This window comes from Toxorhynchites rutilus, chromosome 1 (assembly GCF_029784135.1).
Source record: "Toxorhynchites rutilus septentrionalis strain SRP chromosome 1, ASM2978413v1, whole genome shotgun sequence".
In the NCBI taxonomy this organism is placed as follows: Eukaryota; Metazoa; Arthropoda; class Insecta; order Diptera; family Culicidae; genus Toxorhynchites; species Toxorhynchites rutilus.
This window is the reverse complement of record NC_073744.1, coordinates 194,450,012-194,590,972: the sequence shown is the minus strand read 5'-3', so window position 1 is coordinate 194,590,972 and position 140,961 is coordinate 194,450,012. Positions and strand designations below refer to the sequence as shown.

General features: G+C 38.3%; 7 protein-coding genes across 8 annotated transcripts; 4 read left to right on the top strand and 3 right to left on the bottom strand.

The window, feature by feature from the left end:
• Positions 1 to 32,169: 32,169 nt before the first annotated feature.
• LOC129761673 (homeobox protein Hox-B4) lies at positions 32,170 to 40,779 on the top strand. The gene is made up of 3 exons (XM_055759405.1): positions 32,170 to 32,900; positions 40,397 to 40,542; positions 40,606 to 40,779. Exons 1-3 carry the CDS (start codon positions 32,219 to 32,221, stop codon positions 40,777 to 40,779), a joined length of 1,002 nt encoding a protein of 333 aa, XP_055615380.1. The 5' UTR covers positions 32,170 to 32,218.
• Positions 40,780 to 40,789: 10 nt separating this feature from the next.
• On the bottom strand, positions 40,790 to 42,219 carry LOC129778639 (MKI67 FHA domain-interacting nucleolar phosphoprotein). Its single transcript, XM_055785668.1, has 2 exons — positions 42,055 to 42,219; positions 40,790 to 41,996 (listed from the first exon to the last, which is right to left on the bottom strand). Exons 1-2 carry the CDS (start codon positions 42,133 to 42,135, stop codon positions 40,824 to 40,826), a joined length of 1,254 nt encoding a protein of 417 aa, XP_055641643.1. The 5' UTR covers positions 42,136 to 42,219; the 3' UTR covers positions 40,790 to 40,823.
• Positions 42,220 to 52,683: 10,464 nt separating this feature from the next.
• Positions 52,684 to 69,870, bottom strand: LOC129761941 (inositol polyphosphate 1-phosphatase). Its single transcript, XM_055759799.1, has 4 exons — positions 69,820 to 69,870; positions 69,245 to 69,528; positions 69,060 to 69,182; positions 52,684 to 54,181 (listed from the first exon to the last, which is right to left on the bottom strand). Exons 2-4 carry the CDS (start codon positions 69,452 to 69,454, stop codon positions 53,432 to 53,434), a joined length of 1,083 nt encoding a protein of 360 aa, XP_055615774.1. The 5' UTR covers positions 69,455 to 69,528; positions 69,820 to 69,870; the 3' UTR covers positions 52,684 to 53,431.
• A 2,420-nt stretch (positions 69,871 to 72,290) lies between these two features.
• LOC129772402 (abl interactor 2) lies at positions 72,291 to 80,364 on the top strand. Its single transcript, XM_055776205.1, has 5 exons — positions 72,291 to 72,363; positions 72,455 to 72,660; positions 72,944 to 73,731; positions 79,618 to 80,042; positions 80,100 to 80,364. The coding sequence occupies exons 2-4, from the start codon at positions 72,545 to 72,547 to the stop codon at positions 80,025 to 80,027; spliced, it is 1,314 nt and encodes a 437-aa protein (XP_055632180.1). The 5' UTR covers positions 72,291 to 72,363; positions 72,455 to 72,544; the 3' UTR covers positions 80,028 to 80,042; positions 80,100 to 80,364.
• On the bottom strand, positions 80,175 to 112,256 carry LOC129772386 (kinesin-like protein KIF19). Its single transcript, XM_055776204.1, has 10 exons — positions 111,655 to 112,256; positions 111,351 to 111,500; positions 110,885 to 111,151; positions 87,789 to 87,869; positions 86,834 to 87,734; positions 86,627 to 86,775; positions 86,480 to 86,563; positions 86,290 to 86,419; positions 80,673 to 80,823; positions 80,175 to 80,619 (listed from the first exon to the last, which is right to left on the bottom strand). Exons 1-10 carry the CDS (start codon positions 111,736 to 111,738, stop codon positions 80,430 to 80,432), a joined length of 2,187 nt encoding a protein of 728 aa, XP_055632179.1. The 5' UTR covers positions 111,739 to 112,256; the 3' UTR covers positions 80,175 to 80,429.
• LOC129772418 (uncharacterized) lies at positions 103,809 to 106,725 on the top strand. 2 transcript variants are annotated; one of them, XM_055776206.1, is made up of 4 exons: positions 103,811 to 103,920; positions 103,986 to 104,353; positions 104,429 to 104,571; positions 106,475 to 106,725. In XM_055776206.1, the coding sequence occupies exons 2-4, from the start codon at positions 104,044 to 104,046 to the stop codon at positions 106,556 to 106,558; spliced, it is 537 nt and encodes a 178-aa protein (XP_055632181.1). In that variant the 5' UTR covers positions 103,811 to 103,920; positions 103,986 to 104,043; the 3' UTR covers positions 106,559 to 106,725. The 2 variants fall into 2 exon arrangements, with proteins under 2 accessions (XP_055632182.1, XP_055632181.1); XM_055776207.1 differs by having other exon boundaries at positions 103,809 to 104,353.
• A 13,334-nt stretch (positions 112,257 to 125,590) lies between the features above and the next one.
• Positions 125,591 to 127,507, top strand: LOC129761672 (pickpocket protein 19-like). Its single transcript, XM_055759404.1, has 9 exons — positions 125,591 to 125,628; positions 125,680 to 125,793; positions 125,855 to 125,935; positions 126,118 to 126,659; positions 126,728 to 126,841; positions 126,910 to 126,969; positions 127,041 to 127,125; positions 127,184 to 127,284; positions 127,335 to 127,507. Exons 1-9 carry the CDS (start codon positions 125,591 to 125,593, stop codon positions 127,505 to 127,507), a joined length of 1,308 nt encoding a protein of 435 aa, XP_055615379.1.
• Positions 127,508 to 140,961: the final 13,454 nt, after the last annotated feature.

Here is a 140,961-nt window from a genome sequence, read left to right as displayed (position 1 = left end):
AGTTGATTTTCAGCAGCCATGACGAAAACAGTTGTAACGTGTTGGGTGCCTGGATCAGACGCTTTAGCTCACGCATGCATGCAGCACACCCCTGCATAATCGCACCCACCACAACTATCACGGCGACAGCATTGGACTGTCACAGAAGAAACAAAGAGGAAAGAAAAAAGCCGTCCGTCGTCCCGCGGTGGCCGTGCAACGTGACGTGAGGTTCTGTGGAGTGCTGCTGCAGCTTGAGATTTACCGTCCGATTGGACGGGCTTTTTTGCACGGTAGTGCGAGTAAGCTTTCCCGTAGGAAGGAGGACGCGACGAAGCTAGTTGGAGCCAACCGGCACCGACTGGAAACTGAAGGTAGTCTGGCCGGGACATACGTGGTCGGATGATGACAGCTCGACTGACGGAGGCGCTGAAGGAAGAACTCGGTGAGTGCGGGGGTGACCCTTTTATTTCTGTATTCGCATGCATGTTCATAGCACGAAAAGCGCACATCAGAAGATCCGTTTATTACACAGGGAGGCAATTACGCTCGATGCATTGTTGGTACTGCCAGCTCCACCCCGGAACGAAAAAGAAGAACATCGCGAGGGCACTTCGTGTCCGCCGAATATAGCCGATCACGACATTTACAACATCCTCTCAATTCTGAAGAAAGACTTGAGCGTCAACGGAATCCTGGAATGGTCTGTTAGGATTGTTGGGCTAAACTCAGACGATCTGAACACAACACTGCACGCTATTTTATATGTGTGAGTGATTTTAGTGTACGATACCAGAAATCCACGCGAGTGATGTTTTTTTTTTAAATTTGCTTCTTGGATGTACTGATTATGTGATTCCCACATGTCACAGGGTTAGTCTTCAGAAAACATACGCTTCGCTGCGCTCGAGTTTAATTTTCAGGCGTAAAAGCGCCATACGTCGTGATATTGAATGATTTTCATATCAAATAAAACACCATCTTTTTACTCATGTTGTTTCGTTCAGCAAGAAGAAGCGAATGCAATCATGTTTTAAAGCGCAATCCGACATTATCTTTCCGGAAGCCGGAAGTTACTTCCGCTGCCAGAGCTCGGGCCTTCAACAGGCCATCCGTCACTAAATTTTTCAACCTCCTAACATCCATCACAGAGCACACGGATTTTCGACCGATAAGGAAATTTAATGTAGACCAAGAGAAGATTGGGAGATAAATGGCTACCGTCTCTATAAGTTTCCCTTTTTTTTCGGAAACCTTTACTATTAGAACTCTTCTTGTCCCTAAAATGAAAGGTCCTCGTGTTACGAGCAGAAAACGTGCTGCAGAGAACACGGCCGAGTTGACCTCCAACGACTACATGGCTTGAAATGGACCAAAGCGTCAAAGGACATAAAAGGTATACAAAAAGAACGAATGACGACTTTGAACAAACCTAAAGGATCAAAGACATCACCTACTTCGGGGTCATTCAGACTTCACGTGAACAGATTTTGAAAGATTTCAGACCCACGTAGACAATCGTCCTTATAGATTCCGAAAACTTGACTTTTTTTTTCACGAATATTTTCTAAACTCTGCACGTGGAATATGGACGACCTTTACAGAAGTTTTTGTGTAGTTTATAAACAACACTAAAACATGTAGTACCTTAGAAAAAACTTTAGTTCTACTAGACTAAACTGTTTGAAAACAGTATTGGTTCATCTTACGTCGTCATGGTCCGTTTTACCCCGCCAGCAAAATAAAAAGTATTTTTTATCATTTCAAAGATTAATTTAAAAAAGCAAAAAAAAAATTATAAAATCAACAGCTACACATTTTTTAGTAGTATATTATTATATAATCAATGATATGCGGTACTACAAACAGGGAAAATTCCAGAGGATGTTTAACTAAAAATTGGGTTTCTTTGGAGGGCAATCTCACCCCGTCTTCCCCTATGAAGAATAAAAGGTAAGGGATATTTCCTGTGTGCGCATGTGTTACACACCCAAAGAAGTTAGTAATAAAAAATCCTCAATTTATTTTAAGTGAAGATATTTATTGTATAAAAAGAAAATACTCAGAAATTCGTCTAGAAAGTAGTCACATATCGTAAAACATCCGAAAACATACAATTTTGACGTAGGACTACGTCTTTCATTTCTATACCGGGGTGTAAAATCAAAGTTTCGAAAACGAAAGCGTTACGCCGGAGACCGAGATTTTGAGCGTTAAAAGCTCCTAAACAACTGAACGAAATGGTATGATAAACACTTCATTCGAAAGATAAAATGTCTACGCGTTCTATACTTGTTACTTTTTGATCCAAAAACTTGTTTCAATAGTCTTAAAATTGCTTTCAAAACAGGCTATTGAAATCACCAATCGGTATGTAAGCGAGCGCCGCCCGGAAATCCACTCAGTTCTAATTGAACAGCGATTGGAGCATGTTGTCGCTGTTGTGGTGAAGCTCTTCGTTTATCATGAAAGCGCGGATGAACGGTGTCACCAAGAGCCTGTTTGTGCACCTTAGGCCAGAAGAGAATCCATCAGGAGGAGAGTGATGCCACAAACGGTTCCCCGGGAAGAGTTCGGAGCAGTCGCCACACACATACACGCGCGGAATTCTTCGTTTGGATGCCATTCAGCATCGAGAAAATTCCGGAAAGATCTAATCATTGCTGGAAAATAATCTGCCAGTTCCTCTGGGAATTTAAAAATACATTCATGTGAATGAGTTTATTTGAATGTTTTCTATCCATGTAACACTGTGACCAAATATGTTTCAATCAAGTGCTATTAACAGATGGTTATCGAGTTAGCATTAACCACTGGTGGGCTTCCAGTATCGAGGAAAATGTGGAAATATCTAATCGTTACTGAAAATAATCTGCCAGTTCCTCTGGGAATTTAAAAATACATTCATGTGAAAGAGTTTATTTGAATGTTTTCTATCCATGTAACACTGTGACCAAATACATTTGGTTTTGTGATTTTTCAATCGATCGCAATTAACAGGATAGCTTCTGAAGATTATTCTTCCCCATCAGTAGGATATTTCCGTATCCAATATTGGATGCATAAAACCTTGTGCCTCCAACGTAACGCGCTTGTTTTCGAAGTCCCCCAAATATTCATTCATTCAGAATGAATTCAGATTCAACTTCAAACAAATGATCTCTAAATCAACGATAGTCCTACGTCACCCTTGCGGTTATACCATAGATATAACCCACTTCCTGTTTTTTAGAAATATTTCCTTATTTTGTAACATGAAATCGACTTTAAATTCTTGTCTGGGTCACAGTTTGCGGCAAAATTTCGATAAGAATTCTGTGCTGAACCTCATGTAGAAACTTCACAAGAAGGTGTGTACGCGTTAACGGTAGGGGAACCGCGGGTATTACGGACAATGGGGGTAACATGGACAATTGGTTGATTTGTATAGTTACATTTTGAATTTCCGATTTCTGTTAATGAGAACACCTTCTACAATTTATTCTATAATATTTAAGCCACTCTATGGCAATGAATACTGATCAAAAGGGGAAGAGGGAAACAGAAACCGAAAATCATACATGATTCCGTATGTGAATGTAATTTTAGCTGCTTCGATATTAAGCATTTTGAGTGGTTTAATATGAAAATTTAATTCGCTAATGGTTATATTTCGGTTTGTGAGTTAACAGAGAAGCGATATCAGGTATGTACGGAAACGTAAACTCATCTTTGAGTGGAAAATTTCAATTATTGAAATAATTGTACTGTTGGGGTAAAACAGACAGTTACCAGTGGGATTGAGACGGACTGTGAAAAGTTTGTTTAATCTATTCCTATGGAATGCCCTGCGTCTATAAATGGAAATTAAATCGTCAAATGTGGACTGTTTAGAAGCTGACTGGAACCAAAAGCAAAATAGTTGAGAGTCTGTCCGTTTAGTTGCTGAAAAGCACGATATCACTTCTAGGTGGATTAACTCGATTTTTTCATCATTTAACGGACGTTCGTGATGAGTTCAGACCTTAATTGAATGAAATTATGCCTCTCGTGATTGATAAACCCTTACGATTCATGTATTACAAACCTGCCCATATTACCCCCACTGTATGTCCATTAGGGTGCCAATCAATGCATGGGAAAAAATCGACCCTAAAATTTCAAAAAGTTACCCTATACAAAATGTTCACCACCTCGAAAAAACACCCTATGCCGAATTTCGGCTCAATCGGACTTAAGGGAGAGTGGTGCAAAGCGGTCAAAGTAAGGAAATCGGGGGTTTCGGAAAAAAATTTGATGCCAAATATCTTAAAATTGCATGAAACATCGAGATCTAGTGTCATCTCGAAAAAAAAAATTCTGTTAAAATCGGCACTCTGTTTTTTTTTGGAGTATGAAACGAAAAGTATGGTTTTGGGTACCAATAAAAATAGCTATCTCGATTTTTCATTCGGTACTTGCTACGAAGTACTGATTTGCACGATAATATACCCTATGCAAAATATTTGCTCATTCGGACTTCATTTACTGGTGCCGAAGACGTTAATATTTGAGTTTTTTGAAAACCAAAAAATCATCGGAAATCGGGAAAAACGACCGAGCGCCAAAAAAAAAAATTTTTTTGACAAAAAAAATTCGAGACAACTGTAAATCTCGACGATTAATGCAATTTTAAGACATTTGGCATCAAACTTTTTTTTTAAAACCTCGATTTTCGGTGATTTATCATTTTATCAAACTCAAATTTTAACGTTTTTGACACCAAGTCCGAATAAGCTAATATTTTGCATAGGCTATATTATCGTGCAAATCAGCACTTCGTAGTAAGTTCCGAATGAAAAAACGAGAAAACTATTTTTATTGGCACCCAAACCCATACTTTTCGTTTCATACTCCAAAAAAAACTAAGTTCCATAGTGCTGATTTTTGACAGAAATTTTTTTTTCGAGATGACTTACTTTGACCGCTTCGCACCACTCTCCCTTAAGTCCGATTGAGCTGAAATTCGGCATAGGGTGTTTTCTCGGGGTGGTGAACATTTTTTATGGGGTAACTTTTTGAAATCTGAAATGACCATTTTCATTGGCACCCTAATGTCCATATTACCCGCATCGAAAAAAATTATAGGAGGTTGTGTCCAAGATACGGCCGCATTGTTGACGTAGAACTACGCTGTTATTTTATATAAGTCGCTTGTTTATACCTTCGGATATTATTCTATAATGCTGTGAAAGTTTAGAAACAACTGCTTAGTAGAATAATCTCTGAAATGATTTTTTTATTGTAGAATCTGTTGACGATAATTGATTGATGATTCATTCTTGCCCTCGCAAAACAATCGTATGTCGCAATTTATTTCATGTCAATGCATTGAAAATTTACCTCGAAGGCTATTCCGGTGGCCTTTTTCGAAATTGACATAGACTCGGCTACAGTCGATTATATACATGTTGCACCAGCACCATTATTCCATATCTCATAACTACATCAATATATCTTTGGCACCGCATGTAAACATCAACAATGACAACACTTGCAAGTATCAAATATCATGCTACATGTTATTTAGTATTGCCTCAAAGGAATCGCACCTCTAGATATCGTTCGTACAAACTAAGCGTAAACCAAGCGCCAAACAAGCGTTGACCATAGCATGCATACAGAGCCATACATTGGTGGCTTGAAACTACTAACAGTATAAACATTTCTCATCATTTTGCGCTATTCTCAAAAGAAACGCTTCTGTTAATATTACTGGCCTCGAAAAGAGTTGCATTACTTTCTCATGCTCGAGAGAAGCGCGGCTGTCACCCTTAGTGGAGGAAGTTTTGCTACTGGCAAGCAAAACCTAATTCCAGAACATTTACTTTCTTGATGACTAAACAAGAGAAATAAACTCTTTTTGTTAATAACAACCTCGAAAACAGTAGCAATGCTTCATTATGATCAATATTAGCGCAAATGCAATCCTAGTTGAAGGCAGTTTTGCGACTGGCACGCGAACCCAAATAACTTATAACATTCCAGTAAGACATTCAAGATGCTTGGTTTTCCCAAATAATTTTTTGGTGCACAACCTTAACGTCTGCTTCGCCATAACGTCAGTTTGATGCATTGATGCATTTTCAAAGGCACCAACGAAGCCCTTATGAAGACGGAAAATAAACAATGTTAACTGCTTGGAAAAAGTCTGAATTATGCCACACAGCTTGTACTCTGCTGTAACACTCATCGATGCGAATTCGCTGATGAGTTTGCCAAGAGCGACCGCCTTCACCACCAGCGGGGGGAGCTTGATTTTGGTTGCTGCCTGGGCGTTTACATTTTCGACCGACGCGCCGAAATCGCCTTCTTCGCTGTTGTTCGGTGCGGTGTCACATTCGCGAAGGCTCGGTTCAGTGCGAGCGCATTTCACTGCACCAACACCGCGTGCATCATTAGATGACGCTTACCTCGAAATTTTATTGCTCCTGGCAATGCGTTCGTTTTTTGCAGGGCTCGAGCCTGCATTCCTCTTCTTCTTGCTCATCACACACGACGCGAAGCGTCCAATTTATGACGCGGAAAGAAGAACACACGATACGAATAACGCGAAAAAAGAACAGAAAAATCAAACGACGATTTCCAAGTTGGATTACCACTGGTGGGGTCCAATTTTAAATCGAAGCGCAGCGAAAGCAAAGTGAACTGGATTACTCAACAGTCCGATGCCGAATGAAAGTTTGCCTCAGCGAGATCCACTGTTTATACTCTAGGCAAGTATTCCCCTTCATTCTTCTTCTTTTCCTTTGTTCACGGAGACTTTAAATCCTACGATTTCCCCTCCGTTGGTCGTCGGTAAGTTGCTCGTTATTGATAGCTCTGTTCGGGAAAGCACACAAATGGACAGAACAAATGTATGGGAAAATAGAAACACTTAAAGTTTTCATGAATTTTAACCATTTACTAACCAGGGGATTCTAATGTATGGCATATTAAACAAATCTTACGGAATTTCCGATTCGTTTAGTATGTAAATCGCCAAAATCCGTTCGCGGCAAAAACTGATTTGACACCCTTAATGAAAGACGTAGTTCTACGTCAAAAATGTTGTACTTTTCGGTCTGTTTTAATTTCAGTAAAAAACATTGAAAACACTTTTTTGTAAAATATTTGGCCAATTAGGTAGTATATTGAATTATAAGAAACTGCATCAAAGTTTTGGGAAACATGAGTTTCCAAAGATATAATTGAAATTCTTCTTAACATGTCCGTTTTACTCCCACCTTTCCTATATCTAATAAAAATTTCTAACATTTTTGTTTGATTTTAACTAAAAAAACACGGGCGGGTAATGTCGGGGACATAACCGGAGTGACGTAGGACTATACAAAGGGGACAGCTTTTGTTAAATATATATTTTAAATATATTGTTTTATTTTCTTCTCCTACGTGAATACCTACCTATCTACCTGAAAAATGGATTAGTTTACTGTTTACTCTTTATGAACATATTGGTGGTTCTGAAAAGAACCTTTGGCGATGTGTTTTTGCGTTTTTTTATGAAGGCTCACCACCTAGCTCCGTACAAGGAATACATCTTTACATTGTCTTTGATCCCCATGTACGTCCATCACGGTTCCCGGAATAAATCGCCACAGAAAACGACTGCAACAGAAACCACCGCTTATAAAATGTGTAGTAGGCTATAAATATTGTGGCGCGGTATTGTATTTCAAAACAAGAATTAACCGGGCAAACGTATCGCCCCAGGCAAACGTAACGCCCCGGGCAGACGTATACCGTCCGACGCTCGCTAGAGCTCGGTCGGACATTGCTAAAGGATCGTATCCTATGTTTCAAACTAACCGGGCAATCAGTGGATCCCAGGTTTGCGTGCGAGACACCGCCGCTTCCGACGGCGGGTCGGCGGTGGACTCGGATTGCGTCATCTTGGCGGCATGGGCCGCCTCGATTCCTTATCCTCGCCAAATGGGGACTTCGTCCCCATTACATTGTCCTCAGAATAAATTTCGAAAAACGAGAACAAGAGAATAAATTTATAATAGAAATGTGAGGCACATGATGTTTTTCCCGCGCCAAATATTTCTAGCCTACTACACTTTTTCTAAGCGGTTGTTTCTGTTGCAGTTGTTTACTGTGGCGATTTATTCCGGTCACCGTCCATCACGACCATTTGTTTTAGAAAGCATTGAACTGTATTTCCTAAACTCTTTTTTGGAAGGTTTAATGGCCCTGAAAAGCGCCTTGTTTTATGGAATGGTTCCAATTTAGAAAACTTAGTACTCGTGGTTTTAAAAAAAACCATTTTCGAACGCCCTGGCAAAAAAATACATTCATTACGATTTGTTCGGTCGTTGGATTCACATGCAGGCTAAAAAGGGTCCTTTTCAGGATCACAAAATTATCTTCAATCTGAAGAGTTTATTGTTTTGTTATCTCTCGATATCCCCATCTTGTTCGGCTAAACCTTCCTGTTTAGCGATTTGTTGCCACTCGCCACAGCTTTCACAGTTGGAAAATTTCTTCCCATCCAGCTTTGTGACATGTTGTACAGTAAATTACATTCAATGCGACGTGCCGAAGCGCCACTCAGTGTCGCATTGGAGGCGATCTTAACCTGTAATTGAACATTTGCGATGACAGTGGTACAGTGTCGACTTTCAATGTGGGGTCATAATTTGGATCTCTATGTTTACAAAAATGTCTAACTAAATAAGTCGCATTACATGTCCGTCCAATTAGCTAAATGTCGAACTAATTGAAAATTAATGTACTTTCAATCTGGAAACAATTTAAGAATTGGTGAAAATTGAATAATCAGGAAAGTCCCCAACTATCAATAAACTCAGAACAACTGCCAAATTCACAAACTCATCAGATCCTGGCAAAAAAATTATGAAAACATCAATTTGTGTTTCATTATTATTTTGGATAATGTTTTAGAAAGCATTGAACTGTATTTCGTAAACTCTTTTTTGGAAGGTTTAATGGCCCTGAAAAGCGCCTTGTTTTATGGAATGGTTCCAATTTAGAAAACTTAGTACTCGTGATTTTGAAAAAAACCATTTCGAACGCCCTCGATGCCGCGCTCGGCCTAGCTACCCTTGCGGGAAACTCCAGACCAACACGGTTCGAGCGGGATTTTGCCTTTCCCTTCACTTTTCCTCCTTTGCCATGTCCAGACATGGCTGCTTGGGTTGGTTTGTTGATGTGTTGTGATGCGAACTGATGTGGTGTACGGTTTGAATGAGAATGATCGTTACGGAAGGAAGGAAGGTAGGTATTGTATTATAGAGACTTTAAACTTTTGCAGTTCATTCGTCTCTAGCCTTGAGAAAGGCCCTTTGAAAACTCTACTCTATTCTACTCCAGCGCTACCACCTCCGCCCTCTTGCCTTGAGAAAGGCACTCGATCCCTCGCCGTCCAGCCCGTCCAGCAACGATGTTGTCCAGTCGGTGTCCACACAAAGAACGATCGTTACTGCAGCGGAGCGGGGATTTTTAAGCTGACTGGCTGGCTCGAGAATTACGCATGTGTGAGACTGCGACTAATGTTTCGTTCATTTTTTTTCTTTTTCCTTTCCAATCGTGCTTCATTCTATTTCGCTGCTGCTCTGGTTGCCCGTTTTGGGCGGTACGATTTGAGGAGCACAAAATGGACCAATCAAAAATGGGCACATAGTGCATTTGGACGATGCTTGATATTTCACAATTATTCAATTATTTATCTCAAGAAAAATGAAATGTTATTCGTTATGATAGATGATGCATTGCATATTTCCTATCAATTGATACAAAAACCTTTGCGATCTATTGAGAAATGCTCGAGTTATAAGCGTTCCAAATCTTGCATTTTTTCCTACTTGTTCAGTGCCTAGATTTCCATTTCACCCCCTATATCTTCCGGTTAGACGTAGTCCTACGTCAAAACTGGAACAGTGAATGAATTGTTAAATCATCAGGGTGAATGGATCGGAAAGTACAAGTACACTACACACGACTTAGTTCAAAACATAAGATTAAGATGCTTTGTAAAAAATCATCCCTGAATAATTCTCCACAACCAGTATAGTATTTCATGAAATAATGAACATATAGCGGCAGATGATTTTTGCTTTTTCATTTTTTTCACTCTTGTCCTTTGGAGATAACTTCTCGGGTCAACAACTAATTTAATGTGTTTTAAGACTTAAGAAACGAACTTGCATAAATACGACGGGCGTGTGATAGTCGCTAGCTGAACAAATAATGATCAATGCCAAGTGGAAAACGGACGTGACTGCAAACAAGATGACGCGAGATTCAAATATACGAACGTTTTAATGTGTCTCTGTTCGCGAGAAATGAACATGTAGCGTCGAGAAGTTGTTCAATTCGCCCTAATAGAATTTTTCATTGCCCCGTGGTATACTAAACACGCGAACAAGGTGTGTGATCTCATCCCAAAAAATACTGGCAAGCTGCCCGCGTATGACTAACATTTACTTAAGTAATAATAGTCTGGAAGGTACCGAGTTTTAGTTTCGCTCAAAAGACACATTTCCGCAGGAAAACAACGATTCGCGTTCAGATAACGATAGCAGGGGGAGCAAGTTTATTCACACCGCTAGACTTGATGTCACCGAGGAAATTCGCCTTTTTCGTGTATGTATTCTAGGAAATCCGCAGTGAACTGTTTAAATCGGTCCACATTATCAGTGCGTTCCACTATAACGATTGGATACCAACAAAATTGCTCTTACTGTCAGAAACCATCGTCCTTTTTTCTAGAACAACTCAAGAGCTTTCGTTCGCAAATTGGAACGATATCAGCTTTCACTGCTCTGCACTGTGTTCGCAGGATAAATATGACCCATATTTCTGTGCAAGAAAAAGTGCCTTGCATCGATCTCAGCAATGGTGGGATCTATTTTTGTCCTTGTTCCACTACTTGACCTCAGACGTTATGGCGTCAACTTGTACCTAAGAAATGGGACAAGGTTTTGACGAAGGTTTTACTATCGGAAGTGGAATTCAGCGTTTTTTTCGTATTCTTTTTTAGTGACGATGTAAAAAATAAAATAAATTCTTTTGATACACAGCTTCAATACAATTTCCAACATTCCATTTTCAATTTGAAACAATTGAACTGCCGTGAGTTGAATAAAACTATCATATGGAAGATGAGAAAACTATGAGTCAAAATACTCGGGAATACAGTCTGAGCGCTATTCTCCGAGATTCAAAATTTTTGCTGTCTCACAAAGGTTCTCCAATGGCAACAGAAGCCATCTGCACCGCATCTGCATCGAATGACGCAATGACCTTTTTCGCATACCTATTCGCGAGCTTCCGTCTGCTGAGCGAACGGAAAAACAACGTGGGTCCAGTCACATGTGATGGGTTAGAAAAAAAAAACTTCCAGCCATGAATGAATTTTAGAAAAAGATGTGTAAGCGCAGGGTAATAAACAGATGGTTGAACATAATGGTGTCGTTTGGCACAAAGATAAGATATCAGTTTTATCAACGGAGATACAACATTGCCTATTAGCTAGCTACTACCAACAGGGTGAAAATGAAATCATATTAGAACTTCAAGCAGACAAACAATTAAATTACATCTGAATTTACAACATGAGGGAAGAAAAATCAACTAAATATTTTCGCGGAAAAAACATTATAGAGCTCATTGTAGGAATCAACGAATAAAAAATAATATTAACTGTAGAATATATTTATTATTCTTCGTGGCATCTCTATCATCTATTTACAGTGTTGGTCAAAACATTTGCAACCAAACAACGCTAAAAAGCATGAATGTTTCAATGTTTGAACTTTGTGGAGATCGAAACGAGTGTTTCTGTATTCTTCCTTTTATTTTGTTGGTCGCCCCAGTTGACACCCCTGAAAATTATAAACTTCAATGAAATGAATGTTCCATATTAGGATGAACCTTTTGATTTTCGTCTGATCGGTTACTCGAAAGACAGCGTTGGTCGTGACAAAATCAAGGCTTTGTGATGATAGAAAGTTGTTTGTTATAATTCTAGTAGTTTTACAAATATATATGCCTCTTGGAACTGCTCCTCTCGTGAGTGCTGACCTCCAACCCACGTCGAAGGATGCATTCGACAACTGTTGCAATATTCTTTTCTGAGCTCCAAAGACAAAAACAAATTTTCCGAATTACCTGAGTCAGTTCATAATGATTTTTAATAACCATTGACTGGCCAAACTTTTGTGGAGTATTGAAACATGAACCCGAAAATCGACTCTCCTCTCAGTCGCTTCTCTTCGACTTGTATTGGAGAAGTGTGTAATACGCACCCAAGGGTTTTACTATCGAAAGTGGAATTCAGCGTTTTTTTTTGTTTCTCTCAGAGAATAGAAAGCTCAGAGAAACAGCTTGTATGAATGAGAGATTCCAACAAACCATTCACTCCATGCCCACCAGCGAAGAGAAGAAACCGTTTCTCCGGTGAGCGTGATCTTCCAGTATTCGTGCATTAGTTCTCCAGCCCGCGCTCTTTTTTTTTCCTACATTCTCTGAGCACATAATATACAGGGTTTTCCATTTCGGGCTTCCGAAAGTATACAGCCCTGCGCTGACAACCGTTTGACATAGCTGTCAACCAAAGCGTCATATCGTTAGTTGAATGTCTGCCATTTTACAATATGGATCGTTTTAGCATCGCACAATGTGTCAATTTTGTTAAATTATACTATAAAAATGATGAAAAACCGGCAAATGTTTTTCGAGCATTACGGATGGATTTTGGTCGTCATGGACGGCCTACAGAGCACACAATCGCTAATGTAGTGCGTAAATTCGAACAAACTGGATCCGTAACGGATATTGTGAAACCTGTGCATCATCGTAATGTGCGTTCGGCCGAAAATATTGCTGCTGTTGCTGCCAGTGTGGAGGATGACCCGAATGTTTCGATTCCACGGCGTTCTCAGCAATTGGGCTCGTCAAACACATCATTGTGGCGAATTTTGCATTTGGACTTGCACCTACACCCATATAAAGTCCAAATGGTACAAAAATTAGAGCGTGGCGACCATGGAATGCGTCGGGCATACGTCGATCGGGTGAACGAACAACAGCAGCAAAATGCTGAATTTTCGCATCAAATTTTCTTCAGCGATGAGGCCAGGTGTATGACACGATTATCGCTATCTCACTCTATCTACCGTCACCGCCTATCTCACTATCCCTCTGCTGTAAAAGTTCATCATCGACATCACGATATGTCAGATGGTGGTAAATTGGTAATTCGCGATGACGTCGACGACTGGTGGCGACTTCAAGTTAGAGCCATCATTTGGGTCCCAAAATCGTTAGTGTAATCTCTACCAGATTAGAAGACACGAAGCCGGTTTCAAATTTTAAAATTTGAATGAAAATTTTCACATGATGTTATTTAATTATTAGAAACACGTATTTCTGACTTTCATTCATCCATATGGTCATACAATTCCAACATTGTTGCTGATTTTTTTCTCTATAATATAAAGTTGTCTTCATAAAAAATTTTCGTATGAGACTTTTTCCCCACCTGCAAACAAAAATGTTTCTAATTTAAACAGAATACTAATTTGATATGGAAAAGCTAATTTTCATTCATAACTTTAATTTTGAAAACGTTCCCTCCGAATGAAAATCAGCTGTTCTTTGACGCTCCCCTAAACTAGTAAACGAAGCTCACTGCCACCAACGCGGATCGCTGTTTTGAAGAAAACAAATACTTCTGACGTGTGAGATGTTGGCACCAAAAACATGGCGGGTGCCATACGGCTGGATGAGGCACATTTCGAGCTCGGTGGCTGTGTGAACACCCAAAATTTCCGTATATGGGGCTCAGAAAATCCACACGTGATTGTTGAGAAAGTCACTGTTTGGTGCGCATTATGGTCTGGTGGAGTCATCGGGTCGTATTTCTTTGAAAATGAGGACGGCGAGACGGTAACTGTGAATGGTGAGTGCTATGGCCGCATGTTAACCGATTTTTTTGACGTAGGACTGCGTCTAACCGGAAGATATAGGGGGTGAAATGGAAATCTAGGCACTGAACAAGTAGGAAAAAATGCAAGATTTGGAACGCTTATAACTCGAGCATTTCTCAATAGATCGCAAAGGTTTTTGCATCAATTGATAGGAAATATATTTACGCATCTATCATAACGAATAACATTTCATTTTTCTTGAGATAAATAATTGAATAATTGTGAAATATCAAGCATTGTCCAAATGCACTATGTGCCCATTTTTGATTGGTCCATTTTGTGCTCCTCAAATCGAACCGACCAAAACGGGCAACCAGAGCAGCAGCGAAATAGAATGAAGCACGATTGGAAAGGAAAAAAAAATGAACGAAACATTGGTCGCAGTCTCACACACGTAATTCTCGAGCCAGCCAGTCAGCTTAAAAATCCCCGCTCCGCTGCCGTAACGATCATTCTCATTCAAACCGTACACCACATCGGTTCGCATCACAACACATCAACAAACCAACCCAAGCAGCCATGTCTGGACATGGTAAAGGAGGAAAAGTGAAGGGAAAGGCAAAATCCCGCTCGAACCGTGTTTAGTTTCGGCCGCCGAAGTGATCGAGTTAGCTGGCAAAGCTGCTCGTGACGATAAGAAAAACTGCATTCGGATCAGAACACATTCGGTGGACATCAAGACAACAGGCAGTTGCAGCGAGTGGCGAGTGGCAAACGCAATCGCAAAACGGCAGCTGGTAGCAGAAGAAAAAAGTTTGTTCTTTTTACAATCTGCTTCGGTGGCAAATCCAGAACAAGGCGGCATCGAGGGCGTTCGAAATGGTTTTTTTCAAAACCACGAGTACAATGTTTTCTAAATTGGAACCATTCCATAAAACAAGGCGCTTATCAGGGCAATCAAACCTTTCAAAAAAGAGTTTACGAAACACAGTTCAATGGTTTCTAAAATAATATCCAAAATAATATCCAAAATAATAATAAAACACAAATTGGTTTTTTCATAATTTGTTTGCCAGGATCTGATGAGTATGTGAATTTGGCAGTTGTTCTGAGCTTTTTGATAGTTGGGAACTTTCCTGATTATTCAATTTTCACCTATTCTTAAATTTTTTCCAGATTGAAAGTACAGTAATTTACAATTAGTTCGACATTTAGCTAATTGGACGGACATGTTATGCGACATATTTAGTTGGACATTTTTGTAAACATAGAGATCCAAATTATGACCCCACATTGAAAATCGACACTGTACCACTGTCATCGCAAATGTTCAATTACAGGTTAAAATCGCCTCCAATGCGACACTGAGTGGTGCTTATGCACGTCGCATTAAATATAATTTACTGTACAACATGTCACAACCTGGATGGGAAGAAATTTTCCAACTGTGAAAGCTGTGACGAGTGGCAAACGCAATCGCTAAACAGGAAGGTTTAACCGAACAAGATGAGGATATAGAGTGATAACAAAACAATAAACTCTTTAGATTAAAGATAATTTTGTGATCCTGAAAAAGACCCTTTTTAGCCTGCATGTGAATCCAACGAGCGAACAAATCGTAATGAATGTAATGAATAGCGGTTATAGAATTTCGGCCGCCGGAGTTCTCGAGTTGGCTTGCAAAGCTGCTCACGACAATAAGAAACCCCGCCTACAGAACATACCACATTCGGTTTGGTGGCAACAACTAGTTTCAGCGAGTGGCAAACGCAATCGCAAAACGGCAGCAGGTAGAAGAAGGAAAAAGTTTGTTTATACAGGCTGCTTTAGTAGCAAAACCAGCCACCGTAAAACACGGCGCCATTCAGGGCCATTAAACCTTTCAAAGAAGAGTTATTAAAAGTTTTTCACAATACCAATGCATTCTAAAGTGACATAATATGACATATAATATAAACTAATTTATTTTGTTTATGCTTGGTCTTGAAATTATTGGTGGTTGGGGTCTTTTAAATTGATCATTCAGTTTCCACAAACCCATGCATGGTTTCCGAATTAAAAGTGGCTTCAAATTACAACACATTGTATGCAGGATGGCATTAACGAATTTTCTCGGTAGCAAGAACTGCTTTCTTTGGTTGATAAGTTATGTTGAAAATTGATTGATGTTACATCTGCATTGTATAGAAATAATTAAGGAGCAACATGATGAGATATGTATTTCCTGCTGCTCTGTTCTTATTTTAAAAAACTTCAATCCGAAGGTCATCCGTCCCTGTATATACTGTTGGTTTTTCAGAACGCTTATATCTCGTTTATTTCTCGATAGAACGTAGAGTTCTCCTCCAAAACCTCAGTTCTTTTTCATTTTTATTCACTTTGTTTGCGGAGACTACAAATCTTACAATTCATTCGTCTCCGAAACCACAGTTTAAGGTACGGTAATGTGCTCAATAGTGAAATATATGATAGTGAATGAGCTGATGACCACCTATGCATTCCCTATCACAGCCATCATTTTAATTGTACGATATGTGCATACGCCAAAAGATGACCGGCGTTGAACATTTAATAAATACATCAAATCAATCATCAAGTTTCAAGTTTGTAAAAAAACGCAAAAACACAACACCAAAGGTTCTTTTCAGAACCCTCAACATGTTCATAAAGAGTAAACAGTAAACTAATCCATTTTTCAGGTAGATAGGTAGGTATTCACGTAGGAGAAGACAATAAAACAATATATTTAAAATATATATTTAGCAAAAGCTGTCCCCTTTGTATAGTCCTACGTCACTCCGGTTATGTCCCCGACATTACCCACCCATCTTTTTTTTGCCTCAAATTGAAGATAAGGATACGGATGACATGTGGTTTCAGCAGGACGGCGCCACGTGCCACACAACACGACCGAACATGGCCATATTGCGAACGAAATTTTAGGGACGCATAATTTCGCGTTTTGGTGATGCCAATTGGCCGTCCAGATCATGCGATTTGAACCCGCTAGACTTTTTTTTGTGGGGTTATGCGAAAGACCGTGTCTATGCCAACTCTCCGCAAACTCTTGAACATTTGAAAGACAACATTCGTGAAGTTATGGCCGAGATACCGCCCCATATGCCCTAGGTGGACATTTGAATGATGTTGTATTTCACACATAATGGCATAAACCAAACTTTAATTTGAAATAAAAGTTTCATTGAAATTCGAATTCTAAGTGTGTTTTATTTCAATTTACTTTCGGAATTTAAAGTTGGAAAACCCTGTACATTGAAAAAATCAACTCTTACAACCCTATAATGAACAGCGTTATGATTATGCACTATCTATCTATCTATCTATCTATATATATAAAAATGGAGTGATGTCTGTCTGTCTGTCTGATTCTTATAGACTCGGAGACTACTGAACCGATCGATATGAAAATTGGTATGTAGGGGTTTTTGGGGCCGGGGAAGGTTTTCGTGATATTTTGAGACCCCTCCCCCCTCTCTAAGGGGGGGCTGCCATACAAATGAAACACAAATTTCTGCATTACTCGAGAATTAATCAAGCAAATGAAACCAAATTTGGCATGTGGAGGTTTTATGATGCAATAAATGTTTCTATGGTGATAAGATACTCCTTCCCCCTCTCTTAGAGGGGGCTGCCATACAAATGAAACACAATTTTTTGCATTACTCGGAAATTAATCAATCAAACGAAACCAAAGTTGGCATGTAAAAGTTTTAGGGTGCAATAAATGTTTCTATGATGGTTAGACAGTCCTTCCCCCACTCAAAGGGGGGACTGCCATACAAATGAAACACAAATTTCTGCATTACTCGAGAATTAATCAAGTAAATGAAACCAAATTTGGCATGTGGAGGTTTTATGATGCAATAAATGATTCTATGGTGATAAGATACTCCTTCCCCCTCTCTTAGAGGGGGCTGCCATACAAATGAAACACAATTTTTTGCATTACTCGGAAATTAATCAAGCAAATTAAACCAAATTAGGCATATGGAAACTTTAGGGTGCAATGAATGTTTCTATGGTGGTTAGATACCCCTCCCCCCTCTCTTAGGGGTGGCTGTCATACAAATAAAAAACAAATTTCTGCATTACTCGAGAATTAATCAAGTAAATGGGCGGGACGAAGTTTGTCGGGTTAGCTAGTTAGTTATAAATATTTCGTCCATCACTGTATGTTTTCTATTTAGTCAAAGGCCTCCGTGGTTTGATTCTTGACCAGATGTTCGCTGATCCAGTATGTGTGGTCGCTTTACGACCATAACGGTTATAGCGCTTGTGTGTATCTTCAGAGATGAGAGCAGAGGAAGTACGATATAGAAATGCAGAAAATTGCATATTATGTCTTATGTTGCTTGCCTCCTTTAATGTTTGCCGACAGGTTTGTGAGCGCACCAGTATTACGGGAACGTTTTTTTTTTTGTGTTTTCACCATAAGGTTGAAATCACTCGAACCGAAAATTGTTTTAAATAAAACCTTCCACCACATCATTTGTACCGCTTTTTGCCTATATCATAGGCGTTCTCAAATTGAAGCTTCCGACACAATGAGCTTCAAGCTAAAGGAATCATGACGACACAATTTCAATGCTGACTCATATTTATTTATTTAGCGTGGCGGAAGTAATAAACAAATCCGCCGGATTCCACTCCAAGCTATTTGTCACACACGCAGGACTTCAGCCGCGCTGTGAAAATATTCTGGGCGTGATTTATTTGAGAAAGTACTCTTTTACATTCGATGCATAATGAGAAAACCAGATTGCACGCGAACACATAAAAGTCAAGGTCTTGCTCAATACCCGATTCATTCTAAAATAGAGCCATTAAAACTTTCTCAAACGCCTCTTCTCTCTCTCTCGTAGCATAGAAATGTTCTGGGAAAATATCTGGACCACGGATGGCCAACTGTGTTCACAAAGATCCGCCCTGCCAGATACGGATGAATATCACTGAATGCGGTATCCATCAAACAAACGATTTGCTGTAGCATCGGACTGTAACGGAACCACTTCTAGCGCAAGTCGAGTGCGCTGGGATGGAATCGGTAACGGAAGACACCTAATTACTGATGCTATAATTCACCGCGATAATACGAATGCACACGTGCCTCTTGTTTGACTCGTTCACGCGGGCGGAATAATATCTGCGCGTTTATCACTTCTCAAGTGGTGCAAGGTGTCCTTCCCAGGATGTGCGAAGAAAGTTCAACCGAACCGAACATGTGTCTCAAACTGTCTGTGTTTTCGTTCCCTTGTCAGCGGGGTGCCTGTCGCAGGGTGTCATGTACCGGTTTCCAACTTCAAGGGTGCAGTTCGGTTGTTTGTTTTTCATTTTCTTTCCTGGGGTGCTGAATTAATTGCTTCCTTCTTTTCGCTAGGATAAACAAACAAAACCCACGTCGATTGTCTGAGCATTGCAACTCAGCTCCTGCATTTTCAGGTTGTATGTGATTTTTTTAAATTTTCACTATCAACTAGCCCCGAAGGGTTGAGCATAAATGAGCCATCATTGCGATATTGTATAAAACAAACTTGATTCAAATTTGGTTAATGTTCCTTACATTTCTTTGGAAAAATCTTTTCAAATGAAAAAAACAATCATTATGTAGAGATAAACCGATATTTTGACCTCAAGCTTCGCGGGTTATCTTTTACATTTTTTAATAATTTTGCAATAAAAATAGAATTAATACTTCCGACACATTATAAACCAATTCTAATGATTACATAATCGATTCTGCCAAAAAAAAGTATGTTAACTCCCTCGGTTGATAATTATAGTATACTAGCTGACCCGGCAAACTTCGTCCCGCCCAAAATTTGTTTTTTTGTTATCAATACCTTCAAACATCCATCAAACATTTTCTTAATATGAGCAAGTTCATGGGTCCAATCGCAGAACTGTTCATTGATTGATCTTCTATTCGACCCCGTTGAATTTACCTTTTACTATAAAATTCCTAATATTTCTAACAAAACTCATCAATATAATATCGTTCAAGATTTTTCAACCACTTGCAAATAACATGTTTCTCCGTTACATGGAATAAATATCTTATACAGAAAATATGATAGAATAAAGACAGCCCTAAATCGGACAATTCCTTCCTCGAGTTCTGCCTTATCAACCGATATAGGAGTGCCTTTCATCACATTAAAATCCATTTTCAGTTTCGAACAAAGATAAATTTCGCTACCGCAAACATCAAATGAACTAACAGCACTTGTCACTATGTAATTGTAGAACATATGGGAATAGTATTTTCCGAATTTTCCCTTTTTCCTTCAGAGTTTCCCGAAAATTTTCAATTAACATGTTTGGTTGGAATATTTTTGGTTGAAATATGTGTAATATTTTTATGGGACCCCCCCCTCCATTTCAGAGGAGGGAGGGGTGTCATACCATTATAGAAACATTTCTCATACCCAAAAACCCTCACATCCCAAATTATGCGTGATTAGTTCTCGAGTTATGCAGAAGTTTGTGTTTCATTTGTATGGCAGCCCCCCTTAGAGAGGGGGAGGAGTGTATTCACCATAGAAATGTTTCGTGCCCCGTAAAACCTTCACCTGCCAAATGTGGCTCAATTTGCTTGATTATTTTTAGAGTTCTGCAGAAATTTGTGTTTCATTTGTATGACAGCCCACCCTTAGAGGGCGGGAGAAGTGTCTAACCACCAAAGAAACATTTATTGCATCCTAGCACCTACACATGCCAAATTTGGTTTCGTTTACTTGATTAATTCTCGAGTAATGCAGAAATTTGTGTTTCATTTGTATGGCAGCCCCCCCTTAGAGAGGAGGGTGGAGAGTCTCACCATCATAGAAACATTTATTGCACCCTAAAACCTTCACTTGTAAATTTGGTTTCATTTGCTTGATTAATTCTCGAGTAATGCAGAAATTTGTGTTTCATTTGTATGGAAGCCCTCTCCTAAGAGAGGGGATGGAGTATCTTACCATCATGGAAACATTTATTGCACCCTAAAACCTCAATATGCCTAATTTGGTTTCATTTGCTTGAATAACTCTCGAGTTATGTAGAAATTTGTGTTTCATTTGTATGGCAGCCCCCCCTTAGAGAGGAGGGTGGAGAGTCTCACCATCATAGAAACATTTATTGCACCCTAAAACCTTCACATGCCAAATTTGGTTTCATTTGCTTGATTAATTCTCGAGTAATGCAGAAATTTGTGTTTCATTTACATGGCAGCCCCCCCTTAGAGAGGGAAGTGGTGAGTCTAACCACTAGAGAGGGGTGAGGGGTCTCAAACTATCACGAAAACCTTCCCCGGCCCCAAAAACCCCTAAATACCAATTTTTATGTTGATCGGATCTGTAGTTTCCGAGTCCATAAGAATCAGACAGACAGACAGAAATCCATTTATATATATATATATATATATATATATATATATATATATATATATAGATTGTTTTCTTGAAATTGTAGTAAATTGTAGTGATACAACTTATAACGATATCGACATACACAAAGTGACAATTAGGTTTCGGGACTGGTGAAAATGAACTTTTAAACATGTTACAAAAATCAACCAACATTAAGGTTGATTTTATTATTCGGAGTAGTTTCCAGCTTCGATGTGCTCTTCCTACATCAATTTAATGATATGGCGGATTATTCAGGACACAGAGCCGATTACGAGTCAAAAATTGATGCACGATCAGTGACTTCTAGCTCGGCGCATTATCGTTTAGTAAAGCCCAAGTGTCCCGATTGTAATTGGATGGATTCTGGCTTCTATGCCGTTTGGTGAAGTGAAACAAACTCTTAAAATGGCTCCTCTTTTCGACAGGATATGGTCTTCAAATGTGTCCAACACAAAGGCTGGAGGCCTACAATATAGGACATATGGACATATGCTACTGTGAACGGTATGGGAATCGTGCAGAGAAAGAAACACGTGCTGAAATCATTTTTTTTTATATTTCGTTCATATTTACTTATTATCACTTTCAATATCCTTCAACCCATGCATTTTTTCCATTATTCAAGATTCGTTCTTTCCTTGGGATTGGCATTCTGTTCCAGGATAAAAGCAAAAATCCACGATCAACAAAGTTGCTGGCATGTTGTTCTTGTTGAAACCACAGCTCCTCCACATTGGAGGCACTTGGCTGTGGAACAAAAAGTCAGTGATCTTGGTCCTGTAGTGGTCACCAAGCTATGTTTACGTTTTACACAAACCTGATCAAGTGATGTCTCTTTCCTCGTCGTGATGATGATGATGGTTCCGCCTCTTTCCCCTACTTCAAAGGTTTGAGCAAGACGAGTTATCTAAAACATAATTAATTTTTCTCTGCATTGAAACCAGTTTAGCAACCAGAAAACTAACTGATTTTATTTACAGATATAAATTCATATATAGATTTGCAATGTCAAGTTTTTTCTAAAACAATCCAAGTCGATACCCAGTCGTGTCCGCCACAGAGCCGCTACGATCCCGACAACCCAGCAAACATTAAATCGTATAATTTTGCACGTGCTAAGTCTTACAAGAAATCAGAATAAATTACAATCGCATATAATATCAATCGAAGTATGTATCGTGTATATTTGAAATCGCATAAAATGTAAAAACTCGATTTTATATATCATTATCAAATTAAGTCGCAATTCGGTATAATAAACATCAGTTTTATGATGTACATTGTCATGAAATATATTTATTCCGCATCATATGCGTATATTACGCTGATGCAGTTTGTGTGTCGTATTAACGTATAATTTAAATCGATTCAGTACTGCAGTAAATCGTGTTGCATGCTAACGAAAATCATGAAACAGTAAATCATATTGGATCCTAATAAAGAACATATTACATCATATTGAAATGTCAATGAAATGCTGATGCACTCGAAAATTTTAACCGCTGTTGAATTAAATTTCAGATAGCCGCTCGAGATAGCTGGTGGATGATAATCCAGACGACCGGAGTTCGAACCCACATCGGAGCAGTTTTCACCAAACATCAATCTGTGCCAATTCAAACATTCATATTCCACTCCCAACACAAGTCAATCAAACAATTATTATTTCTACAAACATAAATACTCATATATAAAAATGGCGATTCGTGAGGCTATAATAAACATTTCACGAAAATATTTTGCGCCATTTGTTTTTTTCTATGTCTGTAATAAATCGTATATGAGTATGACAAAAGTCGCTATTATAGCCGGTCAAAGTTGCATATTCATTCTAACAAATTCGGTAAGCATCTGCCATGTATGTATATGGCCTCCACTTTTGCATGCATATGTCAGTTAGGCGCATTATATGCCAACCAAATTTTAGGGCATATGATGTTATATATACGCTTGTTATGCGATTTAATGTTTGCTGGGAGACCCTAGCAGCCAATTGGTCCACCAAAGCACCAAAGTCCAACCGCCAGCCTTGGATTGACAATGGATATCCGCATCCCAAGATGTCGAGAAGTTTTCATTTACGAAAAATTCCTAGACCGGCTCTAAAAAAACTCCAACTTTATATCCTTTAAATCTGTGCAACTCACGCGAGGGTCAAACTTGTGTAGATTACTTTAAAAAAACTAATAAAAAATAAAAAGGACAAAAAATAAAAATTGTCCATCATTACCAAGATCACGATAAACATAATAGAGACGAATACAAATTGAAAAACAAAAAATATAATAACATAGAAAATTTTTTTTTTCAAAATTGTCTAAACAATATAATCCGTTTAAAAAAAACTTCGCCAGGTCATACATTGAAAATAATAAAAACAAAAAAATCAAAAAACGGTTCACATTAAGATATCCGTTTGTATAAAACTTCGTCAGTCAAGATCGTTGTCAAGAAACTAAAAAAAACAAACTTTTGGCTGTTAGGAAAATACAGCTTTAACGCGGTAAATACTGTTTCTCTTAAATTCTGCTAGTGTTGTTGCACGTTTAATATATCTTGGCATCGAGTTGAAAACATTTACTCCTTTAAAATACAGCGAATTTTGTGAGGCACATGTTAAGAAATATGGTGTACATTATTTCATTGCACGGAAGTTTTTCTTGTATTGAAGTAATATTGAAGTTGTGTACGACTACGACTACTACGTTTATGAACAAATTAATTGTATGTTTAACAACATAAATTGAGAATATCTACTTAGAAAGGAAAATAACATAAACAAAGCTGTTGACATTTTCAATGGCCATCTCTATAAAATCATAAATCAGCATGTCCCGAAAAGACAGAGAAAACTTCAAAATAAAGCCTGTCCACGTTAAATTTCGGACACTTTTCTTTCAGTGTAGTTTATGAAATATTTCACTTACATGACAGCTGAAAGCTCTTTATTTCGATGTCCAACAAGCTTATATTCTTCTTCAGTTTGGTAAAATGGCGTCGAATCAAGTGGAAGTACGCAAACGCATTTTCCGCGAACGGCAGCAAAATCCAACACTGTCGGTACGCGATCTCGCCAAAAAGCTAAAACTGTCGAAGAGTACTGTGTTTAGTGTGTGCAAATCGTTTGACCAGCGCTTAACTGTGCATCGGAAGGTTAGAAGCGGGACAAATCGAAAAGTATGCTCCCGACAGATGGACCGAATGGTGGTTGCCATTATTGAGAAACATCCCAACCTTTCAGTTACAAATGTGGCTCGAAAGGTTGGAAAAATCGAAATCATATGTACAAAAAGTGAAGCAGTGGCATGGACTGAAGGCGTACAAAGTGAAAAAGGTGCCCAATCGTGATGATAAGCAAAATTTCACTGCAAAGAGCCGTGCTAAGGTGCTCTACACCCAATTTTTGCAAAAATGTTCATGCACCATAATGGACGATGAAACTTATGTTCTCGAAGATTTCAAACAGCTTCTGGGTCTCGCTTCTTATACTGCAATGTGAAGGAATGCCGTAGCCGAGTGTTTCCGAACCAAGAAGGAGTCTAATGCAGTTGTAGAAGAAAGCGAATGGCATTCATGATTTCAAGAGGAACTGGAAAAGCGCCGTCGCATATCTGAGGATACTGTCCGGAACCTAATGGCAGATGTTTCCGAGAAAGTTCGAAAAGAATTTTACAGACATCGTTATTAATATCGGAGTAAGCTTTCCTTGTTTTAGACAAAAGTCTATTTTACTGAAATTAACAATCGGTTTTGTTGTATTATGTGAAGGCATAAGGTCAATAACACCCGTATGGTACAATCGTGATATTAAGAATGTCAAAAACAAGAAACAATTAGCACATAAAAGATACAAAACAAACGGAACGCTAGAGAATTTCACAGAGATATTTGTAGAGAACTTGATGCGAAGATATCACTACAATATAATAATTATATTACAAGTGTAGAAAATAATATCAAATCCGATCCTAAGAATTTTTTCAATATCGCCAGCGATAAAATTAAATCTAATAATTTTCCTTCATGTATGCAGTTTGAAGAACTTGCTGGATCAAATGGTAAGAATATAAGAAATCTATTCGCCCGGGGTTTCCAAAAAAAAAATTATACAACAATTGATGTGACTAGAGATTTTGATTACTTTTCGTTCTTATCAGAATGTGCGAACACGGTTTCGATTGATAACTGTTAACGAACTTTCTGATGCGCTGGAGGATCTAGATCCATCGAAAGGTCCAGGGCCAGATGGTATTCCTCCTATATTGTTGAAAAATTTGGCAGATGCCTTTGTTCAGCCTTTATTCCGGCTTTTCAACTTATCGCTAATATCATCAGTATTTCCATCTGTGTGGATAAATTCATTTCTTCTTCCCATATTCAAATCGGGAAACCTTTCTGACATACAAACTATCGTGGTATCGCCAATTTATCTTGTATCCCTAAATTACCTAAATCCATTGTCAGTAAGAAAATGTTCAATCAGCCAAAGCATCATATTTCATCGATTCAACATGGATTCTATAAAGGAAGATCTACGACTACTAATCTGTTAGAGTTTGTATCCTATTCGCTAGCGGTAATGGATAGAGGTAACGTTGTTGAGACACTCTACACAGACTTCAGCAAGGCCTCCGATAGAGTAGATATTCCAATGCTCATCTTCAACTCTATTGAAATGGGTAGAATCTTATCTTACCAATAGAACACAGATTGTGCGCTTCAGAGGAAAAACCTCTAGTCCAGTGAATGTCACATCCGGAGTTCCACAGGGTTCTCATTTGGGCCCCCTACTATTCATATTGTTCGTAAATGATGCGTCGATAGTACTAACCAACTTCAACGTTCTAAATTATGCTGATGATATGAAACTGTACATGGAAGTAACTAAGCGTTGTGAGCTCGAACTCTTCCAACAGTAAATTGATATTTTCCATGAATGGTGCGTTAAAACGTCTTCTGGATATTAATGTTAAAAAGTGTAATATTATAACGTATACTCAAAAACATGAGACTTCTAACTTCGTATGTTCTTTAGGTCTAGAAACTGTAGAGAGATGTGTAAAAATTAGAGACTTTGGTATGATTCTCGATTCGAAACTCACTTTTGTCGAGCACTACAACGCGATGATCAATAAGGCCAATAGTATGCTCGTATTCATAAAAAGATTTTCTTACAATTTCAGGGATCCATACACAATCAAGGCTTTGTATGTAACCTATGTTAGATCGATTTTAGAATACTGTAGAGTTGTATGGGCACCCTATCAAGAACTGCACTCCAATCGAATAGAATCCGTTCAGAAACAATTTGTGTTATTTGCTCTGAGGAAGTTAGGTTGGACAACATTTCCACTTCTCCATATGAAGCTCGTTGCATGTTGATAATTATTGCAACGCTTGAAAAACAGTAAGAGATTGCTGGAATTTCATGTTTAATTAACTTGGTCTCGCAACGGATTAATTCAGGAAACTTACTCCAAAAACCAAATTTTTATACGCCCTCGCGAACCTTGCGTTCACGAAATATTTTCAAACCAAAAATTATATGTGCACTTTTGATTACACTATACAATCCGAGCCTTGATCAGCTTTCCCTGATCAGCAATTGGCCTGAGAGCATTTGGCCTCAAGCTCGAGCTTGCCATCATAAAAGAGGCCTTGAGAGCCCAACCTCAAAGATTCCCGAGGCTCAGACCAGGAACTGAGGTGTTGCAGGAGGTCCGTCTGACCCCTGGAAGTAATACTTGTCAGGAATCGCTGAAGGAGTTAAAATGCATAAACATTTAGGACTACTTCTAGTTGGCTTTTGACGTAGGATTACGTCTGTCGGGAACATATTGGGGTACAAATTGAAAATCGAAAATCGAGCGCACCGTGAAAATTGTCCAATTTCAAATGTTTATTACTCAGTCATTTCATGATGAATGGATGAGATTTTTGCGTCAATTAATTTCGGCACTCCATAACAATTTTTTACATTGAATAAAATAATATATGTCATGAAACTAACTATCGAACAATTGAAAAATCTCAACCCATATCCTAACGGAAATACCCACTTCTGATAGGTCGAAATTGACGACATATGCGGCGGGTCCCAATCAGAGACATCAAAACCAAGCTGCCTAGGGGAAATTGGCATTGCAGATACATGAAAGTAGGGGGAGATTTTTTTCCCACCGACATGAACAGAGATTTCAAATCCATGGTGTCTGGGAGAAATCAGCATGTAAATACCCTCGATAGTTTAACTAACGACGCGCACAAATGGATAGTGCTCATTGTAACTAGCGTGGGCATTGCTGATTGCATACGTGCTGGCGAATAAGTTGGGAGCGATGAACAAGTGTTTTTTCGTTCCAATAAGAATCTTTCGATTGAAGAATGATGTTTCAATGAACTGAATAGAACTTATGCTTGATAGAATATGAATAAAATTTACATTTGGAACTTTTATGTTGGTTGCTTCGTAAAACTTTTAGCACAACTGTAAGCGTAAAATTGTGTATGGTAGCTATTGTGTTAAAATGACTTGAAATTTTCAAATGTTAGCCTTTGTTAGCCCAATTGAAATTCGCATTGAGGTATATAGCATCGTGTTCCGTTGGGTTTAAAGCGAAAAGGAAATGGGATGAATAAACACTCAGAAAAAAAATGAGTGGGTTATATCTATGATATAACCGCAAGGTTGACGTGGAACTACCTTAGCTTAGCAATCATTCGTTTGTATTGATTAAATTCTTGATTGAATTTAACAGTTTCCAAATTCAATTGAGTTCAATATATTTGCTCTGTGAGTGAAAAAAATGAACAAATGCCGTGTAAAGTCATTTCATTTATTGTGATTGATTGTTCTTCGTTACAAGTAAATTTAATGACGGACCTTTTACGTTTGGTATGATGACTAGAACAAAATATATGTACGGAAGAATTATCAAACGTTTGATGAACCAGCCTAAGGCTGGAAATCTTTCCAATAAAGACAAAAAAAATTATCAAACGATTATTTTATTTTACATTTCCCTCTGAAGTTTACATCCCAAAAGTGTACATACTTCTCGAATCTCGAATTTGCTTGAAACTGGGGAGTTCATTCGCTTCTAGTGGCTGCACGATTTTCCCAGGTTCCTAAGTTTAGAAGATCATGTTAGGACAGACATATTCCACTCTGCACAAAGGCAAGCGAGGACAAAAGTACTCGCAGTTTGCATTTATTTGCAGAGCCGATTTCCCCAGAAACCTCGGTTTTGAAGTCTGTGTTAGGGAAACACATTTGAATCGGAACAAAAATACCCCCGATTTGTATGAATTCGCAATGCCGATTTCCCCACGCTTCATGGATATGAAGTCTGTGTTAGGGAAACACATTCCAGTCGGAACGAAAATACCCCCGACTTGCATGAATTTGAAATACCGATTTCTCCAGGCACCTTGGTTTAGAAATCTCTATTAGGGAACACATTTCGGAGGGAACAAAAGCTCCCCCTACTTTCGTGTGTTCTTCTTCTTCTTTTTGGCTTTAAGAGGGTTCAAACTTTTCAGTTCACTCGCCTCTAGGCTCTTTCGTGTGTTTGCAATGCCGATTTCCCCAAGGCTGCTTGGTTTTGATGGCTGTGTTAGGGAAACCGTAAATCGGGCCAATCAAAACCATGCAGTTAGGGCGTTTAGATAACGCCTAATATTTTACAGTTATTTAATTGTTTATCTAATGAAAAACAACATTTTGTTAGTTGCGATAGATGCGTAGAAATATTCCCTATCAAGTGATGCAAACATCTCTCCTATCCAGTACGAAATGTTCGAGTTATAAGCATTCGAAATTTTTCATTTTTTCCTGCATGTTCTGTGTTTAGGTTTTCATTTTACCCTTCATATATTCCGGTTAGACGTAGTCCCACGTCAATAAAAAAAATATGAATGAAATTACTTTTCCATTTCAAATATATTTTCTCTATACTAAAATAACACTTTTTTTTCTGGTGAGAAAAATTGGGTTCGATAATGATAATTATCTTAAAGGGTGTGTCACATCAAATTGCATCACGGAAAAAACGCTGTAGAAATTTAATTTTTAGGTATTATATCTTCAGCTTTCGCTTATAATCAGATAAGAGTGTATAGATCACGTTGGACATGCTTCACTGTCAATTTTTCGTAAATTTGGAAAAATGTCGTCGAACGAAAAAGAGCGTCGTGAATTAATCTTGTGCACTCATTTCGAGAATCCGGAGTTGTCACATCGGGACATCGGTAAGATGCTGGGAATCGTCCAATTCACGGTCAGCAGAGTACTAAAACGATACTTCGAGAACCTAACCATCGACCGGAAGGTGAAGAACGGCAAAAATGGATGCTCCGTCAGTGAAAAAGATCACAAGCGCGTAGTTAAGCAGTTTAGACGTGATCCGAGAAGTTCGGTCCGGGATGTCGCCAATAAGCTGAATTTGTCAAGTTCATTCGTCCAGCGGACCAAGCAGCGGGAGGGCCTGCGTACATACAAGGTTCAGAAGGCTCCTAACCGCGACGAAATGCAAAACATGGTGGGGAAGACGCGAGCCCGGAAGTTGTACACCGAAATGCTGACGAAGCCGCATTGCCTGGTAATGGACGACGAAACTTACGTCAAAGCGGACTTTCGTCAGCTGCCGGGCCTGTTGTTCTTCTCCGCAGAGGACAAATTCAGCGTTCCGGAGGAGATTCGCAAGCAGAAACTATCCAAGTTTGCCAAAAAGTACATGGTGTGGCAAGCGATCTGCTCTTGCGGAAAGCGGAGCGCCCCCTTCGTGATGACCGGCACGGTAAACGGGCAGGATTACCTTAAGGAGTGCCTACAGAAGCGCTTACTACCACTATTGAAGCAGCACGAGGGCCCGACCATCTTCTGGCCGGATCTCGCTTCGTGCCACTATTCAAAGGACGTGTTGGAGTGGTACGAAGCCAACGGGGTCACCTTCGTGCCAAAGGAAATGAACCCGCCCAACGCGCCGGAGCTTCACCCAATAGAGAAATATTGGGCGATTATGAAGCAGGCCCTCTGGAAGAACCCAAAAGTTGTCAAATCGGAGGCGGACTTCAAGAGAAAATGGATTTCTGTTCAAAAAAAAACTACAACCTGACGTTGTACAGAACCTTATGGACGGGGTAAAGAGGAAGGTGCGAGCATACGGGCTTGGGCTCGAAGTATGAATAAAAAGAAAATGCCAAAAGTTGTTTAATAGTTTTTTTTTACTGTCTAAAATTTTCAAAAGGATCGGTCTACTGGGCGAATTTCTACAGCGTTTTTTCCGTGATGCAATTTGATGTGACACACCCTTTATATTGCTTTGATGAGCTTTTTTTTTCTTTATTTCATCCATACATAACACAGGAGCCATCTTGTCCAGGACCACACAGGGCGGCTTTGCTACGTGATACGCACCATCTAATGACTAATCACCATCCTTCTATCATTATCACTCGGTTATGGACACTGGTGGAGTGAACAAACAATACCTAATAACCAGACAAAACGGACCCGAATCATTATCGAAGAGTTTAACAATGTAATTCTTCAAACATATCCACAATCAGCATGCAGCAGATAGCCTAACGGAATCCTACGTAAACTATGCGGTCGTGTCTTGGACACAACCCTCCTGTGACTTTTTAGTTTGATTAATGTTATAGCGAGAAAATTTAGAACATGCTTATTCCAAGAAGGCGTTTACATTATCGATCACACGATTGTACGATTGAATCTAGTCACATCACGGAAAATTTCGATTTCCAATGCATTTAACGCTATACAATTGTTCTGTTAATGTAAAACGACTTTTTAGCATCAATTTTGTTAATATTCTGCGTATATGTGAGTAATTGAGAATTATTCTCGATTTTACCATTTTAGAATCTTGAACAACAATAATCGAAATCTAAAGATAATAAATTTAATTTTAACCGGTGTGAATATTATGAAATTTTCCAATGAAAAACAACCACTAACCTCTTCTTTGAAAAATCATACATGCTGATGATAACTCAGTTAGTTGTTAATAAGTAATTTCAACACAGAAAAAAATGCCCCGCAGAAAAAAAAATCACATAATTTTAAATACCATAAAATAACCTCAATAAATATGTATAAATTCGTGCTCAACTATTTTCTCTTTTCAGTCAACATAATAAATTGATCAGTCGAAAATGTGTCAATTAAAAGCAACAAAACAGCTATACGACATTTCATTCCCGGCTCTGATTTTGGATGACATGTTCAAACTGAATAAACAGGAAAGTATCAATACCACTCGGGCAATGTTGTTGCTAGACCGTAATTCGATACAACAATCACAACAAGGCCACTGCTGGTGTTGACATCGTTAAAAAATGAACGAAACTGTTTGGTTCCTCACATTTGGTGGACTTCTTAGCGGTGCTCCTTAAACTAGCATCATCATTATTTCTGAATATGCAGCCCGAAGTACCGAGCTCACAAGAATAAAGATCGCTAATTAATATGATAATTGTCGGAGCTTTAATGGCCACAATTTGGTGTCATTATGAAATGCTAATAAATTGTTGTTCTTATACAACATCTCTTCTGCTGTCGTTCAGCAGAAAAAAAAACCCTCCGCGGAAACATTGAGCTACAATAAATAAATCCATCGTCGATCGCGCCTTTGAGCTGGTTGAAAATTCTTCATGTGCTCGATCATGGAAACAGCGAAAAGAAACGCCTACTCGAAATTTCGAAGCGCGCTGATTGGCTGAGTCTCATCGGCTTCTGCTTGTTTGTTGCTGTTTGTCTCTGTTCCCAGCTCACTGTCGGCTTCTGTTTCAGAACACGAGTGCTTCCAAAACATGCTTAATTATTCTCTAGATATACTTAGACAAAGTTGGTCGAGTCTAGAACGCTTCCGATTAGTTTATTACACGACAATGTATTCATCTTTTTGCAAAACAGAAGCGCGCGATCATTACGTACCAGCTGTTCCGCCAGAGAATCAGCTCAACGCTGTAACGATGGATTCCAAATCAGTGGAAGGATCATATTATGAAGCTTGCACCGCAGCGGATAGTTTAGGAAAAATAGGGCATCTTTATCATAATTTTTACAGTGCGAAACAGGTGAACTTTTATAACGGAGGATGTGATGGGTATAATAGTAATTGGATTAAAAGCGCCTCGCCGCAAGCATCTCCAGGATATTCCGGATCAGCTCACAATCTAAATCAACAACAGGAGTTCATACCCTCACCAGAGGACTACCAGTGTCATGAACTATCGTTCCATCACCAGTATAATTTCGAAACCCAGTGTGTTCCAGAATTAAGTGTTAATGAATCAGCCGAGTGCGGCTATAGTGCTAACAATTACCATCTACTAAACGGAGTTCCGAGTGCACCAACATACGAGCAATCGGATGCCATATTCGACATATCTAGCAGTACTACAAACAGCGAAAATCAGGAGAAGGAAATCGGGAATCTAAATGCTTCATTCAGCAGCGATAAGGAAGTGGCAGAAGAAATAAGTTACTCGGGATATTCGGATGGCCATGCGGAAAAATCTCCGACTGATCAGCTACACCCTTGTGCATACCGAAGTGAAGCTTCGAAAGGTAAAAACAATACGGTAAAATTTTGAGAGTTTCAGATCCTAGTTCTGGTTCCTGGAGATGTTTCTTTTTTTGAAGGCTCTATCTACAGGGGGTAGCCCTACAAATATTTTGCCAAAGTTTAAATGGACATTACTTTTCGAGAAAAATACCTTTTCTGATGCAACTGGTTGCGTTCGGTCCACTATGTCATAATATGCATTTTTATATCACTTCCCAATACGAAGTCATGTTTACATTCTTATTATTTCCAGGAATTTATCAGAATTTACGTGTTTTTTTTTTATCTGGAGTAACAAGATCCATTGAAAATGAAAACATAGTAATTTCCAAAAAAATCAGTCCAATACGTTGCCTTTTCTGTTTATCCATTGATCTCGTGAAATTGATTACGATTATAAAGATCACTATATGTCGATTGTTTCTGAACGGTTTTTGACACTCTGGTGACATTCACACATTAATTATTTTTATGTTTGGAAATGTGTAACGAAAATGTCAATAAAATTTCATACTAGGAAAATAAATACGAGCGTTAGAATAATGTATTTTTCGACATGCTACCCAAAGATTCGGAACTCCGGAACAAAATCAGAAGCAGGCTAACAAAACAAGATGAATTTTCCCGTCAAATGCAACTAGTCTAAATAAATAGGGTAGGGCGGGGCTAGTTGGTATTTTTTAATAAATTTGGCTATAACTTTGTAGTACGAAGTTTTGCGTTAGAATGTTATGTACCATAATGAAGCTTACCTTTTACCCTTTCAATGAAAAATATCCAGAAAATTATTTATTTGACATTTTTCTTCTATTTAACGTCTTCATATTTCTGAATAAATTGACCAACTAACCCCACACACGGGGTAGGCTGGTCAATAATAGGCATGTTCTTTTTGAGTAAATAATAAGTGTTTTTCCATTAGAAGTTTCCTTCATTATCAATTAATTAATGAAATCAAAACAAAAAAGTTAACAAATATCATATAGTCAAGTAGAAAACCAAATTAATGAAAATTTCAAATTCTCATCGTTGTTGGAAATCAGTCATGCAATCTTTTCTAGCGATTTCGTCTCTCTTCCACTTTGCGGTGCACCAGAGATGCTAGGTTTGAAGACATTTGAATTTGTGAAGACATTTTGTAGACATTTTGAAATATGTGATGACATTTCAGTATGTTAGCGTACGTGGATTTTTAAAAGATATGATTTCTATGAAATTTTAATCATTGGCCGAAAATTAGCATTTCTATGATTTTGGGTCTGTAGTATACAACAGATTAACCTAGATCTTTCAAACGACCACTTCACAAATCGAACGTTTTCCGGTTACATACCTTTTCAACAACTAGTTTTATGGGTATGGTTTGAGTTACAATCAAAACTTCAAAGCTGAAATAAACAAATATAGTTATCACAGTTCCGTTTTAGTGTGAAGAACTTTCCTCCGATATTATGGTGAAGACATTTGAAGACATTTTCTCGACACTAATACACTGCATTTGACAGCGTCAAACATGTCCGGGTCGCAAATGCAATTTGCGACCACTGTCACTTGCGAGAACTGCCAAACTCTCAAGCTGGTGTAAATCAAGGCGCTTAACATAGTGCCAGGTGGGTCAAAATGTGAAAACCACTCTACAGCCATGAATTTACAGGATGACATTAACACACTTCTAAAACTAAAAATAATGAATAAAAATTTACTTTTCTATTACGAATATGTATTCTATGCAATACAGTGTTACGTAATATTGAACTGAAATATTGTCTGATGATGATTTTATATTATAAAGGCGAGTTTTTGTAAATGTTGTGTGTTGTGAAATATATAGCCAAATGGTTAAGAGAGCGTCGTGTTTTAAGTAATCGAATAACTTAAGAATCTCCATTCGAATTTTAAGATTGCAAAACTGCCTTCTTTAATTTTTCCCGACTTTGACGACTGTTTCGAGTTGTATATGATTAGCGAAAGGGGGCACCTTGTTACGTAGATCTGCCTTGAGCTCACCGAGAAGTTTGATAGTTTGGCAATGGCAGCTGAATTTGCGACACATCTTGACTCGCGGATCATATCCTCTTGGCCGGGGCCTGGATTTTTTGCTTGCATTTGTTCTGATGACATATGTACCGTTCATCCCAAAGTATATTGAAATATTCTCCAGGTATCGATGCGTTATTGTAAGTTCTGAAATTCAATGTGAGCGTTTGTTATGTTTAAGGAAAATTTTACAGCAAAAATATAAATATGACAACTCATGTGCTCCCGTGGCCGAGCGGTTAGCGTCATAACTAACATGCCGGGTGTTCGGGTTCGATTCCCGTTCTGGTCGGGGGAATTTTTCGTCAAAAAAAATTTCCTCCGACTTGCACTGTTATTTGGCATAGAAATCTCAACTAAGTACTAATAAAAATGACGCAAGTAATACTACGTTGAGACGGCGAAGTTCCTCTAGGAACGTTAGTGCCATTGAAGAAGAAAGAAGAAGAACTATAGTGCGGTGGTTGGTATCAGGTTGTCTCGTTTCTAATACACTGGGTTTAGCAGTAAAACAAATGCTTTCTATATTTGTTTATAGCTTGCGTAAAAAAACGCGGCATTAAGAGAAAATTCAATAAAAATAATTTTAAAAGCGATTTCTATTAACATTTACGACTAATACATACACTAAACTTTTGTTTTACGTCAGAACCAGTTTTTTTTCACGATTATTTACCATTTTCACAACCTATTTTATAATGCGCAAATAGTGAATGATTTTTGGAAAAATCGTCATCATGTTCGTATTTTTTAACGTACTTAATAAAAAGTTTTTCCAATTCGCTTATTTTATTGCATAAGCAATTCGCTATTTTTCATCCATAGATCGCAAATTTTTTGGACGCTGAGATTCCAAGATATCGTCACTGACCAACTTACCCATATGACCAACTAGTCCCGCCCTACCCTACTTTTCTCTAAGAGCTATTTGAATATTGACATAAATTTGCTAGGCTATTCTTTTTGTCTAATTCCTTGAAACAAGACCGATGTGTTTCCTGAAGTGAACCATTCTTATGCTTCCACTATCTGATCAATGGATGCCAATATGTTGTTTTTGTATTTGACAAAATTTGATCCGGGTAACGGCGATTCGTCTCTTTGGTCCATTTTATTTTAGTTTGGTTTGTTTCTTACGGCAAATAATCATCTTAGGAGACAGATAAATTCGGTTGTATCGAACCAGTAACTTAACCGTAGATCGTAATACTTACTATACACTACAGATTGCTTTTAAAAAGTTCAGGACTTCCATCACGTTGCGTTATGAAGTGAAGTATTTACATTCAAAACGTGTGCGCCAGTATTAGAAATTGAGTGTCAAATTCGAATGAATCATTATCAAAACCAGGTGAACGTAACGCGGATGCTTAAGTTCAATAAAATTTTTGGGCATTGGGAAAGAATACAAAGGCCTGCATATGTGTACTGTTGCAACAAAAAGAACATACATTCTGTCAAATATATACTGGGAATTCATAATTTGAACATTGTTGTTAACGGCGTCATTAAAACAGATTAACTTTTTTTGCTCGGCGATTATTAATATGGATAATTCTATTGGTCAGAAATGGTGTGTGAAATTTTGTGTTGCAAACAAAATTGCTTGCCCCGAAACACTGTAAATGTTGCAGAATACATTTAGTGACTTAACTATGTCGAAAACACCTCACCTATCACCACTACTTTGGTCACTGGTGGTTGACGACCTTCTGATTAGTTTGGAGGCGAATGGTTTTGAAACCGTGGGTTTTGCTGATGATTTAGTCATAATGGTACGTGGCAAATTCGACGGTGTGATATCGAGCAGGATGCAGATGGCCTTAAACCTTACACAATCATGGTGTATCAAAGAAGGTCTGAGCATAAATCCCTCAAAAACAACAATTGTTCCTTTCACCAAAAAGAAGAAACTGCATCTGCAGACTCTAAATCTTGGAGGAGAGGAAATAAAATTCAGCGTTTCAGTGAAATATCTAGGCGTAATCCTAGACGCTAAACTAAACTGGAACGCACACTTAGATGCAATTATCAGTAAGGCCAACATTGCCCTATAATTGTTGGAGAAAATGATCTTGTTTCGCCTTGATCGATGGGTTGAAACGAATGGCCTACTCTCAGATACACAATATGGGTTCCGCAGGGGCAAGGGGACGAATGATTGTCTTGCGTTGCTTTCTTCAGAAATTCAAATGGCTTACGCCGGAAAAAAACAAATGGCTTCAGTATTCTTGGACATAAAGGGGGCCTTTGATTCTGTTTCAATAGAGGTTTTGACAGACAAATTATATTCTCGGGGTCTGCCGCCTCTATTGAATAATATGTTATATAACTTGCTTTGTGAGAAGCATTTGAACTTTTCTCACGGAGATTCGGCAGTAAGTCGGGTCTCTTACATGGGCCTCCCCCAGGGCTCATGTTTAAGCCCCCTTTTGTACAACTTCTATGTAAGCGACATCGACAATTGCCTTACACAAAATTGCAGCCTAAGACAACTTGCAGATGATGGAGTGGTCTCTGTCGTAGGATCAACAGAATCCGACCTACAAGAACCCTTACAAGATACTTTGAACAATTTTTCAACCTGGGCCATTGGGCTAGGGATCGAATTCTCCACGGAGAAAACAGAGATGGTTGTTTTTTCTAGGAAGCATAGACCAGCAAAACCAAAGCTTCAACTTTTGGGTAAACCGATCACTCATGCTATGTCATTCAAGTATCTTGGGGTCTGGTTCGACTCCAAATGTACTTGGGGGGCCCATATTAGGTATCTGAGTAAAAAATGCCAACAAAGAATAAACTTTCTCCGTACAATTACCGGCACCTGGTGGGGAGCCCATCCCGAAGATCTTATAATGTTGTATAGAACAACTATTCTCCCAGTGATGGAGTATGGCAGTTTCTGTTTTCAATCAGCTGCCAAAACACACTTAATTAAACTCGAGCGAATTCAGTATCTTTGTCTCCGTATTGCGTTGGGATGTATGCCCTCAACGCATACCATGAGCCTCGAGGTTTTGGCAGGCGTACTCCCACTAAAAGATCGCTTCAATTTAATATCTCTTCGGTTCCTCATCCGGTGTAAGGTTATGAACCCATTGGTGATCGGAAATTTTGAGCAGCTGATCGAGCTAAATTCTCACTCTGGATTCATGAGCCCATATCATGAATTCATCTCCATGCAGGTTGATCCTTCTTCGTATATTCCCAACCGTGTTTGTTTTCCTGACTACATCAATTCCTCTGTACATTTTGATCTGTTCATGAAGGAGAAAATCCATGGAATTCCAGATTATCATCGATCGGGGATCGTTCCTACGATCTTCAATGCAAAATATGGGCGTATCAATTGTGATAATATGTACTTTACTGATGGGTCCTCTATGAATGAGTCCACAGGATTTGGAGTGTTCAACGAATTTTTTAGCACCTCCCACAGTCTTCAGAATCCTTGCTCAGTGTATATTGCTGAATTGGCAGCAATACACTGGGCGCTGGACAGCGTCGCCTCACGACCTGTTGAACACTATTACATTGTAACGGATAGTCTTAGCTCTGTCGAAGCTATCCGTTCAGTGAGGCCGGAAAAGCACTCGCCGTACTTCCTTGAGAGAATACGAGAAATTTTGAGTGCTTTAACCAGACGCTGTTATGTCATTACCTTTGTCTGGGTCCCTTCACATTGCTCAATTCTGGGTAATGAGAGGGCTGACTCATTGGCAAAGGTAGGTGCAATTGAAGGCGAAATTTATCAGCGTCAAATCGCCTTCAATGAATTTTATTCTTTAGTTCGTAAAAATACCATCGTTAACTGGCAACGCAAATGGAACGAAGATGAATTGGGCCGGTGGCTCCACTCAATTATCCCCAAGGTTAGCCTTAAACCATGGTTCAAAAGTCTGGACTTGAGTCGGGACTTTATTCGCACCTTCTCCCGACTCATGTCCAATCACTGTTCGTTAAACGCGCTACTCTTTCGTTTTGATCTTGCCGACAGCAATATCTGTGCCTGTGGCCAAGGTTACCACGACATCGAACACGTTGTTTGGTCGTGCGAGGAGTATCTTGTTGCCAGATCGAATTTAGAAAACTCTCTTCGGGCTAGAGGAAGGCAGCCCAATGTGCCGGTGAGAGATGTGTTGGCTGGTTTAGACCTTGATTACATGTCCCAAATATATGTCTTCCTAAAAGTTATCGATCTTCGTGTCTGATTGTCCTTATATCCTTATATTCTCCTTTTCCTTTTCCTTCGCGAGAAATCAAATCCCTTCTTATTAACAATAGAATAAGGAGAAATGTAAATACATATTAGATATAAGATAGGCTTAAGAATTGAGTGTAATTAATGTGTGTGTGAATGTGAGAGTGAACATTGTCAACATATCCTTTTATCCTTTCCTTTTCCTGAAGAAAATATGTCACCCTTCTAAACTCGAGTAGACCGCGAGTAATCGGTTTTCTACACCATTAACATTAGAATTAAGGAAAAATGTTTATATATACTTGTAACAATACAGTCAGGAGTTTGGCTCCTTTAAACTTATGTAACTGAGCCTGTAAAAATAAACGATTTAATAATAAGGACCAGTTCACGTTCGCCCTGTTAAAAAGCAGACCAGTTAAACCAGAACCAGTTAGCGAACGATTACCGTACCAATAAAAATGTATCACCACATTCATAAGAGCAAAACTCGAGGAAATAATTATCCGATTGAGGGCTGTCTTTATTCTATCATATTTTCTGTATCAAACATTTATTTCATATAACGGAGAAACATTGCAAGTGGTTGAAAAATCTTGAACGAGAATTGTGCCTGAAAACAATCTGATATTATAATGATGAGTTTTGGTACAAGTACTAGGAATTTGTTAGTAAAAGGTAAAATCAACGGGGTCGATTAAAAGATCAATCATCGAACAGTTCTGCGATTGGACCCATGAACTTGCGCTTAGTAAGAAAACGTGAATGTTTGAAGGTATTGATAACAAAACCAATTGGGCGAGACGAAGTTTGCCTTTGTTTGGTCAGCTAGTTACTTAATAAAAAATAAAATATTGAGCCCTATTATATAAATCGAATCGAGAAGTCGATACAATCACTATCACTATCACACCGAGTAAAGTTTCGTATTTTGTAAATCGAGATAATCTTATATCTTATTTCATGTGTTGCAATTGCATATATGTGAGCGATTCTGATGTCTCCCAAAGGATAATATCACGGACGCAAACCACAACAAAATAATTCTCTGAAGACATGCAACAAGCGAACCAAACAACTTGAAAAATTATGACAGTCGCACCGATGGCTTTCACTCGGTCGATGCTATCGAATTGGGAAACATATCGATCAATTCCCCGTAAATCAGTTTTGGTTCAAGGATGGTCTGACGACCACGTCTATTATTTCAGAAGCATTGCTTTCATTTAAACACCTTTTTTACAATCCAATTTTTTACAGATGTTGAATCCGCGCCTGTTGAAAACATAGGTTACTCACGAAGTGATACTGCACCAAAAACATCCCCTCCAACCGTCCCGTTGAAGTCTAATAGGCAAGCTGGCTCTAGTAACCGGAAGGAACGGACAGCATTTACAAAATCACAGGTTGGGACAAAATTCTTCACAATCGCAACTTGTTTAAACTCATTTTATGTCCAATGTTTTCAGGTAAAGGCATTGGAAGCAGAATTTGCTCATTCAAACTATCTCACCCGCCTCAGACGGTACGAAATTGCTGTTGCCCTATATCTCAGCGAGCGCCAGGTGAAGGTTTGGTTCCAAAATAGACGCATGAAATGGAAGAGGATAAAAACAGGTTGTTCACAGGTTACAACAAAATAAAACATGTACATTTAATAAAGAAAAGAAAATATTTATTCAGAACATTACGCTTTCCTTTTCTTTTTCATGTTTTTTGCTTTAACTTTTCGTACACTTGGATCCTCCACGAGTACCTTAGCGGCTGCCTTAAGGGGACTACTAGCTTTTTCGATGACTTTCTGCTTTTTGGCTTTGCTTTTCTTGACAATGCCACCACCAGCAACTTTTCGGTCTTTCTTGGGTCCCACTTTTTCCTTTCGTGCACTCTCAGTTGTATCAGGAATTACCGTTTCAACTGGTTTGCTGGCCTTATCCTTCTTACGTTTACCCCCCTTTTCTTGGGAATCAACAACTTTATTGGTCTGCTCACTTGGCTTGTTTTTCAGTTTACTCTTTTCTTTGTCAATTTTCAATTTAGCTTTAGCAGCGAACTTCACAGCTGCTGACTTAGAGGACTGACCTTTGACGGAGACTTTACCCTCCCCTGGTTCCCCTTTACCATCTTCCCCATCGGATTGTGGCATATCCCAATCTGTGGATTCCAAAGGCTGGAAGCTCGAACCTTCATCGTCATCTGATGAATCCTCAATTGGTGGATTCGTACCCATACTCTGAACGGATGTCTGCTGTTTTTCCATTTTTTTCTTCTGCCTGGATGCCTTCTTTGCTTTCACAGCTCGAAGTTTTTCTTCCTCGGAATCATGTTCCGGCTTTTTGATATCAGCTTCCGCATATGTTGGAGTAATATCGTCAACACTATAATCGACACCCATTTCCGCGTATTTAGCCTTAAGTTGTTTCAGCTTGGCCAGGGCCCTATTGTTGCGATTGACAACCCCGGTCTTCGTGACGCGTCCGTTACTTTTGGCAACCAACCGTTTGACCCATATCTTGTAAGTGCTTGTCTCGTTCCCATTTGCATCGTAAGCCATCTCATATTTTCGCGGGATATGCTTGGCACCAGCCGGAAGCATACCGGTCCTCAGTATCTTACCAAACATCAGATAGTTATCCATTGTTTCGGCCGCGATTTGAGCCACTTCCCGGTAGCGAAATTCCACATAGGCATAACCTCGGCTGCGCAATGTTTTCTTCGAACGAGCCACGTGAACCCGGGTGACATCGCCAAATTGGGAGAAAAACAAACGCAACTGTTTCTCGAAGAACCCATGAGGAAGATGTTTTATGTAGATGATGCCTTTTTCGCTTTGTTCCTTCACCGGAGGGCGCTTCTTGTTCTGAAACACATGGGAGGATGGTTACAATTGTCCATAGAAATAATTGTGAAATACATACCGGCTTCGACAAAATAAGAGGTTGTTTTTCATTCTTCTTCCCTTTTAGTTTGACTTTGGATGATTTAGCAACGGCCGGCATTGTACTTTATCAAATAATCAAAATCGAAAATTTCAGCTGCACACGATGCTCACTGACTTGTTTATAAAATAACTTCAAATGACCACATGCCAAAATGTCAATAATGTTGAGGTGAACATGGAAATAATAAATGGTGAAAAACTGAAACAAGATTGATAAAGGCGGAGAAAACGGTGTTTACACTCAGAGAATTGAATACCGAACACTACATTGAAACCTTTTACTTCGTCTTTAGGCAAGGCGCAAATTGAGACGCATATAGCGCGAGTAACTTGGCGCGATATAGCGCCTGTTTTTGTGGCTAATGAAAACCCATCAAACATTAAATCGTATAACTTTGCACATGATAAGTCACATATAATTTCGTATCAAATCACAATCGCATAAAATATCAATCAAAATATCGATCATATATATCTAAAATCGCATAAAATGCAAAAACACGATTTTCCATGTCATCGATGGATTGAGTGGTAACGTTGTCGTATCGTATCAGTCCAAAAAGCATCGCATATCGTTATATACGGCTTTATATGCGTACAAAATATGGCATATACGTATATCGCCTCCACTTTTGTGTGTATATGCTAGTTATCCGCATCATATATCATACAAATGTGTCTTGGTTGTATGTATATCGCCTCCAATTATAGCTATTCATACGACTTAATGTTTGCTGGGAACCGATAGAACAGCGCAAATTGGCCAGATGACGCGAGATGGTGGAGCGCTCGTGAGACACGACTCGCGCGACGCTGTGGCTGAACCACAGTTTCTCGTGCTGGTCATGCCGGATGTAGTAGTTGTGTTGGTGAACAATCATATAGCGCCGTGGGTTTGACACTGTATGGCTGTACTGGTCGAGTGATTGTGTTAGTAAATAAATATATCGCGCAACTCTGTGTTAATCAGTCATTGTATGCGAGTGGCATGTTATTTACACCAAACTGCGATTCAATATGCGCTCCACCACGCTACGTTTGTGGCACGTATGAGTCGTGTTGGTAGTCTCGCGTTCGCTTACGAGCGCTATACGCTTCTCAATTTGCGCCTAGTCTTAGAGTGCTAGATTTGTAGCGTCTTTTCGTAAGTTATATAAATATATGCTGATTAAAATACATTTTTTGGCTGACCTTGGAAGCTATACAGCATATAAAATTTTTTTTGAGGACATCAGCATAGAATAATTAAGTTTTTTAGTATTTTTTTTAATAACTGTTTTCTCTAACTGTGTTAGGCGTGAGTGTAATGAAAGAGCCCTAATCGAAACTCTCAGAGCGAAACTATTTGTTTTCGACATGTTTTAAAATTGTGGACAGAATTGTGAACCCCTTACCGATCTCAGGACCATCAGGGTACGTTTATGATAAGGTAGTCTGGACTGACTAGTGCATCAATAGTAGTGAGGCTGTGACATGTTAGCTTTGCAAGTAACATGGGACGGTGTTATAAATTTGTCTAAATTAATTTATTTCTATTGTATTTTAGCTTAATGTATATATTTATTCATTGCAGGGTGGAGATAATCCAATTAGGTTCTCTTTCTTATCAAAACCTAAGCGAAATTGTGGTTCGGCAATACGGATTTTAGGTTCCTGAAGCTTTCTGTAACTCTCCGATACCTCTTGCCGCAGTGCTTGAATTAAGCAATCAGAACATGACTATCCGGAGAGAGATATTCCGATTTCCTTCGACGGAATATCTCTCTCCGGATACTCATGTTTCCTCCCATTACTGGACGTGGACCGATTCTGTGGATGTTACGGATGTTTTTAATGGATTCAACTCTTACTACATGTCAATAAAGACCTTTCGGCGAGTTTAACGGTTTTGACTTCGCGAGGCATGGCATTTCGTTGGCCTTTCTGACAGTAGGAACAGCTAAAAATGAACTATTTTGTGTACTCATTGTATAGGGCCCTATTCCAGAAAAGAGACGAGCAGACGAGTGCTCGTTATTTAATTGGATTTATTTAAATTTACCTGTTCGTATCAGTTTTCGACGATTTTGTACATCCAAGCCATATGCATGAAACAATCTGGATTGAAGTGAAGCGAACAAATGTACATGTTTTTAGTATTGCTCTCGAGGTCATGTCCGATGAAACGAAGCCGTTTCTTCCGAATAGTCACATCCATCGGGAATCGATGAAATGATAATTTGTGGGATATGTTTCCATAATTCTGTTGGACTCGGGCCCGGGCATCGATGACCGAACACTCATGCATCCGGGTGCCACACATCGAGCCATAGAATTGCCTGAAAATGGAAATATTGGTTTCAAAAAGCATCGCAGAAACAACACATCCTGAGTACTAGTTCCGCTATTTTAACTTTAATGGTTCACTAACTCTATCTCACGTATTATTGACGTATTTTCACAACAAAAAGTAGCAAAACACGAAATATTCGCAATAAAAAAAAAACTTGTTATGAATTGCTTTGTGATCGCTGCTTTCCGTCGAAGCTAAGATGTCATAGTAGAGAGTGTATAAGTGAATCGTATTGTACACACTTCGAGTCCAGGTTACCTTGTCATAAACGTACCCTGACTACCCATCGAATTTCCCGTAGTGTCAAGGAAAAGGTGTCACAAAACTAATGGTTTGATTGTATGATGAAATTTTTCCTCCTTACAAACTCGGTTTTAGCACCATCTTGTGCATCTTGTATTGTCTTATAGCCCAACGGAATACACAGCATCTCTTTATGTGGCTTTTTTCTCGAATTTTCATCTCTTTTTCAGAAATAAAAATTTCTTTTAGTACTTTTACTCGCTTCACCACACCGTTTTATTCTGAGTACAATGTCCATAAAAAGTATCACCTTTGTAAAACAATTAAAACTAATAGACTTCGTTAGTAGTCGCGATTGTTCTTTGATTTCTTCCCTAAAATTGCTCGAGAAATATTTTATATCGCTCTTCAGTTGTCTTCATGAAAGCATACTGCAAATGATAATTCCGTCAAATATTCCTAAATTGTGCAAAGCGACTGGTCCATTTGATGTGAAATTGCTCTATACACTGTGACAGTCTCTTAATCGTGATGGAATGAATTATCCTTTGGTAAGTAGGAGTGGTAGACGAATAGCTTAATAGCTCATCGTTTTTTGTGAGTTACTCTCAGAATACAAACTTCAGCGAAGGAGTACCGAGATATCCGGTAAGCACCAAGAAGTTGTCTTAAATCAGCACTGTTTGCACATTTAGAATACTGGATAAATGCTTATTACACTCTATAAACGAATATAAGGTGGATATAATGCCAAAAAGGCAAAATATAGGGCTCTTTAAATGCTTCAGACACTGCTTTGAATAAGCGTTACTAAAACTTACTTAGGACTAACTGAATGAATGAGAATAAAAAAGGGAGTAGAATATACAGTGTCTGTCTAATAACTATTTTTGCCGCGAACGGATTTGTTTGATATGCTATACATTACAATCCCATAGTCTATATATGGTTGAAATTGATGAAAATTGGAAGCATTCCCATTTCCTCATACATTTGTTCTGTCCATTTGTGTGCTTTCCCGAACAGAGCTGTCAATAACGAGCAACTTATCGACGGGCAAAGAAGGGGAAATCGCAAGATATAAAGTCTCCGTGAACAAAGGCAAACAAGAATAACGAAGGGGAATATTTGCCTAAAGTATAAACAGTGGATCTCGCTGAGGCAAACTTTCATTCTTCGTGAGGAAATCGACTGAACAACATCGTTGCTGAGCGAGCTGGACGGCGAGGGATCGAATGCCTTTCTCAAGGCAAGGGGGTGGAGGAGTAATATTATGGATAAAGTAAAGTTTTCCAAGGGCCTTTTTGAAGGTTAGAGAAGAATAAACTGAAGAAGTTTAAAGTCTCAAGCAACGAAGGAAGTCAAACTTTCAGTATCGTTCTGTATTCAGAGCAATGAATATCGCTTGTTCTTCCTTGTTTTGCGTCATCACATGTCTTCGTTTCGGATTGAGCTGTGATCGCGACCAAATTACTCACTCGCTGATGTCTCTGGCATTGCAATCATTGCATCAACCTTACGCTAGAGTATTGGTAATGAATTTCTGCAAATATTCAGCCTTCTTCCAAACAGTTGTTTGTTTGTTTTCTGTCATCAATGCATTGAACTGACGCTATGGTGAAGCAGGTGTTAAGGTTGTGCACCAAAAAATTATTTGGGGAATACCAAGTTATTCAATAAGTTATATTAAGTTATTAATGCTGCTTTCAACTAGGATTGCATTTGCGCGAATCTTGATCATAATGAAGCGGCGCTACTCTTTTCGAGGTTGTTGAGATTAACAGATAGAGTTTATTTCGTTTATTTAGTCACCAAGAAAGTAAATGTCGTTCTGAAATGTTGTATGTGATTTGGTTTCGCTTGCCAGTAGCAAAACTTTCTCCACTAAGGATGACAGCTGCGCCTATCTCGAGCATGTATTTTTCTGCGAGCACAAGAATGAATTATCAAACAATTATCGTCAAATGATTGTACAAAAATACATATTTCAGGGCGACCAAACTGGTAGAATAGTTATTTCAAAATGTTCGTAGCATTATAAAATAATATCCGCAATTATAAACAAGCGACTTGAATTAAACTACAGCGTAGTTCTACGTCAACAATGCGCTCGTGCCTTGAACACAACCTCTTATATTTTTTTAAATATGTTTTATTCTAATGTTTGTAAGCATTATATGGTAGTACTTTAATTAATGCTTATTTTAATTAATGTTTATATGCTCAACAGCTCAATATGAATTGAACTCAAAGCTTTTCGAAATTATCAACGTTTGATAATAGTTGTTAATCAACATTCCACATACAAAATGTCAGCCATTTTGAGAAACGCAAAAATTCTGAGCTTGACGCGGATGAATCGGGAGACGAACGCACTCTGCGAACTTTATTTCTTTGGATTTGCGACAGGCGCTTTTTCGCACGCGGAAGATTCTGCTGTTAATTGATTGGCAGATTGCAAAATACGTAGAATAAGAAGGTAGTCTACTCCCTGCTTTTTTCAAGTAGTGGTAGGCAAAGAAAAAAAAGCAAAAATAGTAATAAACCATCGATCGAATCCATATAAATTCAAATTTCAAACCATGTTTAATCCATATTTTGTTTCAAACATCAGTAATTCAGCTTAGGTAATGAAAAAATAAACAGTATAAAAACAAAGCATTGTAAATGAAGCTCGTGGATAATATATCTCAATATTTGGTATGTCCTCCATGATTCTCCATTACTGCCATGAGTCGTTTGGGCATACTTTCGACCAATTTATGCAACATTTGTTGAGGAATCGCATTCCACGCTTTTTGCGTACCCATCCAGAAAATTTCTCCGCGAATCCAATGGAATTTTTTCATCCAATTTGTACATAGATGATCAATAGGGTTGAAATTTGGGAACTGAGGTGGCCACTCAAGTATTTGAATCTTTTTGGACTGGAAATAGCGCTTCTCAACATTCGAGGTGTGCTTGGGGAGATATAACCTTCCATATTCATTTCCTGAGTGACGGCTTTAAGTTCTACTCCAAGGCTTTGACGTAGGATCCACCAGTCATCTTTCATTCGTTCTCGACAAGATTACATACCTCACTCCTGAAAAACAGCCCCACATAAGCAGTGATCCTCCTCCGTGTTCAGCTGTTGCTTCAATAAATCGGGACACTCAAACTTCAAGCAACGAGTACGTTGACGTTTCTTCGTGTTTTTTAGCTCAAACTTACTCTCATTGGTACGAACAATCTTCTTCCATAAGTCAGTACGGCGAAAACCATATTTCATTGCGAACTTCAGGTGCTTTTTGATATTGGCTTTCCGCAGTAATGGCTTCTTTTTTTTTAAGAAGCTCTGTAGACCCGATTGCTTACTCACTGAGTCGGTTGCTAACAGTTCGACTAGTTATATTGAGGTCCAATTCTTCCTGGATCATCCGACAAGAGATCGGTGATCCGATCGAACCAAGCGGTGGAGAAGGCGATCCGTGTGAACTGAGGTTTTGCGAGGCCTTCCTCTTCCGGGTTTCCGCTCTACTGTGTCCAGCGTATTATGCTTTTTCATGATTTTCGAAGTCGCTCCGATCGAAATACTATATTTTCCTGCGATTTCACGGTAAATTATAACCGCTTTCACTTCGGAAAAGTTCAGTTTCCGAATTTCCGCCGGCTTTTGGTCCATCGCCTCAGTATCAAATAAATATGCCTTATATCATAGTTTGGGAATGTCTTATGTTACTACCTTTCTCACGATACCGAAAACGAAGCTTGACAAACAAAAAACACAATATTCTGGCCAATATTACGACGAGATCGAATGAACCAGCCTTTTTTTTTATCCAAAATATATATTTTTATTAAGGCTCATATGGCGTCAACCTGACGGGGCCGGGAGTTCAATATTTCGACAATGTTTGCCTTATAACTATGTTAGTAATATGTAACCGATTACTCGCGGTTGGCTCGAGGTTAGTATTACAAGTGTTTTCGTAATTGTGATGCTGTTCAATGATCTGTACCTGTGCCCGACACGGGATACTTCCTATTGGGATGCAGCTGACCATTAATCAGCAACGCCCCCCTAGTCTGTACCCCATATCTAGCGTGGTGCGTCTTCTCGAGGAATCCAGGATAGAATGGTCACTAGCCGATGAACCAGCCTTGTTTACTTTTTATTTTCCGATAGCAAATCGAAAGAGCCTCAGACGAAGTTTTCTGTCGCGTAAATATGCGTGAATAAGCACTGCCCAAATATGCATGGTTGACGTAAGCGTGTTTTCCTATTGAATTAAAATAACAAAAATCATATAACCCCTCCGGGTCACTTTTGACTGTTAATATTTGTTGAATAGAGACAGATTAATCAATATAAATTGTTTCCAGTCAATTTATATTGATTAATCTGTCAGCTAAAAACAAGAAAAAAGCATGTTACATCACTGTGTGGTGTTGGTGGTTACGTCACCTATGCAAACATGGGCAGAGCAGTGAAGTTGTATTTGTTGCATCAAGGTAGGATACCTTGATCCAGGGTTGCCATAATAAAATCTGTGTTTTTGGCCTCAAAAAATCTTTTTATCTGTGTTGTTTCTCAGAAAATCTGTATCGAAATCTGTATTAATCCCTTGCGGTCGTTTGTCTGCTCTCAGCCACCATAGCAAAGAAGTATACTAATGTTATAATTTAACAATGTATCAGTTCACACTATTTCAAAACGAATTTTGCTTGAGGAAAGAATTAATGGATGTATTGCGGCACTGTGTAAATGTAAAGAGCATTGTTCTGTGTGTTCAAACAGAAAGATAAAAAGCGAAAGACTAATTATTTTTGTAATACATGTGGAAGATATAACACGAAGAAAAATTCTAGCGATTTTATTTTAAACATAAACATAAAACATTTTTTAGTAATTTTATATCAACAATTTACAAGAAATAATGAAATCTTGTTCATCTTTCATAATCTCACAAAGTTATACATCTAGAGCAACATGTCAAAAGGGTCTATCTTCATTGGTCGATTCTCTTCAGCGACTTTCTCTTCCGATAACCACGGTCTTTCAGACAGATTTTGTTCCAATTTTGCCATGTAGTTTGATAAACGAGATTACCTCTTACACTTCTTGTCGTCAAATACATTAGGAAATGCTTTCACCGATAAGGTATTAATGAAAGAGAATGTAGATGAAGAGAATCGATTGAAGAAGATAGACCCTTTTGACATGTTGCTCTAGACATAACTGCCTGTTCAAGTAAAAATAATTCAATAACACGTGTTGAGATTTAACACGACCGCAAAGGGTTGAATTTATAAGTTAAATTTTGAAGCATAATCTTAACTTTAGCATCATTGATTGGCAAAGTTATTATGAATTTGACAATGTTGATGCTATCTATGTAAAAAATCGTATTCACTGTGCTTTAGTAGGCAAAAGATAAACAGTGTTATTTATTCATTGTAAAGCAAGCCGAGGACGCAATCTTTTGCATCTTTTCGCCTTAGATTGAGCTACACGCCACATATGAACGCTAAAATTACTCTCATGCTGACTGATTTGAATGCTATATGAATAAAATTGGTGAGTTGGGAAAAATATTATTGAGATCAAGCCTAAACTAATATTGCATTATGTAGGGACGATCAAATCTTCTATTTTATTGTTAATATTCTGTTAATAATCTATATAATGAGTTACTTCCGTTTTGTCAAACACTAAATTCAGGTCTTTATTCTGAACAACGGGACCGTTTGAAGCTGCCGATTGACCAGAAACGGCCAACAGAAGAGGTGTTGTGTTCCATCGAGACGCAAGGCCACACATGTCTAAAGTGACTCGCCAGAAACTCCGTGAGCTTGGTTAGGAAGTTTTAATGCATCTCCCATAAAGTTCGGACCTTTTCACGCATTGAAAAATTTTCTGAGTGATAATAAATTGGGTTCAAAAGCCAATGAGAAACCATGACTTCTATGAGAGAGGCATTATAATGCATCTTAAATAAAGTTGGATTTCTTTTTCCCCAGTCTAATACAATATAAAATCCAGGAAACAATCATTAGAGATGTAGATCTAGGGCCTGATCACGAACATCACTGTCAAAAACGCTTTCACGTCACCTACACTTCACTTAATCTTTTTGTGTCTATCATCATTGTCACGGACAGTTGCGTGTAAAAATGAGCTCCGTGAAGTGGAAGAGTTCATTCCCGTTTATAAGAGACATGTTAGTTGCATAATTTCGGGCGTTTGAACGTTATGTCGGTTGCATAATTTCGGACGTTTGAACGTTATGTAGGTAAAATTAATAAGTGTATGAGATAATATTCCATTTAATTGAACGTATGTTTTAGAATCACAAGTTTGCGATTTTACCTCGATGACTCGGTATTTCAATCCAACTATTCGGACTCATTCCACGAATCATTTGCTTGGTGCGTCAATTTGCTGAATCAAACGTTGGTTCAAAGATGAGGAGGAATACTTGGTTGCTCTTGAATAATGTAGTTGTTGAACATATGGGAATGTAATTTTATTTCCTCTTTCTATAAATTACTCTAGAAATAAGCATGATTATGATGAGTTCAATAATCGATATCTCGCATACTCTTGTACTCAGCTCTGTCTTACTCGTTTGAATAGTGAGAAGTATTTAGTATAGGTCAACGTTAGAATCATTTTTTAGGAACCGTTTCTACAATTTTGATGAATAATAATATCTTCTATATCTCAGAATAAACTCGAATTTATCCATCTCATGATCAGTATAATCTGAGCTACTCCCATATGAGATTCTGAAGTTTAACCCACTTATCGTTCCCATTCTCGTGTAATTTGATATACGGGACATGAGGTTTGATATAATTATTTAAACAGAAACTGGTCAGCAGCGTCGGTCATTATTGATTATTATACATAATCAATCATAATGATCGTTTTGGGCCAGTGGCCTCCATTGCCATTTTATGGGGTTGCAACTCTCTGTTAGTCTAATCCTTAAAATAGAAACAAAAATTTTCTTTTCATTTAGGACAATCGAAATTAGACCTTTCGCCATGTTTCAATCGGTCTACGGGAGTTACATTGTTAGTCCTCAATTACATCCCACAGCGCATTTATCGAATCCAAATAAACAAATTTACGTCCTCTGGATACGTCAGGATTTCGTTCTAAAAATGCCACCAAGCGGGTAAATTGCTGTTTGTTTATCCTTTCTTTTTTAAAAAGCAAGACAAGATTTAAAATGTTAGCAAAACGCTAAATAAATCCGAAATTAAACTTACTCCATTCCGCGTGACTAGGTTTCACCATCTAAAAAACAAGTGACAAATATACTTGTTTTTTCCCGTGACGTGACAGTATCGTGATATTCATAATAACACCGAGTTCATCAAAGTTGTCACGACGGATGAACTCTTCCGGATTTTACACACACTGTGGCAGCCGTAATAACGTTGTATATAATTCACTTCGTTTTCACCGTGAAGTGACGTTCGTGATCAGGCCCCTAGTCTCCTTTCGCTTACACACGCTCTCTTCTGCTTGCAACAAGAAACATCGGAGTATTTGTGCTATTATTAATAATCAACCGTTCCAAAGCACAGTTCAACTGAACAGCATAACGAAAGGAATTCTCACCCCTGTTCTGTATTTCGATCGATTCGAAATATTTCGAACGACTTGATTAAATTCTATTCTGTATTCCGTTCGAGTTGTTTTTGCATTTCGTTCGATCTGTTTCTCTTAGAACATTATTGGGTTCGAAATAGGTGGAGCGAAATCATAGCTCGAACGAAACAATGATTTCGAGCGAAATGGAAATCCGTCGGAATACAGAATAGGGCTGTCTATTACACTTACAATATATCGACAAGATGATATCCAATCCGACCTATTACAGCTGCGAATAATAATAAGTCAAATGAATAAAACGGATTAAAAAGGTGTCGGAGCAATCCGTAGAAAGATGCCTGTTATTGCAACATTAAAACTCATCACTCTTATCTCATCATTCTACATGAATTATGAACGGAATGTAAAATAACTGTCAAACGTTTATGTTCTCAGGTTAGTGCATCGTTTATTTTTAAACTATAAATAGCGTTCACCCCAACATTTCAAAAGTGAACGTGTCTTGTTTGTTTTTTTTTTTTGTTTCATAGTATATATGCGAACATCAACTATTTTGGCGTGTGTACCATTTGTCACTAAATACATTAAAGCTCTTCTAATTGATATTTGTTTATATTCGTTTATGTTAATACATAGTTTCTCGTGTTTCACGACTAGTTTCAGATGTAATTACAGATATTTTTTCGTTTGCTTCGTTCAGGGAACGGGAATCAAAAAATAACCTCTACATTAATAAATGCCAATCAAAAATACCTTCAAAATAGCATCACATAACAATCTACTATTGCGTTATATATCCTTGTTGTTAGAATTCACATGTATATATTTTTTTGTTTTCAACAAGCATTATCCATATGTTTATCTCAATAGTTCGACAGCTTTAATTTTATTAGGATATCGATACATTGATCTCTATTCCAGTAAATACTTCAGGTTGCAAAAAAGTAACATCATTGTCTCTAATTTTCATTGCAATTCATTCTACATTCTACACAGCTATATTGTTTTCTGTTTTCATTTGGGAAATGCATGTTTTTCAGTACGAATAAATACTATGTTTTATACCGAGAACAACCAACAGTCTGCTACATTAATACACGATATTGTATGATTTTTTTGTAAATCAATGAGATCTCAATTCGAATTCGTTATCCAACCACATTCGGGTTCTTACATTTTGAGGAAGTCTTTGAATTTGTCAATATTGCGATACGCAATCAAACCTCCGGTGTTCCGGGTGCTTTTCTTGTCGTATTTTATTTTCTTCAGTGCTTTATTGATAAGCGTATCCTGCAAATCGAACAGCTCCCCGTCCAAGGAACGCAAAATGGCCTGAGGGGCACAGGTGTCCCACTTATATGTGGTACCTTTACTTAGCAGAAACAGTTCCGCTTCGCCAGTTGCTACTTTTAGAATTTTGTGTCCAGCCCCGGACGAATAAACGATATCGTACTTTAGTTGATTCTTGAGAAACTCTACATATTTCGATTGTTCTGACGGCGATAGTATCGCAATTCTTTCCGTGTTCTCAAATGGCATAATGTTGTTGAACTTCAAATCACCAATGGTGATTCCCCAGAATATTTTACTCTCGTAATTATCAACTTCACCCCCACTGGCGAATGGTTGGTTCACTATACCAATGATTGGACTTCCACTTACAGTTTCATAAACTCCAATGAGAACAGTAACACACTTTAGCCCCGATGCCGCAATGTTGGGATGTTTTGTAGCCCTTTCCTGTGCCCGAATATACTCGGCAGTAGCGTCAATCGGATCGATCCAGATGCCCAGCTCTGTCAGATCATTATCCAGCGTAACAGATTCATCAGGAATTTGCCATTTGTCGAAGTCAACTACAATATCTCGGTACACTTCGTCGGCCAGCCGACGAGCTGCCACTTCATCACCATTCAAAACCTGCAAATGTTTACGTAATAAACCCATGATTAGACCGTCCATAGCGGATTTCGCACCAACTCGACCAGATGTTGGCATGACCCTCTTAGAACTCAATGAATGTTTCTGGGCGTGAAGACCTTACCTAATTAAGCAACTTGGCACACTTAGTTTTCCGAACTTTTGTTGTTCAGATATTTTGGTTATCTTAGAATTCTTAGGTCGTAGAATTTGAGGATTATTGGTTTCAGATTTTTGGATTGAGTTTTTTTTGGACCTTTGATGATTTTATCCCAGTTTTTTTTTGATTTTGGTTTTCTAAACTTTTGGATATGAAGAACCGAAATTCCAGAAAAATAAATCCAACGATTATTTTTTTGGAATTCCGGTTTTGGATTAATTTTTTTTTATTTATGATTTTTAAATTTCAGATTTATTGGAATTCATTTGTGCATCAATTTGTGTATTTCTGGAATAAATTTAACAAATATTTTCTGGATTAAAGTTATTTGAATTTTTGGATTTGAGATTTATTGCCTTTAGATTTTTGGATTTTAGAGTTTGAGATTTAATGTTTGAATTTTTTGGATTTTTGGATTTCACATTTTTAGGATCTTAGAATTCGAATTTTTTTTTGACGTAGGATTACGTCTTTCGGGAACATATTGAGGTACAAATTGAAAATCGAAAATCGAGCACATCGTACAAATTGTCCAATTTCAAACGCTTATTGCTCATTCGCTATCCAACTCTTGACGAGTAAAGTTCAGTGTCGGTATTGTGCGTTGCCACTTTTGCTATTGTGCTATTGGTACGAGTGAATCGTGTACGAGTACGGATCAAACGAATCCGACCTGCAAGGACCCTTACAAGATACTTTGAATAATTTTTCAGCCTGGGCCATTGGTCTAGGGATCGAATTCTCCACGGAGAAAACAGAGATGATGGTTTTTCCTAGGAAGCATAGACCAGCAAAACCAAAGCTTCAACTTTTGGGTAAACCGATCACTCATGCTATGTCATTCAAGTATCTTGGGGTCTGGTTTGACTCCAAATGTACTTGGGGGGCCCATATTAGGTATCTGAGTAAAAAATGCCAACAAAGAATAAACTTTCTCCGTACAATTACCGGCACCTGGTGGGGAGCCCACCCAGAAGATCTTATAATGTTGTATCGAACAACTATTCTCTCAGTGATGGAGTATGGCAGTTTCTGTTTTCAATCAGCTGCCAAAACACACCTCATTAAACTCGAGCGAATTCAGTATCTTTGTCTCCGTATTGCGTTGGGATGTATGCCCTCAACGCATACCATGAGTCTCGAGGTTTTGGCAGGCCTACTCCCACTAAAAGATCGCTTCAATTTATTATCTCTTCGGTTCTTCATCCGGTGTAAGGTCATGAACCCATTGGTGATCGGAAATTTTGAGCGGCTGATCGAGCTAAATTTTCACTCCGGATTCATGAGTTCATATCATGAATTCATCTCCATGCAGGTTGATCCTTCTTCGTATATTCCCAACCGTGTTTGTTTCCCTGACTACATCAATTCCTCTGTGCATTTTGATCTGTCCATGAAGCAAGATATCCATGGATATTCAGATTACCAACGATCGAGGATCGCTCCAACGATCTTCGATGAAAAGTATGGGGGTATCAATTGTGATAATATGTACTTTACTGATGGGTCCACTATAAACGATTCCACAGGATTTGGAGTGTTCAACGAATTTTTTAGCACCTCACACAGTCTTCAGAATCCTTGCTCAGTGTATATTGCTGAATTGGCAGCAATTCATTGGGCGCTGGACAGCGTCGCCTCACGACCTGTTGAACACTATTACATTGTAACGGATAGTCTTAGCTCTGTCGAAGCTATCCGTTCAGTGAGGCCGGAAAAGCACTCGCCGTACTTCCTTGAGAGAATACGAGAAATTTTGAGTGCTTTATCCAGACGCTGTTATGTCATTACCTTTATCTGGGTCCCTTCACATTGCTCCATTCCGGGTAATGAGAGGGCTGACTCATTAGCAAAGGTAGGTGCAATTGAAGGCGATATTTATCAGCGTCAAATCGCCTTCAATGAATTTCATTCTTTAGTCCGCAAAAATACCATCGCCACCTGGCAACGCAAGTGGAATGAAGATGAATTGGGCCGGTGGTTTCACTCGATTATCCCTAAGGTTAGCCTCAAACCGTGGTTCAAAAGTCTGGACTTGAGTCGGGACTTTATTCGCACCTTCTCCCGACTCATGTCCAATCACTGTTCGTTAGATGCACTACTCTTCCGTTTCAATCCAAGGTTATCACGACATCGAGCACATTGTTTGGTCGTGCGAGGTGTATCTGGTCGAATTTAAAAAACTCCCTTCGGGCCCGAGGAAGACAGCCCAATGTGCCGGTGAGAGATGTGTTGGCTCGGTTAGACCTTGATTACATGTCCCATATATATGTTTTCCTTAAAGCTGTAGATCTTCGTGTGTGATTGCCCCTACATCCTTATACCCTCCTTTCCTTCCTTTGCGGGTAATTCGTCCCCTTGCTATAAATAGTAGAATAAGTTGAAATGTAAATACACTATAGATATACGAATAGATTTATAAATTGAGTGTTCATCAACATTGTTACAATTTCCTTATATCCCATCCTTCTCCTAAAAATATGTCACCCTCCTAAACTCGAGTACACCGCGAGTAATCGGTTTTCCACCTTACTAACCATAGATGTAAGAAAATTGTTTATATATATAGTTTTAAAATTACATTTAAGAATTCGGCTCCTTTGAACTTAAGTAACTGAGCCTGTAAAAATAAACGAATTAAAAAAAAAAAACGCTTATTGCTCAGTCATTTCCTGATGAATTGATGAAATTTTTGCGTTAATCGATTTCAGCACTCCATAACAATTTTTTATATTGAAGAAAATAATATATAATTACGTGACCAGAAAGACCTCGATCAGCACATTCCTAATATCGGACGATCGAGGTCAGCCAATAGCCAGCCAGGAGACGATTCCAGCCGCATCAGCAAATCTACACAATAAATACAACAGCAGAACCTTCACCCGTGTTCAGTTTCAGTTCTATTATATCCTGTATCGGTGTCGCGCGTCGTTCGTCGTTTTAAATAAAGTGAAAAATAAATTATATCTTTTTTTTTTAAATCTCAAACACGCCGTCCCAAACAAGATTGGCGCAGCCGTGCGGTTCCAGTGTGTGAATAAGTAACGTGTGCGTTAAAACAGTGCAAAAGCTAGGATTGGTAAATCCAGCTATAGTGAGTCCGCGATTTACGAAAAACGAACTTGTTTAAGTGATAGCATCGAGCGCCGCTCGCGCAGTGACATTCGAGTTGAGTCTCCGCCGCGCACCGCACCTCACCGCTGGAAGAACCAGGAACCCCGCACAAAACACGATTGCAAAGGTAAGTTTTTTTTCTCTTCTTTAAATCCCCCTTACGCTATAAAGAAATTAACTTGCCGCGGTCAGTGGCATTTTTTTTTGTGCACCGAGTCCGTTCTAAGAGAGAGACTCGGACATCATTTTCAATTGTCACTAACTGCCCGGAGGAAGGAGTGTTCTAAGCGAAATCCTACTCCATCCAGAATTGTGGTGTTCTAAGAGAAACACTATTCTAGAAACCACACGAGTTCTAAGAGAACGTGTGTGCTTTAATTTGTTTCACATTTAACGGCCTTATTAATGCCAAAGACAAAAACTGCTCTGAAGAAAACCCGCGGTTTTCTTAGAAACGTGAGGCGCAGTAATTGCGAACCTTCAGATTCTGAAGAAAGCATCTCCTCTATTGATTCAGGGGATTTAGCTCACATTCCAATCAAAGAAGTTCCATCCATTGACAACCTTTCACTAAACGAAGGCCCAAATATGGAACAATTTAGTACGCAAATGCAGAAAGTTATAGAAATGATGGATGAATTCTCTGCTAAACAAAAAGAACATGACAGAATGTTCCAACAAATCGAAACACGCTTAAATAACCCAATGCAGGTAGATCAAGCTACCATTGCACAACCCATTTTTGTACAACCTACCGTGGAACAAATTCAAAATCAAGCCATCAGCTTCGAGATGTTATGCAAGATTCCCGACCCAATAAAAATGATCCCGACTTTTGACGGCAACCAAAAACAATTAAACGCATGGCTAACAACAGCGAACGAAACACTAGATGCTTTTCGAACCCTTGTTACGCCACAACAATACAAAATGTACACCACCGCGGTAATCAACAAAGTACAGGGGAAAGCAAAAGACATAATATGTCTTGCAAGTAACCCTGACAGTTTGGAAAGTATAGCAGAAGTACTGAAGAATGCTCTTGGTAATCGTCAAGAGCTTTCTACATACAAATGCCAGCTATGGCAATGCAAGATGACCAAAGATATGAGCTTCGCCAAATATTACAACAAATCGAAGGGAATAATCCAAAACATAAAAACATTAGCCAAACAGAATGAAAGATACCGAATAAATTGGGAAATTATTAACGAATTCATTGAAGAGGACGGGTTAGCAGCTTTTATTGCTGGTTTATCCGAACCTTACTTTGGCTACGCCCAAGCAGCGAGAACAAAGGACATAGAAGACGCTTATGCTTTTCTGTGTAAATTTAGGTCTAAAGAAATAACAGCTCACACTATGACATCCGGTAATTTCAATAGAAAATACGAGAACAAAGATTTCGGAAACAAGGCTAATAATAAACCCTTCCAACAGAATAAAACCTTTAAACCATTCAAATTCGACAATCAAAAACCAGAACGAAATGAAATCGAACCTATGGATACAAGCACCACACGCAGTAATTTAACAATAAATAAGAGAACTATAAACAACCACGAAGTAACGAAAATCGACTCCGGCGACGAATTCTCAGAAAATCTCAAATCAGATAGCGAATCAGATGATGACCTAGACTTAAATTTTCACTCGGGGTCCACAAATCAAGATCTAACTTAAATTATCTTCCCTATCTAAAACTGAAACATCCACAAACCAAAAAGTTATTGAACATCCTTATAGATTCTGGAGCAAACAAGAATATCATCGCACCATGTATCCTACAGAAAACTAGTACAGTACCAGACACAAAAATCAAAAGTGTTTGCGGAACCAACAGTGTGAAGGAAAAAGGACGAATAGACCTTTTCAATGGCGCGTTCAAACCGATTCCGTTTTACATATTGAAATTCCATTATTTTTTCGACGGTCTGATAGGATCAGAATCATTAGCAAACTTAAAAGCTCACATAAACTACGAAAATGAAACCTTAACACTATCAGATAAACAATATTCATATGCGAAATTCCACCCTTCAAAACAACTTTATAATCATTCCGTAACAATAGAAACCAAAAACAACGGTGACTGGTTAGTTCCCACATATCAAAAACTTTATAAGAAGACCTTTATTCAACCTGGACTCTATAGAGCGCAAGACAATAAAACTACTATAAACATCGTTTCCGCATATAAACACCCCACGAATTTACCAAAAATTGAATTAACCGTTAACAACTTTGAAACTATTTCCCCCTTCCCGATAAAACCTACGGAGAACATATCCGAGAAAGAAATTGACAATATCATTAGGTCGAATCACCTATCCCCACTAGAAAAATCAAAATTAATTAAAGTCCTCTACGAAAATCAAACAGTCTTGTTGAAACAAGGAGAAAGACTTACTTCCACCTCAGCAACCAAACATAAAATTTTAACAGATAACGATCTTCCTATCTACACAAAGAATTACCGATACCCCCATCATTTCAAACGAGACGTTCAAGAACAGATACAAGAAATGCTAGACAATGGTATTATTCGACCATCTAAAAGTCCATACTCCTCACCTATTTGGGTCGTGCCAAAAAAGATAGACGCATCTGGCAAAAACAAAGTAAGAGTTGTAATCGACTATAGGAAGTTGAACGAACATACCATCGACGACAGATATCCCGTGCCCCAAATTGAAGAAATCCTTGATTCTCTGGGAAAATCCGAATACTTTTCGACAATTGATTTGAAATCTGGGTTCCACCAGATACCAATGGACCCAAAACATATCGAAAAGACAGCCTTCTCTACAGACAAAGGGCATTTCGAATTCACCAGAAAGCCTTTTGGACTAAAAAACGCCCCTGCTACATTCCAGAGAGCAATGAATGATATTCTCGGAAATTATATCGGAACGAAATGTTATGTGTATCTAGATGACATAGTTATTACTGGATACAATTTGGAGAACCATTTAGAAAATCTTCAATCAATTTTAAAACGTTTATCAGAATTCAATTTAAAGATACAATTAGATAAATGTGAATTTCTCAAAAGACAAACAGAATTCTTAGGACACATAATAACATCTGAAGGAGTAAAACCAAATCCGGAAAAAATTGAAAAAATCATTCAATGGCCTCTGCCCAGAAATCAGAAGGAAATTAAACAATTTATTGGCCTAGTTGGATACTATAGAAGATTCATTCAGGATTTTTCAAAAATCACTCGCCCCATGACTAAATATTTAAAAAAAGATTCGACAGTCGAATCACAAGATCCTTCATACGTCAACTCTTTTAATACACTTAAACAGATACTCTCCACAGATCAAATATTGGCGTACCCACAATTCGAGTATCCTTTCATATTAACTACAGATGCATCCGGTTTTGCTCTGGGTGCTGTACTTTCACAAATACAAGACAATGTTGAAAGACCAATCGCATTTGCCTCCCGAACACTTTCAGACACAGAATCTAGATATGCGACTAATGAAAAAGAAGCACTAGCCATTATTTGGGCAGTGCACAAATTCAAGCCATATTTATATGGTCAGAAATTCACTCTCATAACCGACCATAAACCCATAATATTCATCAAGTCCTCAGACAAAAATTCCAAAATCTTACGGTGGCGCTTAGATTTAGAAAACTACGACTACGAAATTAAATACAGAGAAGGAAAGTCCAACGTTGTAGCGGACGCTTTGAGCAGGATGCCAATCGAAACAAACGTTAACATAACAAATAATAATGCAACTTCCAATTTTTCAGATCCCGACAACCAAGAGGACGGTGCAGCATCGATTATGAATAACGCCCCGCAGTCAAACTACCCCGATAACCTCCCTAATTCCTCCGATTCACAAACGGTTCACTCCGCCGACGATTCCTTCAACTATTTTATTCACTTCTCCGAACGTCCACTAAATTACCTCGGCAACCAGATAATCTTCAGAATTTCAAGGTAGGATACCGTCATTCAAGAAACATTATTTCAAAACTACCACAGGACAATCGTATCACAACCTTCCTTCAGCAAAGATCAAATAACCCACTTCCTAAAAATCTTTCACAACGGGAAACAAACAGCCCTTATGGCCCCGGAGAACCTCATACAAACTATTCAGGAATCTTTCAAAGAAAATTTCAGTCAAAAGGGACACTTTGTATTTACTGACAGAATGGTAGAAGATGTCCAAAACGAAAACAGACAAGATCAAATAATAGTAAACGAACACGAGAGGGCACATCGTGGTATCTCGGAAGTGGAAGCACAAATTAAAAGATCGCATTTCTTCCCCAACATGTGCATGAAAATTCGAAAGTTTATAAACTCCTGCGAAATATGTAACACGCACAAGTACGAGAGGAAACCATTTAATATAAAGGTATCCCCAAGACCAATCACTGAAAAACCGTTAGATAGAGTCCACATGGACATATTCATTATAGATAAACATTGCTTTTTATCTTTAATCGATTCGTTTTTAAAAAAATTGCAAATGATTTTTCTTAAATCAAAAAATTTAATACATGTTCAGAAAGCATTGGGAAAATACATCAGTAACTTCGGAGTGCCTAAACAAATCATAACGGACCATGAAACTACTTTTAGGTCTATCCAACTTAAAGATTTTCTCGCTCAATTAGGAACACTAATAGATTACGCAGCATCATCTGAGTCTAACGGACAAATTGAACGTGCACACTCAACTATTATAGAAATCTTTAACACCAATAAACATAAATTCAGAACCATGGGAACTAAATCAATTGTCAAGTTATCTGTAGCATTGTACAATAATACTGTGCACTCTTCCACTCAATACACACCAAACGAGATTCTTTTTAACCAAAATAATATTGTCAACCCAGAAGAAATTTTAAGGGATGCACAAGAATTGTTGATCAAAGCTAAAGTAAACATGGAGAAGTCACAGAAACATGTTATTAACCAACATGTAAAGAAAGAAGATCCACCCAATATAAACGAAGGGCAAGAAGTTTTCGTCACACCAAATTCGAACCAAAAAACAAGCAAGAGCAAACAAAACCAACGCCAATGCGGTAACAGACCACACATTTAAAAACAACAATGGAGTGCACGCTCGTAAGTTGGCAGCGCATGTGGAGTGGAGATGAGTTCGGTCGTTGGTTACACACGATTATCCCTAAGGTCTCGACGAGTGCATGGTTCAAGGGATTGAATGTAGGTCGTGATTTCATTCGCGTGATATCTCGGCTTATGTCCAATCACTACAACCTAAACGCGCATCTCTATCGCATTGGGCTCGCAGCAAACAATCTTTGTGATTGTGGCGATGGCTACCACGACATCCAGCATGTTGTCTGGTCGTGTATCCGGTTCCATGCTGCTCGCTCTCAGCTCTCTAGAGCACTGAGAGCACAAGGCAGACAATCGGAGATCCCCGTCCGGGATATCTTAGGTAGCCGTGATCCTGATCTTCTGCTTCATCTATACCTGTTCCTCAGGAACGCCGATGTCAACGTTTAATGATGTTTCCTTCGTTGTGTCCCCGTTTTATATCCCTCCTATCCGATCGATAAACTTTTACTTAGTCGCGGCAATACATACACACACTCTTTACAGATACACGGGCCAAAGGTTGTGCAGTCCACTGATGATTCAACAAGAGCCAAAGGTTGTACCGCTCATGACAACTCTACATGAACTGATGATTGCGCCGGTTAGTGACCATTCTATCCTGGATTCCTCGAGTCGAGAAAGACGCACCACGCTAGATATGAGGTACAGACTAGGGGGGCGTTGCTGATCAAGGGTCAGCTGCATCCCAATAGGAAGTATCCCGTGTCGGGCACACTTACAGAGCATTGGAGACAGCAACATCCGAATTACGAAAACACTTGTAATACTAACCTCGAGCCAACCGCGAGTAATCGGTTACATATTACTAACATAGATAACAAGAAAAATTGTCAAAGTATTGAACTCCCGGCCCCGTGAGGCTAACGCCATATGAGCCTTGATAAAAATATATATTTTGGAAAAAAAAAAAAAAAAAAACAATGGAGTGAAACGACATAAAAATAAAATCAAAAGACCGAAGAAATTAGAATGTAACTTTTATCTCATTATGTATTACAGATGCTCCTCTCATACATAGGAATCATAGGAATCATCGTACTCTCGAAAACCTCATGTCAAGAACTCACAATTAGAAATCTCCATAAAGATCTCATCTTGATGCACAAGATAAACCCTTGTAAAATCCAGACAGGGAACATTAGGATTGTCCATCCAATTAATTTAACAGATCTAGAGATTACAATCAATCAACTTACGAACCTAGTATACCACAAACAAAAACAGAACAATGTACTTAACCAAATTAGCAAACACAAAATACGCGAATTGTACTCTAATTTTCTACTCATTAAACCAACGACGCATAACAGAACAAGGAGATGGGACATCATCGGTACAACATGGAAATGGATAGCCGGGAGCCCGGACGCCCAAGACCTACGAATAATCGACAGAAGCTTGAACCAATTAGTCGAAGAGAACAACCACCAAATCAAAATCAACGAACAAATTGGCAATAGCATTTCGGAACTAACATCCGCCATCAATGAAATAATCGAAAAACAACACATCAATCAAATCATTCTTGATGATATCGACATAATCACAACTATTCTAAATATCGACACCCTCAACAAAATCCTCATCAACATCCAAGAAGCGATACTTTTTTTCAAAAATGCGCGTTACGAATAGTAAAATATTATCTAGCAAAGAAATGTACTTGATTAAAACTATCCTTAACAACCAAGGAGTACAGACGGAGATTCCAGAAGAAACACTTAACCTTGTGACTCCAAAGATAGCAACCAGTGAGAACACTCTGTTCTACATTCTGCATGTCCCAGAATTAGAACCACAAGAATCTACAGTTATCCGTATATACCCGTTGAATCAGAACGACACCGTCATAAAAGATTACCCTCAATTCGTAATAAAGCAAGGCAGACAACTTCTAACTACATCAAAACCAGAAAACTACGTACAATTAAACACGTACACAAGAGAGTTCAAAGACTCTTGTATTTAACCACTCATCATGGGCAACGAACCACACTGCCTCATGGAAAAGAATGAAAGAACCTCAGCAAAACTGATAACCAATAACAAAGTTTTAATCACTAACGCGAATAATTATGAATTGCATTCAGATTGCGGACCAAGTAACAGGCTACTTTCTGGAAATTTTGTAATATCCTTCTCGAATTGTACAATCACCTACATGGGACACAATTTTACATCGAAGGAGAAAATTAGCGAAACTGAAACAATCCAAGGAGCTCTCCATGAACTTTTCATCAACAAACAAACCATAAGAAAACATGACGTTGCAAAAATAGAAGAAGTAGCGCTTTCAAACAGGAAACATTTGGATGAAGTATCCTTACAACAAGAAACCGACCAAAAATGGAAATGGAACATCTCTATCTTCAACTCTTTTAATAATCATCTTGGTTTTGATCTATTATCATATAAAATCCATCCAGCAAAGACAGTACCGAAAACATAAACACCAAAAGAAGAACGTATCATCAAGTACCCAAAATGACCAGCCAAGTGCCGAGGACGACACTTTTTCAACCCCCCCCCCTCCCGATGAATTACGTGACGAGAAGGACCTCGATCAGCACATTCCTAATATCGGACGATCGAGGTCAGCCAATAGCCAGCCAGGAGACGATTCCAGCCGCATCAGCAAATCTACACAATAAATACAACAGCAGAACCTTCACCCGTGTTCAGTTTCAGTTCTATTATATCCTGTATCGGTGTCGCGCGTCGTTCGTCGTTTTAAATAAAGTGAAAAATAAATTACATCTTTTTTTTTAAATCTCAAACACGCCGTCCCAAACAAGATTATATGTTATGGAACTAACTATCGAACAATTGAAAAATCTCAACGCCTATCCTAACGGAAATACCCACTTCCGATTGGTCGAAATTGACGACACATGCGGCGGGTCCCTAACAGAGACATCAAAACCAAGCTGCCTGGGGAAAATCAACATTGCAAATACATGAAAGTAAGGGGAACGTTTGTTCCTACCGAAATGTGTTCCCTGACAGAGACATTAAAACCAAATCATTATCAAAGAGTTTAACGATGTAATTCTTCAAACATATCCAAAATCAACAGATAGCCTAACGGCATCCTACGTAAACTATGCGGTCGTTTCACAGGACACAACCTTCCTGTGACTTTTTTTATTTTAGATTTCTAGATTTTCGAATTTAAGATTCTTCGCATTTAATATTTTTTATTGAGGATTTTAAAATTAATTTCTTGTATATTAGATTTTCAAGTCAAGGATATTTTTTGGGATTTTAGATTCTTTTGATTTTAGATTTCAAGATCTCTTTATTGAATATTCTCTGGATTTAGTTTCTTGGATTTCCGATTTTGGGAACTTTTTTTAAATTTTAGATTGTTCGATGTCAGATTTTTGATATTTGAATTCAGGATTTCAATTTATGATTGCAATTTTTTTATTTCTGGAAATAATTTTTTTGAAATTTTTATGGATTTAAATTATTTGTACTATTGGATTTGAGATTGATTGGCTTTAGGTTTTCAAATTTTAGAATTTGAGATTTTATGTTTTAGATTCCTAGATTTGTTGATATTTGGATTTTTTTTGGGTTAAGTTTTTTTTTAGATTTCAAATTTTTTTTATCTTAAAATTCGATATTTTTTTTATTTTAGATTTTATATTTTTTTTATTGGGGATTTTAAAATTTATTTCTTTTATTTTAAACTCTCAAATTTTTGTATTTTAGATTTCTATAATATTCTTTTGATTTAGTTTTTTTCGGATTTCCGATTTTGGAAACTTTTTTTTTCAATCTTAGATTGTTTGATCTCAGATTTTCGACATTTGAATTTAGGATTTGAATTTTTTTTGTTTGCAGATTCATTGAAATTTGGATTTATGATTGCATTTTTTTATTTCTGAAATTATTTTTTTTAAAATATTTTCCGGATTCAAATTATTTGTATCTTTGGATTTATGATTTATTGGTTTTAGATTTTGGGATTAAAGATTTTCTTGAATTTTAGATTTTATGTTCCTAGATTTAGATTTTTGGATTTTTTGGGCTCAGATTTTTTTGATTTCTAATTTTTTGGATCTTAGAATTCGAGAATTTTTTTAATTTAAAATTTCTAGATTTCCGAATAAAAGATTCTTCGAAATTAATATTTTTTGAGGATTTTAAAATTTATTTCTTTTATTTTAAAATCTCAGATTTTTAGGTTGAGGATTTTTTTTAATTTAAGATTTTGCATCCTGGATTCTTTTGATTTCAAGGTTTCTAGAATTTTTATATTAAAAATTATTTGGATTTTCGATTTTGGAAACTTTTTTTTGAATTTTAGATTGTTCGATCTCAGATTTTTGACATTTGAATTTAGAATTTAATTTTTTTTTTTTGGTTTCTGGAATTGAAATTTTTGGATTTCAGATTTTTTGGATCTTAGAATTCATGATTTTTTTTTATTTTAAATTTTTAGATTTCCGAACTAAAGATTCTTCGAATTGATATTTTTTTTATTGATGATTTCAAAGTTTATTTCTTTCACTTTAATATCTTAGATTTTCGAATTGAGGTTTTTTTTGGATATGAGAGTTTGGGATTTCAGATATTTTGGTTTTTATTTGAAATTTATTGATTTTAGATTTTTGGACTGAGTTTTTTTTTAGATTTTTGAATTCCAATTTTTTTTTATTTTGGATTTCTATATTTTTGGATTAGAGATTCGTTGGATTTTTTTAAGTTTCCGAATTCATTCCAAAATCGGAATTTTTTTTTATTTATTTATAATTTTTTATTTATTTATTATTTCTTTTATTTAAGATTTTTTCAGATTTAGATTTCAGATTTTTGAGATTGGGATTTATGATTGAAAGTTGTTTCACTTCTAGAATTATTTTTATGTATATTTTCTGGATTCAGATTATTTGTATCTTGATAATTTTTGGATCAAGGATTTTATTTGGATTTCAGAATTTGAGATTTCATGTTTTAGATTTCTAGGTTTTTCGATTCAAGATTCTTTGGATTTACTTAGAGGCGAATGAACTACAAAGTTAAAAGCCTCTTAAAAACAAAGAATCGAATCGAATTGGATTTATTTTATTTTATTTTTTTTTTCATTCAAGGTTTTGCAATTAGTGTTGTTTTTATTTCAGATTTTTGAATTTCTGGATTCAAGATTTGAGATTTGAGATTTTGGAATCTGTTTTTATTTAAGATATTAAGATTTCAGATTTTTGACACTGTGATTTATGATTAATTTTTTTTAATTCTGGAGGATTTAAAAAAATTGAATTATTCGGAAAAAATATTATGATTATAAAACATCAAGTGTTTTTAAACTGAATTTTTTGGTTTTTTAAGCTTGTCAAATGAAACAGCGAAAGTCTCAATTCGTGTGTCGCAAGTCGCATTAACAATATTGTCGCGAGTTGGATTTACCATTACATTTCAGAAAATTTCTGAAACTGACACAACTTCTGAACAACATTTCCGGTTCATAGTCTTCGACTTCAAAGGTAATTGAAGAGGCGCAGTGTTAAAATTCAAACATTCCATACGTCTTCCCATCTGGCTTCAGACAACTTAACCAAAACACCACAGCTATTTAAACAAGTAATTTTTGTTGAACACTCACCTCACAGGAACCTTTGTGGGTTCTCCGAAAAGTTTATCCACTAATTCCCCGGTAATTTCAAACCGATCATGCCAAAATAGAATTGCGTAGTCTTCCTGTACCACATACGCAGAAAATAATGTATCCAGATGAATTACTCGAACCACTTCAACAAGCTTCGACATTTATACTACATGAATTCTTTTACAAAAAAATGCAAAATTCAAAAACTAAAAGTCGATTTTCTCAAAATGGTCATCTCAGATTTTGATGAAATTTGATGCAAAATTCAACTCTTCCATACATCGCAACTTGTGCATATTTAAGGCAAAAAAGTTTTCCTAAGCAAAACTTTTTCAATTTTTTTCTTAAAAATTTTTGGTAGAGCTATAGAAAAAATCAATTACAGGTAGAAATGGATTTATAGTGACCCTTGGATGCTAAAGTACAGTTTTCAACTTGTTTTTGTAGTCACTTATATGTTTCAATTCAGAGAGCAACAGCTTTCAAACAATAGCCATCTGCCTAATATCTCTTGATCGGTCGGTCTGGTACTTTTAGTTTTTTAAATCGTTTTTTTTTTCAGTGTAGCATTCCAAAAAATATTTTTTCAGTATTTTTTTCTGAATACTCAATTATTTTCATCAAACTCTTCCATATATCACTTTTTTGTAAGACTTACCAAATTCCAAAAAAAAAATGACCAAAAATATTTAGCCCTATCCACATGTTAGCCTAGATACATTTTCGGTGTGCCAATTTGCTTAATTGGGTTAGGTCTTCACGCCCAGAAAGATTCATAAAGTTCTGAGAGGGCCATGCCAATCCCATAGACGAGTTGGCGCGAAATCCGTCCGTAATCTCCGCAATCGAATACAACCTTCTGGAGGCTCACAATGGTCTCATTCATGTCGTCGGTAACAGTCACCGTAATTGATTCGCCAATTGAATTAGTGAAGTTAGGATTTTCTTCCCCACGAATGTTCTCGCGAAGGGCTGGAAACTACAACAGCATATGCGTGAAAAAAAAGATATAATACTGCAGATTAGAACACAAAGGATTACCTTTTTCCCGACGTCATGCTTGATGGCTTCCTGGATTAAACAATCCGCTAGTGTTTTGAAATCTTGCTCAAATCTCGCATTGGATTCCGCCGGAGCTTTTTCCTGCACCAGCAAGCTGAACAGATGCTCATCCTTGCGACACACTCGGGCAATATTCGCTGCCTTCTCGGACACTTTAATAAGTTCCACCAACAGTTCGATTGCTGACATTTTCAATATCCTCGAATCAACTCCGTTCTCACGAAACTGCTTCAGATCTCAGGTTCTGATAAGGGAATAATTGACTGGAAATGGTGTGATGTAAGATGGTACAGAAAAAAGGCTATGCACAAAAAAAATAGGAGGGGACGAGTTCAAATAAGAATCAGGATATGTGGTGCTAATCGATCTCTTCAGTTCCGTTTTCGCAATCAGTTAGCAGCATGGACACGCACAGACTAGACTTCCGTGTTCCAAATCGGATGGGTGGCCTTGGAGGAAAATTCTGCGAAATGCCAGAATGCCAACTGAGGTACGCATGAAAATGGTACTGTCGATTTGAGATTATTTTGATTTTCACCCCTATTTTCTCTTACCTGTTGAAATCCTTTTTTCCAATAGACTCGATGTGTTGCTTTTTCATACTAGGAGTAGGATTTCCGAGGCAGCACTGGTACACTGAAAATAATATCCAAGCAAAAACCGAGATTGAATTAGCCTTTTACGAAACTTTCTCGCTACCTGCATTATTCCTCAATTATGCTTATTTTTCACATTCATATTTTCGTTTTTTTTTTTTTAAATAAAAGGAAGGTTTAGAGTGTAAAATGAAAAACTAAAAAGTGAACATTTAAGGAAAAAATGGAAATTTTGAATGCTTCTAAATCGATCATTTCTCGATATACCAGAGAAATGCATACATTAATCGATTGGAAATATTTCTTTGAACATATATTTTTGAAACGCCGTATTGTCGATCTAACGTACAAATCTACACCTAGGCGGCACTGCGGTGAAAGTGATGATGACTTTAAATTTTGCCATGTGATTTTCTGGAAGGTTTGTAGTTCTTTCCATAAATTAGAATGTTATAATCATAAAATATTATTTGATTGCGATAAGTTTGGAAGAAATTTAATTCTGCGCAATTTTATATATAACATGTTATTTTCTTGCCTCTTTTAGTAGTGAAAACTGTATAAATATTGACAATGGTTGAACCAAAAAAGGAAATTCGAGAGCACAATCAAAAACAAAATGCATGGTTCCTGCATGTGAGAACTACCATGGAAAGCCCGGAAGTAAAATATACGTGATTTGTTTTTGAGTTTCAGGTTACATTATCATCATTTTCTTGGTTCAAAAACAAAATCCAGATGTTTGGCCTTCAAGAGCTGGATGATATCAAATTAACAGTATGTGATGGGTCTTATTATTATCAATTGAATATGTAATCTAGAGATTAAGAACTGATAGTTTTCAGAATTGCTAAAAAAAAGGTTCATCATGACTATGCGAGCCCATAAACATATTAGGCGTCGTGCATAGTGATCCCCGATTTTTTAAATTAATCGTTCATCAGCTAATCGAATACTTTTCTGCAGTTTATTATTCGATTCGATTAATCGCCTTAAATAATCGATTAATCGATTAATCGTCACACTGAGAGAAATAATTAGTTAGACTAATATTTCTCATTTGCTAGAAAGCCATTTGGAATCAAAAAAGTGTTCATTTCGCCTGAAAATCAATTATTATATTTTACACTGTCCTAAATTCGTAAACGAAGCTGGGTTCGCGTTGACGGCATTGAGCTTCGTTTACGAGTTTAGGGGAGCGTCAAAGTTAATGATTGATTTTCAGTTTTTTTACGTTTTTTTTTTCTCTGGGTTTGGATCGATTAATCGACGTAAATTATTCGTTCGCTTCGATTGTTGGTGGCGCAGTATTCGTTCGATTAATAATCGATTTCTGTATGAAGTATTCGATTAATCGATTAATCGAACGATTATCGGGGATTACTACTCGTGCACAAATTACGTAACGCTAAAAATGAGGGTTTTGGACCCCCTTCCCCTCCCTATGAAACAAAAAGTAACGCAAGGCGGACCCCCTCCCCCTTATGTTACGTAATACTTATGACAGACATACAGCTGTACTTGCGTTGTACTTCGAAAATTGTATGTCTGTCACCATGTACAGCGCTAGAACCATGCAAGCAGCAACTCGGTACAATCGCTGTACCTGTACCGACCTATTTTACCGCTGTATATGGCTACAGTTGTACTGTGCGCAGCGCCATAGACGGTTAGTGGTGGGTAGCATGAACAAGCAGAATCAAATCACTTGATAAACGTTTTTTTCATTGACTTTCTTTTAAGTTAATAACTCAGATTGGAAACTTTTTTGTTGTGTTTGATAGTTTAGACACTAAATAAAAACCTTTTTCATTGAAATATGTGGTGGAAATTGGAAAAATATCTGATTGTCAGTTTGACATACGGTACAATGTACAACCAAAGTATGTCTGTCATGGTACGATGGTACCTGTACAACGCTGTACACGTACAACGCAAGTACAGCTGTATGTCTGTCCCTGGTATAACGCTAATCTGTACCCAAATTCAAAGTCGTTTGAAAAGATTTCTTTAAGTAATGAGAATATCAGCGCAACGTTTGTTTATCCTATTCATGAATTGTATGAGCCTACTCCGGATTTTTTTTGTTGATAAACAGAATGTATATAAATATTTCACATGATTTGAAAAAAAAATGCTGAATTAATTTTTGAATTAAAAATTAAATTTTTCAGCAATAAAAGCACTTCCGGATGTGTGCTAGATGCGAAAGAACTGCAAAGTTTAAAGCCTCTCAAAAGCAAAGAACGAAGCGAATATGTGTTCGGCGATCATGAGCGTAGAAGCAACCCTCGTTTATCAAACTATGTGGAATCGATCAAAGCAGATAGGTCGCTTTCAAAAGTTACGCGAGATTTTCATTTTTCTATTCCCAGCATGTGTTACGTCACTTCACAACTACACTGACAACTACGCAAGCCTTTGCACTGCATGCACTATAAGACCGTGGCGCAGAAACGTCAAAAGCCAAATTTGTAGTCAATTGGTTTTCGACCGAATGGGGTTTGTGAAATAATTTTTTATGTGTACATTTGCACAAAATTTTAGGGAAAAGTTTTCTGCATTTCTAATTTGTGGTTCTGCTTCCCGTTAGTTGAGTGAGATCGCGTCGTACACGCAGTAAATCCGTACGCCGGAGATTAGGAGGAATTGGAATTCGAAAAGCAAGGAACAAATCACGAAAATGGATGATTTAATAACACTGATTCGGACGGAAATTCCGGAAGGAAGACAAAATCTTCAGGAAAGCTACACGAATCTCGAGCGGGTAGCCGAATATTGCGAGGACACTTATTACCGGTAAGTGGTGGATTAATTGTTTTTTTTTTATCTTGTTTTCAAATGTGGTACGCAAGACATGGGTGGGGTTTTAAGCATATTTGATGAAGTATGGAAGAGAAAAGCAGTTGAAACTAAACATAGCTGTACTGTAAGCACGACATTTAATGGAATTATACGCTCTGGTTGTTTCTCAGCCAAAGCACGGAAAATCGATACGCATGACAAGATTGTTTCGTTTATTGTTTATGTTTTTCTGGTAATTTGTATTCAACTTGAGAGACTCAAAAGGCTTTCTTTTTAGTTCTGACAACAAAAAATCTTCGCTGGAGGAAACTAAAAATTACACCACTCAATCTCTGGCTAGCGTCGCTTACCAAATCAATACCTTAGCATACAACTTTCTGCAATTGATGGACCTTCAAGCCACTCAGATGGCTGAAATGGAATCCCAAATGAATCATATATCTCAAACGGTAATGATTCATAAAGAAAAAGTTGCACGACGAGAAATCGGTGTGCTGACTGCGAACAAAGTTAGCACCAGACAATACAAAATTGTGGCGCCTTTAAATCCGGAGAAACCTATCAAATATGTGCGGAAGCCGATTGATTACGGCTTGCTGGATGACATTGGCCATGGCATTGCGCTAACGAACAATAATCAAAAGAAACATCGTGTGTCTAGCCAGGTTTCGATACAGTCGATATCAACCAATGTTTCGGTGGGGCCTCCACCGACCACAAAACCTCCGACACCACCGCAGATGGCCCGGAATGCTGGCCATACTGGGACACTTGGCAAGAATGCTGGCAATACCGGTACGCTCGGGAAAGCTTCGCGGGAATATCGCACTCCACCCATAGTGATTCCACCGCAAGTACCGTCGCATTATGCTCCAAATTTTCCGGTTGGACACCCCAGACGAACATCGGGTGGTGAACGTGGACCAGGATATAGTGCTCTCCCAATGCCAATGCCCCCGAGCCAAGTGGCAATGCATCATCCGCCCCAGGTGGGCATGGTGCATCCGCTTCCACCAACCATTATCCAGCACCAGTCGACATTCGATGAACGCAACAGTATGCCTCGTGAGTAATCTTTTGTATTTTTTTTTCTTTTTATTTCAAAATCGTTTATTTATAAGCTTAATAGCAGAAATTGTATGGAGCCGCTAAATCAATGTTTGTTCACATTATTTTGTTTCAAAACTATGGTTAGATGGAATCGACCGATTACTCGTAATTTACTCGAAGTTGGGGGGCAACAACTAATTAGGCTATAGACAATATAGACCAGGGGTTTTCAAATGGTGCTCCGCCGGAAATTTGTGCTCCGCTAAGTTATAGCAAATGCTCCACTTGAAAACCCACCTTGGAATAAAACAATCTTTAATTCGATTTCACAGCGCATACAGTGCTTTATTTTGTTTACTTCGGGTAAAATGCCGTGTAACTGCGGCACGCAACCGAAATATAGTTGTTCCCTGAGAGAGAGGAGCCAGCTCGCGTTTGTTGTGATCGCCCTTATGTCAGCGCGAACCAGTCACGGTGAACCAAGGGGAAGTATTGGAATATGTAGAAAATTTTAACATGATATTTTTTCGCAAGACATTTTATAAGAAAATAATGTTGACGTCGGACTACATCTTTCATTTCTATACCGCGGTGTAAGTTCAAAGCTTCGAGAACGAGAGTGTTACATTGGAGAAACAGAATTTTGAGCAATAATACCTGCCGGTTGAAAGAAATGGTATGATAACCGCTTCATTCGAAAGAAAAAATATCTACGTGTTATATGTGTGTTACTTATTGATCAAAAAATTTGTTTCCAAAGCTCAAAAATTGCTTTGAAAGCAAGCTATTGAAATCACAAAAATCTGTATATAAGCAGGTAGCAGCTCCGAAATCCTGATGAATGGAGTCACCACCAAGAGCATGTTTGTGCAAATGAAGGGCACTGGAGCATCGTGTTCGTTCAAGCAAGGCCAAAAAGGAGTCCACCGAAGAGAAGAATAGTATCGCTAAGAAGGCGACCAAGAAAGCGTCAGCATCGAGCTGGTGTGGCTGCCCGGAAGCAAAAGTCAAACAAATCCTCGAGCATCGCTGCATACAAGCCGAAGCCATAGAAATCAGAAGCAGCTTCGTTAAAAACTACCGTCGCCACACATAACGCACAACACGAGAGTGTTTTCAGCAAATCAAATCCAGTTCTTTTCAGAAAGAGTATATCAAATACTGCGCTCAAATACATTCTTTTCGTAATTTCTTCGATCAAGTGCGATCAACGTAAAATTACATCTTTCGAGAACTTATAAGGGGTACAATGAATCTTGAGAAAAACAAACGGGAAGTGGGTATTGTGAGGAAGGGCAGAGTGCTTATTAAGAATGCAGACACAGCATCATTTTGATGGAACCTATTCTTATTTCCATCGGACACAAACAAAATTCCCTCAAAATGCACCTGGGAGAAATCAATGTTGACTCTTTTCATTGGGAGATTAGCGCTTATTTTGTATATTCCACATACGCTGCATATTCAAATTGTATCGGAGAATATACAATTATGGCTCACATTGCAAAAATCGATTCACCGAGCTTGCAGCAATAAATCAAACTGGAACCAGTTAAAGAATGAAAGAATTCACGAAAATTGAATGAACGATCGGAAAAAGTCACAAATGAGCGCAAAACACCCATTAATTCACACAAGAACTCCACCGGTAAGCAAATCATAAAAATCAGTTTACTTCTTATTTCGGATATTTTTTAGAAATCATCGAAATAGTTCTTTTAGACAACTATATCGGAATTATCAAAAGTAAAAAAAAAACTTGTTCGAATGAGCCGATGCTGCTGGAAGTCATGATGTGGGCTGACCTGGTACATATTTTATTATTTCCTGATCATGTAAGTGCTCAAATTTTTATCCCCCATATATTCCTGTTAGGCGTAGTCCTAAATCAAAAATAAAATCGCGGATAAAAACGCACAAATGATCTCACAAACAAAAGTTCACGTCAAGTTTCAACACTTTTCTTATAAATGAATGACAACAACTTGCTTGATTGAAATTGTCCGATTTGAATTTTCTTGATGAGAATTCGTAAAAAGAATAAGAAGAAAACAAACTATCTGTCATTCAGCTGGCTCCTCTCTCTCAGGTTGTTCCCAGTTAGGTAATGTCAATGCAAGTAGGATTTGTTTTGTTGATGGAAAAATGTAGGTGCTCCATCTATTTTTTTTTGCTATAAAAAGTGCTCTGCCATAAAAACAGGAAGTGGGTTATATCTATGGTATAACCGCAAGGGTGACGTAGGACTATCGTTGATTTAGAGATCATTTGTTTGAAGTTGAATCTAAATCCATCCTGAATGAATGAATAAATAAATATTTGGGTGACTTAAAAAACGAGAGTGTTACGTTGGAGACTCAAGGTTTTATGCATCCAATATTGGATACAAAAAACCTTGTTCTGAAGAATAATCTTCAGAAGCTTTCCTGCTAACTGCACTTGATTGACAAATCACAAAACCAAATGTATGTGGTCGCAGTATTATATGGATAGAAAACATTAAAATAAACTCGCTTGAATGTAATTTTCAATTCCAAGGGGAACTGGCAGATTATTTTTCAGCAACGATCATTTCTTTCCAGGTTTCCTCTCGATAACTAGCAAATGAAAAGAGTTGCGCGCGTGTATGTGTGTGGGTGTGGCGGCTGCTTCTATGTCTTCCCGAGGAACCGTATTTCGATGCTGATACTCTCTTGGTCACGAGAGTATCAGCATCGGCTTTTCTGCGCTCCCTCACAGTTAAAACAAATTGATTGCATTTCAGGTCAGGTCAGGCCAGGTAATGAATCCCTCGATCCCTCGCCGTTCAGCTCGTTCAGTAACGATGTTGAATATCATTTCAGTATGCTTTTCGTGCGTGATTGAATCGAGAGAAGGTGTGGTTTACGATGGCAATTTGGAAGGCAAACTAGAGGAGAATGAACTCTCTGAGTATGAAAATTTCGGCGACTGAGCAATAATCGATTGAAAATTATATAATTTTCGCGATACGAAACATTTTCCGTTTTTCATGTTATGCATCCAATATTGGATACGAAAATATCCTACTGATGGGAAAGAATAATCTTCAGAAGCTTTCCAGCTAATTACACTTGATTGAAAAATTACGAAATCAAATGTATTTGGTCGCTGTGTTCGCCATATAATTTGAAAACATTAAAATAAACTCTTTCGCATGGATGTATTCTTCAATTTCCAGGGAACTGGCAGATTATTTTTCAGCAACGATTAGATCTTTTCGGAATTTTCTCGATGCTGTATGGCATCCAAACGAAAATTCTCGTTTTAGTTTGGCCTGTAAAAAACTTTTCGAAACTCTAATCCATCAAATTTGGAGCCCTGAAAAGGGCCGTTGATTATATGCTAAGCTAATATAGCACCCTTTCCTTGGATTCGATGGGCCAGCTGAATGTCCTTGGGCATGATGTGACGCGTTTTGCGTGGATAGCACACAAATTTGTATCTTCGAATAAGCCTCCTGCAGCGTCATAACCGCGGAACTTTGGAAGCGCAAGTCTGTTTTGAAGTCCTGAGCAATTCCACGATCCAAAAGCTGCAAAGGTAGCTTGCGGATCAGCAATTCGGTCGACTTCCGATAGCGATGAATTTCACGCAAAGTTCCCGGTCGATAGCGATGTGGCTTCTTCACCTATCCTGCGGCTGGTGCGCTTATCCGAGGTGCTTTCGTGTGCCTTACCACTGAAAGACTAACTAGCTATCTGCTTGGTCCCAAACAAACGAGTCGTCACGGTGCGAGAGTAGAGTAAGAAATGAACGAAAGCAAGGGAAGTGTCGTTTTATAAAACATAAAAGAATCGAATGTAAACCTCACCCTCTTTATTGTATAAGCTTACTGTATACTCACGAATATAATAAGGGTGGGATTTAGATTTTATACTTTTATGGTTTATAAAATGACGCTTCCTTTGCTTTAGTTCATTTCTTATTCTACTCTCGCACCGTGAGGACTCGAGCTCGTTAGTCTTTCGCAGACAGCTCGTTAGTCATTCGGTGGTAAGGCACACGAAGTCAGCTCGGATAAGCGCACCAGTAGCAGGATAGGTGGAGAAGCCACATCGCTATCGACCGGGAACTTTGCGTGAAATTCATCGCTATCGGAAGTCGACCAAATTGCTGATCCGCAAGCTACCTTTGCAGCATTTGGTTCGTGGAATTGCTCAGGACTTCAAAACCGACTTGCGCTTCCAAAGTTCCGCGGCTATGACGCTGCAGGAGGCTTATTCGAAGATACCAATTTGTGTGCTATCCATGCAAAACGCGTCACATCATGCCCAAGGACATCCAGCTGGCCCATCGTATCCGAGGAGAGCTTGCTATATTAGCTTAGCATATAATCAACGGCCCTTTTCAGGGCTCCAAATTTGATGGAAAAGTTTTTTTAGAAAAGTTTTTTACAGGCCGAACTGAAAGGAGCATTTAGCGAAAATCGTGGTTTCGATAATAATTCGTTACCGATAGGTGCCATGGATATGGATTTCTTAATGAAGAATATGAAATACATGACATGATGTAGTGAATATATCCGAAGAAATCACTTTGGTGAAACTGCATTATAAAATTATTTGTGTACGAATGCCGCAATCGATAGTCGACTCTAATTTGCGTTGGGTAATTTCCTCGGAGGACTCGATTCCTCCTTTGAACATTAATAATCTCTTTCTGGCAAAACGATGTGGTATGAATCACATTATTTGAATGATAGAATGAAGAAGTTTTCTGCCAATTTCCTTCAACCTCCAAACGTATCTTTCTCCCGTTTGTCGTTTTCGCGTTCGCTAATCCTTTCTCACAACACCCATTTCTAGTTTGAGAAATTGTTGAGTAAACATTGTTTGCCAGTGCGCGTAGAGCGGGAATTCCTGAAGATTCATTGCACCTCTAATAAATTGCCGAAAGACGTGGTCTTACGTTGATCGCACTTGATTGAAAAAATCCAAAACGAAATGTATTTGGTCGCAGCATTATATGAGTAGAAAGCAAATAATCGCACGAAAATGACTTGATTTTCGCGATGTAAAACATTTTCCGTTTTTCATGTTATGCATCCAACATTGGATACGAAAATTTCCACTGATGGGGAAAAAATATTCAGAAGCGTTCCTGTTAATTGCGATTGATTGAAAAATAACAAAACCAAATGTATTTGGTTGCAGTGTTATATGGATAGAAAACATTAAAATAAACTATTTCGCATGAATGTATTTTTCAATTCCCAGGGGAACTGGCAGATTATTTTTCAGCAATGAGAATTCCGCACGTGTATGTGTGTGTGTGTGGCGGCTGCTCCGATGTTTCAAGCGGAACCGTGGCATCACTCCTCCTGATGGATTCCCTTTTGGCCTTAGGTGCACAAACAGGCTCTTGGTGACACCGTTCATCAGCGCTTTCATGATAAACGAAATTAGCTTCACAACAACAGCGACAACATGCTCCAATCGCTGTTCAATCATAACTGAGTGGGTTTACGAGCGGCGCTCGCTTATATACCGATTGGTGATTTCAATAGCCTGTTTTGAAAGCAATTTTAAGACTATTGAAACAAGTTTTTGGATGAAAAAGTAACAAGTATATGACGCGTAGACATTTTATCTTTCAAATGAAGTGTTTATCATACCATTTCGTTCAGTTGTTTAAGAGCTATTAACGCTCAAAATCTCGGTCTCCAGCGTAACGCTTTCGTTCTCGAAACTTTGGTTTTACACCCCGGTATAGAAATGAAAGACGTAGTCCTACGTCAAAACAAAAAGCACAACGAAGAATAAACCAATCAACTTCGATATTTTTGCGGAGAGTCGAACAATAGGCGTCCGGCTTTTTATACTACTTATCTTTCGTATTTCTTATTACAATTCTTAATTTTTATTCAACTCTTCCCCGTAGCGCCACCGTCTCCATTAACGGTAACGCATGAAATGCCCGACCATGGTCACATTGGAATGCACACACTGAGCCGTAACTTGCCTCGTCCGGGCTCCCAGTCACCTCCACTGCCTCCTCCACCACCGCCAGAGGAATCCGATCATGCTGACTTTGGGCGTCCTAGAAACACTCAGAGCTTGGTCGCTCCGATTGTTCCCGATGACCAGAATTTGCCCGGTTGGGTTCCTAAGAACTATATCGAGAAGGTCGTTGCTATTTACGATTACTATGCCGATAAGGATGATGAGCTGAGTTTTCAGGAAAGTTCAGTGCTGTACGTGTTGAAGAAAAACGACGACGGATGGTGGGAAGGAGTGATGGACGGGGTCACTGGACTGTTCCCGGGAAATTACGTCGAACCTTGCGTATAAGTGTTCTTCATGATGGTAGGTTTGGTTAAACTTACGCTAGAATATTCATAATTATTTTGTTTTTTCTTGTAGATGCAAAGTTGGTTGGTTGAACTGCTATTTATCCGTAATTTAGTAAAACATTATATAATAATTGTAGCTTATAGACAACCACGATATGTGCTCCAATGAATTTGCGAGTGTTATACGCATATATTTGTTTCCGGATCATTTGAAATTATGTCTCATTTACAGCATTATAAGTACACAAATATTTCTTGTAGATATAATAATAATAATCTGCACGACGCGCAGTCATATTGAGAACAAATATAATCTTTTGCTGGGCTTCGTACAACCCGGACAGCCATAATTTATTTTATTGAGAGAAAGCCATCTAACAATCATTGCCACCATCGAACATTAATCGTCACTCGAGGTGCTTTGGGTGCTGCCATAACTGCTGCGAAGTCGATTGATGGACGGTAACTTGGGCCCGACTGGAGGGCCCATCACTCGGTCAGGATTAATGAGATTGCCCTCGGCGTCGATCGGGGGAAGTGGAGAAGGGGACCATTCCGAACCAGAGCTCGAGCTTCCCGGAGAATTGGGTCTGTAAAAAGCCATTTCTTGAGTAAAATATTTGTTATTTTGAACCATACATACCCTCGTTCCCTGTGGTAAATTGGAGGCAATTTGGTGTCGTAATACTCGCGGCTAGCGGTCTGCATTCCACTAGTGTATGTACTTGCATGAATCTCCTGCTGATAGAGTGCATACATTTCACGGAGATCGTCCGGGAGCTCTACTTTGCCATCTGGAAAGGAAAATTTTCGATTAGGAATTTTCGGAACGAGAGGAAGCGACGAGTGTCGAGCGAACTTGGAAAAACTTGAAACGATACCGATTGAAATGAAGGCAGCAAACACATCTCTTTATGGAAAAAAGCGCTGACTAGAAGAGAAAGAGTGTGAGGAGATAGAGCTGCTTTACCGTTCTCGAGAATCACGGAAGTTCTTCAAGAAATTAAACGCTTCGCACAAAGCCTTCGTGCCACGGGCCGGAATGTGTAGGAACAAGGAAGGAGGCATCTTGACTAACGAACGCGAGGTGATCGCAAGGTAGAGGCAGCACTACAATAAACACCTGAACAGCCCGCAGACCGGAGACCCAGACGGCGTTGATGATGACTAAATACATACTAGCAGGAGGAACTGATCGTAAATGAATTCTTCTTGGTAGTAGTGTTGTGATCGACTGTGTGCCTACTATGGGCTTCGCAAATCCTTGAGGTCCAACAAACTCCGACTCTGTACGAAGTGTACCATGTACAAATTCCTGATTCTACCGGTCGTACTCGTACATGGACAATGCTCGAAGAGAACTCACAAGCACTTGGTGTTTTCGAACGCCGAATGCTCTGAACAATATACGGTGGTGTACAGGAAAACGGAGCGTGGAGAAGATGAATGAACCACGAACTAACGCAACTCTACGGCGAACTCGGCATCCAGAATGTCGTCAAGGCCGGACGATTGCTATGAGCAGGGCATGTTACAAAATTTACGGACAGTACCCCTACGAAGAGGGTGTAAACACCGAGTTCACTGGCAGAACAATGTTGTGAATAAAATCCAATCTCTTCAGGGCTGGAAGCCGATGATAGTCTGGTTCCGTAACTCCTATCCCAACGCTCCCTAGCGCTTTAACACCGTCCGAGGTGGTCTGCGCATCGAATGTTCAGTAGTTCTGTGTAATTTATCGTAGCATACCGTTTTTGATCCCAGCCTCTGGTTTCATGCTAGTGAATTCCGGACACCAGTGGGAGTTCCTGACCGACAATTTCATGAAGGAGGTTGATAGGCTCGGTAAGGGAGACCCTTCCCCGTTCGGTATCAACCAAAGGGGGAGTAGTTGCTGAGGAGTACTCTCGAAAAGTTGAGGAACGGATCAATGAACCTGTTGGAGCAAACCTGAACGAGCAGTGGAAGCACATCCACGACACGGTCAGTTCTGAAGCGCGAAAAATGTTGTGCCTAAGCGTTGGAAACAACATTCCGAGGTTCTGTTAAATGGCGAGACAAGCAGAATAGTTCATGGGAAGAGGAGAGAGAGAGTAGAGTTAAAAAAGCACAAAGTAGCTGGCAAGGAGAGCATTCAAGCCTGAAAGTTCGGCTTGAGTGCTCTCCTTCCCAGCTACTTTGTGTTTTTCCAACTCTACTCTCTCTCTCCTCTTCTCATGAACTATTCGGCTTGCCTCGCCAAAAAAAAGTCAGTGCATGTTGACAAACGGAGACCCTCCCCCAAGAGCGCTGGACGGCATTGACATCCACCTTCCGTATGCAATTCTGGATCCTCGTGGTCAGCTGCTTGATGCCTGTGGCCCGCCAATTATACACCAGGGCACTGAGGGAGCCGAAAGAATCCTCAATCGGGCGGCACTGGGGCAAGTCTGTCGGGTTCCGTTCGTTGGGTACGTATCTGTTTCTCCTCGAGGTACGTCAATGTATTCATGGTGGATTGGGAAGAGGCCTTGTCCGGCCAGAAGACGTACTTCCCACCAGAATGATGCTCTTTTAACACATTGTGGACCGCTCACGAGTTTTCTCGTGTTTCACGTTCCGTCTATCACGGATGGATCACGAAATAACCCGTGTTTTCTACACTTTTTGTTTATATCCTTGGTCTGCCAAGAATCTAACAAGGCCTATCCATGGCTCGCCTTCATCTCATCCACACCGAAGGAAACGAGCTCATTCGTGGAATCCGAACAAATGAAGCGTCCAAGTTTGCCCCAAAACGTGCGGTCCTTAATGTGTTAAGAACGGAATCAGAATCTTCTCCAGGCACTCCTCCTGGTATACCTGGTATACCGCCTTGTCGCTGGTATAGTACTGGTCATTGCCAGGAATGTGGGACTTTGACAGCAGAAAATAAAAAAATGGGAAAAAAGGAAGTTCTTCCATTTTCATGAATTTAAACCGTTGAGAGATTAGTGAATTGTGATGTATAGCATATCAAACGAATCCTAGAGAATTTCCGATTCGATTGGTATGCGAATCATGAGAATTCGTTTACAGTGAAAATAGTTATTAGCGTTAAATTTATTTCATAAAAACGTGACTTGTTTTCTGATTTGGCACCCTTCCTGAAAGACGTAGTTCTACGTCAACAAACGAGCAACCCGTTTTTAGGGAGCCCAGAGAGCAATTCTCTCGGTGAGAAAAAAATACGCTCTTTACTTTTCTTACAGGAAGGTATTGAAATCATTCTCTCTTTTTTTTTTGTTGAACACCCGTTGTAGTGTTATTTATCGGATCATCCTGAGACTATGGGTTGAGGAAGAATTGCCTTCGGACTGGTTGAAAGCTCATATCCCAATTTACAAGAAGGAACACTGTCTTGACTGTAGCAATTATCGAGGCATCACCCTTCTCAATTCCGCATACAAGCTTTTCTCCCGCATCCTGTTCTACAGACTGAGGACGTTGCAAGAATCCTTTGTTGGCGATTACCAATGCGGATTGCGAGAGGGGCGTTCCACATCGAACTAAATGTGCACCTGGCGACTGATCTTCGATAAGTTCCAAGAATACAACTTGCAGACACATCATTTAATAGCGAAATGTCGGCCTATAGCCCCAAAGGTAAAGTTAGTGATCGTTTTAGATTTGATTTATTTAAACTATAACGTGCTCGTCAAAAATTAGATTTCATTATTATACGAAGATCGTCACAGGATGTGCTTACTGATCTGCCGTGATCTCGCAAAGTGACGCAAGCGCCAAAATTGACATTTTACTTTTTATGTTATAAATCGATAAAGAATACCAAATCCTTTCAAACGACTGCGAAGTTTTATAGAAATGTGGAAAAATGACCCCGTAAAAGCTTCAAAACGGAATGGCGTAAGCTCCATTTCCACTGTGATGTGGCGCAAGCGCCATTTCCCTTATAATGTGACGTAATTTGGAATCTTATGCGATATGATTTTTAATCCGTTCTGATGGCATAGAATGAACGAGAAGAGACAAAACATTTCAAATAACAACATCAATCAAGGGACAAAGCATCTTAACGATGTTCACTTACCTCACTTGCTCAATGTCTTTTTCGGATGAATTGAAGCTGAGAGTTGATCGAAGGGTAATGTCTAAAATCTCCATCGAAACGCATCTTATATCAAAACTCAGAACATCCTCGCGTAAACTGTATTTGCTTTACATCGGATAATTTCGGACGGCATTATCTTATTCAACACGGATGTTTTCAATTGCATTTGGATTGGAATAGAAGATGCTGTCAATAGTTATTACAATCGGGTTCTCAACTACGTTGGCCCGCTCGACACACGTTACAAAGACGGAAATGTGCAGAACTCTTCTCTCTGATGCTACCTCTTGCTCTACTCAACGGTGGCATGTTGTAGAAAATATTTGGAAACAGATTCTCCCATACTTTGATGGATGAACGCCAATCGGTTGTGGAAACAGCGATTAAAATTTGCTGTTTCCACAACAAACTGGCGTTGGTAACATAGCTTAAATAAAACTGCATTTTTTCAAAAATCGAGCAGATGGCAATGTTTTTCCATCAATTGTACACAATTTGTACAGATCAGATTTTCGCAATGTACGCATATGCTGATTATACATGCAATTTTGCGAAAAGTCTCGTACTGAAAATTTCTCCCTCTGGCGCTTGCGTCACTTTGCGAGATTACGGCAGTGATGGTGTGCGACCGTAGGCGAAGCTTCATGTTAATATGTATTGTTCTCAAAGTTCTGTAACCCTAAACCAATTACAGCAAAAGATCGATCCATTTCATTATCATTCTAGGGCAGGATCAATAAATATAAATTGGCATTTATTGATTCGAAAAAAAATATAGTAGGTTGTGTTCAAGACACGACCACATTGTTGACGTAGAACTACGCTGTGGTTTGATTCAAGCCGCTTGTTTATAACTGCGGATATTATTTTATAATGCAACGAAAATCTTGAAACATCCATTCTACCAGTTTGGTCGCTCTGAAATGGTTTTTTAATTGTACAATCATTTGATGATAATTGTTTGATGATTCATTCTTGTGCTCGTAGAACAATACTTTGCTCAAGATAAGCGCAGCTGTCATCCTTAGTGGAGAAAGTTTTGCTACTGGCAAGCGAAACCACAATGTTAACTGCTTGGAAAAAGGCTGAATATTTGCCTCAACAGAGATTCATTACTAATACCCTAGCGTAAATATTTCCCTCCCGCCATCTTCCCTCCTTGTTTATATTTAGCATTACGACTGCATAATTTGCAACACAAAACAATCGGCAATCATAGCATAAAAATGGCATCGTTACAGGGCCAATGCACACGGGAGCAGATACAAATGGGGTTTCAGCGTAGCGAAGATGCACTATTTTTACGTACGGGTTATGAAGCACGCACGTACGCACACAAATATCCATATATCGATGGGTTGAAGCAACTAAATATACACACACTTATCTCCATTCTGCGCTCTGCTCAACAGAAGCCCTTGCTGTTAATATTGCCAGTCTACATTAGCTTAGCTATCATCCTCTGTGGAGAGAGTTTTCCTATCGTCATGCCAAACCAAATCACTGACAAAATTCCAGATCATTTATTTTCTTGGTGAGCTGATGATAGCCTAGCTTGATGATTACCCACACAATTGTGTAGTCCAGAACCTTAATGCAATGGCCTGGATGCAATGATTGCAATGTCGGAGACATCAGCGAGTGAGTAATTTGGTCGCGTCCACAGCTCAATCCGAAACGAAGACATGTGATGACGCAAAACAAGGAAGAACATGCGATTGTCATTGCTTTGAATACAGAACGATACTGAAAGTTTACTTCCTTGCTTGAGACTTTAAACTTCTTCAGTTCATACGTCTCTAACTTTCAGGAAGGCTCTTGGAAAACTTTACTTTATCCATCATATTACTCCTCCACCCCCATTGCCTTGAGAAAGGCATTCGATCCCTCGCCGCCCAGCTCGCCCAGCAACGATGTTGTTCAGTCGATTTCCTCACGAAAAATGAAAGTTTGCCTCAGCGAGATCCACTGTTTATACTTTAGGCAAATATTCGACCTTATCATGAAAATCTGTCGCTCAAACGAAATCTCTTTCCAGCGCGTTGACTTCAGCTTTTCACTGTTGACATAAGTTCAATATACCACAGACAAACGCGCAACTTGTGTTTTCCATTGAACAATAATGTCCACATTGTTGTTGCAACAGTAAAAAAAATCAGTTTTAACTTGCCTTCAAGTATTCTTCTCTGCGTGCTAATGATATCTTCACACAACCTCCGTTGTCGTTCTGCTCGCAAAAGTTGAAGATCTCGTCGCCTAAGTTCCGCCTGGCGAGCCAAACGCTCGGCTTGGAGTGAAACCTTGTAAATTGGTCGTTAATGAGAACAGTGAGTGAGTGTCACAGAATCATATCCACGTACCTTATCAGCTTCCAGTTCGTGAACCCGACATAACAAAGACAAAAGTTCACGTTCTTCATCGCTGCTAATCCTCTCCGGAAGTTGCTAGTAATTAAAAAAATAGATGAAATTTTAATTAGCAAAAATCAGTAGATGATGGATTCTCACGTCCTCCAAGGCCACTCCTCTTTTCCGGCATTCCTCCAACTCATGCTCAGTGGTTACTCTAATGTCTCGATAGCGCTTAACTTCTTTCTCGATAGCAGACAACTCATTCCAGGCCGATCTCAGGGCTGTACTTCCTTCGGAATCCGAATCTAAAACATACATATTATCTTGAATTAAAACATTTCAGAAAAATACTAATGAAACAACCATCATTCTCCTCCATTCGGTCGTACAGCTTCCCTTGGCGACTCTGCCAATGGGAGATCACCATGTGTTGTCGTTCGGCATCCAGCTCCAACCCTAGCAGATGACTATCCGCTTCCAGAACTCTCCGTCGGAGTCGCATTTGTTGCTTGAAAGTGTGCACTATTTGCTCTCTGAGGTGTTTCAATTCGGATTTCTTCAATAGCTCTTCTGACGAGATGTTGTTATCAGCGTTCTGAAGCTGTTGCTCCCGCTGAAGTGCGACACCACTCCGTGGTCTATCGGAAAGCATTTTTGCCTTCAACCGGCTAACCTCTTCCCGTAACTCGGCCACTAGACTCTGATACTGGGCCATCGGCAAGCCCCTGTTCTCCTCCAGTATGGTAGGATTCTGCATTCGGGTTGTGATGTGATTGGCTCGATCAGCATACACAAGAGTGTTTTTCGTTTCATCTCGGTGCTTTTCCTCGGGCGCCACATGTGCAACCATGACCGTCTTACAGCGGCCACTGAGGGCCTCCTTCAACAGGCGAGTCAGCTTCGAATCCCTGTAATTAACATATCTGGCACCACCTGCGAGGGCATTAATGCAATTACCGAGGGCGAGGAGACTGCGATTTATGTGTGCCCCCTCTTGTAGACGCTTTCCACGATTCTTAGTTTTCCGGGCACGTTCGGAACCAGCCAAATCAGTCAGGAATAGACGCCCTTGCTTGGTGCCCTCCGCTGTTCGATTGAGCACAGTGATGCTCAGTAGGGCATGACTACGGGACGATGTTTGGTTCGCTGCTGTTGGTTCCACCGTGCGAGCTTTGTTACCTTTCATCAACAGTTGGATCACTTCCTGCTTCGAAGTGGTCGAAATCTCGGACAGCCCGGCCACGGATTGGTTGCCTTTATTGTCCTTGGAAAACGGAAATCATTGTATTTTGCGTTACGCCACATGAATAATAATTACCTCTCGCAATTCTAGCGGACCGCCGGGATTCAAGAGATCCCGTATAAGCTCGTTATATATTTCCAGGTATGACAAGGAAATCTTGATGACAAAGAAGTAAATTTTTGTTTTAGTATTTATAGCGTACATCCGCATGTCAGCATTAAAACCATTCAACATTCAACTACCCACATGTGAAATATAGTTCGTTGAAAGACTCGGGTTAATTGGCGAAGAATAATTCTGATAACTATGTACTGATTTAATGTGCAAAACATAGTCATATGAATATCAGATAACGAACGGTAGGAAAATAGAACATATTTGCGTATTTAGAACGGTTCCCGGAATAAATCGCCACAGAAAACGACTGCAACAGAAACCACCGCTTATAAAATGTGTAGTAGGCTATAAATATTGTGGCGCGGTATTGTATTTCAAAACAAGAATTAACCGGGCAAACGTATCGCCCCAGGCAAACGTAACGCCCCGGGCAGACGTATACCGTCCGACGCTCGCTAGAGCTCGGTCGGACATTGCTAAAGGATCGTATCCTATGTTTCAAACTAACCGGGCAATCAGTGGATCCCAGGTTTGCGTGCGAGACACCGCCGCTTCCGACGGCGGGTCGGCGGTGGACTCGGATTGCGTCATCTTGGCGGCATGGGCCGCCTCGATTCCTTATCCTCGCCAAATGGGGACTTCGTCCCCATTACATTGTCCTCAGAATAAATTTCGAAAAACGAGAACAAGAGAATAAATTTATAATAGAAATGTGAGGCACATGATGTTTTTCCCGCGCCAAATATTTCTAGCCTACTACACTTTTTCTAAGCGGTTGTTTCTGTTGCAGTTGTTTACTGTGGCGATTTATTCCGGTCACCATTTAGAACATAAGAGAATTATATATCCAAAGTCTATTCCATCTCAGATACATCTTTCGTTCACCTTTCCTAATCGCAATCCCCAGCATTCCAATAGTCAAACCGTTGGCGAGTTCTTTTGCCGAACCACGCGCCTCCACAAACCTATCAACCGTTCCGTGCCGAAATATGGAGAGTTCATGGTGTTTTTTTTTTCAATGACAAACGGCGACCGTGGCGGCGGCTAGCGGCGCACCTATTTCGCCTCAACATTCCTATGTAATACAGCGATGAACTCCCTTGAGCCACGTCGATTATAATTAAAGCGTAATGTTTGTTTGTGTTTCGTTCGCTTACATTTGTCGAGGAAAAGTCGTTAGGAAAAATTTTGTAGCGACGAGCTTTTTTCTGTGGGTATTTATTTTATGGCATCTACCCAGTTCATGGTCAACAGGAAGCGCTAACGATTGTGTTACGTACGGGTTTGTTGTTGTTCTTGACTTTTTTTAACTCCCATCGGTAGTATACAAAGCAGATTATATTTAGATCCACTGAAAGCAATTTTCAATTGAAACATATCATATCTCTACATTGTAGAATATTCAGAATTTGATACAGCACATCAGCAGAAATAATCAATTCTTCAATACTGATTATGTGTGACCAGAAGAACGCTTGTGCGCCAGGAACGAGTTTGCTTTTACTGTTAAAAAAAAATTGATTAGGAATCATTATTTTTCTCGCGAGTCATCCATTTTCGCCGTCAATAGCCAGTCTTTTCAATAAAAGCGTGGAAAGTGTAAACGAACAATGATGCTAGGGTAGAAAAACAGGCGCGGAAATGGAATCGTGTCCAGAATTCCATAACGCTTCACCTTCCTGTGAAAAGCATAATCTCAATCTGGTTTTCCGAGAGTGTTTTTATTGGGGAATAAGCTAGTTACTAATGTCTTGTGTCTACAATTTATTATTGATAACTTGTGTCCAAGAAATAATTTTTTTTCAGAGCATGATTTCAACTTCTCAAAGTTCCTAAAAAGTTGTCCAACGAAATTTGACCGATAGTACAATTCCGTTCAATCCATTTTGAATTCATCGAGAAAATTGCGTTAACGGTAGTGAATAGGTCAATCTGTATGATGTTGTTGGATAGTTCTTTGAATGATCAATTAGATTTTTTTTCCGCTCAAATGCTTAAAACAATTCTGCTCTCTAGTATTGTCGTATGCGAATAGTTCTTATGGATTATTAATAGCGCTTTATCGGTCGATTCTCTCTATCACCCATGCTCCCGAAAAAAAAGGTTGAAAAGTCATATGGCAAATTTAATTAAGCACAGCACAGCTATTAAAACTGCACATGTTGAGCTTTATTAAAACTGTGATAAACTGTCGTGCAATTTCGTTTTTCCGCGTGGCAATCCGTCGGTCGCGTTCGCAATTGAAATAACCGATGGCCAGTGTAATATTTTACTCGGATTTCAATGGATATTTCCATCACTTGCAATTTCGCTGGCTTCCCGGCACATCGGCAATCAAATGCTTCTCAACTGACTCAAATAATCGTCACTACATGAAATTTGAATAACATTGAGGAGTTATGATGTAATGATTAATATCAAATAATTTTCAATGATTATTGCATTACTTTCAGAACATTAAGTTGGCAACTCTTTTTGATATGTGATCCATTTCGATGACTGTCACTTGAGTTCGCCTTCGCCATTTTATAAATGCTGACGTTTTTGGTTAAATTAATCACTATTGATCTCAATTTTTTTCCCGGAGAGATACTTTCTACGTCGGTTCTACTTGGAGGTTCATTTTATTCTATAGTTTTAGTTTTTGACGTAGGACTTCGTCTTTCATTTCTATACCGGGGTGTAAAACCAAAGTTTCGAGAACGAAAGCGTTACGCTGGAGACCGAGATTTTGAGCGTTAATAGCTCTTAAACAACTGAACGAAATGGTATGATAAACACTTCATTTGAAAGATAAAATGTCTACGCGTCATATACTTGTTACTTTTTCATCCAAAAACTTGTTTCAATAGTCTTAAAATTGCTTTCAAAACAGGCTATTGAAATCAAAAATCGGTATATAAGCGAGCGGCGCTCGTAAACCCACTCAGTTATGATTGAACAGCGATTGGAGCATGTTGTCGCTGTTGTTGTGAAGCTAATTTCGTTTATCATGAATGCGCTGATGAACGGTGTCACCAAGAGCCTGTTTGTGCACCTAAGGCCAAAAGGGAATCCATCAGGAGGAGAGTGATGCCACGGTTCCGCTTGAAACATCGGAGCAGCCGCCACACACACACACACACATACACGCGCGGAATTCTCGTTGCTATCATCGTTGCTGAAAAATAATCTGCCAGTTCCCCTGGGAATTGAAAAATACATTCATGCGAAATAGTTTATTTTAATGTTTTCTATCCATATAACACTGCAACCAAATACATTTGGTTTTGTTATTTTTCAATCAATCGCAATTAACAGGAAAGCTTCTGAATATTTTTTTCCCCATCAGTGGAAATTTTCGTATCCAAAACGGAAAATGTTTCACATCGCGAAAATCAAGTCATTTTCGAGCGATTATTTGCTTTCTACTCATATAATGCTTCGACCAAATATATTTCGTTTTGGATTTTTTCAATCAAGTGCGATCAACGTAAGACCACGTCTTTCGGCAATTTATTAGAGGTGCAATGAATCTTTAGGAATTCCCGCTCTACGCGCACTGGCAAACAATGTTTACTCAACAATTTCTCAAACTAGAAATGGGTGTTGTGAGAAAGGATTAGCGAACGCGAAAACGACAAACGGGAGAAAGATACGTTTGGAGGTTGAAGGAAATTGGCAGAAAACTTCTTCATTCTATCATTCAAATAATGTGATTCATACCACATCGTTTTGCCAGAAAGAGATTATTAATGCTCAAAGGAGGAATCGAGTCCTCCGAGGAAATTACCCAGCGCAAATTAGAGTCGACTATCGATTGCGGCATTCGTACACAAATAATTTTATAATGCAGTTTCACCAAAGTGATTTCTTCGGATATATTCACTACATCATGTCATGTATTTCATATTCTTCATAAGGAAATCCATATCCATGGCACCTATCGGTAACGAATTATTATCGAAACCACGATTTTCGCTAAATGCTCCTTTCAGTTCGGCCTGTAAAAAACTTTTCTGTACTCTAATCCCTCAAATTTGGAGCCCTGAAAAGGGCCGTTGATTATATGCTAAGCTAATATAGCACGCTCTCCTCGGATACGATGGGCCAGCTGGATGTCCTTGGGCATGATGTGACGCGTTTTGCATGGATAGCACACAAATTGGTATCTTCTAATAAGCCTCCTGCAGCGTCATAACCGCGGAACTTTGGAAGCGCAAGTCGGTTTTGAAGTCCTGAGCAATTCCACGAACCAAATGCTGCAAAGGTAGCTTGCGAATCAGCAATTCGGTCGATATCTGATAGCGACGAATTTCATGCAAAGTTCACGGTCGATAGCGATGTGGCTTCTCCACCTATCCTGCTACTGGTGCGCTTATTCGAGCTGACTTCGTGTGCCTTACCACCGAATGACTAACGAGCTGTCTGCGAAAGACTAACGAGCTGTCTGCGAAAGACTAATGAGCTCGAGTCCTCACGGTGCGAGAGTAGAGTAAGAAATGAACCAAAGCAAAGGAAGCGTCATTTTATAAACCATAAAAGTATAGAATCTAAATCCCACCCTTATTATATTCGTGAGTATACAGTAAGCTTATACAATAAAGAGGGTGGGGTTTACATTCGATTCTTTTCTGTTTTATAAAATGACACTTCCCTTGCTTTCGTTCATTTCTTACTCTACTCTCGCACCGTGAGGACTCGTTTCATCGGGACTAAGCAGACAGCTCGTTAGTCCTTCGGTGGTAAGGCACCACGAAAGCAGCTCGGATAAGCGCACCAGCCGCAGGAAGCGTGAAGAAGCCTCATCGCTATCGACCGGGAACTTCGCATGAAATTCGTCGCTATCAGAAGTCGACCGAATTGCTGATCCGCAAGCTACCTTTGCAGCATTTGGTTCGTGGAATTGCTCAGGACTTCAAAACCGACTTGCGCTTCCAAAGTTCCGCGGTTATGACGCTGCAGGAGTTTTTGCAGGCCAAACTGAAACGAGAATTTTCGTTTGGATGCCATACAGCATCGAGAAAATTCCGGAAAGATCTAATCGTTGCTGAAAAATAATCTGCCAGTTCCCTGGGAATTGAAGAATACATCCATGCGAAAGAGTTTATTTTAATGTTTTCTAATTATTATTAAAGCGACCAAATACATTTGATTTAGTAATTTTTCAATCAAGTGTAATTAGCTGGAAAGCTTCTGAAGATTATTCTTTCCCATCAGTAGGATATTTTCGTATCCAATATTGGATGCATAACATGAAAAACGGAAAATGTTTCGTATCGCGAAAATTATATAATTTTCAATCGATTATTGCTCAGTCGCCGAAATTTTCATACTCAGAGAGTTCATTCTCCTCTAGTTTGCCTTCCAAATTGCCATCGTAAACCACACCTTCTCTCGATTCAATCACGCACGAAAAGCATACTGAAATGATATTCTGGTGGTGAAACCGATTCATTTTTCGTGAGACGTCGTGCACAAATTACGTAACGCGATAAGGGGGGAGGGGGTAGATGTTGCGTTACTTTCTGTTTATTAGAGATAGGAAATTGCGTTACGAAGGGGGGGGGAGAGGTGGTTCAAAATTCGGATTTTTAGCGTTACGTAATTTGTGCACGACGCCTGAGGACATCGACAAGACAACATCGTTACTGAACGAGCTGAACGGCGAGGGATCGAGGGATTCATTACCTGGCCTGACCTGACCTGAAATGCAATCAGTTTGTTTTAACTGTGAGGGAGCGCAGAAAAGCCGATGCTGATACTCTCGTGACCAAGAGAGTATCAGCATCGAAATACGGTTCCTCGGAAAGACATAGAAGCAGCCGCCACACACACACATACACGTGCGCAACTCTTTTCGTTTGCTGGTTATCGAGAGGAAACCTGGAAAAAAAATGATCGTTGCTGAAAAATAATCTGCCAGTTCCCCTTGGAATTGAAAATTACATTCAAGCGAGTTTATTTTAATGTTTTCTATCCATATAATACTGCGACCACATACATTTGGTTTTGTGATTTGTCAATCAAGTGCAGTTAGCAGGAAAGCTTCTGAAGATTATTCTTCAGAACAAGGTTTTTTGTATCCAATATTGGATGCATAAAACCTTGAGTCTCCAACGTAACACTCTCGTTTTTGAAGTCACCCAAATATTTATTTATTCATTCATTCAGGATGGATTTAGATTCAACTTCAAACAAATGATCTCTAAATCAACGATAGTCCTACGTCACCTTTGCGGTTATACCATAGATATAACCCACTTCCTGTTTTTTTTTGACGTAGAACTACGCCTTCATTAAGGGTGCCAAATCGGAAAACAGGTCACGTTTTTATGAAATAAAGTTAACATTAATAACTATTTTTGCAGCGAACTGATTTTGGCGATTTACATACCAAACTAATCGGAAATTCCTTTAGATTTGTTTAAGGGGGTATTCTAGTGTAGAGACACAAATTTCGGACGTTTTTTCGAACTCCGTAAAAATAAAACAAAGAATATTTTTACTATCCATTATATCATTATTCGTTTATCTATCTTTCAACAATAAAACAAAAATAGGACGGAAAAAAAAAATTCATAATTAGAATAGTTACATGCTGGTGAAGTGAGGGTGTTCAAAAAAAAGTTGTGCCATGGCGTACACGACTCCAGTCCTTCTGGTTATCTGAAACAAAAAAATCGAACAGATTCTGAATCAGTAAAGATGTCGCTATGGCATGAACCTCGGACAAGTCAAAAACATGGGTTTTAACAAAATGGCGGCCGTTTGAAAACAAAAATGCTGTTTAAAACGTTTTTTTTGCGTTTACCGATTTTAAAAAAATAGTAAAATTAAAAAGTTATAATTTTTTATTGGTTCATGCGATAGAGAGATGTATGCAAATTATTTTCATATAAATTTGACATAAATCTTTTCAGTAGAACTTGAGATATCGTGTACGCCAGTTTGAAAAAACTAGTTTCGAGAAAAACGCGTATGAAGTTCATTGTTATGGCCGTAGCAGGTTAGATACCGCATCACTAACATGGCTCTAGCTCGGTAAATAATGAGAATTTCGAAAAATCCTGTACAGGGTATATTCTTAGATACTTAAACTACAGAAATATGGTAAAAAAAAATTTCGATTTTTTCAGATTTCTAGACTAGAATACCCCCTTAATATGCTATACATTACAATCCCATAGTCTGTATTAGGTTTAAATTGATGAAATTTGGAAGCATTCCCATTTCCTCATATGTTCTATCCATTTGTGTGCTTTCCCGAACAGAGCTCTCAATAACGAGCAACTTATTGTCGAGCAACGAAGGGGAAACCATAGGGTGTAAAGTCTCCGTGAACAAAGGAAAAGAAGAAGAAGAAGGAAGGGGAATATTTGCCTAGAGTATGAACGGTTGATTTCGCTGAAGCAAACTTTCATTCTTCGTGAGGAAATCGACTGAATAACATCGTTGCTGGGCGAGCTGGACGGCAAGGGATTGAATACTTTTCTCAAAGCAATGGTGGAGGAGGAGTAATATGATGGATAAAGTAAAGTTTCCCAAGAGCCTTTTTGAAGGTTAGAGACGAATGAACTGAAGAAGTTTAAAGTCTATCTAATTCAACAAGCAAGGAAAAAAGGTAAACTTTCAGTCTCGTTCTGTATTCAAAGCAATGGATATCGCTTGTTCTTCCTTGTTTTGCGTCATCACATGTCTTCGTTTCGGATTGAGTTGTGGACGCGACCAAATTACTCACTCGCTGATGTCTCCGACATTGCAATCATTGCATCCAGGCCATTGCATTAAGGTTCTGGACTACACAATTGTGTGAGGAATAATCAAACTAGGCTATCGTCAGCTCACCAAGAAAATAAATGTTCTGGAATTTAGTCAGTGATTTGGTTTGGCATGGCATCAATGCATCAATGCATCAATGCATTGAACTGACGCTATGGTGAAGCAGGTGTCAAGGTTGTGCACCAAAAAAAAAAATATTTGGGGAATACCAAGTTATTCAAGAAGTTATAATAATTCATTAATTTATTTGGGTTCGCGTGTCAGTCGCAGAACTGCTTTAAACTAGGATTGCATTTGCGCTAATCTTGATCATAATGAAACAGTGCTGCTCTTTTCGAGTAGGTTGAGATTAACATATAGAGTTTATTTCGTTTATTTAGTCACCAAGAAAGTAAATACCGTTCTGGAATTTTGTATGTGATTTGGTTTCGCTTGCCAGTAGCAAAACTTTCTGCACGAAGGATGACAGGACTGCGCTTATCTCGAGCATGTATTGTTCTGCCAGCACACGAGTGAATCATCAAACAATTATCGTCAAATGATTCTGCAATAAAAGAAACATTTCAGGGCGACCAAACTGGTAGAATGATTTTTTCAAAATTTTCGTAGCATTATAAAATAATATCCGCAGTTATAAACAAGCGACTTGAATTAAACTACAGCGTAGTTCTACGTCAACAATGCGGTTGTGTCTTGAACACAACCTCCTACAACTTTTTTGTTCTGGACTGTTTTTTGTACAGTCTAAACCATAGGTAACTTTGAGAAAATAATCGCGAATTTATTTCTTCTGGATGTATTTTTAGTGACGAAGCTTAATTTCCGTTGAATGAATATATAATATCAATATATTTTTTGTGCCACAATTGGGTGCTTCCAATGAGATGTGATTTTAAAAGACGCTTTAACATGCTACGCGTGCCACGTTTAAGGGGGTATTTTTTCATATTTTTACTATCCATTATATCATTATTTGTTTATCCATCTTTTAACAATAAAACAAATTGACGGAAAAAATATATTCATAATTAAAATAGTTACAAGCTGATGAAGTTAGGAGGTTCAAAAAAAAAGTTGTGCCATGGCGTGCACGATTCCAGCTCTTCTGCTTATCTGAAACAAAAAAAAAAATCGAACAGATTCTGAGTCAGTAAAGATGCCGTTATCGCATGAACCTCGGACAAGCCAAAAAAAATGTTTTTATTTTAATGGCGGGCGTTTGAAGAAAAAATGCGTTTTTTGTTACGTTTCTTGATTTTTAAACAAATAAATACAAATAAAAAATGTATTTTTTATTGGTTCATGCGATAGAGAGATGCATATAGATTATATCCATATGAATTTGACATAAATCGGTTCAGTAGAATTTGAGATATCGTGTACGCCAGTTTGAAAGAACTAGTTTCGGGAAAAACGCGTTTGAAGTTGATTGTTATGGCCGCACTAGATTAGATACCGCATCACCAAAATCGCTCTAACTCGGTAAATAATGGGTTTTTCGAAAAAGTCCTTTCTAGGGTTTATTATTGAATGCTTAGGCTTCAGAAATATGAAGAAAATATTTTTTAAAATTCAAATTTCTAGACTAGAATACTGCCTTCAGAAACGTTCAGTCATCGAATAAATTCGGGTAATATCCACGTGAACTAGCACCCACGAGCATGCTATTTATCATTATTGAATTTTTTACTTTTTGTGTCAAAATATGGAGTCTTAGGTTTACGGCAATGAGTCGCTGTCGATTGACACATTGAAAGACACATCTCGTTATCACTGATACAGGTCGCTCGATTATATATAATAGCAATTTCACTTTCAACGTTAATTTTCGAATCCAATACATAATCGAATCACAAAAAAGCTATTTTTCTATTAATGTTTGACATTCATACATTAATGAAAAAATTGTTTTCTTGAGATTCGATTGTGTATAGGATTTGAAAATAATTGTTAAAAAACAATCGTCGACTATATATAATCGAGTCCGACCTGTATATGGCCTCTATTGCTATGAAAAGTGATTGAAAATCGGGCTTCGAGATTAGAATCCCTCCGAGTCAGCCATATGCCGAAAATTATAATCAAAAATAAATAGTAACAGAAATAAATAGAATTATTCTTCGAAGAAAACCGAATTCATGGAAATCAATACCATTCCGTATTTTATTCCAATTCATAGTTGTATGCTTCTAAAAACACTCAGAATAAGTCAATGCTTTTCCGATTTATTCTGACAATATAATCCAAAACTTTACAACTACAAATATGAAATGAAAATACGGGTGAATAATGTTTGGAACATAACCGGACGTAAGACTATACCAAAGTCCTGGAAATATAGGTAACGAAGATGGTGGAATTTACGAGCAACATAGCATGCGCTGCCATAGTTACTTTTCATTTCGTGACGTCAATATTTATATTTATATTCAATTGCCTATGAAAAACTATTCAACTATAAGTATAGTGTGGCAACTTGAATATTTGTGAAATCTGGTCGAAAAAGACGAAAAAGAAGTGATATTTTGTGCATCATCTTCACTCTCCCACCTTCATAGAAACAACCGAACTTTCATTATTCTAACGATGCCAAGTGAATATTTGTAAGGCTTTCAGTGTCGGTTTGTGTGTTGTGAGAAAATAATCTCTAATTAAGCAGCATTTCACCGAAAATGCTACTGCTTTCGAGAACTAATAATGATGAGCTACTCTCTAGACCTTTGTGGTAAAGAAAATGGAAATTGGTCACAATACAATACAATACAAACTCAAACTTTAAAAGCTCAAAACATCATCAAACCGTGAGTATTATTAACATTTTTGACGTGGGTCTACGTCTAACCGGAGTATATGGGGGGTAAAATGAAAACCTAAACACAGAACATGCAGGAAAAAATGAAAGATTCCGAATGCTTATAACTCGTACATTTCTTACTGGATCGGAAAGATGTTTGCATCAATTGATAGGGAATATGTCTACGCTTCTATCGCAATTAATAAAATGTTATTTTTCATTAGATAAACAATTGAATAACTGTAAAATGTTAAGCGTTATCTAAAGTCCCTAACTAACTCGTTTTGATTGGCCCGATTGACAGTTTCCCCAACACAGCCATCAAAACCAAGCAGCGTTAGAGAAATCGGCATTGCAAATACTTTAAAGTCGGGGGTATTTTTTGTTCCGATTGAAATGTGTTTCCCCAACACAGACTTCAAATCCAAGGAGCGTGAGGAAATCGGCATTGCGAATACATGTAAGTCGGGAGCATTTTTGTTCCGACTGGAATGTGCTTCCCTAACACAGACTTCTGATCCATGAAGCGTGGGGAAATTGGCATTACGATTACATGTAAGTCGGGGGCATTTTTGTTCCGATTGAAATGTGTTTACCTAATACAGACTTCTAAACCGAGGTGTCTGGGGAAATCGGCATTGCAAATACATGCAAATCGGGAGCATTTTTGTTCCGACTGAAATGTGTTTGCCTAACACAGACTTCTAAACAACGATGTCATCATAACAAACGTAAAAGGACTGTCATTAAATTTACTTGTAACGAAGAACATAATCTATCACAATGCTTGAATTGTCCTTATATGTCATTATACAATCTTTTTACTCTCAAAGCAAATATATTGAATTCTATTTAATTCGGAAATTGTTTCATTTGTGGAGGCGATCATGCATACCTCTAACGCTAAAGATCACGAGTTAAATTCTCACTCCCGACATTCTTCCAAAAATGGAAGTAAAAGTGACGAACCAGCTAAAATGTGTTGAATGTCACTATAATATAGAAAAAAAAGTTGTTTCATTCAATCAAAAATTTAATCAATACAAATTAAAAAAATATTGCTAAGTTAAGGTAGTTCCACGTCAACCTTGCGGTTATATCATAGATATAAACCCACCCATTTTTTTTCTGTATTATAGTGACTTTCATCTCTCTTGGCTGGTTCGTCACTTTTGCTTCTATTTTCGGGAGTGAGAATCGAACTCGTGACCTTTAGCATGAGAGGTACGGATGTTACCTCTACGCCAGATCGCCTCCTTTAACATTGTTTTGTTTCTTCCATATAAGTTTCAGCATTCGATTCTCGTTGGGTTCCCTACTTGGGTTCTCCTTGATTATTCGATGGCTCCTTCTTGGTTTGCTCTCTTGAGGCTTCGTACTTGATCGTTCATTCGATGGGAATGTTATGGTGGTGATAATGTCTTCAATTCTAGAGGCGTTAAACTTCTGCGGTTAATTACCTATAGCCTTTCAAAAGGTTAATTTGGAAAACTAAACCTACATTCTGATCTCCCGGCCTTGAGAAAGGCCATTTGGTCGCACTTGCCACCGCCGACTTGTTGACTGTTGAAACGTTAATAATGTTTGGGCGGGCGAGAGAGTGTTTGGTTGTGGAGACTTCACAATTTTACAGCTCATTCATCTTCAGTCTTGAAAATTTCGGAAAATTGATTTCAATTTTCCGGCCCTGAAAATCACCCTCGTTGCCGTCTGGTTGCAAACTGGATCGCTGCGGAATTCGTGAGAAGGTACCGTCAGTGACGACTTCGTCACGCTGTTCTCTTCAGTGGTCCGTGTAAGGGAAACACATGCATGCAAGTACAAGCATACCCGTAGCTTGTATCTGATGATGTTTTGGGAATGGGAATAGCAATTTTTATATAATGGAGATTTTAAACGAAGGTTCATCCGCCTTCATGCTATTTTGGCGTATGCAAATATTGTGCTATTAAAATTATATCTGTGATAGAGGATGCACTGCGTGCTCATCAATTCATTGCCTATCACATTTTTTTCTTCAACATGAATAAAAGGTGCGAAAAAAACGTGAAATCGGAATAATGGTATTCTTGGTATTTTTATTGTACTATATATTACTTCATCTCAACGCGTAATTGGGTGACAAGGTCTCGAAAACCTCGGATAAAGACTAAAATTAGTGTTTAAACACGAAAAAATATATTTCAGCATCAAAACACGTTTGACAAAACAGTTTTTTTAAATTCAATTCTTCATTGCATTTCATTTCAGTCCGCATAATGTGCGTTAGAGGTATGAAACAAATAGACAGATAGTTCTTCTTCAACCTTCCTAAAAGTTCCCGGAATCCTCGGCATCATAGTTTGGGCCACTTTTTTGGCACATCTGATGGTACGGGATTTGAGTCATTGAGCTGTGGTGGCTTCCCAATCATTTTCATACACTGACTGGGACAGTATGGACCAATACGACTCGATTGGCCGCACATGACATGACATGAAATTAGTCCCGCTACTTATGACTCACCCGTTACATCAGTGATCAGTCAATGTGAAAGATATGACCAGAATAAATGTCGGCTGCTCATCGACAAAGGGCCTGGCCGGGTAAGGAAGTAAAAAGTGCCCCCAAACCAAATCACTAGCCGTATGGCAAATATTGTAAAGGATATTAAATAAGAAATTTTGGCGGTTTATTTGAACCCCTATCTGGTTTGACGTAGGATCTATAGTGAAAAACGTACTTTTCGTTAATTTCACGCCATCCTCAAAAGATCCGAGATAAAAATTTGAAAAAAATACTGAATGTGCATCTTACTACGATGTATCAAAAAAAATTATCAAAAAAAAATTTCATCAAAAATTTTAGTACTAAAAAAAATAATGAAATCTTGAAAATTTTTTTTTTGGAATTTAGAGATTCAGTACTACTCTAATTCATATTTTAATGTGTTTCTACGGCTTTTCTAGATATGTGTGATTTTTTTCAGATTTTTTTCAGTGTTGCGCGGTATCAAAAAATTTTTTTTTTATGTTTCCAAAGAGTGGTTAGGTAAGGGAGTAAAAAGTGCCCCCAAACCAAATCACTAGCTGTATGGCAAATATTGTAAAGGATATTAAATAAGAAATTTTGGCGGTTTATTTGAACCCCTATGTGGTTTGACGTAGGATCTATAGTGACAAACGTACTTTTTCGTTTATTTCACGCCATCCTCAATAGATCTGAGATAAAAATTTGAAAAAAATACTGAATGTACATCCTACCATGGTGTATCAAGAAAAATTATCAAAAAAAATTTCATCAAAAATTTTTGTACTAAAAAAATATTAAAATTTTGAAAATTTTTTTTTTTGGATTTTGAGATTCAGTACTACTCTAATTCATATTCAAATGTACTCTTACGGCTTTTCTAGATTTATAAATATCTTCAAACTGTTTTTTTTTCAAATATCTAATACTAAAAATAAAATGAAAAAAAATACACAGTACAAAAAAATGTTATAGATTTTCTGGCATTTCGAAATTTTGAAAAAAAAATATAACTTTGAGACCCACTCCTGCTCAAATTTTTATTTAAATGCGTTCGTATGTGTCTTTTTTCTACATGTGGCGTAATTTTTCCTGAATTTTTAAGAGCATTGTGTGACACAAAATAATTTTCTTCATCGTCTGCATTATTATTTTTATTTTTTTGAAATCGATTATTTTATTGTATTCGTGGTTTTCAATTGAAAGATTAAAATAAAAAAACAAATCGAATTTGTGGTCTCAAAGTTATATTTTTTTTCAAAATTTCGAAATGCCAGAAAATCTATAACATTTTTTTGTACTGTGTATTTTTCTTTTTTATTATTTTATTTTTATTATTAGATATTTAAAAAAAAACAGCTTGACGATATTTATCAATCTAGAAAAGCCGTAAGAGCACATTTAAATATGAATTAGAGTAGTATTGAATCTCTAAATCCCAAAAAAAAATTTTCAAATTTTCATAATTTTTTTTTAATACTAAAATTTTTGATGAATTATTTTTTTGATAATTTTTCTTGATACACCGTGGTAAGATGCACATTCAGTATTTTTTTCAAATTTTTATCTCGGATCTATTGAGGATGGCGTGAAATGCACGAAAAAGTACGTTTGTCACTATAGATCCTACGTCAAACCACATAGGGGTTCAAATAAACCGCCAAAATTTCTTATTTAATATCCTTTACAATATTTGCCATACAGCTAGTGATTTGGTTTGGGGGCACTTTTTACTCCCTTACCTAACCACTCTTTGGAAACATAAAAAAAAAATTTTTTGATACCGCGCAACACTCAAAAAAATCTGAAAAAAATCACACATATCTAGAAAAGCCGTAGAAACACATTAAAATATGAATTAGAGTAGTACTGAATCTCTAAATCCCAAAAAAAAAATTTTCAAGATTTCATTATTTTTTTTAGTACTAAAATTTTTGATGAAATTTTTTTTTGATAATTTTTTTTGATACATCGTAGTAAGATGCACATTCAGTATTTTTTTCAAATTTTTATCTCGGATCTATTGAGGATGGCGTGAAATGCACGAAAAAGTACGTTTGTCACTATAGATCCTACGTCAAACCACATAGGGGTTCAAATAAACCGCCAAAATTTCTTATTTAATATCCTTTACAATATTTGCCATACAGCTAGTGATTTGGTTTGGGGGCACTTTTTACTCCCTTACCCGGCCAGGCCCTTTCCGGGAAATCTATAGAACTACAAAGCAAAGTAACTAAACGTATTTTACTTTTCGTTTTGTCGGCGCTTACATCAAAATTTTCGAGGATTTTGAAGTTCGCGGATAATCGATAATTTACTGTTTTTTTTGACAAATTCACGTTAAAATTTTTGATAAAACTATCAAACATTCAAAAGTTTTTGGATCAAATTCAATTTTGAATCAAATTCAATTTTTTGCTTCAATTTTGAATCAAATTTGAAGTGATCAGCTGATCAGATTTCCATTATGATATACTGTTATTCACTCTATAAGAAATATTGTTCGACTGATGAACGATGTTTGAATCTGAGTAACTTTACATATTATACAAAGAGACCCTCAATATACCTGACTTCAGGTACAATCCAGGCATAACGTAAAACAGTTAATTGTTTACCCATAACGTCCGGTTGAATCAACGAGGTTTATTTGTGTTGTTGGGATTTCAATTCTACATTGAAAACTGTTCGTGTTTTGATTGTGCATCACGAATAATAGGCCGTATGAATAAAAAAAAATATTTACTAATTCTGCTCGTTTCCAAGTAAAGTAAACTTTCCTAGTATTTACTTGAATCCGTATGATTAAAAGTTTACTTTACTAATTTTATTTCAACGTATGTTCGAATTCGAACATAGTTCTTACTTTGTCAAACATCTATCAACTGTTTGTTTTTGTTTGGTTTCAAAACGTCACTTTTCTCGCCCGTGTTGTGATCCTTTCATTGAAAAAAAAATCGATAACAATGATTTTAGGCCACGAAAACATCGAGGTACTCGAAGAGATTGTTCTGGTAGATGATGGTAAGTTGAGTTTTTTAACTGTTGCTTAAAAATACTAGTTTCCAATCATAAATTTACAATCGAAGGATCTGCCGAAAAATCAATCAGCAGCGGTAGCGGAAGAATCAATCTAATCAGGAATAAATGGATGCTGTGTATGTGGATGTACTGGAGGAAGTAGGAAAATTTTTACTTTCCAAATCGCAATCACCACCTGTGCGGGAGAAGAAAAAAACAGCGTTGGCGGCGATGCGACAGCAGTTGCTCATCCGATGTGGATTGGAGTTCTCTGGCGATCAAATATTGAAGAAAATCAATAACATGAAGACCGCTTTTAAAGAAAAAACGGATACCAAAAAAACAGGGAACGTTAAAATTGTGCTCAACCAACCGCAAGAAAAGTTTTATGGACTGCTGGGGGGTGTTGACAATCCCAGCATCATCAGCGTTCCGTGTAAGTAAAAATTATTCAATTATTTCAATTATATTGAAACTTATGAAATGTTATCATTTATCATAACTTTTACAGATGGTCTGGCAGTAGGAAGCAAAAATATTGCAATGGGGAAGGAGGAGCATGATTCTTCTGATGATTATGATTACAACAGCTTGCAGAACGAGTTTCTGGCGCCGAGTCAAGCGTGTCAAACACTAAAAACAAATCAAAAATCGGTGTGTGTTTTATTTTAATTCTACTTTTACTTTTCATGCGCTCTCAGTTAAAATGGTATTTTTATTCCCATTTCTCTCCTAAAATTGTTCTTCGAAGAACTTTTATAGTTTTTTAATTCTTTTTTGACGTAGGACTACGTCTAACCGGAAGATATAGGGGGTGAAATGGAAATCTAGGCACTGAACAAGTAGGAAAAAATGCAAGATTTGGAACGCTTATAACTCGAGCCTTTCTCAATAGATCGCAAAGGTTTTTGCATCAATTGATAGGAAATATATCTACGCATCTATCATAACGTATAACATTTCATTTTTCTTGAGATAAATAATTGAATGATTGTGAAATATCAAGCATTGTCAAAATGCACTATGTGCCCATTTTTGATTGGTCCATTTTGTGCTCCTCAAATCGTACCGACCAAAACGGGCAACCAGAGCAGCAGCGAAATAGAATGAAGCACGATTGGAAAGGAAAAAGAAAAAAAATGAACGAAACATTGGTCGCAGTCTCACACATGCGTAATTCTCGAGCCAGCCAGTCAGCTTAAAAATCCCCGCTCCGCTGCCGTAACGATCATTCTCATTCAAACTGTTCACCACATCGGTTCGCATCACAACACATCAACAAACCAACCCAAGCAGCCATGTCTGGACATGGTAAAGGAGGAAAAGTGAAGGGAAAGGCAAAATCCCGCTCGAACCGTGTTGATCTGGAGTTCCCCGCAAGGGTAGCTAGGCCGAGCGCGTTAGTACCAGTGCACCAGTCCACCTAGCCGGCGTTATATAGTTTCGGCCGCCGAAGTGATCGAGTTAGCTGGCAAAGCTGCTCGCGACGATAAAAAAAACCCGCATTCGGAACAGAACACATTCGGTTCGGTGGACATCAAGACAACAGGCAGTTGCAGCGAGTGGCGAGTGGCAAACGCAATCGCAAAACGGCATCAGGTAGCAGAAGAAAAAAGTTTGTTCTTTATACAAACTGCTTTGGCGGCAAATCCAGAACAAGGCGGCATCGAGAGCGTTCGAAATGGTTTTTTTCAAAACCACGAGTACTGAGTTTTCTAAATTGGAACCATTCCATAAAACAAGGCGCTTTTCAGGGCCATTAAACCTTCCAAAAAAGAGTTTAGGAAATACAGTTCAATGCTTTCTAAAACATTATCCAAAATAATAATAAAACAAAAATTGATTTTTTCATAATTTGTTCGCCAGGATATGATGAGTATGTGAATTTGGCAGTTGTTCTGAGCTTATTGATTTTCACCAATTCTTAAATTGCTTCTAGATTGAAAGTACAGTAATTTACACTTATCTCGACATTTAGCTAATTGGACGGACCTGTAATGCGACATATTTAGTCGGACATTTTTGTAAACATAGAGTTCGGGGTCCAAATTATTACCCCACATTGAAAGTCGACTCTGTACCACTGTCATCGCAAATGTTCAATTACAGGTTAAAATTACCTCCAATCCGATACTGAGTGGTGGTAATGCGACGTGCCATTGAATGTAATTTACTGTAAAATATGTCACAAGCTGGATGGGAAGAAATTTTCCAACTGTGAAAGCTGTGGCGAGTGGCAAATGCAATCCAACTGTGAAAGCTGTAGCGAGTGGCAAACGCAATAGCTAAACAGGAAGGTTTAACCGAACAAGATGGGAATATCGAGTGATAACAAAAACACAACACCAAAGGTTCTTTTCAGAACCATCAACATATTCATAAAGAGTAAACAGTAAACTAATCCATTTTTCAGGTAGATAGGTAGGTATTCACGTAGGAGAAGAAAATAAAACAATATATTTAAAATATATATTTAACAAAAGCTGTCCCCTTTGTATAGTCCTACGTCACTCCGGTTATGTCCCCGACATTACCCACCCGTCTTTTTATATTCCAGACACGTGGCAGAACACAACAAACAGTGTGTGAGGAGCAACTTAAGTTCCTGAAAAAGCAACAAGATTATACGGATGTATTGTAAGCCAACCAAGAAGAGCGACACCAAAAAGAAATGGAGCTGTTGGTTCTGAAAAAAGGAAATTGCTGTCCTGAAAATAAAAAAAACTCAAAGAGAACATGATCATCTGAAAGTGTATATATTTTTTTGTATATATTTTCTAAATTAAAGTTAAATTAATAAAGTTTTAAAGGCAGAATATTTTTTATATTATAACTAATTTTTAATGTGCATCGCAATTGCATCTCGACGACGTTGTCCTCTATGGCGAATAGAGTTGCCATCATCGACTCCCCCATTGAACTGTACATAGTTTGGCTGCAGTGACTCTTCCGGCAACGTGAAATCTTCATCATTTATTATCTTCGCCACATTATGGAGCACGAAGCACGCAACGACCATCTGTGGGACTCTTTCCGTTGATATGCGGACTTTTGATTGCAAAATGGGAAATCGTTGTTCAGCTTGTCCGAATACCCGTTCGATTATCACCCTTTCCCTAGTATGCATAATGTTGTAGCAGATCTGTTCTGCAGATGACGGGTTTTTAAATTGCGTTATTAGCCAAGGCGCTATAGGGTATGCTTCATCTGCTAGCATAACGGCATCGCTGTTGTTGTCGGAGAGTACTTCACGAATGGCGGAATTTCTCCATATTATGGCATCGTGGACAGAACCAGGCCACCGACACTCCACACTCGTGAACATTTCTCGTCCATTGCACGTTGCCTGAACGTTAAATGACGTCAATCCTTTACGATTGACGAATTCATCGGCAAAATAGTGTGTCACATCAAATTGCATCACGGAAAAAACGCTGTAGAAATTTAATTTTTAGGAATTATATCTTCAGCTTTCGCTTATAATCAGATAAGAGTTTATAGATCACGTTGGCCATGCTTCACTGTCAATTTTTCATAAATTTGGAAAAATGTCGTCGAACGAAAAAGAGCGTCGTGAATTAATCCTGTGCACTCATTTCGAGAATCCGGAGTTGTCACATCGGGACATCGGTAAGATGCTGGGAATCGTCCAATTCTCGGTCAGCAGAGTACTAAAACGATACTTCGAGAACCTAACCATCGACCGGAAGGTGAAGAACGGCAAAAATGGATGCTCCGTCAGTGAAAAAGATAACAAGCGCGTAGTTAAGCAGTTTAGACGTGATCCGAGAAGTTCGGTCCGGGATGTCGCCAATAAGCTGAATTTGTCAAGTTCATTCGTCCAGCGGACCAAGCAGCGGGAGGGCCTGCGTACATACAAGGTTCAGAAGGCTCCCAACCGCGACGAAAGGCAAAACATGGTGGGGAAGACGCGAGCCCGGAAGCTGTACACCGAAATGCTGACGCGTCAAAGCGGACTTTCGTCAGCTGCCGGGCCTGTTGTTCTTCTCCGCAGAGGACAAATTCAGCGTTCCGGAGGAGATTCGCAAGCAGAAACTATCCAACTTTGCCAAAAAGTACATGGTGTGGCAAGCGATCTGCTCTTGCGGAAAGCGGAGCGCCCCCTTCGTGATGACCGGCACGGTAAACGGGCAGGTTTACCTTAAGGAGTGCCTACAGAAGCGCTTACTACCACTATTGAAGCAGCACGAGGGCCCGACCATCTTCTGGCCGGATCTCGCTTCGTGCCACTATTCAAAGGACGTGTTGGAGTGGTACGAAGCCAACGGGGTCACCTTCGTGCCAAAGGAAATGAACCCGCCCAAAGCGCCGGAGCTTCGCCAAATAGAGAAATATTGGGCGATTATGAAGCAGGCCCTCCGGAAGAACCCAAAAGTTGTCAAATCGGAGGCGGACTTCAAGAGAAAATGGATTTCTGTTCAAAAAAAACTACAACCTGACGTTGTACAGAACCTTATGGACGGGGTAGAGAGGAAGGTGCGAGCATACGGGCTTGGGCTCGAAGTATGAATAAAAAGAAAATGCCAAAAGTTGTTTAATAGTTTTTATTTTACTGTCTAAAATTTTCAAAAGGATCGGTCTACTGGGCGAATTTCTACAGCTTTTTTTCCGTGATGCAATTTGATGTGACACACCCTTTATGAGCACAAGCACAATTCTTCCTTCGTTGATGGGAATTTAATCCACTCGTGGGTTTTTCAACGATCGCTCGACAAGTTTGCCAGACAGTTTTGCAAACAGTCGTTTGGTGTAGATCCACATAACGCAGGAAACATTTCATTTTTTGCATGTTTTGCAACGCTCCCCCTCTGGTTTCCTCATAGTTGGGTAGAAAGGTTCTTGCTAAGAAACCTACATTTTCGCGACTAAACCTGTACAACTGCTTGAAATTGTCGTCGCCTCCCTCTCTGCGTAGTTTGTATGTTTTGGTAGCCCGATTTTTCTCAAATGAAGGACCGATGTCACAAACGAGCGGAAAAGGAATATTTGGCGCATCATAATACATTTTTCACTTGTTTAAATGTAAGATAGCAGCACTAAATATTAATCGCATAAGATAAACAAATGAGTTTTCAGAAGCAAAGTACGCTCATGAGCATACTTGATAATGACAAAGTAAATACTTGATAAATGCAGTTTTATTCATACGAAATCAAGTAAACTTCCATTCTCGAAAAGTTCATACTCAGTTGCCAGTTTTATTCATACCAAACGTAGGAAATACTTAATGTCACTGCTCGAATGTCTGATTCAAGTAAAGTAAAGCTGAGTTTTGTTTTTATTCACACAACCTAATATGTAAAAAGTTTGTGTTTACGCAAGTGTTTACGACTCTACATGAAGAAGAGGGCGTGCCGTAAATGTTAATTTTATATTAATTTTTTATTTGATTATTTATTGAGACTTTAAATCTCTCCTTCTTATCTCATTTTGTTCCCGAGTTAGGAATTTTCAAACGACTAATAGATCTTAATAAGATCTATTAGAAAATCTATTAGAAATATTAATAAATGTTCACAGCATGCTTTCAATATCGAATGCAAAACAATCTAGTGTATGTTGAATATTTCCATTCGATGAAAATTCATTGAATATAATGAGGTACGAATTGATAAAAAGACGGGACAATAAAAAATGGTCAAAAAAACGATACTGTCCCGTTTAAAACGACACGTTTGGTCAGTCTAATCTAATATCATCATGCTCAGATTTAAGAATAATGCAACGATTAACAAAGGGCAAATTCAAGAGTGAATACAAATTTTTGGTTCGCCTTGCATTCGCCATGGTAGTAAATAAATCGCAAGGCCAATCTTTGGAAGCGTGTGAGATTAACACGTTGAGCCCCGGATTGTTCTTGCTTTCCATACAGCCCGCATCAAGAGTGGTTGCACAATATCAGTGTCGGTAAAAAAAAAATTCATTGTATAAAAAGAAAATAGTCAGAAATTCGACTAGAAAGTAGTCACATATCGTAAACCATCCGAAAACAAACCATGCCATTTTTTATTTCCTTATTTAGTAACTGTCAGTCCCAATGATTAAGGTTTTTCTAATGAAGAGCTCAATGTCAGCCCCTAAGGCCCGACACGGGGTTCTACGTGTTAATCATAATTTTCCATGCTTTTCGCCTGGTCAACTATATGTGGCATGTTCGCGTGTTAAATAGTCTTCATCTTTGTTTATTTACACTGCAATGGATTGACCTTACACGTGATGTCCTGAACCTCTTTACTTACCAAGTAAAGGAAAGGTATTGAATTCAATCGAATTAGGGAAGTGTTCCATTCAATCACTCACTAATTGAAACTCGAGTGGCGTCATCCGTTATCAATCGTGAAAAAAACGCGCGGTGAAAACTTGAATGTTTTTGATTATTTAATCAATTAATCCATTCCAGACGGGACGAAGTTTCAATAGTTATGCCATGTTGAACATATGCATTTGCATGCATCTGCATTTTTGAATCAGAATTCTACATTCAAAAGTGAAATCGGTTTCACGAAGATAACACAGGAGAAACAGTTCCATTGGACCATGGATGCAATGTGTTTAAGATAAAATCATGACTGTTCGCAAAAATTTAGGCTGGTGGCAACTCAAATTCAGAGCAGATATTCGAAAAAGGTCAAAGGTAGGAGTATCAGGACACACGAGTATACGAAAAAAAAGTCATTTCTGGGACAACATAAATTCCACCACACAAATTTCACCAAGATTTATATCGTTGGAGTCGACCCATCAAATTGGATTCTTAAAAATTGTAACCAGCTGAAAAAAACCTCTTCTAGCCCACATTTCCACCCGGTGCCATTTACATACCCTCACCTAATTAGTAGTTCTTTTTCGGTGTCCCCCTTTCTCCGCTTACAACTCGGTTAATGCCCGAAAATCGGGGTTACGATGTTATTTATTCAAAGCTGTGCTCCCCCAATCCTTCAATTACCTTAAAGTTAGCCGGAGTATCCGATTCCTCGATATGTTTAAAGATGTCAGCAACCGCTTTGATCATAAGTCCATTGTGCGAGTGTTTGCCAAGGCCCACGGAAGTGTCTGTCGGTTCGACGCTAGGCGTTGTGGATTGCTTTGGGCTGAGCCCCAGCATGGTGTGAGTTTTACCCGATCCGGTGGCACCGTAGGCAAACACAGCGGCATTGTATCCGTTGAGCACATCCCGAACCAGCGGAGCCGTTGTCGTTTTGTACACCTCTTCCTGTAGGTGAAAGAAACGGCCGAAAAAAAAAACGAAAATCGATTCAAATCTCCCGGACGACAAGTGGTTCCGCTTGGTACATCATTAAAACATGAAGATTTGAATTTGGAAATATTTTCTATCCTCTCCCCTTCTCCGGGTAATGTTTGTCAAATTACCCGGCGGACCAAAATCGATTGGTAACTACAGCGGTACATACTTGGGTCGAACTTTCACCAAAGACATAATCGTAGTTGTACTTTTTCGGTTTGCTCCGGATTCCCTCGTCGAAAAGCAACGTCCGATGTGACAGGACCTGTATGCATTTAGGTTCGCTGGCGTCACTTAGGGGACGTATTCGTACTGCGACCTAGATGGGTAGTAGTAGGGAAACAGGAAGTATGTTAGCATTATATTAGCATAAACGCTCGATGAAGTTTTTTCTTTCATATCGTCAAGTTTTTCCTGTTTCCTGCATGTGGAAGAAGTGGCTGGCTAGCCATATACAAAATCCGGTAACATACCACCAATCGCTCGTCAGTATGTGCATTAGTGAGGGACGAATTACTGCCAGAACTTGTTGGGATGTTTGGTGTACTCGATGCCATTTTGAGACAAACTTTTCCGTGAGATTCGCGATATTTTTTCCACAATAAATAATTTATTCCCAGTCCGTGGATAGCACTACACCCTTTCTGAGCACTTATGCTTGTGGAAAAGGCAGACGATTCCAACAATTGGTTAACACTGTTTGCGCACCAATTATCCCGCTAATTCCAATATATTCCAAATTAGGTATTTACACAGATGCCAAGCGCCGTTAGCACATAATTTATTCATATTCCATTCGCACTTAAACATGTCACTTTTGTGACAAATCAATTCAGCATGACATGATTACATTACGAGTCATTCTAACACTCGACAAGAGTCAGCAGTCGCCACAGGATAGCGGCAAAAATATCCGTTATCAATTGGAAAATGTGACTATGATGAAGTTATCACATTTTAATCACCCTCACTTTTATTTGACGAAACAACATGTATCCTGTGTTGTCCAAAGAGTACTGATCAACTTCACTTCATCTTGTCCGCGTTGTAAGGCGCCTAGCAGCCGTCCGCGAATGCTCCACGCCCGACACTAAACTTGGGGCCGAGTGTTTTCCAAGTTTTATTTTCACCGTCAATATATTTCGTTATTATTTTTCTTTGGTGTACCCGTCTATTAATGATATGTAGTGGGGAAAAAGGGATGTTAATAGAAGCAGTGAGGTGATTTTGGATCGGAATAAACCCTCGCTTTCAAAGCGGCAACAATTTGCCTCTTCACCCTCGAGAATAATCGTTTTGTGTTTGCGTCCAGGACTGCCAGGACATTACTCGGATTGTGTTGTGTGGTGCAATGCCGATTCAACAAAAATGTTACAGATAGGTGCCATAGCGTGATATGCCGTGGTGCCGTTTGGAACAGAGAATCCACCGGGTTGGGTACCAGCCAAACGAAATGTCCTTGTCACTCAATAAAGTCGGCTATATAGCTGTGTTGGTGTGGTGTACGTGTGCACTCCAATCATACCGAATGTTCGGTCTAGAGAAACGCGTCAACCGAACCTGATGAGCACATGAATGTTTTATCACAATTTGCACGTTAAGTATTGTCCAGCTGAGTAAACTTTGAAAAACTGCATGAACTTAGCAGCTAAATATGTTTTTGTTTCTAACACAATATCCGCTAAATCATGATGGTTTATTGTTGTGACTGTTCAACCATCGAGCTTGTTTACCTTGTTTCTTTTTTATTTTTAGAAAATGCTATCCAAACAAAATTGTCTCTATAAATCATGTCTGTTTTGTCAACAGCAGTTGATTGTTGTGTTTATGAAATAGTTAAATAGTTAATGTATGTTTGCTGTGAATGTATTTTTATGATTTGCACACCTGTAGAACCGGACTTGTCTATAAGATTGAAATTCCTTGAATTAATAGAATTAACGAAATTGGAAGCACTCGCATTTTTTATAGATAGCCTGGCTTGGTAAGGAAATAAAAAATGCAACTCATATCGTCAGCTCTATGGAAAATATTGAATAGGGTATCAAATAAGAAATTTTGACTATTTTATTGAACCCCATAGAATCTGTCGTGAAAAACGTACTTTCAATTATTTGCACGCCAATCTCAATAGCTTAGAGATAAAAAATTGAAAAAATTACTGAAAGTGCATCTTACTACGGTGTATCAAGAAAAAATATCAAAAAAAAAATTTCATCAAAAATTTTAGTACTAAAAAAAATATTGAAATTTTGAAAAAAAAAATATTGGGATTTAGAGACTCAGTACTACTCTAATTCATATTTAAATGTGTTTCTACGGCTTTTCTATATATGTGTGATTTTTTTCAGATTTTTTTCAGTGTTGCGCGGTACAAAAAAAATATATTTTTTATATTTCCAAAGAGTCTGGCTAGGTAAGGGAGTAAAGAGTCCCCCAAACCAAATCACCAGCTGTATGGCAAATATTGTATAGGATATTAAATAAGAAATTTTGGCGGTTTATTTGAGCCCCTATGTGGTTTAACATAGGATCTATAGTGAAAAACGTACTTTTTCGTTTATTTCACGCCATCCTCAAAAGATTCGCAGCACATTCTTTGTGTGGACACCGACTGGACAGCATCGTTGCTGGACGAGCTGGACGGCGAGGGATCGAGTGCCTTTCTCAAAGCAAGAGGGTGGAGGTGGTAGCGCTGGAGTAGAATAGAGTAGAGTTTTCAACGGGCCTTTCTCAAGGCTGGAGACGAATGAACTGCAAAAGTTTAAAGTCTCTATAATACAAGACCTTCCTTCAAAAGATTCGAGATAAAAATTTGAAAAAAATACTGAATGTGCATCTTACTACGGTGTATCAAGAAAAAATATAAAAAAAAAATTTCATCAAAAATTTTAGTACTAAAAAAATAGAAATCCTAATTTTTTTTTTTATTTGGGATTTAGAGATTCAGTACTACTTCTTCTTCTTCAATGGCACTAACGTTCCTAGAGGAACTTCGCCGTCTCAACGTAGTATTACTTGCGTCATTTTTATGAGTACTTAGTTGAGATTTCTATGCCAAATAACACGCCTTGAATGCATTCTGAGTGGCAAGCTCTAGAATACGCGTGATCACAGTGCAAGTCGGAGGAAATTTCTTTGACGAAAAACTCCCCCGACCAGAACGGGAATCGAACCCGAACACCCGGCATGTTAGTCATGACGCTAACCACTCGGCCACGGGAGCACGGGAGCATTCAGTACTACTCCAATTCATATTTAAATGTGCTCCTACGGTTTTTCTAGATTGATAAATATCTTCAATCTATTTTTTCATCTAATAATAATAAAAAAAAAATACACAGTACAAAAAAATGTTATAGATTTTCTGGCATTTCGAAATTTTGAAAAAAAAATATAATTTTGAGACCCACATCTGCTCAAATTTTTATTTAAATGCGTTCGTATGTGTCTTGTTTCTACATGTGGCGTCTGCATAATTTTTTATTTTCTTGAAATCTATTATTTTATTGTATTTGTGGTTTTCAATAGTAAGATTAAAATTTAAAAAAACAAATCGGATTTTTGTTCTTCTCATTAATCCGAATGATCTTTCCACAAGGACTTTATTTTTTTCTCACAGAGCTCTATCGTACTGCTGACTTCTATGAATTTGGTAAACCATCTAAATCCAATGTAACGATAATCTCATGTATTTTATGATACGAGAAAAAAAGTTGTACAGCGCAATGCTCTAAATATACCGACAAAATTTAGACATATGTAAAACAAAATTTAAAAAATATTAGAGCAGTTATGGGTTTCTAAATTCAAAATAAATTAAAAATGCCCAAAGGCCAAAAAAACATTTTTTTTTCGCACAATCCTCTTGAAAATTCAAGAAAAAAATACAAGAAAAAATTTCAAAATTTCGAAATGCCTGCAAATATATATATTTTTTTTTGTACCGCGAAAAACACTCTAGAAATTCTGAAAAAAATCACATATACCTAAAATAGACGTAGGAAGAAATTTGAATACAAACTAGAGCAGTACTGAATGTCAAAATAAAGAAAAATTAAAATTTAATTTAAAATAAAGATAAAAAATAATTTAAAATTTTGTTTAGTGTTTGATTTTCTGATGAAAAAATTGTTTGAAAAAAATTGATCGATACACCTAAGTAAGATTTTTTTTTTATCCCTTTTGTTTATTTTAGGCTCATTAGCATTTTAGCTGTAACAGAGCCGAATTTGAATCGTGTACATGTCACATATTTATCATATCTATAATTAGCACATTACACAGTTGCCATTTTTCGGCGTTAGAGTATTCCCTTCTATACCATTGCAAATGGTACATATTTACACAGTAGCCATTTAGGCGAAAGAGTTTTCTATCTGTTCTTCCATTATCCACAGTTAAGACTGGACAGCGGAGACAGTCGTTGATCCATTGTTGAGTTATTTATAGAACAGCAGCCCGATATTTCTGCAGAGCAGAGCAGTTGTATGGATGAATCGATCTTATTTCGACCGTGGATCGATCTCCATCGCTGATGATTGTTGCGTGGACGTAGTTTTTCTGTAACAACACAAAGATGGTCAATGGAGGCCCTGAGTTTTGAACTCACGATCGATCGCTTACTAAGCGAACGCGCAACCAATGTGGCTACGGAGACCCCCCTAAGTAAGATGTACTATCAGTTTTTTTTTTATATTTTTGTCTCAAAGCTATTGAGAATGACATGAAAAAACCGAAAAGGTGCCTTTTTAACCATAGATCATATGGTGTACCATATAAGGACTCAAATATATGGTTCTACTGCCAAAATGTTTTATTTAGTACCCTATACAATATTTTCCATACAGCTGGTGATTTGGTTTGGGGGACTTTTTACTCCCTTACCCAGCCAGACTATTTGGAAATATAAATAAAAAAAAATTTTTTTTGGCGCCGCGCAACACTGAAAAAAATCTGAAAAAAATCACACATATCTAGAAAAGCCGTAGAAACATTTAAGATACGACATTTAAATGTGAATTAGAGTAGTACTGAGTCTCTAAATCCCAAAAAATTTGTTTTCAAAATTTCAAAATTTTTTTTAGTACTAAAATTATTGATGAAATTTTTTTTGATAATTTTTCTTAATACACCGTAGTAAGATGCACATTCAGTATTTTTTTCAAATTTTTATCTCGAATCTTTCGAGGATGGCGTGAAATAAACGAAAAAGTACGTTTTTCACTATAGATCCTACGTCAAACTACATAGGGGTTCAAATAAACCGCCAAAATTTCTTATTTAATATCCTATACAATATTTGCCATACAGCTAGGGATTTGGTTTGGGGGCACTTTTACTCCCTTACCCGGCCAGGCCCTTTGTTCCTACGCCTTTTCTAGATATGTGTGATTTTTTTCAGTGTTTCACGATACAAAAAATATATTTCCAAATTTCGATTCACCAGACTCAGTACTGGTTCAATTTATATTTAATGTGTGCGTTTTCTGATATTTGTGCATCTTTTTCAAAAAATTTCGAGAACTGCGCGGTACAAAAATATCAATTTTTTTTTACATTTTTTTAGTCCAATTTTTTTATTTTCTTAAAATCTATTATTGTATTGTATTCGTGCCTCAGCTTCAAACCAAATCACAAGCGCAATTAAAAACATTGTACAGGCAAACTTTTTTTTTTGTGCGGGGGATAGGGACCGCACAAAAAAGTCGCATAAAAAAAACGTGCAAAACTTCACCAGCAGCTTTAAAAAATCATGTTCGGTACACATTTTGAAAAAAAAAAAAATTTTTTGAGCGGTAGATAGGGACCGCATAAAAAAGTTTCCCCCAAGAAAATAACTCAAACCCACGCCATTCACCGTTCAATTTCCTTTTGTTTCCCTGCTTTGCAATGGGACACTTTGCTTTTTCGGTTGCGCGTGGCGGTTTTGTGCTTAGAAAAACTTAGAGCATTTGATAAGAGGAGGGGAATGATTTCAGTAGTGGATAAATGAGACGCAAATATGCTTTTTTCGCGCTGAAATGCATATAAACCATCGAAAAAACTAAATGAAAGATAACTTCGTCAAATATGCTTCTTTTAATACACCGCATAAAAAAAATCGCACAAAAAAAACCGCACAAGAACAGAAAATCGCACGAAAAAAATCGCACAAAAAAAATCACACAAAAAAAACCGCGCAAAAACAGGTTTTACTGTATAGGGTACCAAATTGAAAAAATAAGGTAATTTTTCTGAATCCATATAGGTTTCACTATATTAGCTTTGGTTAAAAACGTAGTTTTTCTTACTTTCACGCCATTCTCAATAGCTTGGAAATGAAAAAAAAAGAAAAAAAGATACTCAAAGTGTATCTATGATGTATCATGACATACCGTCAAATAACATTATCATCCAAAATTCAAATTTTGGTAGTGTTCGTGCCGGAATGATTTGAACATCCCAAACGTAATCCACAACGTCCCAGCGATATTGTGTGTTTCTTTACTAACACAACAACGCTTGGTCTGTTTCACACAACATACAAAGAGGGATCATTTCTCTCGGGAGAGTAGAGCTTTTCCAGATATTGCTTTGATCGCTCTATTCTTATGTGAGAGAACAGCTGATTGCAATAGAATATAGAACAGCTGATTGTGAACAGGATAGGACAGAGAACAGAATAATAGACAGAAAGATACGGTCGGAAATCGGTAAAATATATGTATTCGCGTTAAGTTCTGTGTTCAAATTTAAATATCTGTTTTGTCTGTGAGATATCCGAAAATCATAACGGTTGCGCGCGAACAGGTAGCATTTCGCAATTTTGTTTTTTATGCAAAATTGGATTATTCTACAAATAGGCAAAATACAATACAATACAATAGATATAATTATCAATTTCATATAAATAAAAAAAATCACTACGTTCAGTCCTTCAAGCATTGTTAAAAAACATAAATATAAAAAACACGTACGAACAGATTTCAAAGCAGTACAAAACTAAAATTAAAAATTTCGACCCGGTTTTTTAGCGTTACGTAATTTGTGCACGACGCCAAAGGAAATTATGTGTCAATGGATCTAAAAAGAAAAATAAAATCCTAAATTTCTAAATACCAAAAAAGTTACTTTAATTTTTAAAATGTGATTTTCCATAGATTCTTTTTACAATTTATTGTGATACACGCATTTTGATTATTTTCTCAAATTTTCATTTCCTAACCTAATGAGAATATGAAAAAAGGAAAAAAAATTCACTATAGCTTTTATAGTGAACCATATGGGGATTCAGAAAATTACCTAATTTTGGTACCCTATCCAATATTTTCCATACCAAACACATGAATGTAATAAAATTATGAGTTTCAGGAAAATTAATAATATTGAAAAATGAAATAAAAAAATGGAAATGAAATATCTTTTGTTTTATTTATTAGACATTTTCGTGTTGCGCAGCCCCTCGAAATTTTCTGAAAATAAAACACAAATATCAAAAACCACATGCGAACATGTTTGAATATAAACTAAAAAATCGAAATTTGAAAATATTTTTTTTTTGTACCACGCAATACTGATAAAATTCTGAAAAAAATCACATCTATACCTAGAAGCGTAGGAAAACATTTAAATGCGAACTATAGTAGTAGTAAATCTCTAAATCCAAAAAAAAATTTTGATGAATTTTTTTAATAATATTTATCAATACACCATGAACTTTCAGTATTTTTTGACGTGGGACTACGTCTAACCGGAGTATATGGGGGGTAAAATGAAAACCTAAACATAGAACATGCAGGAAAAAATGCAAGATTCCGAATGCTTATAACTCGAACATTTCTTACTGGATCGGAAAGATGTTTGCATCAATTGATACGGAATATTTCTACGCTTCTATCGCAATTAATAAAATGTTATTTTTTATTAGATAAACAATCGAATAACTGTAAAATGTTGAGCGTTATCTAAACGCCCTAACTACCTCGTTTTGATTGGTCCGATTTACGGTTTCCCCAACACAGCCATCATAACATAGCAGTCTCAGGAAAATCGGCATTGCAAACACATGAAAGTATGGGGATATTTGTTCGCACCGAAATGTGTTCCCTAACACAGACTTCAAAACCAAGCAGCGTTAGAGAAATCAGCATTGCAAATACATGAAAGTCGGGGGTATTTTTGTTCCGATTGAAATGTGTTTCCCTAAGGCGGCTCGCACACCGCAGCAATAAGCAACTAGCAAACTGCAATACGCAATATACAACAGGCCACATATTTTGTTGTTCTTCGCATACCAGAGCAATAAAAACCCCTGACATTATGCAAACAATCGGCTTAATGTACGAAACTTGTCAAAATATGGGCGATAAGTTGCTCTTCAACCGACACACCGTGTTGCTAGCGACATGTGTTGCTCTGTAAAGGCGACAGCGATATCGTATTGCGTCGGTGTGCGAGATCAACAAAAATTAAATGGAAAAATGCATTGGCGATAATATTGCTTATTGCATGTTGCCATCTGCTAGTTGTTTATTGCTCCTGTGTGGGAGCCGCCTAACACAGACTTCAGATCCAAGGTGTCTGAGGAAATTGGCATTGCATATTTATGCAGGTCAGGGGTATTTTTGTTCCGACTGAAATGTGTTTGCCTAATAAAGACTGCTAAACCGAGGTGTCTGGAGAAATCGGCGTTGCAAATACATGCAAATCGGGGTCATTTTTGTTCTGACTGAAATGTGTTTGCCTAACATAGACATCAACACCAAGATGTCATCATACCAAACGTAAAATGACCGTCATTAAATTTACTTGTAACGAAGAACATAATCTATTGCATGAATTGACTTTACATGGCATTATACAATCTTTTTACTCACAAAGCAAATATATTGAATTCAATTGAATTCGGAAATTGTTTCATTCAATCAAAAATTTAATCAATACAAACTAATGATTGCAAAGCTAAGGTAGTCCCACGTCAACCTTGCGTTATATCATAGATATAACCTACCCATTTTTTTCTATTTTTTTTCTCGAATCTATTGAGAATGACGCGCAAAAAAGCACGTTTCTCACCATAGATTCTATGGTAAACCTCATAGGGGTTCAAAAAAAAATAGTCGAAATTTTTTTATTTGGTACCCTAAACAATATTTTCCATAGCTGGTGATTTGGTTTGGGGCACTTTTCACTTTATTACCCAGCCAAGCCATTAGTTTTGTGCATTTTTGTGCTCTCCCAGGCAGTCTAAAATGAGCAATGCTACTAAATCGGCGAGGCACAATTTTCAATCTGAATTCAACGGGTCAGTCTACAGTTTCCCAACATCCCATTTTTAAGTTTAGCCTTTTTATAGAATAAATGATAGTATGTGATATCATCTTAATAGCTATAAGAGAGTTGATTTTAATCTTCTTGTTGGCATCTGGCAAGCTTGTATATTGTTCTCGCGAGCGCTAGAATGAATTATTAATCAACCATTTCCAGCTGCTTCTATGAAACTACGCAAATCATTGGCTCTTCTCGGGGCCTTCAAAACTTTCTTGACCGTTGACCGTTGACCGTTGACCGTTGACCGTTGACCGTTGACCGTTGACCGTTGACCGTTGACCGTTGACCGTTGACCGTTGACCGTTGACCGTTGACCGTTGACCGTTGACCGTTGACCGTTGACCGTTGACCGTTGACCGTTGACCGTTGACCGTTGACCGTTGACCGTTGACCGTTGACCGTTGACCGTTGACCGTTGACCGTTGACCGTTGACCGTTGACCGTTGACCGTTGACCGTTGACCGTTGACCGTTGACCGTTGACCGTTGACCGTTGACCGTTGACCGTTGACCGTTGACCGTTGACCGTTGACCGTTGACCGTTGACCGTTGACCGTTGACCGTTGACCGTTGACCGTTGACCGTTGACCGTTGACCGTTGACCGTTGACCGTTGACCGTTGACCGTTGACCGTTGACCGTTGACCGTTGACCGTTGACCGTTGACCGTTGACCGTTGACCGTTGACCGTTGACCGTTGACCGTTGACCGTTGACCGTTGACCGTTGACCGTTGACCGTTGACCGTTGACCGTTGACCGTTGACCGTTGACCGTTGACCGTTGACCGTTGACCGTTGACCGTTGACCGTTGACCGTTGACCGTTGACCGTTGACCGTTGACCGTTTTCGTTTTCGTTTTCGTTTTCGTTTTCGTTTTCGTTTTCGTTTTCGTTTTCGTTTTCGTTTTCGTTTTCGTTTTCGTTTTCGTTTTCGTTTTCGTTTTCGTTTTCGTTTTCGTTTTCGTTTTTGTTTTCGTTTTCGTAAATTAAGAAATCTTTGCAAAGCAGTATCGAAGAATGGGAATCTGTGAGATAACATAGCGAAAGAAAGGAAAAAAGGTGTCTTTCATGACAATTAATAGCATTTATCGGAGTATTACTTCAATTTTAAGTTCTATGTCTCTTAAACACCCAAAGGTACATTTTATTTCGGTACATTACCCCTGACCGCTTTTCATAGCTTGAATTTCCAAACATGTTATGCCAAGCTTTGCATTGCTATTTTTCACAGTGTCTCCTTAGGGCGCAGGCGCATTTTTTCGTAGATCACATTGGAAGTTCCATTTATGAATGAAATTGAGTAGCGAGGAATGGGAAATCAGTGTATTTTGAAACGTGTGCAAAGAAAGAGATGCTCATTGCTCATTATGAGAGCAGACCGCAGTCTTGAAAACATTCCGTTACGTAAAACATCTCTTCTTGCACAAATCAGTTATATCTCAGAATACATCCATCCTCATCCTCAATGTCGTTCATGTATGATGTAATGTGTATGATCACATTAACTTCCACAGCTAATAATCATTTAATCCCGGAACGTCCTGAGATGTACGCATCAACATGTCATTCCTAATCAACATAGCGGAAATACTCGGGTTGAATTGATTCAAGGTTTTTTTCGGCCTCTACCCCAATATCGCTACCCCCATTGTCAAGAATAACCAAATCGATTACAATTATTCTGTTTCGATTGTACGATACTTGTACCGACACCATGTAGCTGGCTGGGATATGGGAGGGGAAACATCAAATAAATAAATTCAGCAATCAATATGCTAATACAGGAGCGTGAAATGAGGATTGAGAATCAATTCGGGGTTTACTGTGTTTTCCGGATGTATACGACGGGTAGTCACATAGTCAAATGCTAAATTTCAACTCCGATTGCCAATGACAGTCATCGACCTTCTAGCGTAATTGTGAGCTTTTTTCTGCTAGTGGTTGAACTGACAGGTTAATTAAAATACAGCTGAAGTTATACACACTGTTCAACTTTTCTAAATAAGAACCACCCTGAATATCTCCCAAAATGGCGCATGAATTGAAATACACTTCTTGAGGAAAAAGTTATCCATTATTTGTGGGTGAAATTCAAAACTATTTTTAATATGCTTCGGATTGTCCGATTTGGGTCAAATATACACCGTTTTGTTGTAAAATTTGTTGTCATTCTAAAGTTAGCTTCGTGATGTCTCTATCATAGAAGTCTTGGTCCTTATTGGCGAAAAACTCTATCAATAGAGTTTTACAATCTTCTCTTGATCCCAATTTCTTATCACTCTGGAAATTTTGAAATGCGAGAAAAAGGTGGGACTGATTTTAGCATCGCTTGGTGCCAGGTCCGGACTACATGGTGGATGCATTAAAACATCCCAATCAAACTCTCGGAATTGTGTGGCCTTGCGTTGTCCTGATGGAACACAACGCCTCCTCTGTTGGCCTGGATGGTTCTGGTCAATCGCTGGCTTCAGACGGCCATTTGTTGACAGTAGAGGTCTGAATTTAGTGTATTGCACTAAACAAAATTACAAATAGGATAGGATAGGATAGGATAGGATAGGATAGGATAGGATAGGATAGGATAGGATAGGATAGGATAGGATAGGATAGGATAGGATAGGATAGGATAGGATAGGATAGGATAGGATAGGATAGGATAGGATAGGATAGGATAGGATAGGATAGGATAGGATAGGATAGGATAGGATAGGATAGGATAGGATAGGATAGGATAGGATAGGATAGGATAGGATAGGATAGGATAGGATAGGATAGGATAGGATAGGATAGGATAGAAAAAAAAACTAAGACATATAATTCAGTTTGATAAATTTCCCATGGAAGGTAATTTTATTAGCTTACTTGCAAAAAAATCTACGTTTTATTTATCAATTCCTTCTCAGACAAAATTGTTGGAGTAGATCTTTCCCTTTAGGTTTGCCCTAAAATTCTCGATGAGACGCAGCCGAGGGGGACGTTGGGCGGATTCGCCGACTTGGGAACCATATCGTTATTCAGCCACTCCATCTTCTCTAACCATCTTTTCGAGTAGTGGGCCGACGCCAGATCCGACCAGAACACCGCGTCTTCGCCCTTATGATATTTCTTGATGAACGCGACGCAACTTCCAGTAGGCATTTCGTACTATAAACTTTTCCGTTCAAGGCCAGTCCGGAGCTAAAGACGACCGGCTTTGACATCCCCTTCTCGCTGATTATCAACCACAGCAGCACCTTCTTGGGGAACTTGGTTTGTGAAATAAACCTCACTTCGGAGCTCCCAACCTTCCGGCCAAGCGCACGCAGCGATCTAGTCGCTTTCCTCTCGATCTTCCTCTTCAGCATCCTTTGGAGCTTCGGCCGTCCGGAACCGGGATTTCTTTCGATGCTTCTTTGAACGGAGTAGCTTCACTGTTTTCGTCATCACGATTAGAGTTCGACTGATAGACCTATCAATTTCTTTTTGCTGACTCAGGGGTTGCTATGATTGATGCTGCATGGGTAGTTTCGTTAGTCCGTGTGAAGGTAAACCCATGAAAAATCAGCAATTTTTGTCCTTTTTTCAATGCAAACGTTACAGATTACTTCCCAAACGAGGAAAGCAATCTTTCAACATTTTATCTATTGTTTTGTAGTTATCGGGCAAATTGTAGTATGTTTCATCGTAAGAATGCAACCGCATTTTGTACAACTTGTGACAATTTCTCGTAAAACTTCTCTAAACCGGTTCACTTTGTTGCCTTTTGGACATAGGATTATGAATTTCAGCCACCTCTCTCGATGACAACACTTTCGAATGTACGTTTGAATAGGTTGCCTTTGTTAGGTTACCGGTACTTCAAACCGTTTCAGAACATCATGCAGCGTCCTGTATTTGGGATAATTCAACCCGAGCACCTAGTCCGGGATTTTCATTGCGATCAAGGTAAGTGAAGTGGAAGGTAAAACGTAATGTCAGAATCGCCGTTCGGACGTATTCCGTAAGTTTGAACTTATTTACATAGATGGTATCCAAACAACACTAAACATTGACTACAGTTTCGCCGGCACGGTTGATTGCCGTTATGAACCAGCACAAAAAACAAAGCTGCCAATTATGCCCCAGTGGTGGTACCACGATCAAAGCATTCCTTGAATAAATCATATCACATTAGCCGAGTCAGCTGGCGGAAGCATATGCATAAAGGTTACTAGGTTACTATTTTCAACGACAACTGTTTATTTATTATACTGCTTCAAATACCTTCGACGAAATCAAATGTAACCATACCAACGTAAGTAATAACATAAACAAATCCAAACTTTTCGTCTTGCCGTTCCTCATACGTCTTTTCTGAATAGTGTAAATTACGAGCCACCTGTTAACTCTACCATCTTGATCGCGATTATGCCGGATTGATTCATGTCACGCTTTTTTCTGTGACCTCATGATGTAAACAAATATGATTGTGATAACACATGCCTACTTCGATTATATACACTTTTAATGTAATTGAGTTAAATGTTGAATATAAATTTCTGCTCATGAAATGAATGAATAACACAATTTTTTTGCGTTCAATCCTTATTCTTCTAGTTTGCGATCATCATCATCTATTGTAGACACAGTTTCGCAGAAAACATAACAGGCGTAAAGTCGCATAATCGCAATAAAAATCGCGAAACACGGCCACAGCAGCATCGCTATTTTTATTTTTTTCCATGTATACACGGATGTATTGGTGGAACCATGAAATGGAAAGGGTAGCGATTTTTTAAATAGAAAAGTGAGCTATCATATGTATTTTCAATTTATTTACTTGCAAAAGCCTTCAAATTGTACATTGCGATCGAATGTCAGGGAGAGTTGAAAAGGAACGAAAGATGAACGGAGAAGTAACTTAGCTTTCTTGCTTAGAACGCTTATATTGGATCCAAATCATGGAGGGGCATCAGTTCATGCTTTTAACATTTCCATTGTTTGAAGCCATCGAAATCATTTCTACTCTAATGGATCAATTAGCTTATCACAGCTTTTTATCACCTCTATTGTTCTCCCACATTGGGAACAAACAATTTAGAATATGAACTCGAAAGCAGTATGTTTGTCAGTTCGAAAGCATGTTCGTTTCGGGAAAGTTCAGGAAGTATCTTAAAAGGTGATTCAAATCTCGCATAGAAACTATTTCCATACAACACTAACTCCGCAGATTATTTTGGGCAGCAATCGCCGCTGTGTTCCTGTATATGATGGTGAACTCTTCACAAAAATTGTTGATGAATTACCTCTACCATCCGTTCACTTTCTCAATCGACACTGCCTAGTCTGTATAATAGTTACGTTAAATCCTGAGTGAAACACTCTCAGCGCTTGTTCTCTTGTAGTTTGCACTGGAACACGACATTCCCATCGGTAAGCCTTTGTCAGATATTGAACGATGAGTCGATGGCCGATATGCTTGAGAAGTGAGTAACATTGGAGCCGTGCCCAAAAGGGCGAAACCACTTAGCTGTTTTGTGTAACTTTATGATTGATAGCGCTACTGAAAAGGACATTCTAAGTAAATTTAAAACCTTTAAAAAACTTTTTTCCCGTTCCATGTGTTTATTCCCCCGCGTAAATAACAAATCCCTTTTCCATTTCACAGTGAGATTGGCGAAGATCGTGACTATAAGCTTGACAATGTTATTAGCGATATAGCGTTCTACAGTGGGACATGTTATTCATGTGAGGATTGCACTAATGGACATCTGGACTGTCCGAGAAATTTTTCCACCGTTGTGGAACGCTACCGGTCCGATTGCGCCACTCTCATTTCCAACTGCTACTGGCAGAATGAACCGTTCGATTGCTGCCGGTTGTTCCTCCCACTCGAGACCGAATTTGGACTGTGTTACAGCATTAACTCGCAGAACAGTTTGCAGAAGGCGGCATTTAGATTGATTAACAACCGATACACCGGTCCGGGGGAGCTGCGATTCAAGGTGAACGAGGATATACAAATATATCTGCACGATAGCTATGCCGTTCCGTATGCGTATGTGGATCGGGCTCTCAAGGAAACTGTGCTCTGGGGGATGAACAAGGAAATCATAATCAAGGTTATCGAGATGGAAAACACTGGAAATGTGCAAGATATTCCCATCAATCGTAGATATTGTAGGTTTCCCTGGGAGAATCCGGATGAGTGTAAGTGCGCCAGCAGCACGAATGTGCAATTTTGGTCCGACTTAACGTTTGTGCGCGTTCAATTTCAGTTTTTCACCTTTACAGTAGTTATAGTTTCTCGTCCTGTGCGGTTGAATGCTTCATGAAAACTCAATTGAAATACTGCAATTGCACCCACCATTTGATGCCGAGACCGAAAAATGGCAAGATCTGAATCATTTATTATGTTCTGACACAAAATTTGTTAATAATAGCTCTCCCGGATCCATAGGCTTCAAACCAGTAAAGATATGCAGCTTCAAAGGGCTTACATGTTTAACAGAAAATTCAGGTTAATATATTTTTTTTTTCTAAAACGATACTTTAAGGGTTTACAAAACATTGTTCTTTGTTTATTCTCAGCGGTAATAGCCAAGCAAAGAAAGCAGTGCAACTGTCTGTCGTCTTGTGTCGAGCCAGAGTTTTTCGTGATTTATAGTTCCGAGAGGTGAGAATAAATTTTTGTTATCGTTCGTAATAACAATAAAGATATCTCCTACAATCAGTGAAGTGGACAACGAAGAGAACCAGGTTACGATCAGAATGCTGTCCCTACCCGACAGCAGGTTTGTGAGAAACACCGCGAGGACCGAGTTGGATCTTTTCAGTGGGTATAACGCACATTTCAATTAATCCCGGGCTCATTTGTCGTTACAGTCTCTCTAGGGGGCATCGTGGGGTTATTCTCGGGAGCATCCGTTATCACGCTGTTCTATATAGCATCCGTTGCCATCCGTTACGTTGCATCAGCTCGAAAACAACGTGCAATGGAGGGAAACTCTGAAAACTCTGAAAATGTTTCCGGGCTGACTACTCCGACAGCACAATGAAACTTTTTTTTTCAATTAACAAATTAAAATCTTCGAACCATCAAAGAAAAAAAAACCAGATGTAACGATCTGATTGCATATTGAATAATAAACTGCAAAATTCGATTTTTGAACTTCAAGAAAAAAATGTAATTGAGCGACAGATGAAGTTAAAGGGGTATTCTAACGTTTGCATTAAAAAAATGGACAAAAATTGCCGATTTTTCATGGGTTTACCTTCAAACGCACTGACGAAACTACCCATATAGCATCAATCTTAGTAACCCATGAGTCAGCAGAAAAAAATTGACAGCTCTATCAGTTGAACTCTAACCGTGATGGCGAAAAACAGTGAAGCTACTTCGTCCAGATGTGTGCGCGTTCAAAGAACGGTACCCCGCCGCGTCGAAAACGGACATCGTGCGTCGAAGCTCCGAAGGAAGCTGAAGAGTAAGATCGAGGGAAAAGTGGCTACAGCTCTGCGTGAGCTTGGCTGGGAGGTCAGTGCAACCGGCCAAACAGTGAAAAAGTACCTGGCGAACATGGGCATACATGTCAAGAAGCGGAGTTGCAGGCAATGACGCAGCAGCAGCGGCTGAATAAGATGGTCAAGTTGATTTTCCCGGCGAATCGCGACGTGGTGGTGGTGATGGACGACGAGACCTATCTCACCCTGGATGGCAACGGTTGGCAGGGCACTTCGTATTTTACTTCCCCCACGAAGGAAGTCCAAAGTGAAGTTTATTTCACACACCATGTTCCCCAAGAAGGTGCTGCTGTGGCTGACAATCATCAAGAAGGGGATGTCAAAGTCGCTCGTTTTTAGCTCTGGCCGTGGCCGTGAACGGGAAAATTTATAGTACGAAGTGCCTGCCGGAAGTTGCGTCGTTCATCAAGAAATACTATAAAGGCGAAGACGCAATGTACTGGCCGAATCTGCTGTCGGCCCACTACTCGAAGCGATCGTTAGAGGAGATGGAGTGGCCAACTTCCCCCGGCTGCGTCCCATCGAGAATTTCTGGGCAAATCTGAAGCGTAAGATCTACCCCAACAATTTTGTCGCGAAAACTGAGAGGGAATTGATAAATAAAACGAAGAAAGAACTCAAAAACATGCCTACACGCATGTCCGCCATGGCAACTGTTTCCGTCAACAGCCGGAAGGCCGCTCGGAAGAGCGTATGAATTTTTTTGTAAGTAAGCTAATATATTTTAATTACCTTCCATGGGAAATTTATCAAACTCAATTATCTGTCGTAGTTTTTTTTAATCACCATACGAAAAAAGTACATTTTTTAATGCGAACGTTATATAAAAAAGGGTTTCTGTATGTCCGTCTAATCCTTAAGGACTTGGAAATTACTGAATCGATCGGCGTGAATAATCCCATAGTTTTTAGGGCCGGGGAAGATTCTCATGATGGCTCTCCCCTCTGGACGGGAGGGCTCCCATACAAATGAAACACTGAGTTCTGCATAACTCGAGAATCAAGCAAATGGAGTAAGATTTGGCATGGGATGCTTTGAGGGGGCTGTGCAGTTTAAGCCACTCTGACTCCAGCCATTTTGAAGATGTTTTAGACGGCCGCAGCGAACACAACTTACCTTGTCCGGAGTCCAAATACGAAAGAGGCAGAGCACTCGTGCTGCGTGATTGGGTTGGATTATGCAGGGCTGAGGCAAACCTCAAAGCGGGCGAAATATGAATGACAGGGCTGCGTCGCGTTGGCACGGTATAAAAGGGTGGGCTGCGCATTTCGAGCGGAATATATTAGATGTAAAGGGAAGATTATATTCACCATCCACACAGGGGCAAGCATTGTTTCTTTGGTGGTATTTTGGTTATTGTTTAAGGTATATTTGAAGATGCATTTTCCATTTTTTGAGTGCACGAATATTGATTATCACGCTGTTGACAACTGGATGACAGATGAAATTCTGTACCTTACTGGTGGTATCTGTTCTGAAGCAACGGGGTGTTTCAGAACGAATTCCAATGAACTGCTTAAAACTTTAGGACAATACCTAAAGCGTTTTTGTATATTCGAAAAATTACCAGAATGGCAAACATTTTTGTTAAAAAATGACTTATTTTTCATAAAAAATCGCTGTTTCGAAGTTCATAAAAAATCGAAGAAAATAGATATCAAAAAACGACTATGTAACGCTTAAAAATTCAGCCAAATCGGTCGAGTAGATCCGAATATATCGATAGCACCAGCTGGAAAAACTCTCTCACGAAATCAAATATAGCAAAATCCTCCTAAGACAGCATTTCTGAGGGCATAAGCTTCTCAAAAATGCAAAGAAAAAATAATTCGATTTGTTTGATCCTGCAGACCGGGGTCCCCTCTTAACACTTTACGGACCGCTCACAAGATTTCTCGTGTTTCGCGTCCCATCCGTTGCGGACCGCTCACGAGATTTCTTAAAATTAAAAGTTTTTGTTCCGGGCAAGTTTCTGTTCAACGTCTTGCTGGATTTAATGAATAATGAATTATTTCATTGAAATAAATTGATTATTTATCAAGTACCTTCAAAATCATGCTTATTAGATAGAGAATGAATCATTCATCTTTCCACACAATTCATTTTTTCTTGATCGTGACAGAGAAAAGTTATAGACTGAAACGTGAACATGGGTCAATATAGGAAAATATACAGAATTTTGAAAATCAAAAAAAGTTGTTCGAACAAAGTTATCGAAGTTATTCGATAGAGAAATATTTTACTTATCTCCCAGCCACCATTTTATTAATCGAAAAAGGGTATGAGAAAAGTTATAGGCCAAGTTATATGGAAGAAAATTAATTATGTTATTTGAAAGGACCCAAAACACATTCTCGAGATAGTACTTATACGATATACAATATTTTTATCAATCTTTAGCAGAATTTCCATTCGTCGGAATAGGGTCTAAGAAAAGTTATAGCCCAAAACCTATACAACTTGTATGGGGGGAATCAATTGATTTAAAGAAAATTTTAAAAAGTTATTTGGAAGGACCCAAAACACATTTTTGAGATAACACTCATTGGATAGAGAATAGTTTGTCCATCTTCAGCCAATTTTTCGTTGGCCGGGAAAGAGTCTGAGAAAAGGTATGGGTCAAAATATACAAGTTGTAGGAGGGAGATTGATAAATTGACCGAAAATGGAAATGGAACTTTTTCATACTCGAAAAAAAAAATTAAAGGAACAGAGTGCGAAGTCTGAATTTTTAGGCGATTTTTGAAATGCTTAAAGGTCGTGAAATATCAACGCATGAAGATGGGATATAAATCGCTTTAAAGCATAATGTACATGGATTTACACACAATATTTTACAGAGAAATTAGTATCTCGATGTATGTAGATGTAGTGGACAAAAATATCGGGAAGAAATGAGAAATCGATTTTATTCAGTTTTTTCGAAGATAGCATATCCAATTAATGTTATCAACTATCTTTCATTTGATTTTACAGTCTACCCAAGCTCAACTATCTTTCATTTGATTTCAATAACGTTTTTGTAGGACCATTAAGTACTGAGATATTATTATATAAAAGAAAAATTTCGAATTTGTATTTGATAATAAAAAGTTCAATAAATAATCATCGAAAAACTGTTTTGGAAACTCTAATTAATCCTATACACCCAGGATTTTCTTACGCGGAGGATAAAATTTTGTTATAATTTGTCGCGGTACACCATGGTAGATATACTTTGAGTATTTTCGCAAATTTTCATTTCCAAGCCTATTGAAAATGGGGAAAAAAAGAAAAACTCATTTTTTCACTATAGCTCTTATAGTCTTATAGGAGAATCATCTTGTTATTATCTGAACAAAAGCACACATATCTATAAAAGGCGTAGGGACACATTTTAATATGAATTATAGTAGTACTGAATCTCTAAATCCTCAAATAAAATCAATATTTCAAGATTTTTTTTAGTATTTAAATTTTTTAGGAATTTATTTTTTGATTATATTTCTCGATATATCATAGTAAGATGCACTTTCAGTATATTTTTCAATTTTTTATCTCGAAGCATTGAAAGGTACGTTTTTCACCATAGATCCTATGGTGAATTACATAGGGATTCGAAGAATAGTCAAATTTCTATACAATAGAAATTTTTACGTTTGAACGTTTTGTCCAATAACTTTTCTCATACCCTTTTCGGACCAATGAAAATTTGGTTAAAGAGAAATAAAAATATTCTTTATGGAATGAGTATTATCTCGAAAATGTGTTTTGGGTCCTCTCAAATAGTTTTTTTTTCGATTTTCTTTGAATTAGTTTGTTTCGCCCATACAAGTTGTGCAGGATTTGACCTATAAGTTTTCTCAGATCCTATTCCAACCAATAAAAATTTGGCTAAAGATCAATAAAAAAAATGTTATCGAATGAGTACTATCTCGAGAATATGTTTCCGGCCCTTACAAATAACTTTTTTCAATTTTCTTTAAAATTAATTTCTTCCATACAACTTGGCCTATAACTTTCTCTTTTCTCTCGATTAATAAAATTGTGGTTGGAAGATAGGTAAAATATTTCTTTAACGAATAACTTCGATAACTCTATTCGAACACCTTTTTTTTTATTTTCGAAATTCTGTATATTTTCCTATATTGACCCATACTCACGTTTCAGTTTATAACTTTTCTCTGTAAAGATAAAAAAAAAACGAAAAGATGAATGATTCATTTCTCTATCTAATGAGCATGAATTCGAAGGCTGTTACTTGATAAACAATCAATTTATTTCAACTGAAATAATTCATTATTCATTAAATCCAGCAAGACGTTGAACAGAAACTTGCACGCAACAAAAACTTTTATCCGCTGAACTATCATCCACTAACTTCACACATAGAGGCGAATGAACTGCAAAGTTTGAAGCCTCTTAAAAACTTGCGAGCAAAGCAAGAAACTTCACACAAGTCAATACCTGCGGTCCCAGGCGTATGTCTTACAGATTTCTTCCCGGTCCTTAAAGTGTTAAGGAGGAAGACTTTTTCGGCTGAAAATCATAGATTCTCTGTTGCGCATCTCGCATGATTCTCAAATCTCACGCAAATAAACGCAAATAAATGACAATGGTAACATCTCTTCTGGGCCACACAATCCCCTTTATTCCGCGCGGCGAGTGACGTGAGATTGCAAAGTTTACTGCTTTATTTTAGAAGCCACCTAACTTTTTAGCTCCTATTTGACGCCCGAGTCGATAACAAATGAGGACACGACTTCAAATCTCACCTAGTGACGAACTATAGTCACTCCCCCTTATTCTACGCGGCGAATGACGTGAGATGGCTCAAGTGACTGCATTCCCGTAGGCGAATGGCGTGACTATAGTTCGTCACTAGGTGAGATTTGAAGCCGTGTCCTCATTTGTTGTCGACTCGAGCGTCAGATAGGAGCTAAAAAGTAAAGTAGCTTCCAGAATAAAGCAGTAAACTTTGCAATCTCACGTCACTCGCCGCGCGGAATAAAGGGGACTATAGTCTGTCGTAACAGTAAGGTGTAGTGTAGTTGTGGTCACGGAGTCCTGGTTTCCCAGGCATTCATTTTATTCACTGTGGAATGAAGCGGACAAAGGTAGCAATAAATGCTCTAACCATCGCGTCAGTAGCCTGCAATATTTTTCCTTGCCCTTTTGGGGCAGCGGAAGAGGATTGCATTGTGTGGAGCGTACCTCCTTTTTTGAGCCAATGTAAAATTGGGAAATGCCCGTATTTTTCCTGAAGTGAAACAAAAAAAAAGTGGTATCGAGTGAAGGCACATTTAACACTTTTGTTTCGTTTCTGAAAGTGTAGAAACACTGTAACGATGAGGTGGCCTAAATCAAATTTCGTATTCGTATGCATTCATACACAAAAATTACTTCAAAGTGTAAGAGAAAACCACAATATGAATATTGTGGAGGTGTAAACGAGCTTGTGTAAAGGAAACACTCTGATAAAGATCTTCCTTCAGCCCTAAAATGTCATACGTGATATGCATTTTTGTGGGAGACGAAAGAGTTAAAGCAATGCTAATAGTGGTTAAATGGTTGCATTTCGTGAAAACTTGTAGACTAATGAATGCATAAAGATCGGTCAGAGTTAGCTTGTGTCATTATAAACCATTTAAAGTAATCCCGTTCAAGTGTAATTTAACCATTATGCCTTTGCATATTTTATAACATTTGTTCTCAGCGTAGGACTGAATTAATAAGCTTCGCAGGACACAAAAAGGGTATTATTTATAGTGGCGAAACGAGGAAGAGCACACACACAGTGTCATTTAATATTTAATGGTTCCCCGAGTGCTAATTATGAGCAGCGGCGAATGCTTTTGAGAAACATTTTTGGTAGATCAATGACCGACAGCAAGCAGCGTTATAGTTGAATAGAAGGCGTCAGGTATAATACAGCATCATTGCATTACAGGGTTTAACCATATTCCATCCAGATATACGCCCTGAATGATTGGATTGTTACAGGATTTGGCGATGAACGATTCATTATAATTACGTTTGAAAGCTGTTATCAGTACTATCTGTATTTCGTGCAAGAGAATAAAGATCTTGAGAGTCGTTTTCTAAGAAGTTTTACTTTGTTACTGTTTGCTCTTGATCAAACGAACCTCGACAAAAAATTCTCTAGTCCCTGGAATAGCCACGGAGACATTCTGAGGAGGGCTACAAGCCTTTTTAATCGGCTAGCGTAAAATTGGGAGATCCCAAGGTTGGCTCACGAGGCCTCTTTCGGAAACACTGAATTAAACACACCAGCTTTCTTGTTTTTAAATTTAAAATTACATTTTTTTTGTGTTTCTGTATCATGTGCGATGACAGGTCGGCTTCGATGTCCTCCTGGTCTACGGTGTGCTGCTCCGGGTATGGATATCGCTGGTTCTTCAATGTTAGCTTCAATTTTCACTTATACTTCAAACATTTCTTTTCTGATTCTAGATTTTCTAGACTCTTCTTTCTGAATTCAAACTTCAAATAGGAGATTTCTGTGTTTAGGTGTTGCTAGCTCGCTGGTCACTGTGAAAAAGAATTAGGTTAGCCTCGTAGGGATTTTCACAGCCTATTTATTTCCTCATTAACTTCACAGTGTACCCTCCCAATTATTTCCACCGCTCGCACAACTAATGTCTATATGTGTTCATATTTATCATTTTCTCTGTTACCTCAATTCTTATAAGGTAAATAATGTTGGTTTGTTCAGTCGAAAAATACTCATGGTTTGTCCACTTTTTTTAATGCTCTAGTTCTGCGCACTTGTATCAAATCAGGTGTTCAAATGTTTCAAAACATATACATTAAATTGTCTTTTTCGTGATTTACAGTAGTTTATATTTTTACGGATTCAAATATTTCAAAGGTTTATAAAATCCACCTTATATTGGTGTCAGTACGCCCCTCATTTGAGCTAATTTTCGATCAATTACCGGATGATTATTTGGTACGTACTCAGACCGTTTCTGAATTATAACACTTGCAAATATTGTAAACATCATGCTTGCACTTGCACGCTTGCACTTGCACTCCAAATTTATATACCTTAATCATGTAATTAATGCATCTCGATAACCTCAATTCTGATCATGGTTTGTCCGATTCGCTTATGTTGGTTTGTCCACATGATTACTATGGCAACCGCCTGCCGCGCTGGAGTTTGTTTGTTTTGTTGCTCCAAGCAGCAATAAAGTTTCTCTATGTTGAGTACTGTTCACCTTTAAAATGTCCAAGAAAAGGCAATATTCTGAAGAAAGCCTAAATTAATGATGGAACAATATGACAGTACACTCAATCAATGAAAAACTCAACATCTCCTCGAAAATTCGATTTTTTTCATTCAAAAATGGTGATTACTCAAAACTGGAAAAAACATGATCATATTTTCTTTCTAACACCCGTCGCGACATTTTTTTTTTCTATACTTGTAATCTTTAAGTAGTAAATCGGCAAAATGAATAGTTCGAGCTCGGCTCTCTGGACCTTTTCACCACTTGAGTAAAGGAGATAAGTCACAATACAAATGTCATAAATCAAAAAACAAACACTTGCAAGCTCTCATGAGAATTTCGACTCAAAGCATCATGAAACCATGGGTATTTTTAACATTGTTTTGTTTCTTCCATTTATGCTTCATATTGGATTTTGCCCGCACATCAGTGTTTGCCGATTGACCGTTTCACCGAATAACTCGCATTCATTTGTTCAAATATGATCTTACAGAAATCTTTTCCCCCTGCGGCATTCTTTTGTTGTTACATACTACAAATCATGAGACAACTCTGCTTCGGTTCTTACTTCATGATACACAAGCAAGCAAACCAAAATCGTCATTATCGATTTCGGTGCAGAATGTTCATATTCTTCTATACCTCTAACTCACTACATGTCGAACAATTGATAACAAATAATTGTCAGCAAGTGCAACACTATTTAGCTAGATGCTAGATGCTCAAGAAAGGGTAGTCAGATTATGTTTATGTAACGCTGCTATCCCTTGCAATATGCGCTCGTCATGCTGTTTATCGAATGCTACTTATACTCCTATCAATTGGAGGAGTGACTTAGGCTCAATTGACACCCGACCTTGGCTTTACAATTTCACTTCAATTGACACATCGTCATCGTGCAGAATGTTCATATTCTTCTATACCTCTAACTCACTACATGTCGAACAATTGATAACAAATAATTGTCAGCAAGTGCAACAGTATTTAGCTAGCTAGATGCTCAAGAAATGGTAGTCAGATTACGTTTATGTAATGCTGCTATCCCTTGCAATATGCGCTCGTCATGCTGTTAATCGAATCCTACTTATACTCCTATCAATTGGAGGAGTGACTTAGGCTCAATTAACACCCGACCTTAGCTTTACAATTTCACTTCAATTGACACATCGTCACTCAATAATAAGCCTATCGCCATTCAATTTCATGCAAACTCATGCTGAAAATAGTGCTACTCTTCACGCTCAGAGAATATCTCTTCACTTTCGTACAGTTCATTTCTCTCATTCTTCACACTGGAGCTGAGCTATCAATTCGTCAAATGATAATCAAAGGTTCTTATGTCCAATGAAGGTGTCTTATTCCGAATGATAATTTCGTTGGAGTTCGAATCATATTTACTGAAACTAATGATAATGACAATGTGAAGGAGTTTGCAGTATGCCAGCAGGCGTAATCAGTTGGCGCAGACTGCAAGTCTACTATTCCCTCATATGCCTTTTTTAAATTTCACTTTTTTTTTTTTTTTGAAAGAACCGAAATCTAATTTGGAGAAATGAAATCGAATGAAACTTTCAATTGAAAGGAGTGATCGTCCTTTCACATGTGAAACTGAGATTGACATATAGTCCATTCAAACCATAATGAAAAGGACAGCTTCAATCGTCAAGTGAAAGCGTTTGCTTTCAAATTCAAAGAAAACGACAACAGAACGAAAACGAAATTGTGGAATCGATGTTTTAAATTGACTTTTAAATTTTAAATTGAAATTAACTGAAGAGAAAGGAAGAAGTAAAAAGGTCATTTTCATCTTTTAGTTTCGAGATTGTCAAGCACTGCACCCGACAATGCTTTGGTTTGTTTTCAGAGAGAAACAGAGAAACAACTGGTTTGAGAGAAACAGCAATCTTCCAGATTCAGAAAATATTAGAATTTGTTTGAAGGTGAGAGAGTGAAAATAACACACAAAAATATCACTTTTATTAATCTTTTCCGACATCATTTCACAAAAATACACTGCACACTGTCACAGTATACGCATATTCAGTGGGAATTTCACGGAAAGATCTATTTTTAATTGATAAAAGACGGGTGGGTAATGTCGGGGACATAACCGGAGTGACGTAGGACTATACAAAGGGGACAGCTTTTGTTAAATATATATTTTAAATATATTGTTTTATTTTCTTCTCCTACGTGAATACCTACCTATCTACCTGAAAAATGGATTAGTTTACTGTTTACTCTTTATGAATATGTTGATGGTTCTGAAAAGAACCTTTGGTGTTGTGTTTTTGTTATCACTCGATATTCCCATCTTGTTCGGTTAAACCTTCGTGTTTAGCTATTGCGTTTGCCACTCGCTACAGCTTTCACAGTTGGATTGCATTTGCCACTCGCCACAGCTTTCACAGTTGGAAAATTTCTTCCCATCCAGCTTGTGACATATTTTACAGTAAATTACATTCAATGGCACGTTGCATTACCACCACTCAGTATCGGATTGGAGGTAATTTTAACCTGTAATTGAACATTTGCGATGACAGTGGTACAGAGTCGACTTTCAATGTGGGGTAATAATTTGGACCCCGAACTCTATGTTTACAAAAATGTCCGACTAAATATGTCGCATTACAGGTCCGTCCAATTAGCTAAATGTCGAGATAAGTGTAAATTACTGTACTTTCAATCTAGAAGCAATTTAAGAATTGGTGAAAATCAATAAGCTCAGAACAACGACCAAATTCACATACTCATCAGATCCTGGCAAACAAATGATGAAAAAATCAATTTGTGTTTTATTATTATTTTGGATAATGTTTTAGAAAGCATTGAACTGTATTTCCTAAACTCTTTTTTGGAAGGTTTAATGGCCCTGAAAAGCGCCTTGTTTTATGGAATGGTTCCAATTTAGAAAACTCAGTACTCGTGGTTTTGAAAAAAACCATTTCGAACGCTCTCGATGCCGCCTTGTTCTGGATTGCCACCAAAGCAGTTTGTATAAAGAACAAACTTTTTTCTTCTGCTACCTGATGCCGTTTTGCGATTGCGTTTGCCACTCGCCACTCGCTGCAACTGCCTGTTGTCTTGATGTCCACCGAACCGAATGTGTTCTGTTCCGAATGCGGGTTTTCTTATCGTCGCGAGCAGCTTTGCCAGCTAACTCGATCACTTCGGTGGCCGAAACTATATAACGCCGGCTAGGTGGATTGGTGCACTGGTACTAACGCGCTCGGCCTAGCTATCCTTGCGGGGAACTCCAGACCAACACGATTCGAGCGGGATTTTGCCTTTCCCTTCACTTTTCTTCCTTTGCCATATCCAACCATGGCTGCTTGTGTTGGTTTGTTGATGTGATGTGATGCGAAACGATATGGTGTATGGTTTGGATGAGAATGATCGTTACGGAAGGAAGGAAGGTATTGTATTATAGAGACTTTAAACTTTTTCAGTTCATTTGTCTCTAGCCCTGAGAAAGGCCCTTTGAAAACTCTACCCTACTCTACTCCAGCGCTACCACCTCCACCCTCTTGCCTTGAGAAAGGCACTCGATCCCTCGCCGTCCAGCTCGTCCAGCAACGATGTTGTCCAGTCGGTGTCCACACAAAGAATGATCGTTACTGCAGCGGAGCGGGGATTTTTAAGCTGACTGGCTGGCTCGAGAATTACGCATGTGTGAGACTGCGACCAATGTTTCGTTCATTTTTTTTCTTTTTCCTTTCCAATCGTGCTTCATTCTATTTCGCTGCTGCTCTGGTTGCCCGTTTTGGTCGGTACGATTTGAGGAGCACAAAATGGACCAACCAAAAATGGGCACATAGTGCATTTTGACAATGCTTGATATTTCACAATTATTCAATTATTTATCTCAAGAAAAATGAAATGTTATACGTTATGATAGATGCGTAGATATATTTCCTATCAATTGATGCAAAAACCTTTGCGATCTATTGAGAAAGGCTCGAGTTATAAGCGTTCCAAATCTTGCATTTTTTCCTACTTGTTCAGTGCCTAGATTTCCATTTCACCCCCTATATCTTCCGGTTAGACGTAGTCCTACGTCAAAAAACCGTTTTCACATGGATGTCGAAGGCAATTGAATGTAAACACAGATATTGACGTCACAATGTGAAAAGTAGCTATGACAGCGCATGCTATCACGCACACTACGCTCGCAAATTCTGCTTTCTGCTCCTGCTCTAATAAGCCTGCTCTGTTCAGAGCAGGGGTTAGACATCAATTGAATATAGGTCATTTGTTTACCAACATATCATTTGCGAGGATTGAAATCGTTAAAATCACGGAGATAGTATGCTTTATTTCAAACTGCATGAGCGATTTTCATATTTCGGTTTCACATGGAGGTGTTCACATTTAACATGGAGTTTAAAGTTAGCCACTATTCGACTATATAACCGGACCGAGTTGTGAACAACAGTAATTGACAGAACCAAAATGTCAGTGAACCGCAGCAATATTGGGATTTGACGTTTTAGTCATACCCCTGGTTCAGAGCCTATTTGACAGTGCATATAGTAATGCTTTTGAGTCAGGAAACTTTTTCATTATATTTAACATTTAACATTTAACATTTATATTAACATTATATTATTAAACGCATATCATCTTTTACATGTGGAATTAATGTGATTGATAGTTACTATTGTATCAATTTAGTGTAGTGTCGAGCATTGTATCTAGCATTTGATAAAAAAATGACAAAAATCAAAGCAAATATTTGTGTTTTACAAACCGATATCCGGAATAAAACGCACATTCAGAAGATGGTTTTTAATCCGGACAGCGGATCAAAGTAAACGATGAGATTTCTTATTGAAGGAGTAGCATCAGGCGACGGTGACACTGGATGCAGAAAAGTGGTGGTACGAATTGTATGCAATAGTGAAAGTAAACAGCCACATTGAGTTGTATTGGTGTGGCTACATTGCTTTCCCCTTGCTTCGTTCGAATTTGTCAGCTTCTATCGAACAAAATTGTTTGTTTCTATTCGTACAATCAAATTTTCGTGCGTACTCCGATCCAAAGTAGCCTTAGCCTTATAGTGTTCGGAACTAAGAACAAAAGTATCCGGAATTCAAATCATGAAATAAAATGTGTTCGGATTCAAAATCAAGGTACAATGAAGAAATTTACAAATTTTGAACAAATATAACATGACGAGATTGCGAGAATGAATTATTTGTTTTCGTTCGACTCAACACACTCATCACATTCAAATGAGAAGGAATAGTTTTCGTTTCACAATGAAACTTTTCGGATATCAATTGACAATGTTAACAAATTTCAAACGACCGAGCAATGCTTTGTTCGATAACGAATGGTACTCTTTGTCATTTTCATATATTTCTTTCGATTGAGTTTGAATTTTCACAGTTGTCTATTCACGAAAACATTTGATAATGTCATACACGATAGATACAGTCGATTTTTGAACCTGCACAATCGAATTTCGACGTGGAACCACTGAAAGAGGAACACTTTAATAGAGTAAACTGCTGTCAAAGCTTTACAGAACCGACCACTAGGGGCGCCGCTATAAAATAAGCAGTGACTCTAGATTCTAAGTGATTAGAACTCAAATATTGGTCAGATTATTGTTCTGAGCGCGCAAAAGTTGCATTCTGATTGTAGAATCGTCCTCGAGTCATAAATTCACGACAGCTTCTGGTCCGTTGGAAGATTTGTTTGTAGCTTGTTTTGTCGCCTCCCCTCTAAATCGAATCACAATTTACGTA

Coding starts and splice junctions, on each gene's coding strand:
- LOC129761673 (XM_055759405.1), top strand. CDS start 32,219: ATGTATTCATCTTTTTGCAAAACAGAAGCGCGCGATCATTACGTACCA. Junction 32,901..40,396: donor CCGAAGTGAAGCTTCGAAAG/GTAAAAACAATA, acceptor AATTTTTTACAG/ATGTTGAATCCGCGCCTGTT. Junction 40,543..40,605: donor CAGCATTTACAAAATCACAG/GTTGGGACAAAA, acceptor CAATGTTTTCAG/GTAAAGGCATTGGAAGCAGA.
- LOC129778639 (XM_055785668.1), bottom strand. CDS start 42,135: ATGCCGGCCGTTGCTAAATCATCCAAAGTCAAACTAAAAGGGAAGAAG. Junction 41,997..42,054: donor CTCTTATTTTGTCGAAGCCG/GTATGTATTTCA, acceptor CATGTGTTTCAG/AACAAGAAGCGCCCTCCGGT.
- LOC129761941 (XM_055759799.1), bottom strand. CDS start 69,454: ATGTCAGCAATCGAACTGTTGGTGGAACTTATTAAAGTGTCCGAGAAG. Junction 69,183..69,244: donor AGCATGACGTCGGGAAAAAG/GTAATCCTTTGT, acceptor ATGCTGTTGTAG/TTTCCAGCCCTTCGCGAGAA. Junction 54,182..69,059: donor CCATTGTGAGCCTCCAGAAG/GTTGTATTCGAT, acceptor AAACATTTGCAG/GTTTTGAATGGTGATGAAGT.
- LOC129772402 (XM_055776205.1), top strand. CDS start 72,545: ATGGATGATTTAATAACACTGATTCGGACGGAAATTCCGGAAGGAAGA. Junction 72,661..72,943: donor TGCGAGGACACTTATTACCG/GTAAGTGGTGGA, acceptor CTTTCTTTTTAG/TTCTGACAACAAAAAATCTT. Junction 73,732..79,617: donor TGAACGCAACAGTATGCCTC/GTGAGTAATCTT, acceptor TCTTCCCCGTAG/CGCCACCGTCTCCATTAACG.
- LOC129772418 (XM_055776207.1), top strand. CDS start 104,044: ATGGATGCTGTGTATGTGGATGTACTGGAGGAAGTAGGAAAATTTTTA. Junction 104,354..104,428: donor CAGCATCATCAGCGTTCCGT/GTAAGTAAAAAT, acceptor TAACTTTTACAG/ATGGTCTGGCAGTAGGAAGC. Junction 104,572..106,474: donor TAAAAACAAATCAAAAATCG/GTGTGTGTTTTA, acceptor TTTATATTCCAG/ACACGTGGCAGAACACAACA.
- LOC129772386 (XM_055776204.1), bottom strand. CDS start 111,738: ATGGCATCGAGTACACCAAACATCCCAACAAGTTCTGGCAGTAATTCG. Junction 87,735..87,788: donor GTCCGCTAGAATTGCGAGAG/GTAATTATTATT, acceptor CCGTTTTCCAAG/GACAATAAAGGCAACCAATC. Junction 86,564..86,626: donor GAGGAGTGGCCTTGGAGGAC/GTGAGAATCCAT, acceptor TTTAATTACTAG/CAACTTCCGGAGAGGATTAG.
- LOC129761672 (XM_055759404.1), top strand. CDS start 125,591: ATGTTCGTTTCGGGAAAGTTCAGGAAGTATCTTAAAAG. Junction 126,660..126,727: donor CTGGGAGAATCCGGATGAGT/GTAAGTGCGCCA, acceptor GTTCAATTTCAG/TTTTTCACCTTTACAGTAGT. Junction 126,842..126,909: donor GATGCCGAGACCGAAAAATG/GCAAGATCTGAA, acceptor CCGGATCCATAG/GCTTCAAACCAGTAAAGATA.